The sequence below is a fragment of the Lontra canadensis genome, unplaced genomic scaffold (assembly GCF_010015895.1).
Source record: "Lontra canadensis isolate GAN:19392208 unplaced genomic scaffold, GSC_riverotter_1.0 scaffold161, whole genome shotgun sequence".
Classification (NCBI taxonomy): domain Eukaryota; kingdom Metazoa; phylum Chordata; class Mammalia; order Carnivora; family Mustelidae; genus Lontra; species Lontra canadensis.
This window is the reverse complement of record NW_022631155.1, coordinates 1,632,503-1,754,398: the sequence shown is the minus strand read 5'-3', so window position 1 is coordinate 1,754,398 and position 121,896 is coordinate 1,632,503. Positions and strand designations below refer to the sequence as shown.

The 121,896-nt window shown below is 48.0% G+C and overlaps 1 protein-coding gene and 1 pseudogene across 4 annotated transcripts; both read right to left on the bottom strand.

The window, feature by feature from the left end:
* Window positions 1–413: 413 nt before the first annotated feature.
* Window positions 414–77,528, bottom strand: CD99L2 (CD99 molecule like 2). 4 transcript variants are annotated; one of them, XM_032845257.1, is made up of 10 exons: window positions 77,254–77,526; window positions 28,917–28,976; window positions 18,301–18,366; window positions 18,088–18,168; window positions 16,584–16,643; window positions 6,696–6,731; window positions 6,230–6,349; window positions 2,848–2,865; window positions 1,641–1,706; window positions 416–676 (listed from the first exon to the last, which is right to left on the bottom strand). In XM_032845257.1, the coding sequence occupies exons 1-10, from the start codon at window positions 77,318–77,320 to the stop codon at window positions 612–614; spliced, it is 639 nt and encodes a 212-aa protein (XP_032701148.1). In that variant the 5' UTR covers window positions 77,321–77,526; the 3' UTR covers window positions 416–611. The 4 variants fall into 4 exon arrangements, with proteins under 4 accessions (XP_032701150.1, XP_032701148.1, XP_032701147.1 ...); XM_032845256.1 differs by having other exon boundaries at window positions 417–676; window positions 18,088–18,171; window positions 77,254–77,525; XM_032845258.1 differs by lacking the exon at window positions 2,848–2,865 and having other exon boundaries at window positions 419–676; window positions 18,088–18,171; window positions 77,254–77,523.
* Window positions 37,365–37,440, bottom strand: LOC116859751 (annotated as a pseudogene).
* Window positions 77,529–121,896: the final 44,368 nt, after the last annotated feature.

Below are 121,896 nucleotides of genomic sequence, written 5' to 3'. Positions count from 1 at the left end.
CCAGGAGGCCACACCCAGGCCCCTATGGAGTCAGAGGAATCAGGCCCCAGAGTCACAGCCTCCTACTCGTCCAGAAGGTTCCTAAGCTCTCAGGACGGGACTATCAATGCATGCACTTCAATAACGGAAAACCACCACGTGCACCAGCTCTCCGGAAGGCCGGCAGTGCAAAAGCCGGTGGTGTGCGTGTGTGTGAGAGGGAGAGTGTGTGTGCGTGTGTGTGTGTGTGCATGCTGACCCGACGCTCACTCATTCGCTCCTTGCAGGGGCTGCAAGCGAACCAGGCGCTAGCTGAGGTCCCTGCCAGGACCCACACGACCCTGGGTTCAAACTCCCATCCTGGGCACATCAGAGTCCGCGTGTCCCCGCCGCCTCGGCGCCACAGCCCCAGCTCACGCAGGCCGGGCCAGGCTGGCTTTGGGGGTGCGGTGATCCAGCGGCTCCGAGGCTGGTGCCGGCTTTCCGCCGGAGCCGGGTCTCAGATGCGACACACACACTACACACACACACCCGCGAGCTCATCTGGAGTTAGAAGGAGAAGCGATGACGTCAGAGAAGCAGCAGGGCAGCCGCGGGTCACGGTGAAATGAGCTGGTCGCGAGCAGTGGCCCTCAGATCCGGGGTGCATCGGGGGGCGGCGGCTCGGCAGCCTGCGTCTGCAGCGTCAAGTATTTCACTGGGGAGAGAAGACCTCCATCAGCGGGGAGACCTCTGGGGCCGGGGAGTCCTCCATGGGGAGGGGGAGAGACCTCCGTGGTGGGGCTGGGGGCGGGCGGGAGTCCTCTGTCAGAGGGGGAGACCTCTATTGGGGAGGGAGTGCTCTGTGGTGGGGGGAGACGTCCGTTGCGGGGGAGATATCCCTCTGGGGGGGGTCTTCCGTGGGGCGGGGAGCCCTCCCCATGCTCCCCAGTGTGCAGGAGGCTGTCTGTCCTGCCCAGGGGCTGAGGCAGCTTGGCCTCTCCAGGCCAACCTCCCCTCCAGAGGCCACCCTGTCCCCAGTCAGGGCGACCCCGGGCCCGGGAGAGCAGGAGGAAGGCAGACAAGCCCTGGGAAGGGTTCAGCCCATTTCCTCATGGGTAAAGTAGGTGCAATCCTCGTGAGGCGCACCGGCCAGTGGCGGGTGCTCACAGAGCGGTGGCTCAGGGCCTTCGAAACGACTCTAGCAAAAGCCACTGTGGCTTGCTTCCATCTGCTCCCCTCCAGGGCCACGGAGCCCGTGCAGGGTGGCACCGCGATCCCCGTCCTAAGCAACATTTGCCCCCGTGACAAAGCCACGGGCCCGATCCCGATGCCGCTTTTGGCCCCAGTGACAACACCCTCCGCCACCCTGCACTCGGAGGGCCCATGAGAGGCTCTTTGTTGAAGGCCACCCCTCTGGGCCGCAGGCAGCCTTCCAAACAGAAAGTCACAGGCCTCATTTCCAGGTTCCCCACAGCTCCGACAGGGCACGGGGGCCCCACAGTGCACGAAAGCGCCCGACCCACCACCAGCGTCCCTGGCCCATGTCGTGAAACGAATCTGCTCCAGGGGACAGTGCAGTGACGCCTGGGCCCCGGCAGCCGCCTGTTCTGGCCGTAAACTCAATCGACAGATGCCTCTGGCCAGCAGCCCTGCGGCAAGAAGGGCCCGTGAGGCCTCACCTTGGGGTTCCTCACACACAACGGCTTCCAGGTTCTCTCCCTTCACGTAGTCCGCATTCAGACCCTCTGCAAAGGGCAAAGAGCAGAGCTGGCGGCTGACACAGAACTGAGGGGCCCCCGGCCAAGCCCCGGGGTTCTTGTCACAGTCCTCAGAGAGGACGCCCAGCAAAGGCCCCCGACCCGCATCCCCCTTGGGCAGGTGCCACCACATGGGAGCCTGGGGGCCCGGCAGCGGGCTCAGCACCGCTCACGGGTCTGCATGCCAGCCCGGGATCCAGCGAGGCGGAGAGGAAGCCAGGTGCCGCACGAGGGACGGACAGATGCAGCTGCAGAGGGGCAGACGGCCGGCCGGGGCTCCAGGCAGAGATGCCAGCCAAGCATCCCGCCAGCCAGGGTGGGGGCTTCCTGGTCACACCCGCACCCTCGGGCCACCGGCTCCTCCAGCTGCCGGGAAGAAGTGCCACCCGCACCCCCGTGTGCAGAGGGCCCAGACCGCAGGGAGCTGCTCCGGGCCGCTGTATGGGCCTTCTCCCCACTGACTTCCCAGAGGTGCTCGGGGACCCTCAAAGCATCCTCTGCATGCTGGCACTCAGGTCAGCGAGCACTTGGGATCCAGAGCAGACCCAGCCTGCTGCTACTTGGGGGGTTGTCCGGAGTCCATGTCCTAGCCCTGGATAAGCAGAGGGCTACAAGCCTATCAGAGCCCTGAGCCTGTGGGCAAATCGGGCCATGGTTCTCACCAACCAAAGGACTGAGCGCTAGGCACAGACTGAGTCCCTCAGCCACCCCGGGCTATATTCCTGTGGACTGAGGCAGGCGAGGGAGCCAGAGGAAGCTGCTCCTGCCTGAGCGCCGGTGGCTGGGAGATGCACCCGAGCCTCCGGATCACTGTACCACAGCCGCCCTGCCTGCGGGAAGGCTTCTGCCTGCTCCTCTGTGACGGCCGCCAGCAGGCATCTGCCTCCCAGATAGGAACCCCCAGCCGCAGCCCCGCTGGGCCCAGAGACATAAGGCCCGGCGACCGGCCTCCTCCCACACACAGCAGGGCAAGCTAAAAACCATCGAGATCACAGCCAAGTGGGTGAGCGCCAGGGGCAGGGAGGATTTGGGGAGGAGGAGCAGGAGTAGCGGGCAGGGAGGGTCCACGATGACAATGACGTACTGCGGCCAAAGCAAAAGAGGAAAGTAAGTGGAAGCATGTCATTACCTTGACCTTCTGCTGCATCTGAAGGCAAGACACAAAGCTTAGGACCCTGGCAACAGACCACAGGGGCCTTCTGCGAGATGCACGGGCCCCATCACACTGTATCGCTGAGGGCAGAGATGGAAAGCAGAGGGTCCCCAAAGCCTGGGCCCCTCTAGTGGCAGTAAAGGCTGGAAGCAAGGGGGACAGCCCCCCTCAGTAGCCACGCGCCATCTCCCTGGGGCTTCCCAGCACACAGGCCACCTCCACGCGGGGCTGGCCGTGGCCACTCTGGGCAGAGGCTTGGCAGAAAGGGTAGGAATGGCAAGTCCCAATCCCAGCTCCTCAGGGCCTAGTTGCTCCACAAACACCCATGGGGCTCCTCCTAATTCCTGCCCGGCCTGGGTGCCAGGGACACATCTGTGGATGTCGCACTCCTGGCCTCCTCCCTCCCCCACCCATGAAGCTGCCACACAGGGCAGCGCGCCCTCGTTCGGCCCCAAGGGCCCCAGGCCCGGTCGGCAGGGGGCGCTGTGGCAGCACGAAGCAGGGGTGTCCACAGTTCACAGGCTGGGAGGGCAAGAAGACCTCCTGGGAGGGTGCTCTGGGCCCAAGGGTGAGACCAGCTGGGTGAGAGGAGGAACAGCAGAAGGAGCAGGACACACTCAGAGAGTGGCTTCTGCGAACAGGGGCTGCTGGTGGGGTTGGAGCCAAACCAGGAAGGGCCTTGAATGGCCGAGCTCAGCATCAGGCCCAGGACCTGGAGGGCAGTGGGGACATGGGCAGTCCAGGCAGAGCCGCTCTTCGGGCTGCCCCAAACAGAGAAGCATGGGGACAGCGGGACAGGCGGGAGACTGATGGAACCATCCCGATAGAGGATGGGGAGACCCAGCCCCGGACAGGCAGAGGCCATGGCTGCACTGACGGAGAGGTGTGGCCCCAGAGCAGACCTGCGCAGGGGACACCAGCCCTGGGAGGGGGACCTCACTCATGTGGGAGGACTCTGAGACAGGAGCGGAGACACCTAACAAATTGTGAAGAGCGTTGATAGTGCCGACGCAGATACGGAAGGGAGGTCTTTGTCAAATTCGGGGGATACTCCATACTCGGCTCCCTTCTGTGGGGACAATGCTTGCACAAGTGTGTCCAGGGAAGGGACTCAGGACAGCACAGATTCAGCAATGACAAGGACATCTTTGACAGAGGGGAAAGTGGGGGACTAGGAGGTGGACAGACGGACAGTGAGATTCCAGAGGCTGAGGGGGTATGGGGACCAAAGAAATGGGTGGTGAGGCCCCCACTCAGACTGAGGGAGGCTGCAGAGGGGGAGCCCTCAGTAGCCACCCAAGCACACCTGCCTCCCCCGGCTGTGCCTCCCCCACCAGCGGGCTGGCCAGCACCTCCGGGCTGCCCTCAGAAAGACATCCTCGCACAGACGCGCTCACGGCTTGCAGCTGTCCTCAATGCCCCCTTTTTGGTTTATTCTCCTTCAGATGTCACATAAATCATTTAACACCGTATGCCAAGGCCTTCACGGTCTCATGTTTTCTTTGGCTTTGCCTGCTAATCCGATTTGCAAAGCCTCACACCTGTTTTAGAAAACAAGTGTGAAAATGAGGTATTTTCTCCTCACTTTCCTCCCCCAACCCAGGGTCTCTTCACTGCTCGGCCCTCCCTGTCCCTGCCTCTGGCTCCCCTGTGGATCTCAACTCAATTCTTTCAGCAGTCCTCTAAGCCTCTGTTTCCTTGTCGATAAAGTCAGGGTGCCCTTGAACCTGGCCCCTGGCGCTGAGGCGGGGGTCTCGGGGCGGGACACCACATCTAGCGCTCGGCAGTGGCTGGGAAGCTGTTCGTACCGTAACTCTCTCCGAATATGCTTCCTCAGGGCTGCAAGCCCTGGGCCCCGGCATATGAGCCCTCCTGCCCGGCTTTAGTAAGCGCGGATCAGGGGCATCTCCCTATCAGGAATGGTGTTCCTCAGAGGCGTGGCCATGTCCTCCGCCCCCACCACCTATGGACGTGACCTTATTTGGAAATGGTCTTTGCAAGTGTGATTAAAGGATCTCGAGAGGAGATGATCCTGGATCTAGGGTGGACCCTGCCTGCGATGACAAGTGGCCTTCGAAGAGGAGCAGACACACAGACACAGGAAAAGGCCCTATGGAGGCAAGGACTGGAGTGGTGGGGTCACAAGCCAAGGGATACCTGGAGCTGAAGGCGGCAAGGAAGGATCCTCCCCTACAGCCTCCAGAAGGCACGAACACTGCCGATACCTTGATATTGGACTTCTGGCCTCCAGAACTCTGACAGAATAGATTCTGTCATAAGCCACTCCTTTTCTTTGCTTTTGAACTGGGCAAGAGAGAACTCTAAGGACAATCCACCTTCCAGTTCCCTACCTCTTCTTGACACCTCCCTATTCACACCACTCTATGGTAAGGCTTGTGGGTCCACAGTGGGTCAAACAGGATCTCGAGCAGGGTGACCATGAACAGTTGTGCAGGTTGTGCACTGAAATATGAATGGTGCCCCTGGAGTACTGCCGCACATAGCCTGTGTAACTGTACATGGTGGCCCTGGTCAAGAACGTTGTCCAAGACTAAGAAAGCAAATATAATCGCCAGAGGAACGAAGAGGTGGAGACTTCTGCATTACCCACATCCAAGCATTCTGGGGCCCAAGCTCATTTGTTGGCCTCCGGGTTAGACTTTAGGGCAGAAGCCAAGACCCAGAGAAAGGGCAGGGAGGTGGAGCCTCACATGAGATGCTCCTAAGCGTCAGGAAAGAGGAAAATCATGCTTGAGCCAGGCCCTCTCACTTGAACTAAAAATTCCCAGTCCCAGAGACACTCCATCAGCAAGCAGTGGCACAGCAAAGCTGTGCTGGTGACACGACTGGGGGTACCCTTCCTGCTCCCCTTCGCCAGGTCCCTACCGGCTGGGAAGATGGGGCTCTGTCACTATTTGGCTTACAACTGAGATGCCCCCAGCAACAGTGTAAAATGAAAGCAGGCAGGCAGGGAGTGCAAACCTCACCCTCTCTTCGGCCCCTTGCCTCCCTGCCTCTTCAAAGTGCGTCATCGTGGTGGCGGTGCGCTGGCTCTCGGAGCCCCCAGATTGCTGCCTTGTGCCCCCAAGGAGGCCGGCAGCATGAGCAGGTGAGGCCTGAAGCCGGACGGAGACCCCAGGCTCTCTCTGCTCTGTGTAACACACATGTCCACATTTCCTGGGCGCTGCTCACGGAAACACTGCAGTCTGGCCTTGGCCCGTCCGCTGCAGAAAGCCTACCCAGGAGTCGGTCTTGGGCAGGCTATGGAATGGACCGGAATCGTGCCCCCATTGCTGCCCCTCCCCCCTTGCAAGACCTTGGCCGCTGGGTTTGGAGGCCACAGCGTGGCTGCACTTACGCTGGATGCTGAAGCAGAACTTCTTCTGCTGGTAGGAGATGTAGCTGGAGACCGCGCCGATCAGGGCCATGGCTAGGGCACTGGCCACACCCGCGATGGTGCCAGCCTCGGCCGACACTCCTAGGCAAAAGGCGGCGGGGGGAGGGTGTGAAGAGACGTGGAACCAGGCCGACAGCCCCACGAGATCAGCTCCAGCGCCGGGCTCTTCTCCCCCCACCAAGCTAAGCTCATTCAAACGCCTGTGCCCCCCAGGCCAGAGTGACAGGGCAAAGCCACTTCTAACTAAGGCATCTGCCAAGGGCTTCTCGTTTTCCATAAGGATTTCCACCTTGGGAAGCTGGGGTCTCAAGCCAGCAGGCTTCTCATGGGACCACCTTCCCGGGGACCTCAATTTTCATGCTTAATTCTTTTAAATCCCTGTATCCCTCTGCTGCCAGCACAAAGTCTCCTCAGGACACAAACCCACCGGATTCTGAGTCGTCACTGCCATACCGCCCATCACCTGGAAAAAGGACAAAAGCCGTGAGCCTGTGACCTCCCAGCTTGCGGACAGCCTCCCATAGCCCCACCCCCCGACACCTTCCAGTAAATCCCCAGTGGGCTTCTACCTGACTCTGCAAGACCTGCTTCCTTATGCCTACCAACTGCAAAGCCCAGGCCACAAGGTACAACTCATTTGTAAAATGACAGTGACTGTGCCCGAGCACGTGTTCTAGCCCAGCTCTTCATACACGGGATACTTTGTGGCGCGGTGAAGCAGGTGCGCCTAGCATCCTCATCCTCCAGGGCAGGGGGTGGGCTCGCCGGTGAGGGACTTGCCAGCAGGTGGCAGAGCTGGCCCCATGCCAGGAGAACCTCCTTCTGGATGCTCGCACTACCCGTAGCCCATGGCCGTACTGTCTCTTGTAGGAAGTCCAGATTCTTTATCTCATTGCAAAAAATGCTTCTATGAAACTTCAAAAAAAAAAAAAAAAGACGACGACGACGACTAGCAGAAAAGCAACTCATAACTCCACCACCCAGAGAGATTTTGCAGTGGATATTTCAATCGACGTGACTCCTGGCGCTTCACACGCTTTTCTCCCCATCCAGATGTTTCCATTTGTGTACACAAACAGGGAGGTACACAGCTACGCAGGAGCACAAAAGCAACTGGAGGCTGGCCATCCCCGATCCAGTATTTTGAAATCTGAAAGGCTCTAGGACAGATCAGTGGGTGGCTGGGGTTAGGGTGGAGGAGGGGAGGGAAGGAGACAGTGGGACTCTGAAAGGGCCCTGCGGTGACTAAACTGGAAGGAGGCAATGAACTGTGACGCTTCCTTCGCCAATCGGAGCCTGGGGATGTGTAGGTTCGTGGACTGCAACACACGCGCCCCTCTCATGGCGGGTGTCGGGACCAGGGGAGGCTGTGGGTGTGGGGGGCAGGGAGCATTTTGCTGTGAACCAACCTAAAACTGCTCTGAAAAATGAAGTCTGTGTTTTAAAGTGTGGGGGTAGGGGTAGAAAATAAGGTTTGTTATGTTCCCACTTAGTGCTGAATCCTCAAGTTAGCGAGGATTGGGTCCCCAATTGGGTAGGAATGGTTATTTACAGAAAAACCAGCACTGGCTTTTTCAAAAGCACAGTCAGTGCTATCAGAGAGCACCAGGGCAGAGGAGGGACCACCGAGCAGAGAGGAGGGAGCACCGAGCGGAGAGAAGGGAGCACCAGGCAGAGAGGAGGACACAGGGTCCTGTGTGTATCGGCAGGTCAGCAACGAGGTCGCTTGTGAGGACCCGGAGTCTGACCGCATCCGTTGGCCTGTCGGTGGTCCCGTCTGCTGTGCTGGATGTGGCCACTGCCAAGGAGCGGGGCACGCCCCTCCAAGGCGTCCTCTGCCTATGTGCTCACATCAGATTTCCAGACATCTTTGAGAAGTTCAACCTCCCTTTACTTTCACCTCAAGTCTTGAACATCACAATCTGTACGATCGGGAGCTGCAAGACTGTCCCATGTACAGACTATACAAGTTGACAAGAAAAGATGCAGACTTCAGTAAAAGGAACAAAAAAAATTTGGGCAACAGATGCGAACAGGCAATTCAACACGATATATGAAGAGGGTCTAATAAGCACTAAAGGTAAAAAGTGTTTCACAGCTCTTGTAGTCAAAGGAACACCGACGCCAACAGGATAGCATTGTACAGCGATGAAATTTACAAAGATAACAAAACTAGGATACTCGGGGACGGGGAGGACAGGAGCCAACAGCAGCAGGAGGGGACAGTACCCTTGGAAGAGTCGCATCATTTACACTTTATACTTCCTGTGACTCAGCAAGTCAACATCCAGAAACTTAGCTGACAAACAATGACGGTTTTCTGTATTTGGCTCTGATGAGGTTTATCAGAGCAGTAAACAGCCGCAGGGAGAGACCTCTCAAAACAGGTACTGATTAAATAAATTATGGTATAATATCATGCAGTCATTAACACAGTATTTTAGAGTACTCCTTAATGACTGAGAAAGATATTCAGGGTCCTACTGAATAAAAACTGGTTTTAAAAAAGCAGCATGGTCCCATTTTTATAAAAATATTTACAAATGTAATATAATCTAGAGAAAAATTACTGCAAGCATGTACTCCTAAGTATTCCTGGTGATCCTCCCTAGATGGTGAAACGATAAAGGAGGATTTTCATAAACTTTATGAGAAAGGCTTAATACACCAGCCCGTTTTCCCCACAACTGGCGGGACAGCTCCAAGAAACTATTCCACAGGTCGCTGGCAGGATCTCCATTTTCAAGGATGCTAAGGTTTGCATCCCCACCTGCCTTCTGGGCTCAGTATATTACAAACCAGAGACCAGAGCCGCCCTCTCGTACTAGAAGCTGCCCCGTGCAGCCTACCTCCCGCCGCCATCTGCTTTCGTCCAGAAGCCGATACACCCCCATCGCGGCGCGGCGCCCTGCCCCCAGCTAGAAGAGCCCCCACAGCCATCGTGGGCACTGTGCCTGCGGAGAATGCTGGAAGAGGTGGCAGTACCTCGGCGAGGAGGTCCCAGACAGGCCCTGTCGTGGGCAGAAGTGCCAGACCCAGAGCGCCCTCAAGCGCAGAAGGCAGCAGCGCCCACGCACACGTCCGGCTTCAGCCCACTGCAGCCACACTCCTGGGAGGCAGGGACGTGGGGCACGGATCTGCCCTTCTTGGACAACAGCACAGCCCACGGCTCACACTGAGTGCCTGACACACCTGACAGTCACGGAACACTGCGGACACTCTATCTAGAAGTGCTGGGGCGGGGGACATTCAAGTATTTAAGGTTTCTCGTAAGTCATTTCCTCTTCCAACAGCCACAACTGGGACGTTCAGGTTTCGTAAAAATTTGCTTTCATTCTAAGAAGACAGACAGCAGAAATGCAAAATGAAAAGTAAAAAGTTAAAAGCAAATAAAGAAGGAAAAGGACTTTTCCTTTTCCTCCGAGAGGAGAAAGCTCAGCCTCCAGCCGCACCACTGCATAGCTGCTGTCCCCGACCATCTTTCAGGAACCCCCCTCCCAAGAATGGAAATGCTGTGACCCCGGACACAAGCAAGCACCAGCCAGTGGCCCTAGCCCACTCTCCCCTCCCATTCCCAGTGGATTCCTGGGGTCGGCTTATCAAGGGGTTTTGGACAACACACCAGGGTGGGTGGTCTGGGGGTGCTGACACCTCACCCTCCACTCCAGATCCTTTCCGGACTAAGAACAGATGCAAGGAGCCAGAGGAAGATCCGGCAAAGCACTGGCTTCTTGAAGGGGTAGACAAGCACGCCAGCACCAGCAAGGCCAGGGCTTCCCGTTCGTCCTCTTCCCTCTCATGAATACCCCTTGCAGCTCCCCTGGGGGAAAGCTGGGTTCACACACTGGACCACAGAGTTCACGGCCTCTAAGAATGCACTTACCGGAGGGCCCTTTGGGGTCCAGGACTAAGCGTTTCATGCCATGACCCCAGCACAAATGTGGCCCAGAGGGTCATCAGCCGATCCCATCAGCTGTGTCCCTCTTCCCCTCATGGGGAGGCATGCATGAGAGGGTCTGCTCCCTTTCAGGCCCCTCATTTCCGCAAACACTGCAGTGCGAGGGATACACAAGCCAAACGCAGCAGGAGTCAAAGTGTGTGACTGAGCACGGTGCGTGCTGGCCTGCGCGCGCATGATGACAGGAGTCCGAGGAGGACGAGGGAAGGATGGGGCTGTCACATCCGAGGGCCATCCCAGGCCAGGCTACAGACGACCACAGAGTGCTGGAGCCTCCAGAATGGAGGTGACCATCTATTAACGGATGGGGAGCTTAGCACTCCCCAGAAAATGAGCAGGAATTCATAGGGAGGAAGAACAGCATTTTAGACAGAGAAGCAGCTGTCTGGGGTTTGCAGACGAAAGGAACACGCTGCTCATGCCAGACTGTGAACACTCCTACCCACCCTCTAAATTCTATAGCATTTGCCTGTCTGTCTGCCTGGTCCACCCCTCCAGCCTTTCATCAGTTTCTCTTATTTCTATGTTGCATTTCAAAGGCAGTCACAGACATCTGTACTCGCAACCCCTAAACGTAATATATGACCTCCGTTCCACGTTTGCTTAAGATGCCCTTTTTTAAGGTAAAATTTACGTATGGTAAAACACACAAATCTTACGTGTACCATTTTGTAAGTTTTGGCAGATGCAGACCCATGCGAAACCCGTCCCTCCACCAAAATGTACAAGAGCATCGCCACCCCAGAAAGTTCTTCTGTGTTCCTGCCCAGTTGATCCCTGTCCACATCCCAACCCCGGCAGCCACTGATCTCATTTCTAATTTTACAGATGAGTTTTGCAAGTATCAGAATTTCGTATGATTGGGCCCATAGTATGTGTTCTCTTTTCACTGACTTCTTTCACTTAGTGTAACATTTTTGACATTTACCCATGTTTTTATATTGGTAATTTGTTCTGTCATGTGAATATATAAATATATCACAATTTGTCTATTCATTCTGCTGCTGGTACTTGGGCTGCTCCCAGCTTTTTGTTTTTGTTTTGCTATTATAAATAAAGCTGCTATGAATATTCTTTGTAAGTCTTTTTTTGAACAGAAGCTCTCATTTCTCTGGAATAGAAGTGAGACTGCTGAGTCACTGGGTAGGTCTATGTTCAGTATTTTAAGAAGCTTTCCATTCCCACCAACACTGCGGGAGAGTTTAAGTTAACCCACATCTGCACCGACATTTGGTATTGTCAGTCTTTCTAATTTTAGCCACTCCAGTGGGTGTGTTGTGGTAGTTCATCGTGGATTTGTCTTTCCCCGATGAATAATGACTTTGAACATCTTCATATAATTTCCTTCTATATAAAGTGTCTGTTCAAATCTTATGCTCGCTTTTTAACTGTCCTGTCTTTTCATCAGTACACAACAGTTTTATCAAAGGACTGACATGAAAGCAGTTCCGTGTTCCTGGGTGCTCTCTCTGGAGCCAGGAGGCCAGTTAAGAGGTTAAGGTAACAACCCAAGAGGGGAGGGGATGTGAGCCTGGGCTTGAGAGGAACCTAAGAGAAGATTCCAAATTCAAACGATACTGGGGAAAGGACTTCTGGCATGACTGAGTGAGGAGGTCAACAAATCCTTTCCTCAAAAAGCAACTATAGGGCACCTGGGTGGCTCAGTGGGTTAAAGCCTCTGCCTTCAGCTCAGGTCATGATCCCAGGGTCCTGGGATCGAGCCCCGTATCGGGCTCTCTGCTCAGTGGGGAGTCTGCTTCCTCCTCTCTCTTTCTCTGCCTGCCTCTCTGCCTACTTGTGATCTCTCCCCCTCTGTCAAATAAATAAAATCTTAAAAAAAATTAAAAAAAAAAGCAACTATAACCCAAGACAATTAGAGGCAGCCAAGACAGGAAACAGATCTAGTTCTGTCGGGAAGAACTGGAGTCTGTGGCCCTCCGCCCCCAAGGTCTTCCAGCAGCTAGTCTGACGGCAGAGGGGCAGACAGGCCAGAAAAGCCAGCAACTGCCCTCCAGCTGCCAGAGGGACCCGTGTGGCTTGGAGCACGGTCAGCTACATGTGGTGATCTCAGTGGCAAGGAAAACAAGGAGAGCCAGTGGCTCCTTTGGCCCAAGCAAGTCACCAGTCACCTACCTTGCCAGGGTTTTAAAAAGGAGGTGGAGAGGTAAGACAACCACACGGGACTTAATAAACCCTCCACGGAGCCTTGCTTGCCCTGACGCCGAGCACACGCCCAGAAGAGACACTGTGGTATTGGCTGAGTCCAGGAACAAAACCTTATCCTTATGGTCAACTGATTTTCACCAAAGCAGCCAAGAAAGTTCAGTGGGGAAAGGATAAGGTCATCAGCAAGTGGTGTCACGACTGGGTATCCACACGCAAAAGAATAAAGCTGAACCCCTATCTCACACCATATACACATTAATTCAAAACAGAGCAGCAAGGACCCAAATGTACAAGCTAAAACTATAACACTTTTAGAGGACATAGGGAAGAAACCTCCATGACCCTGACTGTTCTTAAACACGAGAACATGATTCATAGAAGAAAAAACTCATAAACTGACCTTTATAAAGAAATAAACATTCAATAAACAATACTATTAACAAAAGGAAAAGACAGCCATAGAACAGGGAGAAGATATTTTCAAAATCATATACCTGATAAAGGACTTGTACCCAGATTATATAAAGAACTCGTAAAAGCAAAAACCCTGATTTGTTTTTTTTTTATTTTTTTTTAAAGATTTTATTTAGTTATTTATTTGACAGACAGAGATCACAAGTAGGCAGAGAGGCAGGCAGAGAGAGAGAGAGAGGAGGAAGCAGGCTCCCCGCTGAGCAGAGAGCCCGATGTGGGGCTCGATCCCAGAACCCTGGGATCATGACCTGAGCCGAAGGCAGAGGCTTTAACCCACTGAGCCACCCAGGCGCCCCTGATTTGTTTTTTATAAGAGCAAAAAATCTCAACAGACTTTACTGAAGAAGACGTTCAACATCACCTCTCAGAAGGGAAACACAAATGAAGAAAAAAACCCTATATGCGTTTATAAATGTTTACAGCAGCTTTATGCACAATCATCAAAAATCAGATGCAACCAACAGGTAAACAGCTAACCAAAAGTGCTCCATCCAGACAACAGAATACGATTCAATGCTAAAAAGAAATACACTGTCAAGCCATGAAAAGACATGGGGCCATCTTCAATGCACATCGCTAAGAGAAAGAAGTCCGTCCGCAAAGGCTACATGCGCCCGATTCCAATTACAGGACATTAAGGAAAAGGCAAAACTATGCGGAAGGTAAACAGATTAGTGGTTACACTAATAGGAAACAGATTAGGGCTGAAGAAGGGAGAGCGGCTGAGTACCAGGGAGGAGTCGGAAGAACGTTCATGGTGACAGGACGGTTCTGTACGGTACTTGGGTGGTGGACACGTGACCAAGTGCATCTGTAATGACCCACACAGTTGTCCACCACGAAGAGTGAACTTGAACGTATGCAAGCAAAAGAACGAAAGGAAACATGGAATAGGTGCGCGGGCAAGCCCAGGACGGGATGCGGGCTGTGACAACCGGATGTCGCTGCCGGAGGAACGAGGGAGGAGGGACTGAGGAGCCGACCAAAGGCTGCTCTGACTGGGAACTATAAGGAAAGACCAAAGGATTTCAACATGAATGCTGTGCTCTCAACGGTGAAGATGTTCCTCAGAGAGGTACAGGCTGATACCAGAATTGAGCAAGGACGCAAATCGCAGACACACGTTAGGTTTCTCCCGGTCACGGAGAAGCAGGAAAGGGATGCCTAAAGCAAGCCTGGGGCGCCAGATCACACCGCTGGAGAGCAGGTGCGCATTCACCTGTAGGTCCGTATAAATGCTGACGAACCGGGTAATCCCAGACGCCTGCGCACGCGCGGTTTAGTGGACAACCACGCACTACTTGCCTGCTCCTGCCCACTTAAAGGGTAGAAAAGTGGCGCCATTCCACTAAGTCACGAACACACTCAACACGCAGATCTTTCCTTCTAATGGCGATCACTTCCGGTGAGGGAGGCAACGATCTACGGAACCGGACGCCCGGGGAGACCTTCCCAGCAGGCAACAGCATGCAGGAAGAAGGGAATGAGACCAAGAAAGTAGGAGAGGGCCAGGAGGAGCAGGGAGAAAAGAATGTGAAGTGGCAGACAGACATCGAAGCCAAATACTGCAAAGGCCACACGGGACAGAGAGCTGGGACCGTCAGAAAGTCACTAGGGACACTGAGGTGTGGACCCAGAGGAGACAGAGGACTTAAAACGGATTGGCCTCAAGCTTCTCACTGGGTGAAAATGCTAGGGTATGGAGGCAGCTGGTGGGACCTGTTGAAAAGAGACCGTCCCTATCACCTACAAGCAAAACATGGGGCACTCTTGCAAGGCCAACAGAAATATTTTCTTGATTAAAAAACCTATATAACATAATGCATTATTTCAAAAACAAACTCCAAAACTATAGTTGAGTCTAGTGTACGAGCCTGAGACCCAAAGTTGGAAAATACATTAGTGAGGATCGTTTTTTTTATGCTGACGATCATCGCGTATTGAAATAGGAAGTTTTACCTGCACACACAGCATTAGCATGTCTGCACAGAGGAGAATATCTAAGAATTTCATCGTGTGCTCATGACCATGTGTGACCAGGCTCACACTTGTATTTTCTGCTGGGACCCCCTTTATTTTCTTTTAATGATGCTTTTAACAACGGAGGGTATAACTTAAGCTAACAATTGATTATTCTTTCGATGAGAAGTTCAAACATGAGCCTAATTAAAGAATTTCCCAACACTTCCTCCTTACTAAAACATGTACTGATAATAAGGAAGCCCCCGACGTGCCATCCAGCCTTCCATCCCACTCGCTACTGCTGCCCGCATCTCACCATCTGGAAATACCATTTGTCACCCAGGAGTAATTGGCCAATTTGCTGGGTTTGCCCTTTAAATGTTCCATGTTCTCTTGACACCTGTGAGTTTCATTTAGTGGCTTTTAGAACTTTTTATTCAAGATGACATTGTCTGGAAAGGTGTTTTGAAGGACAGATGTGACTATAGTATCCTTTACTCGGAAGAGAACATAGTTCCACAAGAACTATGCTAATGCCACCGCCAGGACCATGGGGAGCGTAGCAGGGTCCCAAATGGACACACTCCTCACTCATTCACACATGACCGCGGTAAGTCATGACCACAACCTGCCACAATGCGTTGCCATCACACCGGTCACAACCATAACAACTCAGCATCGTAACTACAAGTTACAATCACAACATACCATCAAAACAGGCAGCCACCACAAGTAACAATCACGAATTCCAATCATAACTTATTTTGACACATCCAATCTGGCTGATTCTCTTCACTGTAGGATCAGATCTTGATGTGTATTAGGATAAAAGGTTTAAATCTTTGGTGATTTTGGGGGGAGGGAGAGGGCATGACTAAGAGGGGCTAGCATGAGGGGGTTTCCTTGTGGTGATGAAACAGTTCCGTATTCAGCATCCTGACTGGGTGTGGGCACTGAAATCTACACCCACGATGAAATTTCATAGACCCGCATGTGTGTGCACGGACACACGGGTACATGCAGAAGCTGATGTCACGTGCATCGGGTCTGTATGTGACTTAATCACAGCCGGTACCACTGCCAGCTTCCTGGCTTTGACAACATACTACGGTTACAAAAGCTCAATAGCGACCTTCAGGGGACGCTGGGTGAAGAGCACACAGAAATTCTCCTGCATAATTTTTCTGACTTCTTGTGAATTTTAAACCTTTTTTTAAAATATTTTTTAAATAATCTCTATTCCCAAAGTGGAGCTCGAACTCACAACCCCGAGATCAAGAGTGGCACAACTCTACAGACTGGGCCAGTCGGGCTCCCTGTGTTCTAAACTATTTTAAACTAAAAAGATATTTTAAAAGATGTCAGACTTCCTATGGGTCTCCTAAAAAATGCTTGTCATGATGAGCTTTGCTCTTCCCAACCCAAGGGTGAGAGGAGCCCCAGGTTGGGGGCGGCGGTGGATCCCAGTCACTGGCTCCGGCTTGGGATGGACATGCTAGCCACGTGGCCCCTTGCCTTGGGAGCACCAGGGGGACCACGTGGCTTTTCCAAGTTGGCTTATGAACTGCCCCCCTCCTTTGAGCTGCACAGCCCACATGATTCCAAGCGAGCCCTCCGAGTTCTAAGCAGGATGCTTGGAAATGACCTCTTCTAACCCAGAGGCTCAGTAAAAAAGGCTCAATTAATCTGGTCACCACGTAATCACATTTGTAATGAGACTGAGGGGTTAGGACAAATCAGTTTTCGTAATCTCACCTTTGTCAGGTTTGTATTCACCACCGCCTAATATGTCTTCAAGATCCTTGTCTGAAAAACCTGGAGAAAACAAAATAGGAATGTCACTACCACAATACATTTTTCAGAAATTTTGAGAAATACACTTAGAGCGTTGAGTGGGACCATGAACAAGGTGACTATCCCCCCTGTGATTGGGTTATATGAGGTGCCAGAGGTGACGAGATGTTGTGGATGTAATTAAGGTCCCAAATCAGTTTGGCTTTGCCTGAATCATAAAGGAGATTATCCTCGGTGGGCCTGACTCAAGCAGGCCTTCCTGAGCTGAGACACCAGGAGCAACAGAGTTAGGCTTCCTCTCCCAGCTCTCCCCGGTCTCTGTCTTTCTCCATCAGTTCTACAACCGCAAGGAAATGTACTCTGCCAAGCGCCACATCAATGTGGAAGAGAACGCCAGCTCAGAGAAGACCAGGACGGGCCGACATCGTGATGTCACGATGTCCCAGATTCCCTGTTCCCGAACTCCTCACTCACCAAAGGAAACTGTGAGTCCGTAAGTGGGTGCTGCCTTCACTCGGTAAGCTTGTGATCATTCATTATGAGGTAACAGAAAAGTAACACAAGGAAAGAGAACACTGGATTCTGGCTCAACCACAGAGTACACAACTCTAATGTTCTACGTGAGGAAATGGAAAAGAGCTTGAATATTTGGCAGATGTTTTCCTGAAAATGAATGAAATGAGGCTGTCACTGCAAAGAAAACCACTGGCAGAGTCTGTTGCCAATGGTAAGATTTCAAACACAACTTAGAATTTTTAAAAAACCTATATCCACCCCTGTGAGCTCAGCAGCCTCCCAACACTTAAGACTTGATCTAAGGAGATGGGGTGATGTTAACAAATGAGACATGGCACTATCTGGAACTTCAAAAGAGCTCAGGACACCAGGATTTCCAAATGACCAATGCACAATATATAAAACCACGAATGGGTAAACATTCCCTTGAAAGTCCAAGCAAGTGCTGGAGGGTTTAATGGAATCAAGTATGAAAAGGTCACTGATACGGTCTCACATGCCGCCCTGCACTGAAACAGTAAAAACCCGCCACCAGCCGGGTCTGGGTGTCTTAACAATGAAGAATATCTACAACAATGATCTAGAAAGTCAATTAAAATACTCCTTTTCCAACTGCCTATTTATATGAGGCCAGATTTCCTTCATACACGTCGGCCATCACAACCCATTACAGCGGAATCTGGAAACAGAGCCAGCCTAGCTCTTCTGCTTCGACAGAGAAATGTGCACGAAATGTACACAGCAACAAAAGCCTTTGAAATCCCCGATGATTCTGGGAGTCCAGGGACCAAAACGTTTGTGAACTACTATTTAGGGTTTTCGCCTATGCCTCGAAGTGCTCCCAGCTCAGCCGGGCCCGGGGGGCTCTGCGGGTCGCCGCGGTGAACGAGCGACGCTCTGGCCAGGGAGCCGCCGTGCGGCCCGGTGCGCGCGGTCAGCTCTGACTCACCCCCTCCCCCAGCGCTCGGTTTCCTGCGGCCGTCGTCTAGATCATTCCGGTCATCCAGGGCGTCAGCCAAGTCAAAGTCGTCTTCTGCAGTGGGCCCCCAAAATATACACGAGAAAGTCAAACGGTTAAAGCACAGGTAGCTCTTCAGACATCTGCCCCAAAGCGAGCTCTACAGCACCCTTCTTTACTGCCCTCCCTAGAGGGCTGTATTACCTGCAGGCTTTGGCGGAGCTCTGGTTGTTCCTGGCCTCTTGGTTGTGGTGCCATGGTCCCATCGTGCTAAAATGGAGAAAGGGTACAGCATGGGAACACATTTAGTAACAAAATACAGCAGCCACTTCACGGCTCAGGGATGTCACATCAGGACTATGGTGCCCTTGTCTTAGTCCTTGAGGCCCCTCTAAGGCCTCTGACAACCCCTGTGAGCATGACAGTGGAATGTACAAGGTTTAAATGAGAGACCGGTTCCATTCACTTTCCTTCAGAGGACTGGTGGTAAGGCAGACACGGTCCCACAAGGGACCTGAAGGTTAATGGGGCGAGATGTTCAGCCTCGATCTGCTGGATAGGACGGACCCCATGGCCTGGGGGGTTCCAGAGCTTGGGCACGACCCGTGGGAGCTTCAGGCCTTGGTTTCCACCACTATCAACCTGGCACCATAACCATAAATAACACTGCCCAGGGATGGACCGAGATTATGTTCCCAGGAGAGTGTGGGAGTGTCTTATGAACTGAAAGTAGTATAATACCGACAAAATAGTTCATATAAGCATGGTTATTACTCCGTAACTATTGGGTTTTTCAGCGTAACTGGACTCCTCTAAAAATACAGACTTCTTTCACTCCTAACACACAGTATACTATGCAACGGTTTTCTAATAGTTTCTTTCCTTAGACATCAAGACTTTGGTGTAACTGTTCCTACTATTAGAAGTAGTAAAGGAAATTTAAGAGCAAAAGTAGAAAATGGTTGAAAGTAAAAAGACGGGTAAAAGTATGATAGCAACTGTGAGAGAGGCGGAGGAGCTATGGCACTACCAGATAAAACACATGTCAAGAAAAACACAGTTACAAGAGTCAAAGAATGACAGTTTGTAATCATGAAAAGATAAATGCAGCAGGAAGATAAAATTTTAAACATATACGCACCCAGCAACCAAGCCCCAAAATACAAGCAGCAAAAAAAAAGGCAAAAATCAAAGAATAGGTAATTTGACAATAATAGTTGTAGATTTCAATACCATCCTTTCAATCATAGATAGAACAGCTTGATAGAAAATCAGAAAGGAAGACTTGAATCAATGGGTCAAAGAAGAAATCACAGGGCAAATTGTTAAATACCTTGAGGTGAATGAAAAAGAAAACATACCAAAACTTATGTTATTGTGAAAGCAGTGCTGGAGGGGAAATTTCTAGCTGTAAACATTGACATTTTAAAAAGTCTCAGATCAACAACCTAACCTTTCACATCAAAATATTAGATAGGGGCCCTGGGTGGCTCAGTCATTTAAGGGTCCAACTCTTGATTTCAGCTCAGGTCATGATCTCAGGGTCAGAAGACTGAGCCCCGCATTGGGCACCATGCTCCGCGTGGAGTCTGCTTGAGATTCTGTCTCTCCTTCTCCCTCTGCACTCTCTCTCTCTCTATCTCAAATAAATGAATAAAAGCTTTAAAAAAATTAGATAAAGAGTAAACTAAACCTACATCAAGCAGAAGAAAATAAAAATTGGAGCATAAATAATTGCAATAGAGAATATAAAAAATAGAGAAAAAAACAAATCCAAAAATTTGATTCTTTTGACAAAACTGACAAACTGTTAGCAGACCAACCCAAGACAAAAAGAAAGAAGATGCAAATTACTAAATTCAAGAATGAAGGAGAGGACATTACACCAACTGTACAGGAATAAAAAGAATAAAGGAACACTATGAAAAATTATATTACAATAAATTAGATAACCTGGAATGAAATGGACAAATTCTTATACACAAACCACCAAAACGGACTCAAGAAGAAACAGAAAATCTGACTAGACCTACAAATAAACAGAGTGAATCAGGATTTAACAACTTCCCAGAAAGAAAATCCCAGGACCAGAAGTCCTCATTGGTGATTTCTACCAAATATTTAAAGAAAAATGAGCACCGGGTGGTATACTGAACTGATAAATCATTGAACATTGTATCAAAAACCAATGATATACTATGCCTTGGCTAAGTGAATCTAAGGAAAAAGAAATAATGAAAAATCAAAGTCAACTCTTCTTAAACTCTTCCCAAAAATAGAGGAGAGAATACTTAAGTCATTCTGTGAAGCCAGTAGTACCTTATACTAAAGCCACCACAAGATAACTAAATAATAAATTCACCACAGACCTTTAACCCTTATGGACAGAGACACAAAAATCCTCAACAAAACACTAGCAAATCAAATCCAGAAGCATACTAGGACTATAAAACATGGCAAAGTAAGATTCATTCCAGAAATGCAAGGGTAGCTCAATATAAGAAAAAACAATCATTAAAATACTAAGAACTAATAGAACAAAGGGAAATAAAGCACTTGATCATCTCACCTAGATTGTGAAGAATGAAATAAAACTATCTCTAGTCAACGATGACATGACCTTACATACAGAAAACCCTAACAACCCAGACCTATCCCCCACAAAAAAAAAAAAACAAAAAACAAAACAAAATGAAAAAAATCCAAAAACCTCTTAGAGATAATAAGCCCAGCAAAGCTGCTGGACACAAGATCCATATACAAAACTCAAAGTGATTTCATTATAACAGCATCAAAAGAATAAAACTTTTAGAGATCAGTGTAACAAAGGATGTGTAAAGATTTGTACACTAATAGCCACAAAACAGTGTTGAAACTAGTAACGAGTCTAAGCGGAACGCCCCATTGTCACAGAAGACTCGCTACGGTTAAGATGGCAATATGACACAAATCAACCTACAGATTCTGTGCAATCTCTGCCAAAATTTCAACTGCCTTTTCTTTTTTTTTTTTACATAAATGGATAAACTGATCCTAAAATTCAGATGGAATTACATGGGGGCCCAAAGAGCCAAAAGAACAGGAAAAATAAAATTAGAAGAGTCACACTACAAACCTAGAGTAATCAAACCTGTGTGATACTGGCATTAAGTGTGTGTGTGTGTATGTGTGTGAGATATATATACATATATATCAAGAATGTGTGTGTGTGTGTGTGTACACACAGTAATGTCACAGTTTTGAGAGTTCAGAAAGAACCCACATATTTATGTTCAATGATTTTCAAGAGGGGGCCAAGACCATTCAATGTGGGAAAAGAATGGTCTTTTTGATAAACGTTGCTGGGACAACTGGATATCCACATGCAGAAGAATGAGGTTGGCCCTCTTCCTCACACTATACACAAAATTACCGCAAAACAGATCAATCTGGCCACAAATTTTCAGAGACGATACCAAAGGCATGAGCAACAAAAGAAAAAGGATAAATTAAACTTCATCAAAACTGAAAACCTCCGTGCATCTAAGTACATTTTCAAAAACTGAAAAGATAACCTACAAAATGGGACAAAATATTTGTAAATAGTATCTGATGAAACTCTGGCATTCAGTATGTATAAAGACCTCCTCAGTCAACAGGCAAACAGAAATAAAAACCACAATGAAGTTCTACTTCATCCCTACTAGAAGGGCTATAATCTTTTTTTTTTTAAATTGGAAAATAAAGACATGAACATAAAGCCAGAACCAAAAAACCCTTAGGGAAAAAAACAGGAAAAAAATTGACATCAGACCTAACAACGATTTCTTGGATGTGATACCCAAAGTACAGGGAACACAAGCGGAAACAGACAAGTGCGACTGTATCAAATCAAAAGGCTTCTGCACAGCAAAGCAAACAGTCAACAAAATGAAAAGGCAATGTATGGAATGAGAGAAAATATTTGCAGATCATATATCTGATAAGGGGTTCATATACAAAATATGTAAGGAAATCCTACAACTCTGTAGCAAAACAACAAGTAATCTGGTTAGAAAATGGGCAAAGGACTTAGCTAGTTCTCCAAAGAAATGGCCAACAGGTATATGAAAAGATGCGCTCATCATCACTAATCAGGAAAACGCAAATCAAAATGAGAGACCACCTCAGCTGTTAAGATGATTATTATTTAAACACACACACACAAAAGGTAACATGCTGGTAAGGTTGTGGGGGAAAGGGAACCCTTGCACACTGTCGGAGGGAACATAAAATGGTACAGCCAGCAGGGAAACAGAATGGTGCTTCCTCAAAAAAGGACAAAAATAGGACTACCGCTGGATCGAGCAACACTACTTCTGGGCTTCTATCTGCAGGAAATGAAATCAGGATCCCAGGGGTCTGCACATCCATGTTCATCGCAACCTGATTCTCAATAGCTGTGAGAAAGCAGCCGTCAGCCGATGAATGAGCAAAGCGTGGTCTAGCCATACAACGGCGCAGCAGTCATAAAGAGAACGAAGCACCGAATTGCAGGCGAGCAGTGGGCGAGCCTCCAAGACATTCTGCTAAGTGAACGACAAAACGTCACGTATTATATGATGCCATTTACACGAAATACCCAGAGTAGATAAATCAACTGATAAAGTACATTGGTGACTGTCTGGGGCAAGGGGAGAGGGGGAAGGAGGAAAATCGGCTTCCTGGGTAAGGGATTTTACTTTGGAGGGATGGAAATGTGTGGGGACCGGATAGACACGGTGGTTGCCCAACACTGTGAATGTGTTCAAACAGCCGATTTTAGGTTTTGTGAATTTTACTTCAGTACTTTTTTAAACAAAGAGGGATCGGTGGGAAAGGAGATCATGTCCACGACTACAGGTTTAGTCCACCATCATTCAGTTTTAATAAAGTACAGCTGGAAGTTGAGGCAATGGCAAGTCTTTCCCTTAAAGCGACCATGCCTGCTTCCTCCTTGGGAAGGCTTCTGGGGCACCAACGCGTGCCTCAGTGTGAAGACCACACCAGGGGGTGGGTTGATGAGAGGACCACGTGTGATGACCTACCGTCATTATACATACACTTTTTAATCCAGCTCATCAACAGTTTGGAGAAGATTTTAGGTCTATAATTTCCATTTGACTTTAAGCTGTAAAATTTAAAAGGAGGCTCTGTGTATCTATATTGTGGTGATACATTAATGAAACCATTATTTGAGCAATTCTCATAAAAGCAATGGTCACTTATGTATTAGTACATATTTATTTTTTAAATTTTTATTCATTTTTTTTTCTTTCCAGTGTTCCAGCATTCACTGCCTATGCACCACATCCAGTGCTCCACACAATATGTGCCTGCCTTATGTAATAGTACTTTAAAATCCGTAGCACTCAAACAGCTCACAGAAGGATATTTCTTCTTCCAGACTTTTTTTTTTTAAGTCAACTGGCCAGAGACGTAAATAAGGGTTTCTTTTTGGACTCTCGTTCTATTTGATTGACCTAATCATGTCTATCCTATCCCAGTACCACACAGTCATGATCGTTAATAGCTCTGTGGAGTTCTGCCCAAGTACACGGTTTCTGGAGAAGTGCGGTTCCTCTGAAAATCTGCAGGTGCCACTTCAAGAGCTCATTCCTTACCACTCATGCGGAACCCGCGGCTCTGTCACAGCCCGAGCCTGCGAGGATGTAGAATGTTAGTGTGGATTTGTGTGATTTTTAAGATACTATTAACTATTATAAAAAATAAAATTTAAAAAAAAGATACTATTAACTACAGGTTTTCCTGTCGTGAAAATTTAAATGGGATTTATTATCCATAATTGAGAGGAGGAAAGTCTAGCTACTTATCAAGGAATTAGAACAGTAGGTCAACTTCATGAAAGCAGTGAGCTCCTAAAATAAAGAAACCTATCTCTGTGAAGCTTTTCTCAAAATGACAAACTTAGAAGAGCATCTCTGCTGCTCAGCAAACGTTGCTAGCAATATGGCATTCCAGCCAGAGGGTTTCTTTTTAACATGCGCCTATGACAACACAGTAAACAACACTGGCCAGGTTCCCCCAGAGGGGCTTAATGATGGCGTCCGTGGCCTTCCGAGGAAAGGGGAAACTCATAAGCTTTATAGGGCAGGGGCGCCTGGGTGGCTTAGTCAGTTAAGCAATCAACTCTTAACTTCAGCTCAGGTCATGATCTCAAGGTCCTGGGATCGAGCCCCGTGTTGGGCCCTAACCCTGCTCAGCAGGGAGTCTGCTTCAGAGTCTCTCCCTTTGCCCTCCCCTCCTTCAAATAAATAAGAAAGAAAGAAAAGAAAAGAAAAGAAAAGAAAAGAAAAGAAAAGAAAAGAAGCTTCATAGGGCAAAGGCAGTAGTGTGCTCCCTGTGAGATGACTACACACACCGCAAAAGGAAGAGAAGGAGGGAAAAGGGATGGAGATGGAAAGACAGGGTGGAGAAGGGACGGAGAAGCAGTTCTGAAAGCAACAGGGGTGACCTTGAAAATACTGTGCTCAGTAAAAGAAGCCACAAGTGAAGTCCACGTTATATGACCCCATTTATATGAAATATCTGTAAGAGGGAAATCAGGGGATTGACAGCTGAAGGGTACAGCTTCTTTTTGAGGCGATGAAAATGTTCTAAAATGGACTGTAGTGGGGGCACCTGGGTGGCTCAGTGGGTTAAGCCTCTGCCTCCGGCTTAGGTCATGATCTCGGGGTCCAGGGACCGAGCCCTACATCGGGCTCCCCACTCAGCGGAGAGTCTTCTTCTCCCTCGGCCTCTGCCCCTCCCCCTGCTTGTGCTCACTGTCAAAGTCTTTAAAAGCAAAACAAAATGGACTGTAGTGATAACTGCACAACCCTGTAAATGTACTAAAAGCCACTGGATTGCACACTTTAAAACAGGTGAATTACAGTATGTGAATTATAGCTCAATAACGCAGCTTTCAAAATACTACTCCGGAAGCTTCACCTTGTACTTAGACTAAAGTGGTCACCATGTCCTAGAAGGCCCTATATGATCCAGCCCCTTCTGAATTCTGTCTTTTCTCCAGCACCCTCCACACTCTAGTCACACAGGCCACCTTCTGAGTTCCAGAGACAGCTCAGTCCTCTTCTGCCTCAGGACTCTTACACCTGATCTTCTGGCCTGGACAGCGCTTTCCCCGCTCCTTGCGGGTCACCTCTCATCAGGGAGGCCTTTTCCACTTCATCTAAACTAGCCACCACTTACCACCTCCTCAGGCCCTCCCTATCCTGTCAACCGGTTTTGTTTGCTCCAGAGTACTCAGTGAGATCTGAAATTATTTCATGCACTGTGTCTCTTCAGAGAAAATGACATCATGAGCACAGGCCTAACCCCTACAGTATGCCCAGCACCTGGAATGGTGCCTGGCAGCAAGCAGGCACTCAAACACTGTTGACTGATGAACGAAGGTCACGACAATACCCCCTGACCTAGGAGGTTCAGGGATTGTTTACACAAGAAACGTACAAGATACAAACCAGAACATTCTCCACCAGAAAACGTAATTGAGCCGAGGAGAAATCAACAGGTCTATCTCTCTGAATCTCAGTAGCATGAAATGTAAGCTAAGACAGAAAAAAAAGTGATGAGCTTTTGGAGAATGTTATTCAACCAAAGACACCACGTGCTGGTGCTCCTACGGGTCCCGGGCACACTGGCTGATGGGTGCTGATGAAGAGCGGGTGAGGTTTGCCTTCTCCCAACGGAGAAAAGGATGTAAATACTTAAAAGTCCCCCATTAGGAAAGTAACAAATTTCCTAATTGGGGGGTCTTTATATTTAGGTTTTTGGTTTTTCTGGTCATGTTTGTTTGGGGAGATGTTACATGATTTCATTAAAACCATCACTGCTAATAAACTAAGTGCTTTTCCCCCGGGAATCCGAAAGGCCACCTGCACGTACAGGACGTGAGCACACGCAGGAAAAACCTGAGAATACTCTAAGCTCTCACCTCACAGCACACATGAAAACGAACTCCTTTTTTTTTTTAAAGATTTTATTTATTTATTTGACAGAGAGAGATCACAAGTAGGCAGAGAGGGAGAGAGAGAGAGAGACAGAGGAGGAAGCAGGCTTCCCGCTGAGCAGAGAGTGTGATGCGGGGCTCGATCCCAGGACCCTGGGATCACGACCTGAGCCGAAGGCAGAGGCTTAGCCTACTGAGCCACCCAGGCGCCCCTAAAAATGAACTTCTAAGAGATTTCTGGTTTCAGGTTTATCATCCAGTTTGAGTTAATCTTTTTATAAGGTGTGAGGCAAGGGTCCAACTTCATTCTTTGGCAACTGGGAACACAGCTGTCCCAGCACTGTTTATTCAAGAGATTATTCCTTCCCCGTTGGGCAGTCCCGGCATCTTTGTCAAAAGTCAACCGGCCATAGATAATGGTTTATTTCTAGACTCTCCAATTCTATTCCACCGAACTCCAGGTCTCTTCATGCTAGTGCCACACCACCTTGATCACTGCAGGTTTGTAGTAAGTTCTAAAATTAGGAAGTGTGAGTCCTCCGACTTTTTCTTTTTTTCAAGATCAGTTTGGCAATTTTTGTTTAAATTTACAGAGAGAGAGAGAGACAGAGCATGAATGAGCATGGGGCGGGGGGGGCAGGGAGAGAATCTTCAGCAGGCTCCAAACCACACCCAGCACGGAACCTGATGTGGGGCTCGATCTCATGACCCTGAGATCATGACCTGAGCTGAAATCAAGGGTTGGATGCTTAACCTACTAAGCCACGCAGGTGCTCCAAGACAATTTGGCAATTTGGGGTCCCCTGAATTTCGTATGAATTTTAGAATCAGCCTGTCTGTTTCTGTAAAAATTCTAGCTGGGATTTTGATAAGAATTGCTTTCAGTGTGTTGGTCAGTTCATGTAGGCATGCCTTCCTCATGTAGCCTTGACTGACACCAGAAGCTCAGCCAGAGTCGAATCAAGGAACAATATAACGGCCAACACGCACTGAGCTCTGAACTTGTGCCAGTCCTGTGCTGAGCACTTCACATGGGCCAACTCACCTAATCCTTCCAATAACCCTAGGAGGTAAGGCTTATTATTAACCTCATGTGACACACAAGGAAATGGAGGCACAGAGAAGTCAGGAGACTCACCCAAGGTGGCAGGAAGTGGCAGAGGCAGGGTTCGGACACAAGAAGTCTGGCTCCAGAGCCCCTGCCTTTCTCAATCCAGAATACACAGACACTCCTCAAACCCATAAGAAAAAGACAAGAAAACCGGCAGAAAAAAATGGGGAAGGGATATGAACAGCTAATTCACCAAAGAGGAAAATACAAATGGCCGATAAATATATGAAATGATGCTCTGTCTCACTACAGTGAGGAAAATGCATGATACAGCACTAAGATATTGTGTCCATCATATTGGTAAAATGCCTTTGACTAATAAAATCTGGTTGATGTGCAGATCTGGAAGAAAAGGAACTGAATGGTATTCAGTGAATATATAATGGTATATTCATTTTGGAAACAATTTGGCAGAATCTAATAAAACAGAAAATACATATACCCTTCAGCGTGATAGTCCCACTGACCTGATACACAAAAGATATGGACAAGAATGTTCACTGAAGCCCCATTTGTAATTATGCAAAATGAAAGCAAATCACACATCGGCCAGTAAGGAAAGGGCAGCACTGGACACGGCCAGAGCCACGTCACTGGGATGCCAGCTCCATGAAGCCCAAGGTTGCGTGTGAAGTATAGATATAATGATGTGGTCCCACGGTGGCCCCCCAAATATATAGTGGAGTCCTAATCTGCAGATGCCATAAACGGGAACCCTATTTGGAAAAACAGTCTTTGCAGATGTCATTAAGGACACCTGAGACGAGATCATGCAGCATTATCCAGGTGAGTTCTAAATCCAACAAAAAGAACCCCCAGAAGAGACGAAGAGAAGACAACACCACACAAAGGAGAAGGCTCTGTAAACATGGAGGAGGCAGAGGCCAGAGTGAGGCAGCTACAAGCCACCACAGGTGTGCCCAGCCAGGAAGCTTCCTGTGCTCGAGCCTTCAGAGGGAGCGTGGCCCCGCCGACACCTTCATTTTGGACCCCTGGCCTCCAGATCGATGAGAGAACACGTTTCGGTGGGTTTAAGCCTGACAGTTTATAAAACTGAGATAACACTCACTCAAGTCTTCAATACTTACTAAATTCAAAAAAGGTTGTCCAGTAATACATGCGTAACTAAAATAAAAAGCCTCACACATCATGTAAAACACCAATCTATGTGTACGGATGTACGTAACAGCACAGAAAATCACCTGGGACCAGCATATTCCAGACGTACTCAGCAGTTTCCTCCTGGGATGGGAAGGACATTAGTAGGATGGGGAGGGGTCACAGAAAATCTCGGTTTTACTTTCTAATGTTCACACTTTAAAAAAAAAAAAAGGGGTTTAATTTTTTTTTCAAAAAAATGTAAAGAGAAATGGACAACAAAGCTTAGCATTTGAGAGTTTACATGTAGACACCATTTTAAGAAAAACCATTGTTTAAAAAAATCTAGAAGGAAAAACAAATCTCTTATTCACTTCAAAGTACTTTTTCCTTGAGCTAGGGAAAGGCAGTCTTCTAAGGCCACTGGGGAAAATGCTGTATCAGCTGTCACACATTGTGTGGTATTCTTCGCAAAGGAAACAAATGATGTTAAATATTCAGATTTGCTTTTAAATAATGCAATTTATGACACCCCTATTATATCTGATCAGTACAAAAAGTCTTTTCCTTGGGTGTATATTCTGAGTGGGTGGTGCATATTAATCACTATTGTTTGTTTTTAATAGTTTGATTACTACTCACGCTTTACTGAGGAAGTTTCTTTCAACGCATCCTCCAGACGAAAATCAGAGTCCCCAGATCCTAAAAATTAAAAAAAAAAGATTTTTAAAATTTAATTATTTTTCCATAAAACAAAATCATTCTGAAATAGTTTCTTGTGATCATTGTTTCCCTTTAGAGGGTGTCATGAAGATTAATGCCACAAAAGGAAACTGGTAGAAGCCATCCAAAGACACATTGAGTTGATTTCCTTCTACAATCAACTTATCTCCACCAAAAACAAAATGGAAAAATGGTTTTCGCAGATATAATTAAGTTAAGGATCTTGAGATCATCTAGCATTGAATCTCACCAAGTTTACTGATCACAGTCTTCTTTCCACTAGAAGCTGAAGGCTCAACTGCATGGATCACCAAGCCCAGCCCACAGAATGTACACCTTGCAACAAGGAATACTGGGGTCCAAAGCTCCACTGATTATGAGCCAGGTTCTTACATCCCCCTCCACATCTTGTAAACTCTGCACTGCTCTGTGTCAATCCAGGGTACCTTCCCCCAACCCCAGTATCCGTATCTAGATGAGCAGCTCTGATTACACACCACTTAAAAGGCTTGAGGGAAAAGCTTTTCACAAGAGAATCTGTTCTCAGAGGAGGACTCATCTGCCCAACTCTGCTTGCTTTTGGACTTGACACCTATCATTCCCCCCATATGGGCACGTAGTTTCCCAGAGGAGTGTATGTATTCTCACTTCTCAAACTATTACGCATGCATACTAGAACTGAACAAATGGGTAAGTGGGTGATGAACTGTAGAAGCCTGGCTTCTCACTGCTGGAGAGCGAGACTGTAGGTAAGAGAGGGCTAGAATGGGAGGAGTCCAAGACGGCAGGGGAGTAGGAGACCTTAGTTTCGTCCGCTCCCAGGAATTCAGCTAGCTAGCTATCAAATTATTCTCAACACCTACGAACTCAACTGGAGATATAAGAGAAGAACAGCTACAACTCTGCAAATAGAAAAACAATCACTTTCTGCAAGGTCGGGTGCAGAGAAGTGAATCGAGGCAAAGATAAACCATGGGGGAGGGAGCCTCCATAAGCCAGCTATAAGCCATAAGCCATAAGCAGCTGAAGGCCAAATCAGCTGATGAGGGACATCACTCAGGTGGCTAAACGGGGGCGGATGCTAGGTGGGACAGTGTGGTCTCGGGATCCCCAGGTCATAGGCACTGGGGGTGCCTGAGTGCAGCAGAGCTCTCAGGCATCAGAGCAGGGAAGCTGGCAGCAAACAGTGAGCCCAGGAGTGGGCTCTCAGGTTGGGGTTGCCACATACCACAAACAGTGGCACAGTCGGGCCACGGCTCTCAGAGCAGGGGCCCAGGGAGCGGCTTCTTCCCCTGGAAGGAACAGCGTGGGAGTGTGCAACAGGAGTCTGCAGGGTTTGGAGACTCAAAATGGGGTCTTGTACCTGTGATAGAAACGCTCGGTCACATGCCACACAAGCATGGAGTGTGGCTGGAGACCAGGGAGACAGGAATGACTGACTGTATTTCTCTGAGGGCGCACTGAGAAGTGGGAAACCAAGCTTTGGGCTCCAGAGCTGGAGACTGGGAGGCCGCCATCTTCATCCTCATCCTCTAAAGCTGCCCGGAAAGCCTTTGGAGGATGAAAGCTCCTGAAAGCAAATCCAACAGGTGACGTAGCCTTGCTCCCCCCACAAGGGCAGTACAAATCTACCTGGGGCAAAGACATCTGAGAATCAATGGAGCAGGCCCCTCCCCTAGAAGATAAGCAAGAACATCCAGCCAAGACCAAGTTTATGATCATAGAGAAATGCAAAACTCCGGCATTAGGGAAATACGGCACACAGAATTCATAGGGTTTTTCCCCATGATTCCTTGGTCTTTCAATTTTAATTTTCTTTCTCATTCCTTTTACAACCAATTTCTTATTTTATCAACTGTAAATCTTTTTTCATTTTTTACAGTTACATTCTATCCTTTCACTGTATGTAATTTTATTTTTGTACCTGTAAGTTTTTCTTTCTTTACAATTTTAGGATCTAGTTTTCTAACAAACAAACCAAAATACACACAGGATCCAGTGTGTATGGATCTGTTCTGTTCAACCATCTGATTCTCTTATTTTTTCCTTTTATCTTTTTTTTCAATTTCAGGTCTCTTCTGATTTGTTTAGGGTATATTTCTCTGAGGTCACTGTTGTCATTTTAGTTTTATGTTCTCTCATTCATCTATTCTTCTCCAGAAAGAAAGACAAGAGAGAAAAACGTACCTCAAAAAAGAGAACAAGAGGCAGTACTGACTGCCAGGGACCTAATCAGTATGGCTATAAGCAGAAGTTGGAACTAGAGTTCAGAATTAACAATGACAAAGATACTAGCTGGGATTGAAAGAAGCATGGACGACACTAGAGAATCCCTTTCTGGAGAAATAAAAGAACTAAAATCTAATCAAGCTAAAATTTTAAAAAAGCTATTAATGAGGTACAATAAAAAATGAAGGCTCTAACTGCTAGGATAAATGAGGCAGAAGAGAGAATTAGTGATACAGAAGACAAAATTATGGAGACTAAAGAAGCTGAGAAAAAGATAAATCTACTGGATCACGGGGGGAGAATTCTAGAGATAAGTGATACTGTCAAAGTGGAACAACAGAATAATTGGGATCCCAGAAGAAGAAAGAGAGAGGGACAGAAGGTATATTGGAGCGCATTATAGCTGAGAACTTCCCTAATCAGGGGAAGAAAACAGGCATTCAAGTCCAGGAGGCACAGAAAACTCCTCAAAAATCAGTAAATATAAGTTAACAAGGGAAACTTGCAAATCTCAAAGACAAAGAGAAAACCCTGACAGCAGCTAAGGACAAGAGGTCCATAACCTAAAAGGGCAGGAACATTATACTGGCATCAGACCTATCCACAGAGACCTGGCAGGCCAGAAAGGACTGGCATGATATATTCATAGTGCTAAATGAGAAGAATACACAGCCAAGAATACTTTATCCAGCAAGGCTGTCATTCAAAACAGGAGAGATAAAAAGCTCCCAGGACAAAGAGTTTAACTAAAAGAATTTGTGATCACTAAACCAGTCCTGCAAGAAACATTAAAAGGGATCCTTTAAGGAAAGAGAGAGCCCAAAAGTACCACAGACAAGAAAGGAACAGAGGCAATATACAGAAACAGTTATTTTAATAATAGATACATATTAATATATAGTAATACAATGGCACTAAATTCACATCTTTCAATACTTACTTGATTGTAAATGGGCTAAATGCCCCCAATCAAAAGACACAGGGCATCAGACTGGATAAAAAAGCAAGACCTACCTATATGCTGTCTGCAAGAGGCTCACTGCAGACCTAAAGACACATCCAGACTAAAACTGAGTGGGTGGAAAACCATTTATCATACTAATGGACATCAAAAGAAAGCGGGGGTGGTAATCCTTATATCAGAGAAATAAGATTTTAAACCAAAGACTGTAATAAGAGATGAGGAAGGACACCATATCATAATTAAAGGGTCTATCCAACAAGAAGATCTAACAATTGTAAATATCTATGACACCAACATGGGGTTAGCCACTTATATAAACCAATTAATAAAATTAAAGAAACACATTGATAATAATACAGTAACAGAAGGGGACTTTAACATGCCCCCTCACTGCAAAGGACAGTCATCTAAAGAGAAGATCAACAAGGAAACAAGGGCTTTGAATGACACACTGTAGCAGATGGACTTCACAGATACATTCAGAGCATTTCATCCTATAGCAAGAGAACACACATTCCTCTTGAGTGAACATGGAACAGTCTCCAAAATAGATGAAATACTGGGTCACAAATCAGGTCTCATCTGGTACCGAAAGAGTGGGGTCATTCCCTGCATATTTTCAGACAACAGTGTTTTTGAAACAGGAACTCAATCCTAAGAGGAAATCTGGAAAGAACTCAAATACATGAAGGCTAAAGAGCATACCTACTAAAGAATGAATGGGTCAACCAGGAAATTAAAGAAGATTTTAAAAATTCATGGAAACAAATGAAAATGAAAACACAACTCTTCAAAACTTTTGGGATGCAGCAAAGGCAGTCTTAAGAGGGAAATAGATAGCAATACAATCCTTTCTCAAGAAATAAGAAAGGTCTCAAATACACAACCTAACCTTACACCTAAAGGAGCTGGGGGAAAAAAAACCAGCAAATAAAGCCTAAACCCAGCAGGATAAGAAAAAGAACAGAGATTAAAGGGAAAAAAATAATGAAAGAGAAACCAATAGAACAGTAGAACAGATCAACAGAACTAGGAGCTGGTTCTTTGAAAGAATAAAATGGATAAACCCCTGGCCAGACTTAACAAAAAGAAATGAGAAAGGACCCAGATTAATAAAATCATGAACGAAAGAGGAGAGATCACAACCAACACCAAGGAAATACAATTATGAGGACACACTATAAGTAACTATATGCAAACAAATTAGGCAATCTGGAAGAAATGGATGCATTCCTAGAGAGGTATGAACTACCAAAACTGAACCAGGAAGAAATAGAAAACTTGAACAGACCCATAAGCAGCAAAGAAACTGAAGCAGTAATCAAAAAATCTCCCCAACAAAGAGATCAGGGCTGGATGGCTTCCCAGCAGAATTTAACCCAACATTTAAAGAATTAACACCTATTCTTCTGAGACTGTTTCAAAAAATAAAAATGTAAGGAAAACTTCCAAACTCCTTCTGTAAAGCCAGCATTACCTTGATCCCAAAACCAGACAAAGACCCCACCAAAATGGAGAATTACAGACCAATACCCCTGATGAACATAGAGGCCAAAATTCTCACCAAGATACTAGCCAATAGGACCAACCAGTATAATAAAAGGACTATTCACCACACCCAAGTGGGATTTATTCCTGGGCTACAAGGATGGTACAACATCCACAAGTCAATCAATGTCATATACCACATACATAAAAGAAAGGACAAAAACCATATGATCCTGTCAATAGATGCAGAAAAAAACACTGGACAAATTACAGCATCTTTTCTTGATTAAAACTCTGCCCAGCATAGGGATAGAGGGAACATACCTCAAGATTATATAAGCCATATACAAAAAACCCACAGTGAATATCATTCTCAGTGGGAAAGACAGAGCTTTTCTCATAAGGTCAGGAACACAGCAGGGCTGTCCACTCTCACCACTACTGTTCAACACAGTACGAGAAGTCCAAGCCTCAACAATCAGAAAACAAGAAGAATTAAAAGGCATCTGAATTGGCAAAGAAACAGTCAAATGCTCACTCTTCACAGATTATAGGACATTCTATGTGGAAAACCCAAAAAGACTCTACCCCCAAATTTCTAGAACTTAAATGGGAATTGAGCAAAGTGGCAGGATATAAACTCAATGCACAGAAATCAGTTGCTTTTCAATACAGTAACAATGAGACAGAAGAAAGAGAAATTAAGGAGCTGATCCCACTTACAATTGCTCCAAAAATCATAAGATACCTAGGAATAAACCTAACCAAAGAGGCAAAGGATCTATACTCAGAAAACTATAGAGCACTTATGAAAGAAATTGAGGCAGACACAAAGAAATGGAACAACATCCCATGCTCATGGATTAGAAGAATAAATATTGTTAAAATGTCTGTGCTACCTAAAGTAATGTATACTTTCAGGGCAATCCCTATCAAAATTCCATCAACCTTTTTCACAGAGCTGGAACAAATAATCCTAAAATTTATATGGCACCAGAAAAGACCCTGAAGAGCCAAACGAATGTTGAAAAGGAAAACCAAACCTAGGGGCATTGCAATCCCAGACTTTAAGCTCTATTACAAACCCGTAATCATCAAGACAGTATGATACTGGCACAAAAACAGACATAGATCACTGGAACAGAATAGAGTCTCCAGAAATGGACCCCCAACTCTATGGTCAACTAATCTTTGACAGAGCAGGAAAGAATATCCAATGGAAAAAAGACCATCTCTTCAATAAATGGTGTTGGGAAAATTGGACAGCCACATGGAGAAAAATGAAACTGGACCATTTCCCTAAACCATACACAAAAATAGACTCAAAATGGATGAAAGACCTAAAAGTGAGACAGGAATCCATCAAAATCCTAGAGGAAAACACAAGCAGCAACCTCTTCAACCTCAGCCACAGCAACTTCTTCTTAGAAACATCACAAAAGGGAAGGGAAACAAGGGCAAGAATGAACTATTGGGGCTTCATCAAGATCAAAAGCTTTTGCACAGCAAAGGAATCAGTTGACAAAACCAAAAGACAACCTACAGAATGGGAGAAGATATTTGCAAATGACGTATCAGATGAAGGGTTAGTAGCCAAGATCTATAAAGAACTTATCAAACTCAATACCCAAAAACATATATTCCAATAAAGAAATGGGCAGAAGACATGAACAGACATTTCTCCAAGGAAGACACACAAATGGCCAACAGACACCTGAAAAAGTGCTCCACATCACTTGGCATCAGGGAAATACAAATCAAAACCACAATGAGGGGGCGCCTGGGTGGTTCAGTGGGTTAAAGTCTCTGCCTTCAGCTCAGGTCATGATCCCGGGGTCCTGGGATCGAGCCCCGCATCGGGCTGTCTGCTCTGCAGGGAGTCTGCTTCCTCTTCTCTCTCTCTCTGCCTACCTCTCTGCCTACTTGTGATCTCTGTCAAATAAATAAATAAAATCTTTGAAAAAAAAATTAAAAAAAAAAACCACAATGAGATACCACCTCACACCAGTCAGAATAGCTAAAATTAATAAATCAGGAAATGACAGATGTTGGCAAGCATGCAGAGAAAGGGGAGCCCTCTTACACTGTTGGTGGGAATGCAAGCTGGTGCAGCCACTCTGGAAAACAGTATGAATGGTCCTCAAGAAGTTGAAAATAGAGCTACCCTATGACTTAGCAACTGCACTACTAGGGATTTACCCAAAGACACAAATGTAGTAATCCGAAGGGTTACCCGCACTCTAATGTTTATAGCAGCAATAAAGCCAAACTATGGGAGGAGCCCAGATGGTCATCGATGGACAAATAGATAAAGAAGTTGTGGTATAGGTATAGATATAGATATATAGTGGAATACTACTCAGCCATCAAAAAAGGAAATCTTGCCATTTGCAACAACATGGATGGAACTGGAGGGTATTATACTAAGTGAAATCAGTCAGTCAGAGAAAGACAATTATCATATGTTCTCACTCACATGTGGAATTTAAGAAACAAAACAAGATTCATAGTGGAGGAGTGGGAAAAATAAGACAAAATCAGAGACGGAGACAAACTGTAAGAGACTCATAGGAAACAAACTGAGGGTTGCTGGAGGGGAGGGGGTAGGAGGATGGGGTAACTGGGTGATGGACATTAAGGAAGGTGTGTGATATAATGAACACTTGGTATTACATAATACTGATGAATCACTGAAGTCTATCTCTGAAACTAATACATTATATGTTAATTGAATTTAAAGAAAAAAAGTTTTAAAAAAGGGTGGAATGATCACTATGATAATGGATTAGAGTTGGAGACCTCAGTATGAATCATGTGTAACTTAATATACACACAGACGGTTACATACAGAAATACTTATAGATACTTATAGGCTAATATGCAGACATGCCTTTGGTCTGTCACCTGAGAGGGCCTAGAAGCAATAACACCCCAGTAGCAATGAGTACACCCAGATCTTGGTTTCTAAATACCATTGTCCAATTAAAGAAAAACAGAACTCCTTGGAGAAATGGCAGATTCCAGGATTGGAATAAGAAATTATGAGTTTGAAGCATCTTCTAGCACCATGAAGTATTTTTTAAAATACTGATATTAATAAGTATATGTCAAAGAGGCGCAGGGTCAAATGAAAGAGTTCCCAATGGCTAAAATTGGACAATTTAATCAACAAAATAATATTAGATTATAATCCAAAGGACAAAATGTTCCTGTGTCCATGCTGATATATACATTAAACAAATACACAAAAGGGATAAAATAGAAGAACTCAATTTACATATAGATTTCTAGCTCAAGGAGATGAAACCTAACCCTCCACTTCATAAATGCTGACTTCCTTCCAAAGATTACAGTATGAAAATGTAGGTGGGAGAAGAGAGTAACTTTATAGTGGAGAAATCTAAGAAACACTGTATCAGAGTAACATCAACAGTGATGGGTCATATTGATAGTATATACCCTTGATAGGATGGGATGAGACAGCCCCTACACATGTGTGTTCTTCGCTCAAAAACCTATAACCCCAATATAATAATGAGAAAAACATCAGACAAATTCCAATCCTACAAAATATGTGACCAGAACTCCTCAAAACCAAGGTCATCGAAAACAAACAAAAGTCTGAGAAAATGGCACAGCCTGAAGACCCTAAGGAATTATAATGAAGACAGGTCACTGGTACGTGGATTGGATCCTGGAACAATAAAAAAGGGGGGACTTTAGATACTACACTTGATCTTAGCCAAAAGGCCGAGAAGCGATGGGGGGGGCGGTTTAGATAAAAACAAAGGAAATCTGAATAGAGTATGGACTTCAGTTAATAATAGTGCACTAATATTGGTTCATTAATTGTGACAGAGATACAACACCAATGGAAAATGTTAAAAATACAGGAAACCGAATGCGGAGCATATGAGGACTCTCTATACTAGCCAGGCATTGTAAGTCTAAACCTGTTCTAAAAAAAAAAAAAAAAACAACTATTTTTAAAAATCCACTTCCCATAGCAAAAAAAAAATATTAAGAGATGTCTAGGCTATAGAAGAGATATATTAGGATACAGAAACTATATATAGGATATAGAAAAAATAAAAGGTCAACACCAACAACTAAAAATCAATCCAACTAAAGTCACCAAACAGAAAAAAGAAACCTATTAAACAGAAAACATGAACTTTAACACAATATGTACAATTGTATCAGTAAAAAAAATTGAGTGTAAAGAGGGTAAATCTATCAAAAGACAAACAGAATAAAAAGATAACTATATGCTGTTAACAACATATACACATAAAACAAAATAATCACATACCGAATAGACTATAATAGAGAACTATATACCAGGTGACATTTAAAAGGAAGGAAACAAATGTGGCAATATTAATATGACAAGGTGAAACTCAAGATCCCAACCTTTAAACAGGACAAATGCAGTATTTTATAAAACATATAATCCACAAGAAAATTTAGTCATAGCACTTAATATCTTAGCTTCTAAAATTCTGAAGCAGACTTTTGCTTCTTGCTATGATGGCGAAACTGGTGTCAGATTAGCCCTCCCATTGTAAACACTATGAAATGGACAAAACATGAGCTAACAGCTTTCAGCACTGCATAGCAATCCTGGAGATCAAGGAAATTGTGACAGCTAAATCCAACAGGTGATCCTGGATCCTGAACCTATAAAGGGCATTATTGGGGCACTCAATGAAATCTGAAAGAGGTCTATCGGCCAGATGGTAACACTGGATTACTGTCAAACTCCTGATCTTTTGGATTTACAGCGCTCAGGGAAGAAAGTGTGCTTGTTTTTAGGAAATGCACACTTTACTATTAAGATGTAATGAGCATCATGCTTGCGACTGAGTCTGAAATGTTTCTGAAAAAAATATTTAGACCCAACCTTACATACCAGGGCAAATGTGGTAAAACTGGGAAATCTAGGTGATCAGTAAATGGAGATTCCTTCTATTAGACATTATTGTGACAACTGGCGAAACTTGAATTGGGTCTAAGGATTACATGGTAGTAATACGTCAACATTTATTTCCTGATTCAAATGGTTATGCTGAGGAGATATAGCAGGATGTCCTTATTTGAAGGAAATGCACCCTCAAGTTATATTGTAGATGCTGGGGGTACTGATGGAGCATCAGGTAAGCAACTTACTCTCAGGTGATTTGGTGGAGAGAAGTGCTTTATACTGTACTTGCAAGTTTCCTATAGGTTTGTAATTATTTCAACATTTAAAAAATTAAAATTAATTAAAAATGCATATCTCTCAACCCAGCAATTGCACTTTTAGGCACCTGTTACAGAAAAATACTTTTGCACATGTGCCCAAAGAGGTATGTACAAGGTTATTCACAACAGTACCACTTAAAATAGCAAAAAGAAATGGAAACAGACCAAGTGTTCATCAAAAAGAATTAAATAAAACAAAGTTCTTCAACACAATGAAATGTTATATACCTGTTTAAAGAATGGACTACCCTCAGTAAACTGGGAATAGAAGGGAACTTCCTCAACTTGAAAAAGAGTATCTGCAAAAACCCTATAGCTAACACCATACTTGATGGTGAGAAATTAAAGCTTTCCTTCCAAGATCGGAAACAAGGCAATGATGTCCTTGCTCCCCAGTGTTCTTCAGCATCATAGTGGAAGTCCTATGTACTACAATAAGACAAGAGGAAAAAAAGATATACTGATTGGGAAGGCAGAAACAAAAACTGTCTTTGTTCAAGAGAAAAATGTAGATAACCCAAAAGGATTTGCCAAAAAAAAACCTCCTTACACCCCCAAACTATTAAGTGACTACAGCAAGGTTGGAGGATACAAGGTTAGTCACTTTCCTACATATCAGCAATGAACAAGTGGAATTTGAAATTAAAAACACAACACTAGGGGTGCCTGGGTGGCTCAGTGGGTTAAAGCCTCTGCCTTTGGCTTAGGTCATGATCTCAGGTTCCTGAGATGGAGCCCTGCATCAGGCTCTCTGATCAATGGGGAGCCGGCTTCCTCCTCTCTCTGCCTGCCTCTCTGCCTACTTGTGATCTCTGTCTGTCAAATAAATAAAATCTTAAAAAAAAACACAGACCCAATATTAGCAGCCCCCCAAAAGAAATGTTTGGTATAAATCTAACAAAACATACATAAGATCTATATGAATAAAACTATAAAACTGTTACGAAAGAAATCAATGAAGGACTAAATAAATGGAGAGATATTCCATGTTCATGGATAAGATGACACAATACTGTCAACATGTCAGTTTCCCAACCTGATTTACAGATTCAGTGCAATCACAATCAAAACGTCAGCAAGTTATTTTGTAGATATGGAGAAACTGATTGAAAAGTTTACGTACAGGGCGCCTGGGTGGCTCAGTGGCTTAAGCCTCTGCCTTCGGCTCAGGTCATGATCTCTGGGATCGAGTCCCGCATCAGGTTCTCTGCTCCGCAGGGAGCCTGCTTCCCCCTGACTCTCTCTGCCTGCCTCTCTGCCTACTTGTGATCTCTGTCTGTCAAATAAATAAAATCTTTTAAAAAATAAAGAAAGAAAAGTTTATGTGCAGAGGACAAAGACCCTAAATAGCCAATACAATACTGAAGGAAAAGAAGATAGGAGGACTGACACTACCCAACTTAAACACTTACTGTAAAGTTACAGTAGTCAAGACAGTATAGTAATAGCAAAAGAGAGACAAACACATTAATGGAACAGAATAGAGAGCTCAGAGATAGACCCATATAAATATAGTCAACTGATGTTTTACAAAGGAGAAAAAGCAACACAATGGAGAAAATACAGTCTCTTCAACAAATGGAACCAGAATGACAGGACAACCACCTGCTAAAAAAAAAAAAAAAGAAAGAAAAAGAAAAGAAAAACGAACAAAAAACCCGAAACCAAACTTAGACTTTACATCCTTCACAAACATTAACTCGAAATGGATCACAGACTTAAATATGAAACACAAAATGATATATCTCCTAGAAGCAACACAGGAAAAAACCTAAATGACTTGGGTTTCGCAATGACGTTTTTAGATGTAACACCAAAAGCATGACCCATGGAAAAACTTGGTAAGCTGGACTTCATTAAAATTAAAAACTTCTTCTCTGTGAAAAGCACTATCGAGAGACGGAATAGAGAAGGCACAGGCTGGAAGGAAATATTTACCAAAGGCACATCTGATAAAGAGCCATTATACAAAATAGACAAAGAATGCTTAAAACTTAACAACCTGATTAAAAACTGGACCACACCCCAGCTGCCCCTCGTGCCTCATCATCCCCTGCAGACCTAGGGTCCAGGCCCACTTTATGTGGTTCTAAATAGATACTTCTCCAAAGAAGACCTCCAGGTGACCAACATGCCTGTTAAAAGATGCTCAAGATCACTGATCTTCAGAGAACTGCAAATCAAAACTGCAGTGAGAGATCACCCCACACCTGCTGGAATGGCTAGTATCCAAAAGATAAGTGTTGACAAGAATGTGGAGGAAAAGGCACCCTTATATACTGTTAGCAGGAAAGTAAATTGGTACAACCACTAATGAAAAACATTATGGAGGGTCCTCAACAGAAGAAAACTAGAACTACCACAATCCAGTGAGTCCCAGTTCTGGGTACACATCCGAATGAAATGAAATCATGCTCTCAAAGAGATCTCTGCACCCCCATGTTCACTGCAGTATTACTCACAATAAGCAAACAGGGAAATGATGTAAGCTTTCATTGATAGATACAGACGGATAAAGACACATACACACACACAGTGAAGTACTATTCAGCCATTAAAAAAAAGGAAATTCTACCTTTTAAAAAAAATGTATGGATCTTGAGGGCATCATGCTAACTGAAACAACTCAGACAGAAAAAGGCAAATACTGTATGATCCCACTTATAATGGGTAGTTAGACTAGTCAAATTGACAGAGTAGAACGGAATATTACTCAGCCATCAAAAAGAGTGAGCTCTTGCCATTTGCAACAACATGGATGGACCCAGAAGGTATAATGTTAACTGAAATAAGTCAGTCAGAGAGAGATAAATACCACATAATGTCACCTATATGTAGAATTTAAGAAACAAAACAAATGAACAAAGAAAAAAAAAACACCAAAAAACCCAGATTCTTAACTAAAGAGAACTGGTGGTTGCCAGACAGGACACGGAGAGAACAGGAAGAATGGGGGAGGCAGGTGGAGGTGAGGAAGAGGGCACGTATGGGGATGAGCACTTAGTAATGGACAGAACTGTGGAATCATTATAACGTGTACCTGAAACTGACATAACACTGTATGTTAATTATATGTTAATTATACTCGGAAAAAAAAAATGAGCTACCACTACACACCTGTGAGAATGGCCCAAACTGCAGACACCTCCAAGTGCTGGCAAGGGTGTAGAACAAAAGGAGAGCTCCTTAATTACTGGTGGGAATATAAAATGGCACAGCCACTTTGGAAGACAATGTAGTGGTTTCTAGCAAAACGAAACATATATGCCATAAAATCCAGCAACCGTACTCCTTGATATTTACCCAAAGGGGTTAAAAACTTATGTCCACACAAAACCCGCACACAGATGTTTACAATTTCTTTATTCATAAGTGCCAAAACTTGGAAGCAACCAGATAAACTGTGGGACATCCAGACAATGGAATATTCGTTCATGCTAAGAAAAAATGAGGTATCAAGCCATGAATGGACAGAGGAACCATTAATGTATATTACTAAGTGAAAGAAGCCAATCGTAAAAGTGACAAACTGTATGATTCCAACTGTCTAAAACTCTGGAAAGACCAAACTATGGAGACAATAAGGTCAGTGGTTGCCGGGGGTTGGTGGGGGGAGGGGATGCATAGGTGGAACACAGAAGAATTTTGGGGCCGTGAAAATATTCTGCATGATACTCTGATGGTGGATACGTGTCAGTGTAAATTTGTATAAACCCATACAATCTATAGTACCAAGAATGAAACGGGAAGTAAGGACTTGGAGTGGTAATGGTATGTCACTGTAAGTTGATCGCTTGTAACCAGTGCACCACTGGTTGGGGGGGGGTGTTGATAGGAAGGGGCCTGTGCAAGTGTGGAGGCAGGAGGTATATGAGGAAACTGTACCTTCTGCTCAATACTGCTGTGAACCTAAAGCAGCTACAAAAAATGAAGTCTATTAAAAAGAATGAGAACAGGGGTCGGGGAGAAAGAGCACGGTGTATTAATTTAAAGCTTTCTCTGATTGGTTTTGAATCAAATACAGATATTTCTCTTACAATGACCCCTCCAAAATGATAAGCCAATCATCCTACTGGGTCTTCCTTCAAAACTCTATCCCTACTTTCTCACCCAAGAATTGCAAGCATACGTTCATTCTTCCAATTAACATCATGCACAAATAATAATATGCAACAGAAAACAACTTTGCAGTATTTATTAAACCCTCATTGACCTTGGATTCAATGGACCCAAACCATCTGCGGACAAAACCATTCAGCATCAATCTACACCCAGAGCTAATTAAGACTTCCTCAGAGTCTCCAATCAAGCACAGCTGCCAAATCAAGATGGGAACAAATATTCTCATGAGAAATACTATATCTCAAGTGGTCTAAAACAGGGTCATGTTCTCTGTCTCTTGTATGCAATCTCTAACAACTCACTTTGGGTGTAGGCAGACAGGAATCCTCCACGTTAATGACATTGACTCACCCTCCGGCACCAGACACACATTAGAAAGTGATTCATTGCAGGTTAAATTTACAAGCCCCAAAGCACTGTACCTGGGGGGCCAGTGTTCAAGTATTCAGCAGAAAAGGTGCTTTGTTCCACTGCAGAGGACCACAACGAATTTCTTTTCATGGAAAAGGCGTGTAGGGAGCTGGTAACACCTGTCTGAAAATGTCCTTTCACATCAGAATTTACCCACGGACTTGTACATACCCTTAAGATGTATTTGATAAGCAAAGTGTTAGTTCTACCCACAGACACCCTAGCAGCTTGTGTCTGTCCTGAAGTAGATTTTGTCCCTTTGGGAAGAAACACAAACCTGATCTCGTATTGCAACCTGACCCACAGTGACCGGTGTCTAAAGCTGAGGGTACACTTTAATGAGGCCTGTAAACAAGACACAGCAGGCCCTTGTTAGAACCGGCTGGAATCCAGCACCTGCCAAAGCCTTGATTGAACTGTCCGACCCACGGGACAGCCCCACCTGATATGCCCCTAGTAGACTTTCTTTTGGGTTTGATGAACTAATCACTCCTCCTCTTATCCTCCCACCTGTTCTTAGTTCACCCTGAAAGTACACCCATCTGTCAGGGATTTAGGTTTGTCCATTTTTTTCGGGGGTGGGGTGGGTCAGAGGGAGAGGGAAAGGGAAAGAAAAAGAAACCCAAACAGACTCCATGCTGACTGTGGAGCCCAACACCAGGGCTCGATCCCACAGCCCTGAGATCATGACCGGAGCCAAAATCAAGAGTCAGATGCTCAAATGACTGAGCCACTCAGGGGCCCCAGTGTTTGTCCCTTCTGGTCAACATGGTAAGCACTTGCCACATATGGCTGTCAGTTAAAAGCAAAATTCAATAAAAAACTTTAAAATGCAGTTCCTGAGCCGCACTAGCCACATTCCAAGTGCTCAGGAGCCACACTGGACAGGACCAAAGACTATTTCCACCGTCACGGAAAGTTCCAGTGGACAGTGCTGCTCCAGCCAGTCAGCTACTTCAAGCAGGGACCTGGACTTGGTGGTCTCCATGCAAATGCCAAACAGGTGCGTTCACTGTGATTAACCAAACTTGGTCCTGCTGTGAGAGGACCGTCGATCTGTTCGCAATTACCAGCAGAGAGGACCTGTTCGTACTTCGTGACAAATCCATTTCGGTTTCATGCCAAAAGTCAAGTCCTCTCTGCAGAGGAACGGGTCTGCTCCCTGCTGGACTAAGAACGGCAGACGCAGCCAGGACCCCTGCTGGGCACAGGGCCAGCACCTGAATCCATACCCCTTCTCCAGCAGGAAATGGGCTCAGCTGACATGAAGTCAATACCAAAATGCAGGGAAGACCCACGAGAAAATGGGCCAGAATCAAATTGGGACCCGAGGGGTCAAACCATGACCCCTTAATGAATGACCCCTTAATAGACAGGACTATGGTACAAGCCCCTTGATCACCGGGGTTCAGAAATGAGACTAAACCCAGTCCCGAGTGACTGAGCCTGCTTATGGAGGGGTGGGCGTGGGGTCACAGCTTGGTTTAACCTGAAATGAGCCATGCAATAAGCATGCTTCACCTTCATGTGATGAAGACCTCCTGTGATGTGGCTGCTCACAGGGCCCTGTGTTTCCCCTGTCCTCCCTGGCAGAGGGCGGCTGGGGCTGTGAGTCAGAAAAGGAAAACCTGCGGTGGGGGGGGGCAGGGAAGAACATTCCTACAAACTGCTTCTTGTGGGAAATCTATGCGACGAACTCACCGCCACGCATGGTCAATTTTACAAATGTCTCTGGCGAAAGTCGTTTCTCTCCCTCCCTAACACAAACAAGTGAGGTAGCCCTCGCCCACCTCGTGCTAGACGGGGGGGGGGGCAAAACTCTCAGTTATGCTAGGCGCTGATTTCCCTGAATTTCTGCACCGTTTTAACTCTTATTGCCTCAATCTAGATTCGAACACATCTGTCTGGATAAATTTATGCTTTTACACCTCGAAGCACGCTGAGTAATTAATATCTTCTGGGTTAGCTAAGCACTGCTGCATTGCAAGGGAACATGAAAATGGTTTCCCTCCTATTCTGATTACTAAATGGATTTAGCTACCGCCACCTGAGCTCCCACTAGTTTCATGAATAAAATTTAAAGCACTCCCAGAGAGGACAACAGTGACGGGAAGGCATCATGCCCTTACAGCTGCAGTGCGACCCAGGCGGTCCCCGAGCGCCACACCTGGCCCCAGGTGCCTGTGTCAAGGGGAACTTGGGAAGCAAGGCACCGCGGCCAAAAGTCTGTCTACAGATTTCTGGGAAGCATCCCAGTGGCCTATGTACATGGCAAGCAAGCTGATTTAAAAGGTGGAAAGAGGAATCTTTTTCACAAAGTGCTTAAGTCACTTTGCTGATTTAAAGGACAGTGTCCAGGGCCGCCTGGGTAGCACAGTCAGTAAAGAGTGGAGACTCCGTGATTCTAGCTCAGGTCTGAGTGTCAGACCCTGACAAAAAATAAAGGACATTCTCATTCCTCCTTTCCACCCGGAAAGGTAAAGGTCTATGACAGCTGCTCTGAGGAAATCCCGAAGGTGCCCGGAATGGCTGTAGGGGTGACCTCTTCTGTAGAAGTCAGAGCTGAGAGCCGGCGGGTTCTTCTGCCAGAGAAAAAATGGAGTGTGGGGGGCAACGGGGACTAGTTTGTTTTGAGAGAGAGAGAGAGCAAACGAGCGAGCGAGCAGGAAAAGGGACAGAGGGAGAGGAAGAGGAGGAGGAGCAGTCTCCCCGCTGAGCACAGAACCCGATGCAGGGCCGGATCTCACGACCCAGAGAGCATGACCTGAGCCGAAATCAGGAGTCGGACGCTCCACCGACTCAGCCCCCCAGGGTCACAGTGCAAGACACTGAGTGCCTTGCTCAGGGTGCTACCGCTGGTGTGCCATCACAAACTCGAGCCCAGCTCTGGTCCAAGGCTGGTCCAAGGACAGCAGCACCAGTGGCCAGCTTTGGAGCCAAAGAGCCTGGGTGCGGAGGTCCCAGCTCGGCCGCTCACTCGCAGAAAAACCCCCGGCAGGGATGGCTCAGTGCTTGTTTCCTCATCCGTAACGTGGACGCCTCACCAGACGCTCCTGCAGCTAAGCTGATGCGGAGAGGAAACTGGTCCTTACACAGAGTGGGGCGAGTGCCAAATGTGACACACACGCGTCTGTCACATGTGAGCTGTAATTATTACATTTCACATTAAGTAAAACCCACTACTAGACCCATTACTAAGTAGGAGGCCCTCAAAGCATACGCATGAATAAACAGCATATAGGACAGTGATTAAAATGTTCAAAAGCTTAATAGATGCGGAGACAGCAAAGCCTCGCTCGGACCTGAATCACCCCGTGTCTGATGAACCTTTAGATCCTACTCATGTGCCTTGATTTCCCAAGCTTACATGTCAAAACAATACCACCGGCCGTCCCCAAATGCTCCTAAACCACAGGCTCTTGACCAACACCAATGCACGTGGCCTTTCCTACCCCTGCAGCCAATATTAACGTAAGTGTCAATGGGGAGATGCACCTGAGTTCTTAAGTGAGGCGGGAAGCGGTCTCTGGTTGATGCTGCCCAGATTGAAATTTCCAAATCAGAGCCATGCATAACTAAACAGGACCTTGGAGATCACCTAGTCCAACCCAGTCATTTTAGAGATAAAGCAAATATCCTAAATGGTCTACTGGCGAGTGGGGGGGGGGTTCAAGTCGGCTGAACAAAAACAGGTGAATTCCATTATAAGACTATGATGCCGCCAACTCTGGCTTTCTTTTTCAACATCCCTCTGGCTAGTCGAGGTCTTTTCTGGTTCCATATAAATTCTAGGATTATTTGTTCCATTTCTTTGAAAAAAGCTGATGGTACTTTAATAGGGATTGCATTAAATGTGTAGATTGCTTTAGGTAGCATATTTTCATAATATTTGTTCTTCCAATCCATGAGCATGGAACGTTTTTTCCATTTCTTTGTGTCTTCCTCAATTTCTTTCATGAGTACTTTATAGTTTTCTGAGTGCAGATTCTTTGTCTCTTTGGTTAGGTTTATTCCTAGGTATCTTATGGTTTTGGGTGCAGTTGTAAAGGGGATCGACTCCTTAATTTCTCCTTGTCTTGTTGTTGGTGTACAGAAGTGCAAGACAGTTCATTATGTAGTACAGATGGGTTTGGGAGAAGCCTGGCTCGTATCATGGTTCCTTAAAGAGCCGGCCTGGACAGAGAGCCCGATCTACCCAATTAACTTCAAAGGCAAAGTAAAGCAATCGTGTCACCAGGTCCAGCATCAGCTAGGTGCTCCGCCGTCCATGTTCATCAGCAGGCTCGGAGACGGAATCGGAGTTTACACTGGACAAGCCCATCAAGATCTCAGCCTTAGCACCTGGCCAGGCCTGCGCAAAGGGAGACCAGCGCAGCCAGCCCACGGCAGCTCCTGTATGTCCCCAACACAGACCTTTCTCCAGAAATCCAATCCTGCAGGCCACGCTATTCAAGGGAGACTTCCACAACTCCTCTGGAGAAACACACCCGACCAGCCTCTGTCTTCCCTCCCCTTCCGAGCTCCAGCGAGTGCCTTACCATCCACCTAGGATCCTGAATCAAAAGCCTGGCTGTTCCTTCATCTGTGATCCATCCACGACCAAGGTAGGTATTTCGCTACCAAAAGAGCTCTCCTCTCCATTCCATGAGCTCCACTTCCATGGCCACTCCCTTAATCTCTCATCTCAATTGTAGAAACTGTCCTCCAGCTGCCCTCCTCAGCTTGAGTCTTTTCTCTGTTCTGTTGCCCAAAAGCTGCGATACGAAGATCTGCTTGGGTCACTGCTGTTAACTTAAAACCTACCAATTGCTCCCCCATTGCCTAAAGAACCAAGTCCTAACTCTTTGTGCCTAGCATTCAAAACCCAAGCGTTCTCTGTGCTCTTCTACCTCGAGGCCCACTGCTCTCTTTGGCCCAATTCCCTTCTTTGTATACAGATCGTCAGCATACAGGGGTGCTTCCTCCATGGAGCCCACCTGGGGCCCACCCCCCACCAAGGAAACCTCATCACAGTGGTCATGCTTCAGCCTTCATGCTAAGTAAACCAGGTATAACTAGACCCGTCACCCTCACAGTGGACTGTAAATTCTTTAAAGACAGGGACTGGGCCCTTTCCGCATGCCTCCCATATACCACAGAGCCTTGTCTGGAACAGTGCTCAGTCCAGAGCCTCTAATTAACCACTCTTCTGGCAGAGGCTTTGATTGGAAACCCAAGCCCAGCTATGTCCAGTGCACAACACTTACAACTACTTCTTTACACCAGTGAACAGACAAAATCTTCCGCCAAGGAAAACCCATGCAGTTTGTCCTGGAAGCACTTCAAAAATGAGAGAGTGCCTCCAAGTGAGGAAGACAATTAAGGGGGAGGCCTAACTCTCAACCGGAAGGGCTTCTTGGGAATCCAGCTGTTCCTGGTAATTGGTTTTTGGATCAGTCAGAAAACAGAAGCAGCTTTTAAGGAAGATTCCCCCCTGACTAGCGGCCTGGAAGAGGGGAAAACTCCTCTTACCCAAGAGTACTTTTGCCATAGGGCAAGTGAGAAGAAAAAAGACCCATGAAGAGTGGTCTATTCAGATCCATTTCCTGTTTTGTTTTGTTTTTAACTGGATTCTTTGTCTTTATTGTTGGGTTGTAAGTGTTCTTTATATAATCCAGACCGAAGTCTCTTACCAGATACAGGATTTGCACGAGCGCTCTTTTCTTTCAGCACCTGGGCTTTTGGTGCCAACCCAAAAAGGCTTTGACTAACCAAGGGCATGAAGATTCACTCCGTGTTTTCCTCCTCCACGAATTTTATAGTTTCTGTTCTTACCTATAAATCTCAGATCCATTCTGAGCTAATCGTGTGTGTGCATGTGTGTGTGTGTGTATGTGTGTGTGGTGTGAGGGAGGCATCCAACTTTTTTTTGGCACGTAGAAATCCATTCATCCCTAAGCTGGCTGTTGAAAAGACTATCCTTTCCACATGAATTTTAGGATCATCTTGTCCATTTCTACAAAAGAGGCTGCTGGGATTTTGACTGGAATGGCCTTGAGTCTGCAGATCAATTTGGGAAGTATTATCCCATCTGTTTCTAAACATGCTCAAAGCTCTCCCATTTGAAGCTAGAAAACCCTCTTTTGGCTGTATATCCCAGCTCCCCTCCCCCCCACGGTCTCACAGCCACTCAGCATGTCCCAAACCAAACACCTGCGCTTGCCCCTCCAACCTAGACCTTTTCCTGGGTCCCTCCCGTTTCACTGAATGCCACAGCCACCCCACCCCATTGTCCAAGCCAGCAACCTGCGCATCATCCTGGACAGCTCGCTCATGCTCACAGCTGTGATATCATCACGAATCCTCGACTCTACTACTACAACAAGCCCTCGGGCCACCCACTTCTCCACATCCCCACTACAGCCATCATCTCTTACCTGGATGACCCCAGGAGCCATCCCTGTGGCCCTTACATGTCTAATCCCTACCCCAGCCTGTTCTCCACATGGCACGTGGGGACACACCCTTTTTCCTTTTTTTTTTTTTAAAGATTTTATTTATGTATTTGACAGAGGGAGACACAGCGAGAGAGGGAACACAAGGAAAGAGTGGAAGAGGGAGAAGCAGGCTTCCCGCTGGGCAGGAAACCCAATGCGGGGCTCGATCCCAGGACCCTGGGATCATGACCTGAGCTGAAAGCAGAGGCTTAACCCACTGAGCCACCCAGGTGCCCCCCCTTTTTCCTTTTTAAACAAACATCATGGCACATCATTTCCCTGCTCAGAGTGTAAATTCCACACGCTTAACTGTGGCCTGCAAGGCCCAGTCTGATCTGACCCCAGCCCGCCTCTCTCTGCAGTCCCTATCTTGTACGAGGTCTCTGCTTAATGTCATTTCTCTTATTTGTTTTCAGGTAATGCGGGTCCGTTCTGAAAATCCTAGAAAATGTGGACTAGAATAAGAAGTAAAATATCAGCAAGTGATTACAACACAGATGAATCTTGAAGACATTATGCTAAGTGAAATCAGCCAGTCACAAAAGGACAAATACTGAGTGATTCCACTTATAGGAGGTCCCTAGGGTAATCAAATTCATAGACAGAAAGTAGAACTGTGGCTGCCAGGGGCTCGGAGGAGAGGAAATGAGGAGCTGCTGTTTAATGGGCCAAGCTGCAGACTGGCCGCACGACACGGATACATCACGTTACACGTTTCTCTCCACACTTAAAAATCACCAGAAGTAACAGTGAGTGATGGTTTCTTAAAAACAAACATCACAAAAACGAAGTCAACAATCTCAGAGCATATTGACTTTGGGCACAGCCTGGAACGTGGCCTGCTCACCCACCCCTGAGAACACAGCAAACTCCAATGCGGGACTCAGAGCTTCTCCATCAGAATAGACCATGCCGACGAGCCTCTTCAGCCTCTCAGGCACCTGGGTCGGGGTCCAGGCAGGTGACTCGAAGGTCACACATCGGGAAAACTGGGTTGTGGGAAAGGTCTCTTTTGTGTTGACCCCCAAAGTGGCCTGGATCCTCTGGCCCTACAAAGAAAAAGTCTGTCCCCTGTTGCCCAAGTCAGTCACTGAGACATCCGGATCCTACGGTGACAGTCACCACTTACCAGTACCAGGAGATCTCCTGTCCCTGCCACACCCCTCACTTTTTGCCTCAATCCCTTCCTCCCTTTCCCTGGGAGGACTTCTCCCCATTGATCTGCTCCATCTGTCCGATCTGCAAGGAACGGTCCGCTCTAATTCCCTTCCCTGATACACCCAGCGGCAGATTGCTGCTTCTGTCAACAGTGACAATTTCAACAGCTGTCTACACGATTAGGGGACAAAGCCCTGCCAGCCATTGGCACTTGTGTGGCGCTCTGTAAACAGTGACTAAGCAATCGGGGGAGAAGTGTCAAAAACCAGAAAGAGCCAACCTATGGGTATAAACGCACGCTGGTCCGTAAGCCGCTTCTCAGGCTTATCCTTGAAGGCAGCGATCGGCCTGGCCCATCCTCCAACACAAACCTTCAGAAGGAGACACACAGTCCCCCCTGCACCCTGGGTTTTCACATCTGTGGAGAAGGGGAGACTGGTGTTTTGGGGTCTACGGCAATTTTGAGGAACATATCCAGGCCTGTGTGTGCTGGATTTGGCTAACTGAATCCCTAAATCAGCCAGTTGTGTGAAAGAATATAAATTTAATAAGCTATTTAACACTGTGCAAAACAAAATCACAGCTGTTCAGCTGAACTTGCCCCCTTTCACCACTCTGTATACAAGCTGATGGCAGACGCTGAGGGTAGAGATATTTTGAGGATACAAGGCAATTTTTTAAAAATTTTATTTATTTGAAAGAGAGAGAGACCACGCGCAAGCACAAGCAGGGGGAGTAGTATAAGGACAGGGAGAAGCAGGCTCTCCACCGAGCAGGGAGCCCAACATGGGGCTCCATCCCAGGACCCTGGGATCATGACCTGAGCCGAAGGCAGACGCTCAACCTTCTGAGCCCCCCAGGCGCCCAACAAGACAATTTTTAAAAATCCATGAAATGACAAGCATCCTACAAGTCTACATTGTTGAACATTCCCATTCAGTTTAGAGGGAAGGGGAGGCACGCAAAGAAAGTTTCCTGTGGCATGCAGCAGAATCCAATGTATCTACTTTTTAAGCTTCTTTCCAGCCCAAATATGTCCTTTAAATCATGAACCAAGCCAGGCTCAGCCATGGGAACAGTCACCATGAAGAACCTCAGTAATTCTGCAGACCACCTTCATCCCCCAAATGCACGTGACATTGACCCCACAGTTAGAAACATTCTGCGAGCACATAGCACCGAATGTTGCACGTTGCGACACAGCACTACTCACAGAATAGTCTTAGCACCTCTGTCAAAGAAACAAGTCAGGCTACCTGAACTCTAACTCCCTTTTATGGTAATCTTCTCCACAGAAAGGGTGTCTGAGAGGTCTGGGGCCAGCTCTCGTGCCTCTTCTCCTCCATGGCACCTGAAGCAAGACCGGACGTGGTGAGTTCTCAGGGCACCTGCGCCGTCTTTGTCAAATGAAGTCACCTTGCCCAGTGTTTTCTTTCAGTAACACCGAGGCCTTCACAAAGGAGAATTCCCTCGTTTCGGGGAGGAAAAGGAATGAATGAATGTGGATAAGGTTTAGGATCATCACACTGAGTGCCAGAAGCCAGACCAAAAAGAGAGGACATGCTACATGATCCATTTTTTCTATGAAATGCTAGAAAATGCAAACTAATCTATAGTGACAGCAAACAGAGCAATGGTTGTTGAGGAAGGGGATAAGGGCAGAGGGAGATTCCTAGGGACACAAGGAAACTTCTGGGGCTGCTGTAGACTACAATAAGATATACCTCCCTGGGGGCAAGGGGCAAGCAAATGCCTGAATCCTTACAATAGCTTCTGAGGGCCTCGGTATCTACCCCACCCCACCCACCTCCTCTAGGTTTGCTCATTTCTTGTTCTCATAAAGCCTGGAATAATATATACCAAAATATTAATGGTAATTATCCACGGGTGATGCCTATTTTCTTATTTTCTGAGATTACTAATTTTATACTCAAAAGTTTTTTAAACAATGTAATTCAAAGATAACCACCAAAGATAATAACCTAAATGTGAGAAATCACAAAACACCTAAAGACCGCACAGTCAGCTCTTGGACAGTGCACTTAGTTATATATTTATGGATGTGTTTCCCCAGGCAAGGGAAACAAAAGCAAACATTAAGTACTGGGATTGCATCAAAATAAAAAGCTTTTGCACAGCAAAGGAAACCAACAAAATAGGCAGCCAAGTGAATGGGAGAAGATATTTACAAATGATATATCCAATAAGGGGTTAATATCCAGAATAAAAACTTTATACAAGAAAAAAAAAAACCCACAATCCAATTAAAAATGGGCAGAGGACCTGAGTAGGCATTTTTCCAAAGAAGACATCCAGATGGCCAACAGACACATGAAATGAGGCTCAACATCACCAGTCATCGGGGAAATGCAGATCGAAACCACAATGAGATATTCTTACACCTGTCAGAATGGCTAGTATCAAAAAGACCAGAAGTAACAAGTGTCGGTGAGGGTGTGGAGAAAAAGGAACCCTCTTGCTCTGTTGGTGGAAATTCAAACTGGTACAGCCACTGTGGAACAGGACAGAGGTTCCTCACAATGTTAAAAATAGATCTACCATATGATCCAGTAATTCCACTACTGGGTCTTTACCCAAAGAAAACAAAAACAGTAATTCTAAGGGATACATGCACCCTATGGTTTTTGCAGCATTATCTACAATAGCCAAATTATGGAAGCAGCCCAAGTGTCCCATCAACAGATGAACGGATGAAGAAGATGTGGTGTGTGTACACACACACACACACACACACACACACACACACACACAATGGAACATTACCCAGCCATTAAGAAGAGTGAGATCTTGCCATCTGTAACAACATGAATGGACAAAGAGGGTATTACGCTAAGTGAAATAAGTCAGAGAAAGAAAGACTAACCATATGATTTCACTTATACATGGAATGTAAAAAACCAACAAAGAAACAGACTCTTAAATGCAGAGAACTGGTAGGGGAGGTGGGAGGGCTGGGCAAAGCAGATGGAGGGGACTAAGAGGTACAAACTTCCAATTACAAAGTAAACGTGTCGTGGAGGTTTAGCATAGGTACAGCATAGGGAATACAGTCAATAATATTTTAATAACGTCATATGGTGACAGACAGGGACTACCCTTACCGTGGTGAGCACTGAGTAATGCACAGAACTGTGGAATCATGTTGTACCTGAAGCTAATACTGTATGTTAATGACACTTCAATAAAAAAAGGTAGGGGCACCTGACTGGCTCAGTTGGTAGAACACGCAACTCCTGATCTCAGGGTTGTGAGTTTGAGCCCGAAGTTAGGTGTAGAGGTTATTGAAAAATCTTCAAAAAATAAAAGGTAAATGACAACCCTATGACAGCCTTTGCAGTAGGCCGAATCCCTCAAGAATGTCCACCTCCTCCTTTCCCAGGAACCTATGAATAGGTCTTAAGGGAATTCTGCCCCATGTGGCGAAAGGGACACCGCACGTGTGATTAAATCAAGGGTATGGAGATGAGGAGATCATCCTGGACTACCCTTGGGGGCCCAAGGTAATCACAAGGGTCTCTATAAGTAAAAAAGGGACAAAGCAGGGTCAGAGTCAGTGTGATGGCAGGAAGGAGGCCATGAGCTAAGTAATGCAGGGGACTAACAGACCCTGGAAAAGTCAAGGAAACAGATGGAACAAAGCCCTGCTGACACGTTGATTTTAGCCCAGCAAGACCCTTGTCAGATTTTCGGCCTCCAGAGTATCAGAGAACATATCTGAAGGAGGCCAAGTGTCCACCTTTGTTCTTAACACGTTTGCAGCATTCATTTGGAAGTCGTTCCAGATCTTACTCGGCTAGTCCTGTAATATCACACTTTTGAGAAGCAATTATTCTTTTAAAAAAAAAAAAGTCTTACTTACAATTATGTGTGTTCTAATTGGGTAATATGACTGACAAAAGCCTTAATTATGGCCCATAATTCACACCCAGTCCATCACTAGGTCTTTGCTACAAGCTGGCATTTGTGAACATCACACCATGGTCCTGTCATCTGTGCAGCTCTCCCCCAATTATCGTACTCGCAAGGGCACTAGCACAAGGCAAGGTGACAAATGATGGCGGTCCAGCTACCGGAGACTTTTACTTACCTGAGAAAAAGCATCTTCTGGTGACTCTGGCCCAAAACACAGAAAGGGGCTTCATCCGGTGGGGACCAACTCGACCCAGTAGGTACTCCATTTGCTCGTCTTGCAAATTAGTACAATCCTTATGTAAAGGCCGGCTGCCAACACTCGAATTTTCCAATGGAAAGACCCAGGCCCAAAATCAAAGGCATCAAGCCAAGATGTGAGAATTCAACGAGGACCCTGAAGCACCAGGTCTCTTACACCTGAAGCAGCCTCAGCATGGGGACAGGAACATTCTTCAGTATACCCGCCCACAGCGCTATCCTAGGTTGAATAGCGCATCTCACAATTTCACAGCCTCAGAACCTGTGAATGCAGTCGGATTAAAATGAGGTTGCACTGGAGGAGAGTGGCCGCGAAACCGACGACTAGTGTTTTTAAGAGAGAAATGTGGACCCAGGGAAGACCTCCATAAGAGGACGGAGGCAGACAATGAAGCAGTGCCGGCCCCCTTCAGGAGCTAAGAAGAGGCAAGGATGCTACCCGGACCCTAAGAGGCAGCAAGGGGGCGTGGCCCTGCTCACACGCTCACTTCGGACCTCAAGAATCGTGAGAAAATACATTTTTGTTGTTCTAAGTAATCCAGCTTGTGCTACTTTGTTACAGCAGCCCTAGGAAAACAATGGAGGCACACGTCACCAGAGCATTCTAGAATCATCAAGAGTTAGGAGTAGAGCAGGTAGGGTTAATCCAGAACGCTTCCCAGGAATAGTGAGCTTAACAGAAGTTTCCAAAAGTGGGAAGAATGTAGTTTGGGAAGGAGAAGGGTGGGGGACCAAGGACAAGCAACCGTAACACGGCATCCCTCCACAGCCGCAGGATCACGCGGCACATGCACACGCACACACAAGGTACTACGTGCGGCACCAGAGCTGCTCAGCACAAGATTCAGAAAGGAGGTGGGAGCACAGACACCCATGGGCCCTGCTGGTGGGAGCACGAACCAGCGCAGCCGTCGTCAAACAACTCCGCAGAACTTGGGTGACTTTGCATGCATGCACCCCATGACCCACGGCCCCGCTCCTGGGCACACAGCCCACAGAGGGCCTGGCACAGAGCCCTTGGGCACATGGAGCAGGATGCTCGCTGCTCGCTGGCTGTGGGGTGGGAGTCCACAATGGGCAGAGCATTGAGGGACAACGTGACAGACGCTTACAAAGAAACCGTCATACCTTCAGGCAGCTGGAAACAATGTAGCAACAAGAAAGACCTGGAAAACATGGTACTGAATGCAAACAATAAGAAACCAAAGGGCACAGGTGCATATTTAATGACACACACCAAGAGCAATGCTTAATGACGGGAAGGGAAAGCAGGGCTAGGGGACAGAAGGGAATAGAAACGAGCATAAAATGATGGACGTGAGTGGATGGGCAAAATGGGTGAAGGCGACTGGGAGGTACACGCTTTCTGAAGATATGGATAAAGTTTGGGCTGTAAATAATAATAACGTATCAAAGTTGGCTCATTGTGACAAATGCATGCTCCTACTTCTCAGCCTGGGTTTAAGACGACGAGAGCTTAAGGACTTAGGTGGCTTCCTATGGAGACTCCATTCCTTTGAACAGAGCCCATGGAAGCACATCTGCTAAAGCCTCATGGCAGAAAATAACTAAATCTGAGTTACACACACCAGATTCAATAAACAGTTGGACTTCTAGGATCTTCTCTGGTGTAATCTGCCAGATTCTCTACTCTTCCATAGGCTCTCCTGGGGTCAAGGCAAATGCAGGAGACTCTCTTGGATGATCAGCTGAAAGTTTCTGGTAATGAGTTTGTCCTGACGTGGCCCCTGATGGTCCCTGTACCTCTTCTTGGGTCCCTGAGGAAGCTTTCAGAAGCAAGAGTCTGTTTCTCCCATTGCAAGAAGGGAAGTCTAAAATCCTTGAATGGGCTTCTATCCAGCCTACAAACCACCAAAGGAACCTCCTCGAAAAGTTCTTTTGTTTGTGTCAAGCAAGGTCTGAGCTCTTGCCTACATCTGAGACTCTGCCTCCACTATACCGGTCATCCACCTGGACTCCTGGCCCCATCTCCAGCCTTGGTTCTGGTGATGAGCAGCTCTCATTTTGCTCAGAGGGGGCAACCCTGCCCTGCCCTCAGGAAGCTGCACTGGAATAGGAGAAACACACAGGAACAAGAAGCCCGAGAGCGGCTACTAGTAACATCAACTGCAGGAGAAATACAGTCCTCGCAGGGCCTCAGCTCACTGCCGCCAGAGAGAGGAGGTGCACGTTTGAACGGCAGTACCCATTCAAATGTGAAACCTGAATCCTGCCACCCTGCAAGCCGTCCTCAACCTCCACCTCCCACAGGTGTACAGGGAGACCCACACTGCTGCACGGGAGAATCAGAGAGAGCCCAGGTAACTGCCAGCAGAGAGATGCCTCCATCCGGTCAGGCACGGTGGTAGTGCGGCTATGGACCGGCAGTTTAGAGGAGTGGCAGAGATCTCCTCGGAAAGATCCTCAAGACATAGGACTGAGAGGAACACAGATACGGAGCATAAGGACATTTATGTCAATATTTTAAGAGACCCATCCAACAGATAAAGAGATAAACCAAATGCGGTTTCATTCCACATGGAATATTATTGGAATATTATTCAGCCATGAAAAGGAATAAAGGACTGACACGTGCTACCACACGGAAGGACCTTGAAAACATCATGCTAGAGGAAAGAGGCCAAACTCTGAAGTTCGTGTGTTATATGGCGCCATTTTTATGAACTATCCACAACAAGCAAGCCGGCAGAGACCGAAAGAGGAGGGGTTTCCAGGGGCTAGGGAGAGGGAAGAATGGGGGGTGAAGGCTTCTTCAGCCTAGGCTTTTGTTTGGGGTGACAAAATATTCTGGAATTTGATAGCGGTGACTGTGAAAAGCACAAACCAAAAAAAGGACCCTCCTGGATACTTTAAATTACGTGGCCCGTGAACCCATTTCAAAGCAAAAGAATATGATCGCGTGGGGGAGCTGCAGCAACAAAGCTGGGAGCGTAGAGGCGGCTGCTGAGGTACAATGAACAGGGTGCAGGGACAAAGGGGATTTGACGACAGGCAAGAGAGTGAAGGTGCAAGATGTGAGGAGAGGATCTGGAAGGTTCTAGCTCACTCACAGAGTTCCCCGGAATGGACTGGAGCAGCACCAGGGAAGGGCTTCCCTGGAGGCATCAGGTCATGGCCAGGAAACCAGACCCAGACCTACCAGCTAGCGGTCACGGTTTGGGTTGGGGGGAGGACAGAACAGGCAGAGCCACTCGCTAGTCTGGGGGTCCATCTCTGGAGCAAAATGGTCTTGGACACAGAGGTCCCCAGAAGTAGCCACGGAACCACCGCCCACCCCCAAGTGTGACCACCCAGTCCCAGAGTTCAACCCGGCACTTTTCTCAGCCTGGTGACTGACACTGACCTCTGAGGAGCGGTTAATCTCACAGCTGCCACAGCCTTCCGGTAGGGAAGGGGGAGGCAGCCCAACCGAGGAACAGGAGGGGATCTGAAAACTGCACTTCCCGTGTGCAGGAAAGGAGGACTGGGCCCCCCCTCCCGCCAAGGACCTTCTGGGCCAAATGCACTCAAAGCCCAGTGCCGCCTCTCCCAGAACCTCTGTTTCCTTTTTTGTGAGACTCCTGACTGCACCTGCTGAGGCCCCGGGGAAGGCGAACAGAGATCCTGGGTGTGGACGTGGATGTGTCTGGGGCACTCGATCCCGTCACATTTGCCTCCTCCAACCTCGGCCGCCACTGGCTCCCTTGCCACAGCGTGGGAGATGCACAGGTCCTCCCAGCCCTGCTGGCCCTCCGCTACTGGCCTGTCCGCCCGTCCCCTTCCAGGCGGGAGCAGGGACTCTAGACCTCCCTTCCTTAGGCTGGCCTCACCTCCCACCACCGCCTGCTGCAGGCTCCGAGGAACCACTGTCAGGAATGGGAGCTGGAGCACAAGAAACGGCTCCCTGCTCAGTGTGCTGTTCCCTACTCTGTGCGCTGTTCCACCTCCGTTTCTCTGTCCTCAGATTCTCCTCCCACTGCTCTGGCCAGCCACCCCCTAGCTGGCTCCTGACCAGCTCATGTCCTCCTCGGCCTTAAACTACGCCGCTACCCCTCCCTGCCTGCCTCCCTCTCCCCTCTCGGCTTTCCCCCTCCGTCCTGGCCGCACTCCCCAGGTGACGTGGTCCAGGCCCACGGCCTGGCTGTCACCTCCTGTTGAGGACCCCCCCAACCCCTCCCAACTCATGGCTCCAGGCCACCAGTCCCAAGACTCAGTTTCCTCATGGCTCTGACAGTGCTGACAACCCGAGTCCCAGAGTCACCCCTACTTCTCCATCACACCTTAGGCCTTTCACTAAGCACCCTGTACATACCTTCCTTCACAGTTAACTGTCATTTTGTTTTTATCTATCTGTATATAATTCTAATGTCTTCTCCATGTGTGATGTCCTGTCACCTCCACCAGGCTTCCTCTGGATCTTCCCAAAGAATCTTCTACTGATCCAACAGAAGAGACCCTTTCCAGTGTCCCAAATCTGCCAGTCAGATGGCATGTGCTCGTGTCACCGTCCCCAGCCAAGACCTCTGCTCAGATCTCCTCTTTGCTTTCCTCAAGAACGAACTCCTTTATAACCTTTGCAATAAAGACCGAGGAAAATAATCAGCCTCCCTCTTTGAGAAATTTTCTTTAAAAATGACTATCCATAGAGGCAAGTAGATTTAAAAAAGAAAACCCTTTCAAATATGTTTGCATCTTTGGCCTTTGGAAAAGGGGGAGGGGAAGGAGGAGAAGGTTGTTCTCATTCCCACCGCTGGGGAGGCATTTGATTTCGTAAGTATTAATCAAAATCATTCTTGATTATAGCAAAAACAACCTTTGCTATAATTTTAATGCAATTAACTGGAATATATGGTAATTCTGAGCAATCTTGCTCTTGAGATTAAAGAACAGCCTGCCAGGAAACATACGAATAAAGCTTTAAGATCAAAATTTGCATAATTAGGTTTCTTCCCCACTCTCCCCACCCCCACCCCAGCTTCTCTGACTAGGAGAAATTCAGCTGAAAGGAGATGTTTAAAGTCAGCAGACCTACAGCCCAGTCTGGCTGTGTGTGCTTCCCTCCCAGGCTGGAATATTCCTTCCTGAAAGCACGTTCATGTTTCTCTAAGACATCCCTAATAGACCAAGAGACCACCACAGACAGGCTGACGAATTACACAGAGTACAGACGTTCTGAACCACAGTCAGAGGAGGCAACAAAAAAGCAGCAATGCCTTCTAGCTTATGCTTCCTAGCAGCTACCTGGGCAATAGGTCAAGCCCCAAAACTACGGGCTTTGTTTATGAAGCCTGTCTGAATGCCTCGTCACAATGGATGTTCTTGTCACCAAAAAGGCCCCCCCTCCTACAGCCCTCTCGTAGGGGCTGTGACAGCCAGAACCACAGCCTCATGCCACTTGACCCTTTTCCTACCAGCCTTAGAGTCCCTGGCCTTCTGCGGAGAGCCTGCATTGCTCCAGGAGAGAAGAAAATGCATCAAGCAGTTATTTCCCCCGAAGATGCGACAAGCGGGACCGTGCCCACACGTACTCCCAAGGAAAGGGACAGTACCAGTCACACACATCCGATACGCAGGCTGGGGGCCGAGGGAAAGGATCCCACCCACCCCCCACCTCCACCCTTCATCTCGCACAGGTTTTTCCATTCAATCCTACCCATAAAATGATCTTTAACATTTGAAATCACGTAAAATGTCAATAGTCCCATTTCCTCAGAAGTTATTCTTGGATGTGCAGTAAAGTTTAAGCTGAAAGGTTAATATTCCTTTATCAGAAGGCTTGGAGGAAACAGAAATCATCATTTATGTTCTTTGCTACTTTGAAAACAAATGCAGGAAAGAGGACAACAACAAAAACATGTCCAGAAACACGGTCCTTGTGTTTGTTTGTTTGAACAGAGACCTTCCAGATTAACAGGCCTGGGAAGTGTCAAAAAAGGAGCACACAAGACACTACATTCAGAAAAGCACAGGGAGCCGGAAGGAATGGAGAAGAGAGTGCCAATCCAAAGAATGAGCATTACAACAGATAAATCAAAACTGGAGGATCTGAATACCAGCAAATATTGGAGAAGATGTGGGGGAACTGAAACTCTAACCTGTTGGTGGGAAGGGAGATGATCAAGGGCCTCATTCAAGAAAAGTGAAAACAGGTGTCCACAAAAAGCCTTATATACTTTAATTTAAAAAAATCACTTTAAAAAAAAGCCTTACACACAGATGTTCTAGATGTTCTTAGAGCTTGATCTGTAATAGCGCAAAACTAGAAAACCAAATGTCCCGAAACAGGGACACTCAGCAAGGAAAAGGAATTGCAGATACATTCTAGAACATGGATGAACCCTAAAAACATTATGCTGTGTGGGAAAAACAAATCAGACACAAAAGAGTAAATATTGTATGGTGTCATTTCTATGATTTCTAGAAGAGACAAAACCAACCGAGGGCATAAAAATCAGATCAGATCAACTGTTGCTTGGTGTGGGGCTGCGGGGCTGGGAGGGGATGTAAGACGATTGAGCATTCACTGTATGTAACCTATATCTCAATAAAAGAGAAGTTTAAAACTTTTTGTGTACTTAGTTTTAGTAAAATTCTTAAGGATTTATTTTACTGAGGTGTAAGTGAAAATCTGAATACTGGAGCATTTTTGTGTGTGTCAGCTGCACCTCCAAAAGAGAGACACTTAAGAAGTATACTAGAAGGAAAGAAACCAAACACTATTGAAGAACAGAAAAGACCGGACAAGTGGAAAGGCATACAAAGCCTGTGGCTGGGAGGGCGCCATATTGTAAAGATGTCAAGTCTCCCAATGTTAATTTCTAAATAGGACAGGTTTCCAAAAAAATAGTAACGAGAGAAAATGCTGGAAGGACCCAAGCTCAAGAGGACATCCGCTAACCAGAAGAGGAGGTAGAAGCTGGGTGGAAGCCCCACCCACCCCCCTCTTCAAGTCAGGGTGAGAGGACAGTGAGAAAAGGAAGGGGGAGGGGCCTACTGGCTACTCCCCTCTGCGTCCTCCGCACACCCACCCCCTCACCACAGAGAAGGGGGACATCTCCCCTTGAAAGAAAGGGAGCAAGTCGGTGAGGAGGAGCTGGCAGCCCAAGCGCACCCTGGACCCGGCCCGCCCCAGCCTGCTCGCTGGCTCGCTGACCACCCACAGCCCGAGCGTGTGGCCCTTCACCCTCTACACTGTGCCCACTCCCAACCTCCTGGCCTGCAGTCCACCTCCCAGCCCCGGGGAGAGGAATCTCAGCTGAGTCTCCACTGAGCAGACACCAACAATCAGCAGACACTAGGGGGAAACCAGCAACTTCCTTCCATTCAAGCAAGAAATAGTTATCGATGAGCATGACACGGTGCCCAGCTCTGGTCTCGGCCCTCGGGGAATATCGGCAGCCAAGGCAACCACAGGCGGTGTCGTCGCAGAGAAGGACTCTCTAGTGGGAACGGCCTCTCCGTGCGATGGAGTATTATCTGGGCACAAAAAGGAACAAAAGCCTGAGCCACGCTACAGCCTATAAGAGCCTGGTAAACCTTACGCTAAGTGAAAGCAGCCAGACACAAAAGGCCACGAGCTGCACGACTCCGTTTCTGCAACACATCCAGAATAGGTACGTGCCGAGACACGGAGAGCTGCTTAGTGGTGGCCAGTGGCCGGGGAGGGGAGGATGTGGCGTGCCAACTGATGGCTCCTGGTCTCCCCTCTGCATCTGGGGTGATGCAAAAGTCATGCAACTAGACAGAGGGGATGGTCACACAAACTCTGTGTGTGTCCCACATGCCACTGAACTGTATAATTTAAAGGGGTGAATTTTACAAGACGTGAATCGTAGCTCCCTTTTTTTTTAAAGCCATAAAAAATGAAACTGCATTTCAAGATGACATGTTTCCAGCGAAGCCGGTGTGACAGTGATTCTACTCAGACACCACGGGGAACCGGACCAGAGTCCAGGCGCCTGGTCTTCTATCCACCGCTGGCCTGTGTAATATGGGGAGGGAGAAAGAGCGAGAAGCAAGCAAGCACCAGGGCGTGAAGAGGAGGGATAGGGCAGAGGTCTTGCTCACTATAAATACATCTGGCCTCTAACCAGGGCCCAAGCCTGACGGGCCAAACATGAACAGAGTGTACTTGCAAGGGCTGCTGTATCTTGCTTAATCGTATTTTTCCAATGACCTAGGGAGCTTTCATATAAAGGAAATCCTTCAGTGAATGCTTCTGAAAGGATTATGGAACCAGGAAGTTAGCACAGGAGGACTTACTCACCAAACACTGAAGGTAAAGACATCCATAAAGGAGGTCGCTCACGCTGCCTGGCGGGTGTCAGGGGAGCTGGGTTCGGAAAGGTGAGCGGACATTCTCTGGGAGCAGAGGGGGAGGACCTGGGGGCCTGAGACCTGTTGAAAGGGCGTACTGCCAACTCTTCCCTTTCTTGCCCTCCCATCTTCCAAATCATTGTGAACCACCTCTTGCTTGACTGTTTTGCATTATTAAGTAGATGTCTCCAGAAGGGTTCCTGAGCGAATATGTAGCTCCTAAAAAGCATTACATTTAATTGTAATTTTTGAGATGATTATAGATTCACATAGAGTTATAAGAAAGAATAAAAAGAGATCCCGTGTACACTTTGCCTTTCTCCCCAGAGTCATATTACACAAAATTATGGCCCAGTCACACTCGGGATGTCAACATTCACACGATCCACTCATCTCATTTCGGTTTTCCTGTCTTCACTTGCACTCAATGGGTGGATTTATTAATTCCATACAGTGTTCTCATAGGTGTACCTGCGCGTGGACCATCACCCAGTCAAGATAAACAACAGTTCCACGGCCACAACGGCACCCTCACGCTGCCCTTCTGGAACCCTACCCACCTTTTTCTCACCTTCCCTCTCCCTTCTCACCTGCCCCTAACCACTGATTTGTTCTCCGTCTCCAGAACGACATTTGAGCATGTTGCAGAACGGGAATAACGCAGTAGGTGCTCTTTTGCACAGTGTAACGGCTCTGAGAGTCAGCCAGGGCGTCGCGTATCAGTGCTTTGTTCCCTTTTATTGCTGAGTAGTACTCCCCGGTTTGTTCATCTGTTCACTCAAAGGACAGTGAGCGACGGCCGTGTTTGGGAAATACAAAGAAAGCTGCTGTTGACATTTCTGTCCAGAAAGCCTTATGCTTTTCAGAATGCCTTTGTGTCACCTCTCTGGGAGAAGGACAACTCGGATCCCACACTTTGCCCCTCAGGTCTATGTAGAGGTGCTGCTCCGATGTCTTCTGGTACCCAACACTGGCATGAAGAAGGGGAGATGAATCTGGCTTTTCTTCCCCTAAGAGGGACTTGCGCCTTTAAAAAAATGATCAAAGCTTTTATAGCTCTTGTTCATGGAGGCAAAAACCTGGCTTTATTCATGGACTCTCTCTCATTCATTTGACAAATATTATAAACACCTTCTATGTGCCCCACACTGTTCTAGGTCCTGGGAATACAACAGTCAATAAAACAGACACCCCCCCCCACCAAATCCTGTCTTTATGGACCTTATATTCAATTGGACTAAAAGAATATTATTCTAAAACTATATGAATTTTCAAAAATTAGTCAACAAGAGAAAACCTAAATTAAATTAAAAGAAATTAAAAGAGGGTTTGGGAAGCTGGCTGGTAATGAAAATATACAAAAATCAGCTTTCTCAGATGACAACCACCATCACTTAGGAAACTCAATGGGAAAAGGAGAGACCATTTACAACAGGAGTATATGCTGTAAAGTACTTGGGAATAAGTAACAGGAAATGTGAATTACAAACACGAAGAAAGTTAAAAAAACAAACAAACAGAACAAAGAACTAGAGAGGAAAGCCCTGTGTTTGGATGGGAAAATTCAATACTGTTAAAGAAAAAAGAAAAAAAAAAACTGGCTCTTAAAAAGCCAATGCGAGGGGCGCCTGGGTGGCTCAGTGGGTTAAAGCCTCTGCCTTCAGCTCAGGTCATGTTCCCAGATGTCCTGGGATCAAGCCCCACATCGGACTCTCTGCTCAGCAGGGAGCCTGCTTCCTCCTCTCTCTCTCTCTGCCTTCCTCTCTGCCTACTTGTGATCTCTGTCAAATAAATAAATAAAAATCTTTAAAAAAAAAAAAAAAGCCAATGCGATTCCAATGGAAATCCCAATGGGCTTTTTTTTTAATTTGAAAAGTTGACCCTACAGTGTATTTTACTAGTATGTATGGATGGAACACATGGGGAAACAAGTCATTTTTAAAAAGAGTCATTTAAGAAAGACCTGCTCTCTTGTACCCCTGGGGCAAATAATACATTATAAGTTAATTTAAAAAAAAATAAAGACCTGCTCTATCAGATTCCAAAATTTATCCTATGTTTAAATCAGAACAACATCTAAATACATTTTAAATTGCAGTACATGAATGACCCAGCTGCATTACTGCTGTCTACAGCCCATGCTCGTCCCCAGAGTCAATCCAAAGGCCTCTGGGGCCCCCGTTCTGGGCGTCACTAGTCTACACATTTCACACCACCCATTTTCACTGATCCGTTCTATGCCCCGCTCCTGGCACTGGCTGCTCTCCACCCAACGGACTCAACGGCACCCTGTATGCATATTCCCGAAGAAGCCTACAGTAAGGAGAAGACTCACCCTCTTCCTTCTCATTCCATGCCCCCAGACGGGCCACCGGCATCAATGGTTTGGGACCTGCTATTTCAATAGTCAACTTTAAAGATTTTTTTTTTTAATTATTTGAGAGAGAGAGAGAGAGAGAGCATGAGAGGGGAGAAGGTCAGAGGGAGAAGCAGACTGCCCGAGGAGATGGGAGCCTGATGTGGGACTCGATCCCCAGACTCCTGGATCATGATCTGAGCTGGGCAGTTGCTTAACCGACTGAGCCACCCAGGCGCCCCGGACAGTCAACTTTAAAAAATGCATTTACCCTGGTGGCCTTAGTGAAATCTTTTGGTAGACTGTTGGGGCAGATAACATAAGCCCCATTCCAGTTTGAGAAATCAAGGGAGAGGAGGAGGAAGTGCAGGGAGTAGAAATCTGAAGGCAGGAGAAAGGGGATCTATCAGCTGGAAGGAGGACAGGGGGCAGAGCTGATGCAGGATGAACACAAACTCGAGCACGTTCTCAGACGAGAGGGAAGAAGCAAGGAAGGAAACGTGAAGCCCTCACTGTGAGCTGGGGTAGGGTCAGGCTGAGCTCTGGGCCTCCTGGTGCCCAGTTTAGCACCTTTTGAGCTGGACTTTCACTCAAGGACATGATCCAACAAGCACGTTAAAGGATGCTCAACTTCATTAGTAATTAGGGAAATGCAAACCAAAACCACAATGAAACACGACCACACACTCATTCAAAGGCTTCTTAACAACCCCCCCCCCGAAAAAAGGAAAAGTAAAAGGAAAGAAAGAAACACAATAAAAGTGTTGGCAAGAATGTGGGGGACCAGAACCCACACAGACCGCTGGTGGGAATGTAAAATGATATGGCACCTTTGAAAAACAGCCTCGCAATTCCACCCAAGAGAACTGAAAACTTAAGTGCATACAAAACGCGTACGTAAATGGTTATTGCAGTATTCGTAGGAGACAAGCGGAAACCCAAACGTCTGTAACTGACAAACAGCTGAACAAAATGCTACGCACACACGGAGGAATCCTACTTGGCCATAAAGAGGCACGAAGGCCACATGCATGCTAGAACACAAACTGGCTTTAAGAGTGTATATACCAAAAACTCGAGAATCTCAAAGATCTCATGCTTAAGTGGCTTATATCCATTGATATTTAGGATATTCGAAATTAAAGCTGAGAAACTTTAAAACACAGGACAACACAAACACATCCCATTAGCCATCCGAGCACTGATACTGCATGTCACGTCAGCTCTGGAAAATGCCACTGTACACTCATGAGAAAAGGAGGGTGCAGAAGGCAATTCACATCTTAAGTGTTACTATGAAAACAGACCTCGTGGACCCCCCTGAAAACGTCTCCAAGGGGTCCCCAGACCACAGCCGGGGAAGTCACTTTCCAGAGACACTTTTGCCCATCTGCGTAAGAACGCTCATGGCAGAAAGTGACACGAAAGAACTACAAACACACACACACACATTAGCAGTGTGGGTGGAAAGAGGCGAAACACAAAAGCCTACACGCAGTGTGATTCCATTTCTGTGAGGTTAAAAGACAGGCCAAACTAAGCTGTATTATTTAGGGCCACATACATAGGTGGTGGAAGTATAAAATGACTGCACAAAAATCAGGCTGGTGGTCACCTGTGTCGGGGAGAGGGGACTGGAATCAAGAGGGGGCACACGGGGTACTGTCAGCATTCTGTTTCTCAATCTGCTTGGTGAGAACAGAGATTTTCACTTTATGCGTGTTAGAGGCCTCACTCACTTCTCTGTATCTGCATTTCCCAATAAAGGTAAAAGGTATATACACAGTTCAATACCAATAATGTGCCATAGATATTTCTGCACAACAAATACTACTGAAATACCACATTCAAAAAATCATTTTTAACCTACCAGAGGGCACGCAATTTTTTCTTATTATAATCTGATTTGCAGCTCTCTGGTGACTAATGAGGTTAAGTATCTTTTCATGTTTGTTGTCCTTTTTGATTTCCTCTTTTATGACTGGTCTGCTCAAGTCTTTCGCTCATTTTTCTGTTCATTTTTTCCTCACTGGTTCTCAGAAAATCCTAAGACGTATTTAAAAAGACAAGGCCCCCATCTAAAAGTGCGACTAGTGAGGAGCAATGCACCGGCCGGCAGGGCTGAGACATCTGCGCAAATCCGGGCAGACGGCAACTCCCTAAAGAGACTAGGGACAGATCTGATGTCACTAGGATGAGCTCAAGGTCACGGAGGAGCCCAGAGTCAGCTCTAGCTGAGGCCAACCACAGACTGGCTGTGAGCAGATCTCGTGCAACACGTCTATCGGGAAGCAACAGCACAAGAACAGAAAACTTCAGGGACTTGTGAGGAGCGCTGAAAACAGAGGGTGGAATTACAAAGAATATGTCGGTCTCTAGGGCAGTGGGTCTCAACCCGGGACAGCTCTGTCCACTGGGGACACTGGGCAATGTCTGGAATCATTCTGGGTTGCAAGATTTGGGGGGGGGGCGGTTAGAAGCCAGGGATGCTGCTTAAATCGCCTGCCTGAGCCCATGGAAACATCAACAGCACCTCCGCCCCGGACAGAAAGCGCGCATCCCTCCGCGGCAGGGCGGCGGTGCGGGGGTGTCTAACTTGGTGAAGCATCTCCCTTCAGCTCAGGTCAGGGTCTCAGGGACCTGGGCTCGAGCCCCACGTTGAAATCCCAGCTCAGCAGGGAGTCTGCTTCTCCCTCTGCCTCTTCCCCTGCTCATGCTCTCCGTCCCGCTCTGTGTCTGTCTCAGATGAATAAGTAAAATATTTTTAAAAGAAAGAGAAGAAAAATAGCGGGCGGGGGGACAGCAAATGCCCCGGGCTGCCCTACCTTAATGAAATCATCCAAAGCCCTTGAGCGTCCCACTCTGCAAGCACTGCCCGGGGAGCTGCAGGCTGGGTGCTGTGCTCCCCCTCCAGTGGGGAAAGCCTGCGCCAAGAAGGCCCAGTCAAGCCTGGACATCCATCCCCGTCCCTGGGGAAACACCTTGAGAGCTAAGGACATGACAGCAGGGGGGCATGAAAAAAAAAAACCATCCACGACATCACCCCGAGTTCACGGCCATGCCCCAGCGCGCCTGCCTACACAGTTCAGGACCCACGGGTTTAGTCACGGGAGGCAGAAGCAAGCACTGGAGGTGGGCTGGGAAAATACTTGCCCTGTTTATTGTCTGAGCTCCCGCCCTGCAGGAGGCCTATCCAGCTCCACTAGCCCTAACTACCCAGGATGCCAGGATCCCCTCCCCCCCTTGAAGCCCCTAGTGGAAAACACTCCCCATGTTGCTTCATCACCCTTTGTTGGTCTCCCCTAATGTGGCCCAGATTCTGCAAATAGCCCTTTAATTACATGTTCAGTTGCTGTGTCCAAGCCATCCATTTCCTGCCCAGTCCCTGTGCCAGGGATCGTTTTAGATACTAGTGACAAAGCAGACAAAAACCAAGTCCTTTCTCTCATGGAGCAAAAGTCTAGTGACAGAGACAAGACAGTGGGCAAGGCAGCAGGCAGAAAATACCAAACTCAAGCTGGCTGGGGACAGAAGGGTGTTCTGCCTAGTTCGGCGGGGGGGGGGGGGGGCAGGGACAGCCTAAGGTGGGGGCATCTGAGAGGAAGGGAGAGAGAGAACGTGCACCTACTTGGGGAAGGGCCTTCTAGCCAGAGGGGAGTGCTTCACCCACCAGAGGCCAGCCCTGGGCAGGGGTGGGAGCTGAGGCCAGAGAACAAGGAGGCCCCACTCTGTTGGGACTTGGAGGCCACAGTAAGGGTCTGCACTTCATTTTCATTACAATTCAAAGCCATCAGAGGGTTCTGGGCAGAGGGACAGGAGGACTCAGGTTTCTAGGTCACCTGGCTGCCGGGTGGAGAATGAACTGTAGGGGGCAGGAGTGGACTCTAGAGCACCACTTGGGAGGTCACTGCCAGTGGCTCCAAAGAGGAGGAATGGTGCCCAGCTAAGAGAGGAAGCCAGGGAAGAGGGGAGAAGAGGTGGGAGTCTGAAGCATTCTGAGGGTGATCACAGCCTAGTCTGCAGACAGATCAGATGTGGGGTTCTCCTCCCTGGAGGAGCGGCCAGAGCCACCAGCAGGATGGGGCTGCCAGTCACTCAGGTGGGAGAAGGCTGGAGGGGATGAGCAGACGTTCACGTACGCACATGGGCCCTTCTGAGAAGCCTATTAGCAGGGCTAATATTCAAAAGAATTTAACACAGCTGCACAGGGCATGAACCCCATGCTTGCCAGATTTTGGGAAAGGGTGGGGAGGTCCGGGGACGCTAGGGGAAGGGCCAGGATTCCATTGCTGGGTGGCGTGAACCCAACTGGAAGGACTTCAGTAACCTAACCACTAGCAGAGCACCGGCCACCTCAGAGATGCTGAATGCGCCTGGAGGCCAAGAGCTATTACAGCTGGGGATAGAAACTAAAGAGTCACAAGCACACGGACGGAATTTAATTTCAAGCCACGAAGCTGGTGAAAGCAGCTGGGAAGCAAGTATAGGTTAAAAAGTCCACCAAGGACGCCATCGGAGGCGTTCCCCCAGGCCCGGAGCTCAGAGAGGGGACAAGCCTGGAAGAAAGTGCTTCACGGGGGAGGGGTAATCAGAGGGTGGCAGGTGTCCCTCGGGTTTAGCAACAGGAACCCACTGCTGACCCTGGTCAGGGGCACGTTCAGGGGAGAGGTGGGAAGCAAAGTGTTGGGAAGAAATGAACGGGAGCCCCAAACTATAAGCCCACGTGCTATACTGTAGGTGATGAATAGAAGATTAAAACGTGGTTTCTGTTTGTTTTTAGGCACTGCTTTGGATTCTTACATTTCGAGCTGGCGTGCGGAGCCAAATGAATGAATGATGAAAAGTAAAAAAGCGATCGCTCCTGTCAAACAGCCAGAATTCTGTAGGCAGCCAAAGGGCTATAAAGAGCCCCTAAATTAGAGCTGCTCCTGCTCATTCGGACTCTGAGCCCAGCTCATGAATTCAGGGGCGTTTTCACTCAGGCCAAGGAAAGGCTTTTGTAACCATGAACCCCCAATTCTTATAGAACCCCCTTAGGCAGGTGGCCTCTTAGCCTTCTCGGCCTGTCTGGGGAACCTAACTTTCCTAATACCTTGACCACACACCACCTGTTTGCATTTGCAATGACTTGGCTACTCCCCACAATTCTGTGGGGCCAACAAAAGCAGAGATCAGCAGCCTCCCGGTGCAGATAAGGCAACTGTCGCCAGCAAACAGTGGGGCCACACTGGAATGCAGGCTCTGTGTTAATTCCGTCGTCCCAGGCTAGCTGAAGCAGCAATAAAAATGAAAAGAAGAATGTCAAAACGAGCCCATGCCTGGGCACTATTTTGGTGGTAATGAATTCCACACTGCAACAGTATTTCCTGCTGAGGGGACCGTCTCTAATTTGGAAAGTAATCCCAAATGAACCACCTGGCACTGCCAGCCAGATGTCGTCTAGCCTCTCCTTTAAACAGATGTTCACTGAGCAGGGGCACCGCTCTCGGCAGAAATCAACCACAGGGGTGCCTGGGTGGCTCAGTGGGTTAAAGCCTCTGCCCTCAGCTCAGGTCATATCTCCAGGTCCTGGGATGGACCCCCACATGGGGCTCTCTGCTCAGCAGGGAGCTTGGTTGCCCCCCCCTCGCCTACTTGTGATCTCAGGTTTGTCAAACAAAATCTTAAAAAAAAAAAAAAGAAAGAAATCAACCAGAGTTCTCCAAGTATTTTGGTTGGTTTTAAAGCTGCTCCTAAGGAGTCAGAGGGTTCTGCAAAATGGAGCTCAAAACTGGCCAAACCCGGCGTGGTCCCAGAGCACCCATTCCGCTCTGGTACTCTTCCTCCTCCTGCCCGGGGAGCACGGGGAACAGCACAATTAGCGGAAGCCTGGGCTGGCAGGGGCGCGAGAAAGGCGAGCTGGAGGCTCCCTCCTCCTCCTCCTCAGCAAAGGGGCAGGCGTGGCCCAGTGGCCCAGCCGAATCAGAAACCCTCTGTCCGTCCTGGGGGCCCAGACCGCACTCTGCTTCAAGCAGCCTCAGGACTGGGGAGAGCGTGGGGAGACGGAAAAGGCCTCTGGGCAGTGGGCACGGCAGCCCCCGTTCCAGTTGCCTCGTGAAGCAGTTTTTAAAACACCAAACCCGAGCCTAAGGAATGTAGTAGTCTCCCCAGGCCCTCGGAGGGGATTCTTAGCACCCACTGGCACACCCAGAACATCCCCGCAATCCAGTTTTCTGCCCATTTGAACGCCTGAATTCAGAGCACAGTGGGGATTGATTTAAGGCTGCAAATTGAAACGATAGAAGGAAACCTCACAAGCTAGTTTTTGCAGTGGATGAAGAGGCTAGTAGCTACCCCTTCATTTTTCTATTGGTTGCTGTTGCTGCTACAACAAGTTTCGACAGATTTAAAACACTTTTTTTTTAATCTTATAGTTCTGGAGGTCAGAAGTCCAACACAGGTCTCACTGGGCTACAAGCAAGGTGTCAGCAGGACTGCGTTCCTTCTAGAAGCTCTCAGAAGAGTCCACCCCCTTTTTCGGCTTCTCAAGGCTGTGTGTACATCCCTTGGCTCCTGGCCCCTCCATCTTTGGGTCAAATCTTCTATCACATCGCTCTCTGACTCGCTCTAGCGCCTTTGCCTCTATCTTCCCTATTTAAAGGATCCCTGTCTTTCATCTGGCCACGATAACCCAGGGGAATCTCATTTAAACGCCGCTGATTAGCTACCAGAACTCTCCCTTACTCGGAACCTGATAGCCACAGGTGCCAGAGATTAGGACATGGCCCTCTGTGGGAGCCTAGCACAGCTCCGCCCCTCCGTTTGGAACACCTACTTTCATCCACGCAGTTCCCACACGTTTTGGTTAGGACCAGTTTAGGATGACTTTAAGCTTTTACAGGCAAACCAAGGCTGACCAATCAGGGGACTTATGAGCAAGACTCAGGCAGAGCCGAGCCTGGGTTGGGAGACAGGACCCCCTGCGGCCAGGCCTCCCCAAGCACACGGAGATCAGCAGAGGATTACACGCCAAGGGTGAAGAGGAGGGGTGGACACACAGCAGGAAAAGCACCAATGCCAGGTGGTGGAAGAGCCCAGAAACTCGTTGCACCTGGAAGGTCTCTTTCCTGAGCTCACCAGAACCCAAACCAGCTCCTCCCCACAAGCCCCTCTGAGCAGCCAAAAGGCCTCCTCATCCCCATCTCTACTGGAAATAGCTGCAGCCCCTTCCTCAGTCCCTGCAGAGGCCAGAGGCTGGCTCTCAGGGCACTTTGGGGGCGGGGGGGGCGTTAACTAAACATGTTGGAGCTCCCTGGTCCCAAATGACGGAGGGGGTGGAGATGTGACCTGGGACAGCAAGGAAGGAACCGAAAACCAATCAAAACATGTGACACTAAAAGGCCAACTGTCCCCAGACCCTGTCAGTCCAGGGCAATGACTGCCCAGTGTACACACTCGGGGGTGACGCAGCTCTGGGCCAAGCCTGTACGCACCCCTGTGGCCTGGTTGGCTCATACCCAGTATCCAGAGTAGGCCCCCCGCAGGGCTTCTGCCAGGATCCCAGCCTAGCCTCTCAGCACACCCGGCACGTGGCGCCCACTCCGCTCTCCTCTCTCCCCTCCCAACCAACCCCAACCCAGGGACCACAGGCTGCCCCGACTCTCATTTGTTTTGCTCGAACTACAGCGAATTTTTACTAAATGGAGGTATAATTCATGCACCATACAACTCACCCTACAACTGAATGGTTCTTAGTACATTCACAAGTTTGTGCAACCATCACCTCTATCTAGTTCCAGAACATTTTCATCACCCCAAAAGGAAACTGCACTCATTCATCAATCCCTCCTTGTTCCTCAGTTCCCCACCCCCCCACCCCTAGCCTCTGGTGACCACTCACTCATCTACTTCTTTGTCCCTATGGATTTGCCGGCTCTGGACATTTCATATAAATGGGATAATATGTGGGCTTTTGTGTCTGGCTTCTTTCACTTCGCATATTATTTTCCAGGTCTGCACTGTGTATTTTTAAATTTTAAAACGTGGCTTGGAATGTTTTAGGTAACGTGAATAATAATTACTAACAGAGGTCACTGGGTCATCCATCTGTATTCAGTCCTCCGAACAACCCCATGAAGTGGATGTTGTGGTTACCCCCATTATACAAATGAGGACACTGAAGCACACAGCAGTTAAATGACTCACTCCTAGTAGCACTGGCCAAGCTTGCTCCAAAGCCTGCACTCTCCCTCTGTCAGCTGGGCTCCTTCTCTTTAAGGGAGCAGGTACTCAGCAGCCAGTGGCCTGCCCACACATTGGTCACACTTATTCTCGGCCACTTTCCACGTGTCTGTGACCTGCCCCATCCCTGGAGGCATCTACATTTGTCAACCTTGAGTTCGAGTCCTAAAGCTCGCTGGGCTGCTCATTTTTCATCTGAGAAATGGGTTACCACCAAGTTACTTTTTTTTTTAAGATTTTATTTATTTATTTGAGAGAGAGAGAGCATGCGCACATACACGCACAAGCTCGGGTAAGGGGCAGAAGAGACAATCCCAAGATGATTCCACACTAAGTGTGGGACCCAATGCGGGGCCCCATCTCACAACCCTGAGATCACAACCTGAGCCGAAATCAAGAGCTGGATTCTCAACCAACTGAACCACCCAGGCACCCCACCACCAAGTTACTTTTCAAGGTCATATGCGAGTGCCCATAAAGGACATGAGAAAAGGAGATGGGTCAGGGTGCCAACCCTTCCGGGTGGTTATGAGGGGTCCATGTGGGTGGCGCACTGAAGGCCCGGTGCATGCAAGGCACTCAGGAAATGGAAACTTCATTACCATTACTGCCCACCTGCACCACGGAGACTCCTCTCCCCACTGCACAAGAGATCAGCTTCCTATTTCTGTAGATGAATACAGGCACCATAATTGTCCTCAGAGGATTTTTTCAGAGCTAGTAAAATGCACACTGGACTAAAAAGCCATCCCAAATTAGAACAGGGATGACTTGGTAACCACGCTTTTAAACTCCTGGAAGCCTGAAGCCTGTCTCAACTTGCCAGAGCCTGAAGGGATTTCATGAATCACGCTTCGAGGTTCTGTGTGCTGAGGGCTGCTGGTCTTTCTCGGTCACAGATCACTACTGAGGACCGGGACCAGGAATAAAATGGCTCTTGCACAGGCCCACCCACTCCACCACTGTGAGGCTCCAAGAGAGGCAGCTCTCAAACTGCAACTGTCCAGACTCCCAGAGCACCAGCAATTCAAAGCCCATATTTGTCATCTTGTTTTGCACAAAAGAGCCACAAAGCAAGTTCCCCACCTTGAAGCAAAAGCTTCCTCCGGTTCAGTTCTCTTAATTACAATCAAGAAGATCACTAAGTAGTGGTCTTATCCGGGTGGGATCCTGGCTCAATCTCTTCCAAGCTATGTGACCAGGGTCCCTGCGCTAATACGTAACCAGCAAAACTGTTGAGGCAACTATAACCAAGTTTTGTGAGGTGCCTCGCACACTCCCGGTCCCCTCAAGACACCTTTGTTGTTGCGCACAAACAGGGCCAAGCAAACCAAGCAAGGTTCAGAGAACATTCCCAAGGCAGAAGCGCAGCCTCCAGGTGCTCAGAAGCAAGGACTGTGCAATCAGACAAGCCTGGGGTCAAATCTCAGCTCTGCCACCTGAGGCAAGTTACCTCCCTCTTCCCTGGGCCTCCATTTCATCTGTAAAATGGGTACACTGGTTCAATTTCCTCGGCCACCTCCTAAAGCACCTAGTATAACCTGTGATGGCGAAAATCAGAGACCTGCTGATTTCCCTTCCTCCCCTTCTCAATGTGCATACCATGGTGAAGACTTCCAGGAGGTATCCTTGAAGGGAATATCATTTTTCTAACTTTTCTGCGCTTCCACTTTCAACGTGAGCCAATCAAGTGACCAGACTTTTCCCCACAAATGCATTGTAACAAAACTAACATGTTAACCCCCAAGAAGCAAAATGAAACAGAAAATTCAACAGCCCTGTAACTTGTTTCATTTTCCTTCATGGCACTGACAATGTATTATGGAGACTGTGACATTTGTGTTTGTCTCCTACCCCCCACCCCCAACCCCGACGTTAGGTCCATGAAGAGACAGTCTTAGTCTTGTTCGCTGCTGCATCATCTGTGTCTGGAACAGAGCCTGACACCTTTGCAGAATACTGAATGGCTCTTCTTGTAGCAAGTCCAGAAGGGCTGCCCACATGAGAAACATTTCTGCATCTTTTGCAAAACTGCCTGAGACTGCCTACTGTTTTCCAGTGTTCCCCATAAGTAACATAAATCTCACTAGAACTCAACACGAGGACAAAGTTTTGTTTTTGCTGAGCTCATGTTTTTCACTAGCTGAATTTGCCTTCCTCGTCAGGGAGCTCAGAGCATAACTCTGTGCTCAATTGCAGTGTTTTCCTCAAACCTCTTTCTGATGTGGAGACGGGATATAAATAAGTGTAAGAAGATTCTGTCTGTACACGTCGGAGGGCCTATTTTTAACCACACACTGCATTTATCCTAAGATGCTTCTCAAACTTAAATGTGACTGCGAATTACCCGGAGATCTGGTTAAAATGCAGAATCTGACTCAGTCGGTCTGGGGCGGGGTCTGAGATGCTGCATTCCCAACAAGTCGCGAGTGATGTCTATGAAGGCCCTGGACCACAGTCCGAATACTGAGGGTTTAGGAAACTTGCTCCCTTGATTCGACAGCATTTCTCTCTCCACCTCCTTGGCAAAAGTCGCCAATGCCCGCCTCCCCCCCGGGCACCAGAAGCACCTGGGGAGCTGGTCAGACTTACAGCACATCGCTGCCCCCCACCTTCCCGTCCCAAAAGAGATCCTGACAAAAGGGGGTAGGAATGCGCCCAGGAAGCTCCCCAGGTGCTTCTGCGGTAGGTGGCCTCGAAACACATTTTGTGAAGCCCCGCTCAAGGGAATGAGTGCGCTCTCTTCAAGGTCTTCCCAACCGCAATCTCCTGGGGACAGCTGTTGTCACCAGTGGTGACATGACACCTTGTTCAGGATTTTAAGTGGGATTTTTATCCCGCTGTTTCTAGTTCGGTCCCCCATCTCCGACCACACGGATCACGGCAAGGTCAGAGTCCCCGCGGGCCCGGGGTTCGCACCCCCACTGCCCCGCACAGCCCCGCCCACCTGCCCGCAGCCTCCGCCGCAGGCCCGCGAGGCGGGGGCCGGGCCGCTCATGCGCAGCACGGGGCCGCGGGGCGCCGAGCTCCCGCCCTGCGGCCCACAGGGCGGGGTCCCCGCGCGCCCCCCGCCCGCCTTACCTCTTTGGACCAGAGTGGCCAAGGAGAAAGCGAGGCAGAGGAGGAATGCCGAGCGCCAGACCACCATGGCTGGGAGCGCGGGCGGAGAGGCGCCGGAGGAGCGCAGTCAGTGCGAGAGCGCCGGAGGGGGAGGTCAGGGAGGCCGGGGAGGTGCTGGGACCGAGGAGGAGAAGGAGGAGCCGCAGGGGGAGGAGTCCCGCCGCCACCGCGGGGCCCCGCCCAGAGCCGGCGCGCGCGGCCCAGCCCCGGGAGGGCGGAGGAGGGGCACAAGCGCTAGCGCACAAGCGCCGGCGCCGGGGGCGCGCCGGGCTAGGGCCCGGTGAGGTGGGGCGGGGCTGCGACTGTGGCGCGAGGGCGGAGCCAGCCTGCAGCCTCGGGGGCGGGATCGCTGAGCGAGGGGCAGGTCCTCAGCCTGGGGGCGGGCTCGTGCGCGAGGGGCGGGGCCCGTGGCCCCCGGAGGGTGGGGTGGCCTTCGTTGGGGCGAGAGCCCGCGCGTTGCGGCTTGCCCGCGGGCCACTTCCCCCCCAGTGCTCCGGAGGCGAGCCTGCGGGCCCGAAGCAATGTGTCCCCAGGGGCAGAGGAGCCGGAGGCGCGGGCGGCCAGGGCGTGCGGGGATTTCCACTCGGCGCGCCAGACTCCTCCCGGCCCGGAGCAGGACCCGAGGCGGCGCACACGGCAGGTGCGCTCTGCCAGCCGGGTGACCTTGGACAGGGCTCTTCCCCTTCTGGACTTGGCGTCCTCCCGGTAAAAGGCTGTTCCCTGGGAGCCCCTCCAGCTGCGGCCCCGGGACTCAGCACCCGTGCTCTAGCCCCAGTCGCTGGGGCTGAGCTCGCTTTTCACTGGGCTGGCTGCCCGGCCCCTCGCCGACCCCTGCGGGAAACTGTAGTGCAAGCCTGTCCGGAGATGAAAGAAAAGAGCCGTTTTCGTGGCTGCCCGCTGTTGGCAAACAGCGGCACGTCTCGAGGAAATGAGTCCAAGGGCGGGGGCGCCAGGGCACGCTGGCGGGGGGGGGGGGGGGGGGGGGACTGAAGCCGCAGCGCCGGGGGCCCGGGGGGGGGGGGGGGGGGGGGGGGGGGGAGGGCTGGGGCCCGGGGGCCGGGGGGGTTGGGGGGGGGGGGATGAGTGGGAGAGATGGGGTCAGCTCTCCGCAGGCTTTGACGAATGCGCTGAAAGCGCAAGTTCACATCTGCAGCGCCGCTGTGCTCGGTGATCGACAGGCGCGCTGCAGTCCTTTCCCATAAAGCCCCGCAAACCGAGTCCATCTCCAGGGCTGGGCAAAATCAGATTCCAACACTGCCTTCAACAGCAGAATGCCCGCCGCAGCCTTTGATGTGAACACCCTCAAGAAGGGCTCCAGCTGCAGCCGGCTTTCCAGGACAAAGAGTGAGCCCCACTGCTCTCCAGAGTGGCAGAGCGGCGGCGTCGAGCCTGCCCCTGCCAGCCGGTGCTCTGAATCCTGCGGCTGGCAAAGCAAAACGTATAGAGTTAATACCTTAATTTTCAGGCAGTACTTATCCTGTGACACTAACTAGCTGGAGAATTAACGGAAATAGCTAGTCCTTACTGAACACACACTATATACGCGGCATAGTCCAGGCATTTTTACCCCTATTTTGTATTTCTCACAACTTCATGTATCACCTCAATAATTAATAAGGGAAAAGGAGTAAAATGAAGGTTCTTTGAATTTGGGGAGTTAACCAGTCCCACAGTGTCAAAGAGGCAGGAGGACCCCTAGGAACCCCAGTGAGTGCATGGCTAAGAGCATGGGCTTTGGAGCCCGACAGGGTTGAGATCATGTCTGGAGCCAATAAGGTTGTGTGGAGGATTAACTGATAGGGTGAAAGTGCGTGACCTGAGACAGAGTGAGCACAGAAGTGGTCTTGTTAGTCCTGGAACTTAGTCCTGGAACAGCTAAAGAAATATGGTTACTGCAAAGTTGAGCCATGAATTCCATGCTGCAAGTTGGCCCCAACTTTCCCAGCAACTCAGGGGTGTTCTGGGCCATTCCCTGGTGCCTTGGCCTCAGTGGTCCCATCTGTACCAGGAGGGCACCAGACGTCATGGTCTGGAAAGTCCCTGCAACCTCTGAGGGGCAAACCCTAGCACCTATCTACTCCTCCATACTGGAGAGGCATGAGGAGGTGAGGAAAAGGCAGTCACCAGGCAGTGGAGAGTCACACCCAACTGGAACTTTACCTGCTAAACACGCGGTAGAGATGCCCAGATCCCACCAGCTAAATCACTGGCCACAATGTAACAACGCAGCAAAACTATTCTCCGCCTCAGGGTAGTAGGCCAAATCCAGCCCACCTGCCTGTTCGTGCAGCCTACAAACTAAGAGTGGTTTTTGCGTTTTTCAGTGGTTTAAAAGATCAAAAGAAGGTTATTTTGTGACATGGGAAAAATAATACAAAATGCAAAGGTCAGGGTCCGTGAAGTTTTGTAGGAATAGCCAAAACCCATGCATTTCTGTATGGTCTGTGGCTGTTTTTGCACTACCACACCGGAGATGAGTAGTTGCAACAGACACCACAGACCCTGCAAAGTCACAGTATCTACCACTTATCCCTTTCCAGAAAAAACTTTGCCAGCCTTCATTCTAGTAAACTGAGCCATGACAAGGATGAATATTAACAGGCTATGGTGTGGGACTTAAGAATGTGCTCCTCCCAAGCAGGGGATGAGTACTGGAGAGGACCTAGGAATCAGAACCAACAGAAAAGGATGATGCTTACCATGTGCCAAAAACCACCCATTCAAAAAGAAAAAGCCATTAATCAAAATACTGCAAGTGTCTGAGGTTAGTTACTATATCAGATAACTCTCCCTATTAAAATGACTCATTTGGGATCCAGTTTGTCTCTCAGTCTCTTATAAGTTAGGTTAGTGTGAGTCTCGGAGGGCTGATGGCACGGAGGCCCTGATCCTGCCAGGCTGAGGTCCCACCCAGAAGTTGGTAAGCCCCTCAGTCAGGTAACTGCTACTCCACTACATTGCAGTTGAACGTGGAGTTGATTTACATACAGGAAATTTGACGCTTAGAAACTGGGATTCTATGCACCACCATCCCGTGCCATATGTGCAGACATACAGACACTACCTGCTACCACTGCACGTGGGTGCTGGGACCAACTCCTGGCCAAGCCCACCTTGGATTCCACACCAGCCCCTTGACTCCACCTTCCTGCTACTCTTTGCACCTTCCTGAACTTCTCTCCTTAAAATTGTCACCAGCTGGAAAGCCATGTGGCCTGACAAGCTCCTCTCCCAAAATGCCCACCTTTCTTCAGCTCTCACCCAGACAGGAAAGTGGGGCCCAGACAAATGGCCAACAGGCTGGCCTGGGGGTACAGGAGAGGCATGGATGGGGCTGGGATGGCTGCCCCTGACCTGAGGTAGGCTTCTGAGGGCTAGCCTGTAGTTCCACCACTTCCCAACCTTCTGCCCCCCGCCCCACGGCACACCATATCCTTCAAGAGATGTGTTCTAACTTCCAAAACAGCTGTATGTCACTATCACAAACCCCTCCTTGCTGTTGAAGGTACTCATCTGGGACGCACCACTGTCCATGGCAGGAGTGTCATTTCCTGGTAAACCTCCCCCCGCCGCCACCACCACTGATTGTGGGGCACCAGAGTAGAGAGGGAGTTCACATGCCAGGAGGGTCATGGACAAAGTCTTTGCCCCAACTCAACCTCACCCTTTGGCCCCGGGTCCCAAGGCTGCTCAGCTATGCCCATGGCTTCAGAAGCCCTTCGGCAGCATCCTCTCTCCTCCCACAGCTTTGGGCTCTAATCCGTCAAATCAGACTGGTTTGTGGGGCCTGGTTCCATAGCAGGTGGGAGAGGGACACCACACTCTCCACTCCTACTCCCCACAGTGCAGGCAGGCTTGGAGACAAAGACTCCGTGCATAGCAATGGGAATGCAAGCAGCAAGCTGCAGGGAGGGGAGCACCCGGGGCTGCAACAGTTCCTCAGACAAGAGTCTTCACCGGTCCCAGGCAAAATAAGAAAAATGTGGTTGTTGTGGCAAGTTTCACCTCCCCGCCCCCCGCAAAAGTTAGAGTACTGACCTTTATTCTGAAATCATGGATTTTTGTGTGATATACAAAAGTCCTTTATTTCACGAAGAGATGGTAGTGTTTGGTTTAATGAGCTTACTTTGCAAAATAAAAAGTTGGCAACTGTATCTGTCCCTAAATTAAAAGAAGGGAGGAAGGGAGGAAGGAAGAAAGGAAGGGGAAAGGAAGGAAGGAAGGAAGGAAGGAAGGAAGGAAGGAAAAGAAAGAAAGGGAGGAAGGAAGGAAAGAAGGAAGAGAAAGAAAGAAAGAAAGAAGAAAAGAAAAAAAAGAAAGGAAAAGAAAAATCTACTTGCTAGTGAAATTCACAAGTCTGGGAACCACCAGCTATACCAGCAATATTCAGCCCACCCAGATCCCTGATAGGCAGGAAATTTTTGGAACACACTCCACATGTAAACAGAAAATGGATTCTCAAACAATGTTCCCTCACACTTTTTTGAGTTGTAAGCCAATTGCCCCTCAGTCTCCTCTACCTCTCCACAGTGTTCTTATTCTCTCCTCTGCTGGATTTTATAGTAAGGCCAGGTCAGACAGAGCCTTGAGTGCCATGCTAATAACAACGATTTGATCCTGAGAACAAAGGGAAGCCACTGAAGGGTTTTAAGCACGGCAGAGAGACAGGGAAAGTGGTCCACAGGAATGGCTGCTGGCCTTATCTAGAGGGAGCGGCTGGGAGCCATGCCCCTGAAGAGAAGAATTTGGATCCAGGGGATGCATGCTGGAGGTAGCAGTGGTTGTAGAAAGGAGGGGATGTGTGTGTAGGCCAGGCCCTGTTCTCAGGGCAAGGGAGAAAAGCAAGTCCAAGGGGCCCTGTGGGGAGGAGACAGATGACAAGAAATTATACCTTCATGTGACACAGGCAGTTACAGGCAAAGGGGAGCACCGAGAGACAGGGGCTCCTCCCAGCTGGACAGTGAAGGTTGAACTGACTTCAAGGAAGATAGTCCATGGTGCACATAGATAGCGGATGTGAGGGAGGGAGTGGGGAGTACCTGAGAGAAAGACCTGGAAACGAGTGAGGGCACAACGTTGGGAATTTGAGGTGGTTGGAATCAGGTCAGGCACAAAGCTGGTGAGATCGGACTCTATCCAGTCACAACTGGGAACCTGGAGTCTTTTTAATGGGGGCTGGGGTGAGGCTGCAAAGTGACAAGATCAGACTGGCATTTCATGGATCACTTTCTTCCAGGAGACTCAGGACTGCGTGACTTGTACAGAAGCCAGCATTGGCCTTAATAGTGAAAAGCCTGGGACTGATGGGGTGCGGAAGCAAGGAGAAGCGTTGCTCACCTGCAGAAGGGACCCTTTGATCAGAGCATTTTGTAATCCTATGCAACAAATTCCTCCATGAGATAGCAGTAATCTCATATCTCTCTGTTTGTTTGTTTGTTTTTTTATTCTTGTTATAATTCCCGTTTGGGGTTTGAGGAGTTTTCTTACCACACGAAGCACCAGACGGTGAGGATAGTGACAATGATGGTCACAATGAGAACAATATGGAAGGAAACGCAGACAGGTGCAAAATGCCAGTGGGTCACGACTTGGTTTCAAGTCTCATTATCATGAGAAGGAGTCCTCTTCTCTGGAAATCTAAATGCAGAACACCCAGCCGTCTTCTGGAAGCCTGCGTGCCAAGTCAAGCAGGGCAAAACCTTATACCTGCATGTTTTCCTAATGTGAGAAACTGTTCTGCAAATTTCTTTCTAGTGCTCAGTCAAGTTAATATGAAATTTGCATAAGCACTTGGCAAAAAATAATTTATGTGTCTGTAATATTTCCAAGGCAGCATTTTCTACTCTGAATCCTAACCTCTGCAGGAATAGGACTTAACATTTGCCCCTCAAATGCAAAGGAAGAGGACCTTATTTAACTTACCCAGTGAAGTCTTCCCATGAAGCGCTTCGGAGACTCAAGCCACAGAAACCAACACGTGGCCTCTTTAGGTCTTTTCATGTCATCAAAGCAGTCCAGAAGAAGTTACAGAACACAAATGTGGAAAATAGCACCCCTTTACTAGTAATATCATTGCATTAAAAAATAGCTCCTGTTGCTTTTCAACAGGCATTGCCTTCCCTTTAGGGCAACACACACACACACACACACACACACGCACATGTGTAGTGTGCTAATGTATGTGCAGTTGCATATGAACTCCTATGCAAACATCAAACCTGTTCGCAGACTTTTATCACCCACTATGGGTAAACTGAGGCAGCAGCGTGGATCTGCCTTTAACTGGTTAGATGAATTTCAACAAAAATCAATTAATGTATCAATTGAGTACCTGCCAATTCTACTTCAAGACTTCTCAGAGCACCCCCTTCTCTCCATCTCTAAGACACCCAACCCAAGTGACCTGCTGAGGACCTCTGAGAGAAAGAAGAGCGTCTTGAATCTGGCCCTCACTTCTTCCCCACTCTCCTGTGCACTCTTCACACTAGGGCAAGAAGAATCTTCTGCAAGTAGTAAGTTGGCGCTCACAACCTTCCCTTGCTCAAGCCCCCAGTCACCTCTTCCCATTTTTCCTGGGATCTGGTCTAAACTCGTGAGCTTGGCCTTCAAGCCCCTGCCGGACTTGGCCCCAGATGACCTCTCTGGACTTTCTCCGTCCCATCCACTCGAGGCCCCCGGGTGGATTCAAGCCTCACTGGGGCACCCCCAGCTCCCCACACCTCAGTGCTCCTTCCTGCCTCTGTGTGTCCACTCATGCTGTCCCATCTCTCTCTCTCTCTCTCTCTGGTATAAAAATATGTATTTATTTGACCAAATCAGTCAGTGGTTTTCCTCAAATTTTCTTATTGGTGGAACTATTTTATTTTAATTCCAGCATCGTTAGCGCACAATGTTGTATGAGTTCTACACATCACTCTGTGCTCACCAGAGCACGTGTACTCTCCATCCCCTTCACCATTTCACCCACCTCCACCCCCTTCCCCTCTCATAACCATCAGTTTGTTCTCTAGACTTAGAGTCTGTTCTCTGGTTTCTCTCTCTCTTGTTTTGTGCTCATTTGTTTTGTTTCTTAAATTCCACATAAGTAGAATCATATGGTCTTGGTCTTTGTCTGACTGATTTCTTTTACTCGGCATTCTACTCTCTAGATCCATCCACATTGTTGCGAATGGCAAGCTTTCATTCTTTTTTACGGCTGAGTAATATTCCATAATAGTTATCACATCATTTTTTAAGGTTTTATTTATTTATTTTTCAGAGAGAGAGAGCACAAGCAGGGGGAGTAGCAGGCAGAGAGGGAACCAGGCTTCCCGCTGAGCAGGGAGCCAGAAGTGGGGCTTGATCCCAGGACCCTGGGACCATGACCTGAGTGGAAGGCAGATGCTTAACAGACGGAGCCACCCAGGCGCCCCTGTTTCACATCTTCTTTACCCAGTCATCTATTGATGGGCACTGAGGCTGCTTCCATAATTTGGTTCTTGTAGACACCATTGCAATAAACATTGAGGTCGTGTTTTTGTACTCTTTGGATATATACCCAGTAGTGGAATTACTGGATCATATGGTCATTCTATCTTTAACTTTTTAAGGAACGTCTGTACTGTTTTCCACAGTGGCTGCACCAGTTTGCATTCCTATCAGCAAGGTGAGAGGGTTCCCCTTTCTCCACATGCTCGCTTGCTGTTTCGTGGGTTGCTGATTCTAGCCATTCCTACTGGTGTGAGGGGATATCTCATTGCGGTTTTGCTTTGCATTTCCCTCATGATGACTGATGCTGAGCATCTTTTCACATCTCAGTCCCTTCTGCCTTTATCCTTTGTCCCTGGGCCAGCTTATTCCCACTCACATGCAGATCACGCCAGCCTTTACCTTTCTAGCCCTGCTTCTCCTGGGAACGCAGACGTGTAATTTCAAATGCCTGCTCTGCGTTGTCTAATGCTTTTTCAGAGGCGTTGCGATGTCCTAATAAGAACTGCTCATCCTTGTCCCGAAAGCCACCCTGCCACTCCCCGACGTGGTCCCCATCTCCGTGAATGGCACCACCCACCTCCCAGTTGCTAGGGGCCCGAACCTGCCATCTAAATGGGTTTGGATATGTGCACCCACCTCGGCCCTGAATCACTGCACAGCTCCCTCTGGCCCATTCTCTACCCAGCAGCCAGGGGAGCCTCTTAAAAAGTAAATCCGATCATGTCCTCTAGCTTAAAACCCATCAGTCTGGCGGTCAAGGCCCTCATTCTCACTCAGAGCAAATGCAGATTCCTGTCCATGCACATGATCTGTCCTGGACCCCCTTCCTGCTTCATGCCTCTAGGTGTTCCCCTGTGTTTCCATTGTCTACAGCGACCTTCCTTCCCTTCTCCCCCTGGCTGGCTCCAGTTTATCCCTCGGGCCTTACTGGAACGTACGGCCCCCTGCCAGCCAGGGGGTGGGAGGGGCACACCTGCTCCCACAGCCTCTAGGCTGGACCCCAACTTAGCCCTGGGCTGGCTGCTTTGAAATCTGCTGCCTCCCACCGGTCCCAGTTCTCAGCCCTGGTGACACAAAAGAATCATCCGGGAAGGTTTTTTTTTTTTTCCCTGTTTAAATTGAGGCAAAATTCACAGAACATAAAATTCACCCTTCCAAAGTACAGTCGCGGTGTTGCACTGTTACTATTTACTTCCAGAATATTTCCGTCATCCCAGAAGGGAACTCCTTCCCTGTGCACAGTCCCTCCCTATTTCCCCTCTCCCAGCCCTTGGCAACCACTGATCTCCTTCTGTCTCTGCGGATTTGCCTCTTTGAGACATTTCATACAAATAAAATCCTACAATAGGTGGCCTTTTGTGTCTGGCTTCTTTCACTTAGCGCTATGTTTTCAAGGCTCCCCCATGGTTGTGGCATGGCTTAGACCCTCGTTCCTGTTTTGGCTGAATAGTATATGCCATTGTGTGGCTGAACCACACCTTGTGTCTCCATCCATCAATAGCTGGACGTTTGGGTTGTTTCCAGCTTGGGGCTCTCGTGACTAATGCTTCTGTGAACATGCATGGAAAAGTTTTTGTGTGACGTATGTTTTCAGTCTCTTCGGTTGGTACCTGAATTGCTGGATGTCAGGGAAGCTTTTAAAATTACCCCCTTCCAGGCCCTGCTCCCCAAGATTCCCATGTGCTTGGCCTGAGGTGGGGTTAGGAACTAGTGTTTTTCTAAGGGCTCCGCTGACAAGCCCTTGTGCACAACTAAGGCTGTGAACCACGGATGGAGACCATGGTTGGGCCAAGTCCCACCCTCCATCTGTCTTCATGTGGCTTGCCAGCTAAGAATGGCTGAGAAAAACTAAAAAGAGGATTTTGTGACACGTGAAATGATGTGACCTTCAGATCACACAGCCACCCCTGTTCATTTACGTATTATCTACAACTGCTTTGGTGCTACTGGGGCAGAGTTGAGTGGATAGTTGTGACAGAGACTGAGTGACCCACAAAACTCAAAATATTTACTGTCTGGCTGTTCACAGAAACACTCTGCTTGATCTGTCCGCAGCAGCAGGCATGGCGGACCCCTGTCTCCTGCCTGAAGTACTTTCTTCACTTGACTGCTTGAAACCCACTCCGTCCTGGAGCGGCTTCTGGGGAGCAGGGGGAAGCCCCTTTGGTGTAGGTCTGTGGTGCCCAGAATTCAAAACCTGTGGCGTGGCGTACTGTGGGGGAGGTATTAGGAGATCACTTGGAGTCTTGAGGCAGGTCACTGTCCTTTTCTGGGACGTCCCTTTCTCTTCTGTGAAGTAGGGGGGTTGGATAAGACCGTCTTGGGGGTCCCTTGCCGTTCTGAGTTCCCAGATGCACGGTTACCTGCGTCATCTTGTCAAGGCCTCTTGGCAACCCAAGGGAGCTGACTCCAAGAGTAGCAGCATTTTACAGACGACGCAACAAATCTTTAGGGAGGAAAAGTGGCATTAACCAGGTTACCTGGCCAGTTAGTGGCCTGCCCAGCATTCCCACTCAAGAGCGACCAACCCCATTCATTCCCTCTGGTGAGATGGACGTGCTGAGTGCTTGCTCTTTGAGTCCATGGGGTTACAGAGAACTTGGCGGCCTGGAGACCACACACTGCCAGGTGGTGGCTGGCTCTGTGTTATGTTGTGGATGTGGGCAGCTGTGAGTGGAGCCCAAGACGAGAAGGGGAATTTCTTTTTTTTTTTTTTTTAAGATTTTTATTTATTTATTTGACAGACAGAGATCACACGTAGGCAGAGAGGCAGGCAGAGAGAGGAAGGGAAGCAGACTCCCCGCCGAGCAGAGAGCCCGACACGGGGCTCGATCCCAGGACCCTGAGATCATGACCTGAGCTGAAGGCAGAGGCTTTAACCCACTGAGCCACCCAGGCGCCCCGAGAAGGAGAATTTCTTGAGAGGCCTTAGGCAGAGTGTCTGACACTGATATGCCCAGTGTGATATGAGTAGGATCGTATTTAATCTCAGTCTTCTGTGAGGGAAGGTATTAGCTCCCCGTGGCTGCTGTAATAAATCACCACAAACTTTGATAGCTTGAGAACAATACACATTGATTATCTCATGATTCTGGAGGTAAGAACTTCAAAATCAAGAGGTCACCAGGATTGTGTTACCTCCGAAGCCTCTAGGGGAGGCTCCTTCCTCACCTTTTCCAGCTTCTGGTTGCTGTCAGGCAATCCTCAGTGTTCCTTGGCTTAGAGGAGCTTGACTCCAGTCTCTGACTCTGTCTTGTCATGGCCTTCTTACAAAGACACTAGTCACTGGGTTTAGAGCCCTTGCTAAATCCGATGTGACCTCATCTGGAGATCTTTAACTTAATTACATTTGCCAAGATCAGATTTCCAAATGAGATCTCATTCCGCAGTTCCCGGTGGACATGAATTCGCCCACCACAGGAGGCAATATTATTATTGGTCTACAGATGAGAAAGTTGAAGCCTATTCTCATGTCACGAGACCAGTTACCCTCATAGCTAGTTTCTTAGTGACTTAGGAACCAATGCCCAATTCTGGATCATTTTAATACCTCTCATCTTATAGAGAGGAAAAAAGACATACAAAAACCCACATGACCCTTATCTTACACCATATACAGACACTACCTCAAAATGGATCAAAGACCTATATTCAAGAGCTAAAACAATAAAACCTTTCGAAGAAAACAGTGACCGAAATCTTCATGGCCTTGGATTTAGTCATATCGGTGGCTCTGATACCCAAAACAGAAACAATAAAAGAAATAGATAAATTGAGGTTTATCCCAAAACTTTTGCACATCAAAAGGCACTGTCCACAGTGAAAAAGCAACAACCTACAGAATGGGAGAAAATATTTGCAAATCATATATCTGACAAGAGATTACTATAAACTGTTACAACTCAACAACAACAATGACAACAACAACAAAACAAAGAACTCAATGTAAAAATGGGCAAAGGGCTGGAAGAGATGTTTCTCCAAAGAAGGTGTAGAAAGCCAGTAAGAACATGAAAGGCTGTTCAACACTTCTAGTGACTACCCAAACCGCAATGAGCTACTCCTTCACACCTACTAGGATGACGGTAATAAAAAAAAAATAGATCAACTCAAAATGACAAGGGCTGGCAAGGATACAGAGAAAGCAAAACTTTCGTACACTGCTGGTGGGAATGTAAAATGGTGCAGCCACTGTGGAAAATACTATGGTGATATGTTCAAGAAATTCAACACAGATTTTAGTCTGGTGTCTATGCCCTGAGGAGGGGAAGGCAGAGGTTTGAACAGATGCTTCTGCACCCATGATCACAGCAGCATTATTCACAACGGCCAAAACATGGAGACAACCCAGGCGTCCTTTGATTGGTGAAAGGATAAGCACGATGTGGCATGTACAGAAAATGGAATAGTATTCAGCCATAAAAAGGAACACAGTTTTGAGAGATGAGACAATGTGGACGGGCCTTGGAAACGTGCTTAGTGAGACCAACCAGATACACCAGAACAAATATTGCACAATTCCACATATAGGAAGCATGTAAGCTAGAACAGACACATTGGTAGAGACGGAGAGTAGAATAGAGGTAACCTTGAGTTGAGGGTGGGGAAAAGAGGAAGTCATGATTTAATGGGTAGCGTGTATGTTGGGGATGATGAAAAAGTTTTGCATACAGATCGTGGTGATGGTTATGCAACATTGTGAATGCAATTAATGCTGGTGAACTGTGCATTTACAGATGGTTAAAATGATAAATATTATGTATATTTTACCACAGTAAAAAAAAAAAAAAACTTTTGAAAAGAAAACAAACCCTGAGAGCTTGAAGGAAAGCACCTTAGAAGAGAACATGTGGGACAGTCAGCTGAGCACAGCTCCTCACTTTGCCTCCCATGAATGCCTCTGGAATGCCCTGGAATGACTACAGGGCCAGCATTCCTGGCAGGCATACTCACTGGCTGAAGCCTTTCTGCGCAGTGCTCCCTGAAGCTGATTCTATCCCCGGGGTTTTGCCCCTTGTTTTCTGCTTAGTCAGAGCCCTAAGAGAAAGAGATTTTCATGTACCCGTATCTCCTTTTCTTATTCTCGTCCTCTACACCCAGCCCATTTCTGATCACAGGTCCCAGCTTCCTATCAGTCTTTTCTGGCCCCTGTCCCAGTCTAAAAGAGCCCTGGGAGTGACATTTCTGTCTTGCTCCTCCATGTACCTAGCTGTGCTCTGATGGAGCCCCGGATTGCTTACCTTGTCTGTGCTCGGAAAGCAGGCTGACTTCCTCTGTTGACTTAGTGGTGGCTTGTCTTTGAGAGCTTCTGTCACCCTGACCATCTCCTCCCTTGGAACGTGGTGTTTTCCTGGCTTCCCATTGCCTACACCATCAGGCCGCAAGCCTTTGTCTGGTGTTCAATGCCCAGCCTGCCCTGCTTTGGTACCTCGGGTCCAACAGGTAACCTCACTGTCCCCTGAGAGGGCTCGGTGCCTCCCTGTCTCCTTGCCTTTTCAGCTGAGGTTTCTGATCCCCACTGTGCTTCCCTTAGACTCTCTCTCCTGGCATCCAAAGGCTAATGTCCCCTCAGCCCAAGGTCATCCTGCATCTCTTTCTGGAGGTCTTCGGAGGTCAAATCTTACCTATTTAGCAGGGAATCCTCTGTTACCACCTTAGGTGGGCATTGTTATTTTTCAAATATACCCCAAATGTTGATTTTATCTAGAGGGAAGGCTTCTAGAAGCCAGGAACACATCTTATTTTGTATTTCTGTACGCTGTGTGTGTAATTGGTATGAAATGAACATGGGCCAAGTTGGCTTGGTGAAGGGGAGGGGCACGTCTAGTTATCTGGTGCTCCTGGCGCTTGGGTCCCTCCTTCCCTCTGCCACCTTTGCTCTTTCCATCAGACTCTAGCGGAGGCGGTGGCCCTGGGCCCAGAGCACAGGGAGGTCAGGAGCTCTCCCTCCGTCATCTGTGGGAATTTTCCCTTAGAAACGTGGACTTTTGAATTCTTCCAAGATGATCTTTCTGTGGCAAAAACTTGTGAAAGAACCGAGTGAAGTAACCCACTCAGAGATCTGCTCCCTGTGTCCTCTAGGAGTGCTCCCTCCTCACTGCTGCCGCCGTCCCTTCCCTGGATCCAGCTGTCACATCACTGCACCTGCTGCTCCCTGGTCCCACTGCCTCCACTGCTGGCCCCATGAATCCACGCTCTGCACAACAGTCCTGAAATGGTCCCGATTTCTCTTCCGCCCCCCAGCTCACGAGTGGCAACTTGTCTCAGAGATAAAACCAAACTCCAGAGAGCAGTGTTCCAGGTAACCTGATCATCTGACCCTGGGTCTCAGGCTCTGTCATAACTCTGATGACTCTACTACTGCACTTAGAACACAATTTATTTCCAAAATGAAATGAGCATATCGATGCCTCTGGGGCTCAGTCCAGGCAATTCCTGGCTCCTGAAACTTTTGACCATTTGCAACAAATCCCAGCCTTCCTCCCACTTGGGACTTTGCCCCAGGATGAAACCAATAAATACTCAGCAAGAAAGGATGCCTGGGTGGCTCAGCAGATTATGTTTCTGTCTTTGGCTCAGGTCATGATCTCAGGGTCTTCAAATAGAGTCTACGTTGGGTTCCTCGCTCAGCGGGGAGCCTGCTTCTCCCTCTGCTGGCCATTCGCTCTCTATTTCTCTTTTTCTCACATACACACAAATAAATAAAACCTTTCATAAATAAATAAATATTCTCTAAAGAAAGAAATAGGACACGATGAGATCCCACTTCACAGCCACTAGGGAGGCTATAATCAGAAAGGCAGATAGTGTTAAGTGCTTGCTGGTGAGGGCATGGAGAAATTCAAGCCATCCTACGCTCATCACGCAACCAGGAACACGGTCTTAGTTGGTGTGGCTGCTATAACAGAATCCCATAGACTGGGTGGCTTATAGAAACAGACATTTATTTCTCACAGTTCGGGAGGCTAGAAGTCCAAGATCAAGGCACCAGCAGATTCGCGTTCTGGTGAGAGCCCTCTTTCTGGCTCATAGATGACTGTCTTCTCGCCATGTCATCACACAGCAGAAGGGATAAGGGAGCTCTCCAAGACTCTTTTATAAGCCCAGTAATCCCGTTCCTGGGGGCTCTCCCCCATGACCTAATCCCCTCCCAAAGACCCCATTTCCCAGTGTGATCACTTTTGGGATAGGACACAAACTTTCAGTCTGTAGCAAATATAAAATGTTTCCACTGCTACAGAAAGCTATTTGGGAGTTTCCCCATGGAGTTAAACATAGAGCCAGCAATTTCATTCCTAGGTATATACCAGGAGAAATGAAATCATATGTCCCTGCACAACTTGCACATGTGTGTTCATAGCAGCATTGTTCATAATAGCCAGAGTGGAAACAACTCAAATGTCCATCAACGGATGAATGGGTAAAGAAAACATAGTGTATCCATACCATGGAATACCACGAACCAATAAAAAGGAAAGAAGTACGGATCCATGATGCAACACGGAGCAGCCTTAAAAATATGATGCTGAGTGAAAGAAGCCAGACACCAAAAACCACATACTGTATGATTCCATATACATGAAGTGTCCAGAATAGGCAAACCCATAGACTCAGAAAAGAGATGAGCAGTGGCATAGGGCTGGGGCAGGGGAGGGGGAGGGGGAGGGGGAGGGAGGGTTGGGAAGTGTTGGCAAAGAGGGGCAGGGCTTCCTTTCCGGGGCATGAAAATGTTGTAGGATTAGATAGTGGTGATGGGCATAGACTAAAAACCACTGATTTGTACACTCGGAAGGTGAATTATGTAGCATGTGAACTGTATCTCAATAAAAAAAAAATTTTCAATTAATAAAAAAAGAACCAATAAGCAAACGTGTGTTAAGCAGTTACTCCGGACCCAAGACAGAGTAAGCATTTTGAAGGCATTAACTCTATAATTCTCATGAAAGACTGAATGTTTGTGTTCATGTGAAATTGACATATTGAAACCCTAACCCCCAATGCTTCTTTGAAGTAATTAGGTTTAGATGAGGTCATGAAGGTGGAACCTCCATGATGGGATTAGTGCCCTTAGAAGGAGAGACACCAGAATTCTCTTTCTCTTTTTTCCCTGTGAGAACACAGCTATAAGCCAGCTATCTGTAAGCCAGGAAGACAGCTCTCACCAGAAAGTGTACCCTGCCAGTACCTTGATCTTGGACCCTCTAGTCTCCAGCGCTGTGAGAAGTAAATATCTTGTTTAAGCTGCCCAGTCTGTGCTATTTTGCTTTAGCGGCCCAAGCTAAGACAGATAGGTACTATGCTTATATCCGTCTTAAGACTCAAGAATCTGAGGCAGAGAAAAGTAGCTTGCCCTGTGAGAGCACCAGGATGTGGACCCAGGCAGACTGGCTTGCCAAAACCCTGCACTTGACTTCCTCTCATGTACACAGCTGTGTGCTGCAGGTTTCGTGGTCAGTAAAGGGAGAATTGCTTTTTCGTTAGCACTCCAGAAGAGGGATTCCAAGGGTCCCCGACCCCTAGCAGTTGCTTGTCCCGGGGAGCCTGGCAGAATAGGGCTCTTGGATCCTATTTACAAAGGTTCGGTCCCATGTAGCTTCAGTCTTAAAATCTGGGCCAGTGGACCATGCCAACCCCGCAGGAGATCCACTCTGGAAGGCCAGGAGAGAGGGTGAATATCTCTGGCCTTCAGCTTTCCTGATGCCAGGGCCAGACCTCTGCCTCTGTACATGCTGGACCTTAAACATGGAGCAGAGGCATGGGGAAGCCCATACTGGGGCCCAGCGTTGCTTATTGCTAGTGGGAGACTAAAGGTATGGGCTCATTCAGTGGACAGAGGATGGCACTCATCTGCAGAGGTAAAGGCAGAGAGCAGGGACTCTGGAACATGCCAGCTATGGCTTTCAAATGTGGCTCTGCCACTTAGGAGCATTTACTGTATGACCTTGTTCAAGTCAACTTGCCTCTGTGGACCTCAGTGTCAGGATATGTAAAATAGAGAGTAGACATAGTAACATGCATGCAAAGTGCACAAAATGGCTCCCGGCACACAGCAAGCTCTCAACAGTAATAGCTTTTGATTTTGTCTTTTTTTGTTCAATTTCTTATGTTTATTTCTTATATTTTTAAAGATTTGTTTATTTGAGAGAGAGAGTGGGTGAGCAAGCAAATGAGAGAGAGAGACAGCACACACAAGCTGGGGAAGAGTCGGAGGGAGAAACAGGCTCTTTGCTGAGCAGGGAGCCTGACACAGGGTTTGATCCCAGGACCCTGGGATCGTGACCAGAGTCGAAGGCAGCACTCTGCCAACTGAGCCACCCTGGTGCCCTTGACTTCGTCTTAACTATGATTTTGGCTAAGCAGGTGGGAAAGGAACAAGGTAAACCAGGACAGGAATATTTTGACATCATTTTCCCTCCACCCTCTTCAAGGGCTTTGTTCAGATTTAGAAGGAGAGCGCTAAGAGTCCTACTGTTCCCTGGTCAGCCCACAGCTCCCTCAGAATTTTCATACAAGGAACAATCTTTGGCAGTGTTCATGAATGCAGAGAAAAAGATGACTTGAAGGCATTAAAGGGAGAAGGGTGATGAGGGAGAATGATCAATTTGATCTATTTTGTGTTTGCCTCAACTTGTGGAAATAAGGATAAAAGGTACAAACTGTGGGGTGATGGGTTCTGGAACTTTCTAAAAGGCAGAACAACCTTCGGGTGGAAGAGCTGGCTGGTGAGGATGTAGTCCCCCTTTCATATCCCTTCCAACCTGGAGACCACAAAACTGACTCACATCCCCAACCAGGTTTGGGGCAGGGCAATAGTGAAAGGCTCGCTTCCAGGACTGCTAGAGGAAAACAAAGAGAGGGTTTTATAGGTTCTTTGCAGTTAAAAAAAATTTTTTTTGCCTTATTTTAGTTTCTTAGTTCATTTTGACCGGTATTAATATACATATACATTTGTCGTCTGATTCTTGTTAGCATGATATAGCTTTATTCTTTAACATTTTTTGTGTGTGTGTGTTATGTTGGTCACCATACAGTACATCATTAGGGTTTGATGCAGTGTTCCATGACTCATTGTTTGCATATAACATCCCATGCTCCCTGCAATCTGTGCCCTCCTTAATACCCATCACTGGGCCAACACGTCCCCCCACCCCCCTCCCTTCTAAAACCCTCCATTTGTTTCCCAGAGTCCATAGTCTTCATGGTTTGTCTCCCACTCTGATTTCTCCCCTTTCATTTTCCCCTTCCTTTTCCTAACGTCCTCCATGCTCTTCCTTATGTTCCACAAATAAGAGAAACCATGTGATAACTGACTTTCTCTGTGGTCTAAGCTCAAATCTGAGACACAACTTTGAGACTCTGCCATGCCCTGCCTGTGGACAAGCTAAAGACAAATGTCGGTTTTTCGGCCCCTGTGACCCGGGGGAGAGAGTGGGACTGTGAGCTTCCTGGGATTCTGTCTACACCAGGGCCAGGGTCTAGCCGATGAACTTGTGCCCAGCCAATCCTTTCCAGAGAACGCAATTCTAAAGTGCATTTCCCAGTGTGCCCCTTTGTGTCTTGAAAATGAAATCCTGGCGTTTAAACGTGATCCATGCTCTCACAGAGTTCTTCACTCAGATGGGCATGGAAACGTATGTGGGAGGCTTTCCAAGCATAGCCCAGTGGTGCAGAAGGCTCCTTCCTTCAGTGTGGTCTGGTCCAACAGCCCCTGGTTTGTAGGTGAAGAGACTGAGGCCCAGAGAGGGGGAAGTGACTTGTCTTAAGGTCACAAAGCCAGGCATTGGGCAGGTAAACCAGGCCTCCTGCCTTTGTGTGGAGTTGCTGGTGGTGTGGCTTCCTGGCCTTTCTTTTGTATATTCTTTATTCTGCAGAAAGAAGCAGAATGGTTTCTAACTGGCAGTGGGATTTTCATTTATAGATAAACCACAGGTGGAACCAACTACTTACCCGACAGAGGGACAATTCGACACCCTCCAATGGAGCCCAGCATTTGCAGGGGTGATAATTGCTGATTTAATCGTTAGTGAGTTAGTTAATGCTTGTGATTTACAAGGGATGCGGCTTCTCTTAGCACCATTTCCTGCCGGCTGTTTGGAAGTGCAAACGATACTGCCCTTATCAGAGCATTTGTGCTTAGTTTGAGTCTGACTTGCCCATCTAGTCAGAGAGAAAGTTTAGAGCATGTGCCGAGTCTCTCATTCTGCTGTGCGCCACGATCAGCCCATCCTGTCCAAAGTTCCACTTGTGGCCCATGAAACAAGTGCTATTCATGGGCACGGAACAGAGCGAACCAACCGAACCATTTAACTTGCTTGACATTCTCTAAATCCCACTCCCCACTTTAAATGCAGAAGCTCAGGGCCTGTTTCAAAGAGCAAATATTGTAAAAAATGCGGAAATTGTCACAGGTTGTACTTGGAAAGAGTTCAGCTAGTGTTGAACTACCCTGACCTGTAGGTGGTTATGTCTTCAAAGAGATTCACTTGAATGGACTTAGGTTGAGGAACAATCAACAACAAAATAGTTCTTTGTGCATTAATGTGGACATGTTTTCAGCAGATAGGGGGACTATGGGACAGTGCTTTCACGGTTTGGTTTTACATTTCTGCCCAACAGTTCTGAAGGCAAAGGTTTTCTAGTCTAAAGGCATGGTTTAAAAGATAATAGGGGCGCCTGGGTGGCTCAGTGGGTTAAACCTCTGTCTTCAGCTCGGGTCATGATGTCAGGGTCCTGGGATCGAGCCCCACATCGGGCTCTCTGCTCAGCAGGGAGCCTGCTTCCTCCTCTCTCTCTGCCTGCCTCTCTGCCTACTTGTGATCTCTGTCAAATAAATAAATAAAATATTTAAAAAAATAAAAGATAATAAATAGGGGTGCCTGGGTGACTCAATTAAGAATCCAACTCCTGATTTTTGCTCAGGTCATGATCTCAGGGTCATGAGATCAAGCCCAGTGACACTGGGTATGAAGCCTGATTAAGATTCTCTCCCTCTGCCCGTCCCCACCCTCTCTCTCAGAAAAAAAAAAAAAAAGAAAAAAAATAACCAAAGTCAACCCCCTCCGCGCGCACACACACACACACACACACACACACACACACCTCCAATCTGGTTGGGGGAGAGGTCATCTCATTGCCAAGAAGGGGAGCCAAAACTCAAACTAATAGATTTTGTGACACAGTAATAGCTCCAGTAGCAGTCTGGGAAGGGGAAGAAAGGGAAATCATGAGTTCAAAAGGAGATCCTTTCAATGGTCTTTAGATTTCTGTTGTCTAGGCTGTCTATGTTCTCCATGAACACAGAGATCCAAAGTTGATGCACTGGATTCTACCACGAGGTGCATCTTGCTGAGCTTATAGTTACCATGTGACCCAGCACTTCCATTCCTAGGGATCTGCTTGTAGAAATGAAAGCATATGTTTGCACAAAGACTTGTACATGAATGTTCATAGCACCATTATGCATAACAGCCAAAGTGTCCGTCAATTGAAGAACAGGGGCACCTGGGCAACTCAGCTGGTTAAGCCTCCGGCTCCTGGTTTTGGCTCAGGTCATGATCTTCTGGATCTTGAGATAAAGCCATGAATAGGGCTCCACACTCAGCAGGGCGTCTGCTTGAAGATTCTCTCTCTCTGCCCCTCCCCCAACTTGAGCGTATCATCACACTCTCTCTCTCTCTCTCTCTCAAATTAGCAAATAAAGCTTTGAAAAAAATTGAAGAACAGATAAACCAAATGTGGTCTATACATACAATGGAATAATATTCGGCCACCAGATGGGTAATTTGTTACAGCAACCATAGCAAACACATTGAGCCAGAGTGTGAATGCAAGTATCGCAAGAAATGTAGAAATGATGGGAGGTGGCCCAGCCAAAACCTTGGTCTCCAAACTGTGAAAGAGATTCTGGACTTCTGATTTCCAGAAATGGAAGAGAATAAATGTGTGTTGCTTGAAGCAACCAAGCAGCCAAAAGTAATGAATACAACTCCCCAATGTGATATGCTTTGACAAGCTATGGTAATCACACAAGCTTAGGCTCAGGAGCAGGGCACTCCATGACCATCCGCACGTGGCTCAGAGCAGTCTACATCAGCCTGAATTTCTTTCTGTGCAGTGCCCTGGTTGCTCTGGAACTTGCTGGATTTGTCCATGGACTAACAAGAGGCATGGTGAAGGGCCTCTCACTTCAGTCCTGGCAGAACAGCTTTTCAGTGTGCAGAATCTTGCTCCCTTGGCATGCGTTTATGGGCAGAGCCTGTCTGCCCAACTCTGCCCAGGTATCCGACAATGCCATCTGCCCTACCTGCCAGGGCAGAATGTGGTCAAAAGGAGTATTTTTTAACCGTCTTAACATATCTACTCTACAGGGTATATGTCCAAGAGATGATTAGATCTCCTGGTCCAGGAGTGGCTTTCCCCCAGGAATCTCTTGGTTTGTGTAGCGATCAACAAGACTACATGAGTTTCTACTTTGTGCCCTCAACTGTACACGTCTTAAAATTTGAGCTATATTTGTTTATTTGTTCACTAGACATTCATCAAGGGCCATTCTTCCTCTGAAGGCCCTAAGAAAGAAGGTCTTGCTGTCCTCTTTGTTAGTTTCCAGTGGCTTCCAGAAATCGTTGCTGTTCCTTGGCTTGTAGATGGATCACTCTAATCTCCACCTCTGTCTTCTTGTGTGTCTCTGTGTCCCTGTATCTTTACATGGCTGTGATGATACCAGTCATTGGATTTAGGGCCTACCTTAATTAAGTATGAGCCCATCTTAACTTGATTACATCTGCAAATACCTTATTTCCAAATAAAGTTACATTCATAGGTGCCAAGGATTAGGACTTCAACATATCTTTGGGGGAGACACAATTTAACCTATAACACCTTCCCAGCAGTCTTGGCAATATCGTGCTCCTTTGAGGCAAAGATGCCTGTTCTTCTCATTTAGTGTCAACTGTGTGTCTCTTCCTTCAGCTGGCTAGAATACTAAGATGAGAAGCAGCCACCTCCATGGCCTGGCTATTCAAGACTGGCTAGCAGGTTCAATGGACCTTCCACTCTTGCTGAAAGTAGATGAGGAAATGTATATAGTACCAGACACCAGAGAATAGTCAGTCTCCTGGGAGGGGCTCTCCGTCATGGTGGGTATTCTTCTGGCCCAAGCTTGGATCAAGTGAAAACTGTATGCTAATGTTAATAGCGATATTATACATAATAGCCCAAAGGTAGAAACAATCCAAATGCCCATCAATCGATGAACGGAGAAGAAAACTGAGGCATATCCATACCATGGAATGTTATTTGGTTGAAGAGAGGAATGCAGTTCTGATAGACACTACTACAACACGGATAAATCTCTGAGAGTTACACCAACTGAAAGAAGCCAGACTCAAGAGATCACGTGCACATTATGGGATTGTATGCATATGAAACCTCCAAACAGGGAAATCTATAGAGATGCAAAGTAGATGAGTGGTTGCAGGAGGGCTGGTGTGGATGAGGGATGATAGCTAAAGGGTACTGGTGTTGAGAATGTTCCCAAAGTAACCATGGTGATGGCCGCACAACTGGGAATCTACCCAAATCCATTGAATTGGACGCTTTAGATGGGTGACCTATGTGGTGCATGAATTATATCATCATAAAGCTGTTTAAAAACATGCTACAAATTCATGCTGTCTGGGCACATAGCATATAGTCCGATTCAGCTATGCTCATACAGAGGTCTCACACTCAACTATCTTGTTGTTACATAGTTGTTTCATTTAATTAATTTGGCCTTACCCCACCCATATTTTAAACTTATCACTTGCATTCAGTTCATATGCAACAAGGAAATCTTTAAGATAATTGGTATTTACCTCTGCTCTCTTCTGTTCTATAATATTAAGGTTGACCTTTAGCTTAGTGAATGTTTTAGTCTCCCACTGATACTGTTACAAATTACCACAAACTTGGGTCACCTGCGTGGCTCAGTGGGTTAAGCCTCTGCCATTGGCTCAGGTCATGATCTCAGGGTCCTGGGATGGAGCCCCGCATCGGGCTCTCTGCACAGCGGGGAGCCTACTTCCCCCCTCTCTCTCTGCCTGCCTCTTTGCCTACTTGTGATCTCTCTCTCTCTGTCAAATAAATAAATAAAATCTTAAAAAAATATATTTAAAAAATTACCACAAACTCATTGTCTTTGAATGACACAAATTTTTTATCTTACAGCTTTTGATATCAGAAGTCTTACAAATCCAGGTGTCAGCAAGGCAGCATTCCTTCTGAAGACTTGAAGGAAGAGTCAGTTCCCCTGTCTTCTCCAACTTCCAGAGCCACTTGTGCTCCTTGGCTCACAGACCCTTCCTCCATCTTCAAAGCTGGAAGTGTAACATCCTCCAATCTGTCTCTCTCTCTCTGACTCTGACCCTCCTGCCTCCCTCTTGAAAGAACCCCAGTGATTACATTGGGCCCACCTGGATAACCCATATAATTCCTCGTTCCAAGATCCTTGACTTAATCATATCCTCAAAGTCCCTTTTGCCATGGAAGATAAGATAGTCATCGGTTCTGGGGCTGAGGAATGGATGTCTGGGAGGGTCAGCCATTATTCAGCCAGCAACACTGAAGCTCCCTTTTAGAGAGAGCATTTGATGCAGAGACTCTCAGAGGACCACCGTGAGAAAGGAAAGGAGGAGGCTTTGAGGCCTAGTCATTCTGTGGGTTCTGTGGCTGATTCTCCCATTTGAGGTAAATCTCTCTTGGTGCCTACAGGTCCGGGGTACTATTTTGCATATGGCAGGTGCTTGGTAACCACTGGTCCAAGGCTGACTGAGTCCCTGCCTTAGAAGAGGATGAAAGTCCATCTGAAGGGGTCCCAGTTGACAGGTTGTTTCAAGGTCATCACTAAAGAATCTTCTTAACAGCTTCATCCTAGAAGCCCTTCTTTGGACCTAACTTCAACCTCTCCTACCATGATGGAAGCTTGTTCAGTTCTTACAATAGCTTCTGAATGGAACATCTGTAGATTGGAAAGGCACCATTAATTTACTTATACCTTTGGAGCTGGTGGAATCTTTTCAACTCCTTTGTGCTTTCTCTGCAAGTCTGTCATTCTTACGAATTACCCACCCTGCAACAAACTTTACTCCGATTTTCCTAAAGATCCCCCCCCAAATTCTCCTGCCCCCAACCTCTCACAGCTAACAGATACCCACTGAGTGACCTGTTGCAAGCTCACCTTCTTTCCTGCTCCCCACTAGCCTTCGGTCCTTGGCCAATTCTAATTTGTTTTATTACAGTCAGGCGTCATGACAGAATAGAAAGAATAAGGGATTTGGAGTAAAAAACAAACAAATAAACAAACAAAAATGAATTGAAGTTCAGCTGTGAACCTGTTGGCCTTGTGACCTTCAGCCAGCAACCTCTCCTCCAGAGAGGAGTCTTTTCATATGCAAGGGGTCTGGGGCTGGAGGTGGAGGGGGTGTGTGTGTGAAAAATCCCTGGGCTCAGCCCCTCCCTCCAAAGAGGTGAAGATGGGGTGAGAGGCTCTTCCCGCCCTGCTGATGGAGTCTTACTTTTTTCACCAATCCTCTTGATCAACCTGTAGCAGAAAGAGCACTGGCTGAGCTTTGCCTTTGGAAGCTCAAAACGAAACAACAGCCTTAACAAATGAGACCTTGAGCCAGGCAGAACATAAAGCAAACCATTCATCTTTGCCATTAGCTCAAAATGTATCAAAGACTTAAATATAAGAGCTACAGCCATAAAAGTCTACAATTCTAGAAGGAAACATAGAGTTAAATTTTCAGGGCCATGGCAGTGGTTTCCTGGACATGACACCAAAGGCACAAGCTACCAAGGAAAAAAAATCAATAAATTGGACTTCATCAAAATTAAAAACATTTCTGTTTCAAAGGATACATCCTGGCAAGGATACAACCTGATGAAGATATATCCTTGCTATTATATTGTTTCAATAGCCCCAAATAAAAAATTGCACAGGCATGTTACTGGCATAAGAATGGACATGGAAATCAATGTAATAGAACTGAGAGTCCAGAAATAAACTCTCACATTATGGCCAATTGATTTTCTACAATTGTGCCACAACAATTCAATGGGGAAGGAGTAGTCTTTGCGACAAATGGTGCTGGGAAAACTGGATCGTGACATGCAAAAGAGTAGGTTTGGATGATCCCCCCTCCCCTTACATCTTACCATATGTGAAAATTAACTCAAAATGGACAGGAGACATAAATATAAGAACTAAAAGTATAAAAATCTTAGAAGAAAACATAGATGTCCATCTGCATGACCTTGGATTTGGCAATGGTTTCTTAGATATGCCACCCAAAGCACATGACCAAAAACCAAGTAGATAAATTGGAAGTCATCAAAATGTAAAACCCCTGTGCTTCAAAGGACACTGACAAATGAAAGACTGGAACCCTCCTGTGTTGCTGGTGGGAATATTAAGTGGTGCAGCGATGGTGGAAAATAGATTGGCAGTTCCTCAAACAAATTGAACATTGAACTAACATACGACCCAGCAATTCCCCATTAGGTATGGATCTAAAAGAATTGAAAACACGTGTTCAAACAAATGTGTTGTGTGCAAATGCTCATTACAGTACTATTCACAGTAACCAAAAGGTGAAAACAACTTAAATATCCACCAAAAGATGAATGGATGGAGCATCTGTCTGCTCAGTTGGTGGAGCATGCAACTTTTGATCTTGGGTTGTGGGTTTGAGCCCCGCGCTGGGTGTGGTGTTTACTTAAAAAAAAATGAATGGATAAACAAATTGTGGTATATGCATTCCGTGGCATATTATTCAACCATCAAAAGGAAAAAAGTACCGATCCATGCTACAACTTGGATGAACCATGAAAACACCATGCGGAGTGAAAGAAGCCAGTTACAAAAGGCCGCGTATTATAGGATTTCACTTATATGCTGTGTCCAGAATGGAAAAACCCATAAGAGACAGAAATTAGATTAGTGGTTGCCAGCAGCACCTGGGGGAGGGGGAAATGGGGAGTGACTGCTTAATGGGTACGAGAGTTCATTTGGGTGTGATGAAATGTTCTGGAATTACATAGTGGTGATCGTTGCACAACCCTGTGAACACACTAAAAACCATTGAATTGTCCACTTCAAAGGGTGAATGTCATGGTTTGTGAATTCTAGCTCAATAAAAATAAATTGCAAGAGCTGCACTGAGGCCATGTGGTGGGTGCGAAGGTCAAGAGCATGGGCTTTGGAGTCAGAGGGACCTGGATTTAAGACCCCAATCCTTCCCTTTCTACCCCAGCATCCTTGGATTGGTCACTACACCTCTGTGTGACTCCATTTTGTCAGATAACGTAGGCAGTGTTGCTGTGATTAAGGTGGTGGCATGGTTATTTTTCTCATCCTGAACAAGAGAAGACTCGAGTGGGAGCTGTTATCTGTCTTCATATCCCTTTAGGGCTCTTGAGGAGAGGAGTTTGACTTTCTCCCTGAGGCCTCAGCAGTAAAAATAGGAGCCATAGAAGGAAGTGGGGAGAATTTTCTATGGGGTTTCACCCAGAGGCAAGGGGCTGTCTCAGGAGCTAGTGAGGAGCAAGTCACTGGAGGTGTGCAAGCAGAGCCTGGACGGGCCCTTGGCAGGGTTCACACCACACACAGCGGTCTGGGCCAGACGCCTCTAAGGCTCCAACCTTGAGAAGCTCGGGTTTTATGGATCACAGGGAGTCAGGTGACGACTCCGTGGGAGGCTGCCAACCTAGTCCTCCGCGGTGCTCTTGTGAACTGGAGAAAGGCCAATTCGCGCCAGCAAGGAGGAGGAGGGGGGAGGCCAACAGTAAATTAACGCAGCAGGCGGCAGGCCCCCTTTCAGGGTTTCTGACTCTGGGAGTAGGTAGAGAGGTTGCACCAAGCGTGAGCCCGTGAGTGTGTGTGTGCCTCTCCGCCGGGGGCGACAGACAAAACAGGGTTCCCCCAGCCTCCTGAGAGTTAGACAGATAGCCCTGCTTCTCTTCTCGAGGCAGCTGCCCCATGGGAAGCCAAGCCTGGGGGACAGGGTGAAGGCACCAGGAGGGGTGAATACCGGTGGGGACCGAGTGAAGCCCAGGTCCCTTTCACATCCCGCCTCTGAATGCCCCTTCTGTGGCGGAGTCGGGGCTCTCCCTTTTCCAGCTCCCTCTTCTCAGTACTGAGGAACCTGCTCTTCAGTCCCTGGGTAATTTTCCTTTTGAAAAGCTGACCATTGAAGTCCCCGTACTCCATTTATAAGGAAGTCCAGACTAGGGAAATAACAGAGACAGAAAGCAGTGGTCTCCAGGGGCTGGCAGGACGGGGGCCAGACAGACAATCGCTAACGGGTGCAAGGTTGCTTTTGGGGGTGACAACAATGTTCTAAGATTGACTATGCTGATGATTGCACATATCCGTGAATAGACTTTAAATCATTGAACTGTATACCTTAAATGGGTACATTGTACGGTATGTGACCTATATCAATAAAGCTGTTATTTATTATTATTTTCTTTAAAGAAAGCCAGTCATTGGGTGGTCCTTCGTTAGCTGGCTAATCTCTTTAAATTTCCAAGAAACCCCAGGAGAACGCGTGCCATGGGTCTCTCCGTGCTTGGCCTGCGTCAGCGTCATTCTTGGGCCCGTCGTTGCTGGCACTCGGTCTCTCACCGTTGGACTAAGGCACCTCATCGTGACTGCAGATGGCTGGCCAAATGCACCATGTGTATGCAGCAATGAGAACTATCTGGAAGGCATTTAATATAGTGACTCACAGGGTCATGCTTGGAAAATTATTCAAATTGGCTTGGCATCGAGCCAAGGAAAACTGTCTGAAGAGGCTGTAAACAGAAAGTAATGGATTGAGCTGAAGGAGGGATAGAAAGAAGGCGGCAGGAGGAGGTCCAGCCGCACAGCCCCCAAGGCAGCCAGCTGGAGAGGGCTAATATCACGGCTGGCACTCACCGTATTTGGTCGGGGGCTGGGGACTGGGGACTGGGGCCCAGGTCCCAGGGACCTCTGTCTCTTGCCACTTCCTCTCCCCACTCTGGAGTCCCTGATACCTGGTTTACTCGCCCTGGCAATACTGTTCCCTGTCCCTCCAGGATGTGCCCGGCATTCCTGATACTTCTGTTTGCACCTTAGCTTCCTCTCTCTCTGCTGGGAGCTCCTTGAGGGCAGAAAGGAGAAAAGGGGTAGCCCTAGAGGAATGGTCTCAATCGCTTGTGCTGTCGCAATGTAGTACGTGCCCAGGGGAGGCCCTGATGAGCTGCCAATGGGCCCCATTGTTTTAAACCCACACCTCATGGAGGAACGATGTTAATGAAAGCCTTCCCTTCCAAGAGTGTACACTGACCAAAATGTAGGTTTCTTTATGGTTTTTCCAGAGAGATGTTATAATGCCTTTGGTTTTTTACAGATTTATTGAGGTTTAATGTAGATCATGTAAATTGTAGGTGTACAATTCAGCGATTTTTAGGAAATTTGTAGGGTTGTGCAGTCATCATTACAGTCAGTCTGGAACATTTCCATCCCTAAATATGCCTTTTTTAAAAAAAAAAAAAAGATTTTATTTATTTATTTGACAGAAATCACAAGTAGGCAGAGAGGCAGGCAGAGAGAGAGGGGGAGGCAGGCTCCCTGCTGAGCAGAGAGCCTGATGCGGGGCTCGATCCCAGAGGTTTTCTCCAGAGGTTCTGGCAGTCCTGTGAGTCTGTGAGGGGAAGGGGCCAGCAGGTAGGGGGACGGCTAAGACTGGAGGCAGAGACCAGTTAGGAGGCTGTGGTAGGAGGCCATGGAGGGCTATGGAAGGGGAACTAAGGCAGTGGAAGTGGCAAAAGAGGAGATGGGATTGGTGGGGGGGGTGGCCGACTTGCGGGGGGAGAACGGGAAACCCCTCCTTTCTGTGACTGGCTCATAGAGGCCAAACTGAATAGGGAGGCTGCTGGGAGATTGGGAGTGAAGGTGGAGGGAGGTGAAAGGGGACCTCAAAGGGAAGCCTCTGCGGAAGAGGCACTCTATAGGGGATATCTCATCAAGGCCATGAGAAGGGCTGAGCTTTTCAAGGAGCAGGGAGTGTGGGGCCCCAAGACCTCGGCCTGATTACTGGGGCAGTTGGGGTGGTGGGAACATGGGGCAAAGAAGATCTGGGCAAGGAAGGAGGGGAGGAGACAGGAGAGAGAACAGCCCTTCCTGAACCACAGCTAATCCTGGTTGAGCTGGATCCTCTGTCCGAGCCTTTACCTCCAACCCTCTAGGGAGGAGCCTGTCCCAATCCCCCTGGACCTCTGGAGTGGCCATGTCCTTACACTCCAGCGAACATTCCAGTCACCTGCGAGATCACGCAGTATGAAGATGCCTGCACTCTGCCGCCTGAAAACAGGCTCATCCCTATGATCTTTAAGCGCCTTCTCCTCCAGGCAGGGGACCATGATTTAAAGAGCAGACTAGTAGAAAGACACAAGCAGAGAACGGATGGCCTGGGAGCTGATGGGACAGTGTCTGCGGGAGCGTTAGGAGAGGTCCCGCCCCTGACCAGGGCTACCCAGTAGCTGTAGTCCCTGCAGGTCTGTACAGAGGGAGGCAGACACACAATGAAATGAGCTCCGTGGTTGGCAAACTGAAGGGTGCATCCGTTTCCCGCGGAAGGCTCGTTACAACACGGATTCCTGGGCCCTGGCCATGAGTTTCTGAGTCTGTAGGTCTGGCGTGGGGCCCAAGAACTTGCATTTCTTAAGCGTTCCCCAACAGTGCTTGCCGATCTGACAGGCCCTGGCATCAAAGGCTTTGATGAAGCAATGGGTTCAGCCAGGAGAGGCTCACGCTTACAGAAAAGCAACTATAATCATTTTCTACTGCTACTGGATCATGTCACCACAAATTTAGTGGCTTTAAACAACACAGATACATTACCTTCTAATTCCGGAGGCAGGAAGGATGACCAGGGTCCCACCGGGTCAAGATCAAGGTGTCCACAGAGGCATGTTCCTTCTGGAATCCATTCCCTACCTTTTCTAGCATCTAGAGGCCACCTGTGCTCTTTGGGTCATGCCATGTCACTCTAACCTCAGTGTCGTCACATCTCTCCCACCCTCCTGTCTTCCCCTTCCCTGTGTAAGACCCTCGTGATTCGATTAGACTCACCTGGATAATATAGGACAACATCCTCATTTCCAGATCCTTATTTTAATCACATCAGCAAAGTTCCTTTTACCTAGTAAGGTAGCATGTTCACAGGTTCTGGGGATTAGAACGTGGACAAGAGGGGGCCATTATTCAGCAACTAAGTAGTGCAGGTTAGGACCAAGGAGTAATGGCGGCTCAGCCGCTGCCCTAAGGGTTTCACATCCACCATCTGGAATTTTCACTGCAGCCCCCGTGTAGTAGATTCCAGAAGGACTCATTTTATGTCTGAGAAACCAAACTTAGAGAGGTGAAGTGCTTTGCCCAAGGTCATGCTGCTAGGAAGCAGGGAGCTGGGATTGGAGCCCAGGTCTCTCTGGGCCCACAGCCCATGTTCTTGACCGCTAGGCTGCACTCTACTGCCTGGGTAGTGCCATCCAGGCTGGTGAAAAAGCCACGTCTCCAAAGCCGAAGAAACCCTCCTGCCTCTTTCTTCTCCCTGCTTCCCCAGCTCGCCTTCACCAGGCCCCGCTTCCCACAAGGGGCGCTGGCTGCCTGCTCCTCTCTGCTTCCTTCCGGCTGGGTGATCGGCTAAAGCCTTTCGGTCCCTGTCAGCCGCTGGGGCCCAGAACTCTTCCTGTCTACCCCGCTTCTCGATGTCCCTGAGCAGAAGGAGATCAAGGCCTTCCGAGACCAGCAAGGGCTCTTGGAGGGCTGGTGCCTGTCCTTTGACCTCAGGGAAAGGGACAGAGAGAGCCTAGAAGACTGGGGTCTCTGGGGGACCCCAGTGCAGGTCGCCTCCGGTGACTGGAGATGTTTCACTCCTAACTCCCCTCTCAGCCCAAGCTGGTGATGTCTTGGAGCGGGGAGGGTAGTCCGTCAGCCCATGTGTCTGCCAGTTTTCTGGCTGGTACATTCGGCAAGGAGCAGGCAGCTTCCTGGCCCTGCCTAGTTGTGAGACCTTGGAGAAGGTATCTAACTTCTTTGTGTACCTTTGTGTAACTCTTTGTGTACCTAACCTCTGTGTGTACCTAACTTCTTTGTGTACCATAAAATGGGTATAAAAAGAGAAACTACCAAAGAAATGACACATGCAAACTGCTTAGAAAATGATAAAAAATGGGAAACTGAATCATTATTCAGATTACTGTTCTACCAGGAGCTTCTGCTGTGGCCACTGGGCTGCCTGGGGAGGAGGGGTTGCTGAGACTGTCCACAGAAGCTCCTGGCTATAGGGGCTTTGGGCCCTGCCTCAGCATGCTCCGTTGCCCAGGCAAGGAGCTGGCAAAGGGCCCAAGGCCCAACTTCTTCCTGCATCACCCGCAAGCTATCTGGCCTGTCACCTAGATTCTCCTCCTTCCCTTGCCCTAGCCCCAAACTGGCAGGCAGAAGTAGACCTAAAGGGAAGGGCCCATGGGGCACATGAGTGTGTGTGTGTGTGTGTGTGTGTGTGTGTGTGTGTGTAGGGGGAAAGGGTACTCAGGTTCCAGCCAATGGGGGCTGTTGGCCCAACCGGAGCCCAAACCTGGCCACTGGCCACTGGATCTTCTGGGCTCAACTCCACAAAGGGGCTCTGGGTCTAAATCTCCATGTGGCCACCCAATCTCTGATTACAGTCTCTGATTTCTATCCCACTCCTTCCCCAAAGGACTTAAAGTGGCTGCTAATAGACACTTGCCCATCATAGCCTCTAAGGGTGGAGGAAGAGAAATTCAAGGTGTAAAACCATAGCAAGACAGAAATAGAAGACAAAAATCTTCAATTGTCCTTGAATATCAAGTTCAGCTCTGAGTTTCCTGGTAGGCAATGCCCAGGAGGGAAGAAGTCTGGAGCATATGCATCTCATTGTCTCAATTCCACAGGGCCGCCGACATTTCCTTGGGGTGACCTAACAGAGACTTTGAACAACCCACAGACTCTCTCCCATGGGAGACATGGGCAGAAACTTCAGCAGTGAGCTCCAGGGAAGAAAGAGGTATCTGGCCAGTGGGGTGAGGAGAACACCAGGCTAATTCAGTTCAGTTCTGGGTTTCTTCTCTCCATGTGGAGCAAGACTGAACAACCTAGGAAGGACTAGAGGGGAAGGCGAGTCCCTACCTCATCGCCCTTGACTACAATCCACCTTAGCTGTGCTGATGATGACAGATGGGGACTTGGATTCCAACCATTAGGCTAAATTCTTTGAGAACTCAGCAGGTATCCCTAGGAAGAGTAATCCATGAAACCTCTGCATCCTTTAATACTCAGCTGTGATCTTGAAACCTGAGTGGGAGCTAGGGGGTGTGAGGGGAGGGCCAGGAAGCTGCTATAAGAAATCCAGATCTCAACCTGGGATCCAAGAAAGGGGAAATGGTAAGCTTGGGTTTATTATATGTTTAAGCCATATGGTGGTAGGGCCAGGAGGCAAGGCTGCCCAGCACTACAGGGATCCAACAACTGAACTGAGCTGTGTGCCATGTGTGTGTGCGAGTGCGTGTGTGCGTGCGTGCGTGCGTGCATATATGTGTGTGTGGCAAAATACACAAAACGTATGGGACATATGGCTGACTCAGTCAGTGGAGCATCAGAATCTTGATCTCAAGTTTGTGAGTTAAAGCCCCACGTTACGTGTAGAGATCACTTAAAAATAAAATCTTAGGGGCGCCTGGATGGCTCGGTCGGTAAAGCATCTGCCTTCGGCTCGGGTCATGATCCCAGGGTCCTGGGCTTGAGCCCGGCATCTGGCTCCCTGCTCAGTGGGGAACCTGCTTCTCCCTCTGCCTGCTACTCCCCTTGTTTTTGTCCTTTCTCTCTTTCTTTCATGCTCTGACAAATAAGTAAATAAAACATTAAAAAATAAAATCTTTAAAAAATTTTTAAAATACACAAAACATAAAATTAACCATTTTAAAGCATACAATTCAGGGACATTTAATACATTCACGGTGTTGTGCAACCAATAGCTCTATAAAATTCTAGTACCTTGTGTGCCCTGATGGCTCAGTTGTTTAAATGTCTGCCTTCGGCTCAGGTCATGATCTCAGGGTCCTGGGATCAAGCCCCACGTCAGGGTCTGTGCTCAGCGGGGAGTCTGCTTCTCCCTTTGCCTATCCCTCTGTGCTCTCTCTCTCTCTTTCTCAAAAATAAATAAAATCTTTAAGAAATTCTAGAACATTTTCATCCTGCCAAAAGGAAACCCTGCACCCAGTAAGCAGCCACTCCCATTCCCCTGTGCCTCAAGCTCCCGGCAAACACTAATCACCAGCTTTCTGTCCCTACAGACTTGCCTGTCTTGGACATTCCTCTCAGCGGAATTGTGCAGTAGATGGTCTTTTGTGTCTGCTTCTTCCACTGTGCAGTGTGGATCACCACTTAGTCGTTTGTACCGGAAATATGGCGTTATATGAGGAGACCACATTTTGCTTATCACTCATCAGTTGAATAGACACCTGGGTTGTTTTCCACTTGTTGGCTATTGTGGACATTCACAAATGATCTCTGAGTCCCTGTTTTCAGCTCTCTGGGGTCTACACCCAGGAGTGGAATTGCTGCATAGCGGCCAGGCCTCTTGACCTTCCCGCCCGCCAGTGAACAAAGGGTCCGATGTCTCCACACCCTCACCAACACCGGTTATTTGGATGTTGACTTGTAAGAGGCAGGCTAGGGAAGGGGAGTCTGAGAGAGCAAGAGGAGCAGCTAGGAAAGGTGTTCTCGGAAGGCTGCTGGCTGCAGGGGGCCCCTTAGCGAGCTATTTCAGGGCCCCAGGCTGGGCCTGGGGGTGGGTGTGGTCATGGCCCAAGATGAGAAAGTGGAGAATGTGTGTAGATTCACATGAGGGGGGAAGGTCACTCTGGGGCAGTAGGTAGGGGTGAGGGTGGGGGATGGGGTTCCAGTGCTGGTGAGCCTTGCATGATGTAATTTGAGCAGGCTGCCCTGCTGGCCGTGCCCCGTGCGGTCCCTTACTGCTGGGCTTTGGAGGCAGCCGCTGGGGAATCTGGCCCAAGAGCACTAGGGGAGCCGGGGAAGACCCGATGTGGGGAAAGTTGGGAAAACCTGGAGCGGTGCTGGAACTGTCCCCACCATTGAAATGACAGGTCCCTGTCTCCAGGGGGAGAATGCCCAGTTCAGTGCCTGGCTAACATGTTCGGGTGAATGGAGAGAGAGACAGAGTTCCTCATGGGTTCTCAGGAGTCCATTTGCACGAGATCCTGTGAGGTTCCTGGGGTGGCCAGCAAGGCTCAGAGGCAGTTGGTGGTGGCAGCTGCTGGGGCTGCAGGCAGCCGGGAGTCTCAGGAGACAAGAGAGAGTCAGGCCAAGTGGTTTAAGGGTGACTCCGGGCCTCGTCCTCCTGCTCTCTTTTCCTTGGCCTGATCCCCCCTCCCCCACTTGCTGTAAGGCCCGTGGTAAGGGTAAAGTCCTGCAACAGCCCTTGACTGTGGCTGAGCACCAAGTCCTGAGCCCAGCTGGCGGCCTATGCCTGACCTCACCAACAGGGCCTGGCACAGGCGGGTGCCCCGTATGCCTGGTGAGTGGTGACAGATTGAACTGGCATGGTGGGGGAAATCCCAGGTCACTGGGGTCTCCAAATGCCCTGCCACTTCCCCCAGCTGGCCTGACCTTTTTTAGGAACCTGGGAGAGGCTGGACTTCTAGATCTGAAAGGAGGAGGGAGAATGCAAGTTGGAGCAGGAAGCCAGGATGCGGAGGTGTGCTAGGGGCAAAGTGGGAGGTGGCAAAGGTGTCAGGATGATCCTGCTGTGCTGTTGCTTTTCCAAAAAGCATGTCACCTTTCCAAACCCTTTCTCACCTACCCCCAACACTGAGCCAGTCTCCACGTACCTGCCTCTCCTTGACAGGGACCCCTGGGGCCTGGCCCCTTCCTCCAGCTGCCTCCCTGCAGACATCCCAAGGGAGTCCAGCTGGGATAAGCAGGCCCTAGGCATTTCTTCTGCAGGGCTGTTCCCTTTGCCCTCCCCTCCCTCCTCTTCCTCCCCCTCCCTCCCCTCCTCCTCTTGAATTCTCCACCCCCCCACCTTCCTCTAGTTTCCTTTCCTTTCCTCCCCTGCCCCTACTTCTCTCCATCCCCATGCACTCTCCCTTGAGCCTTCAGCCTTTCTTGCTCCTTCCATTTTTGCTGCCAGCCCAGGGAACATGCCATCTCCCTCAATTGCCAGGTGGAAGAGGAGGACACTGGGCCTGAATCTCCTTGTCCTTAAGGGGACGGAGGACAGAGAATGGTGGGGAGGTACAGGCAGGGAGGAGCACCTGTCCAGGCCTCAGGAAGCCTGGTGGCCCCTGTGGGGTGGGAGAGGTGAAGCGGGGATGGAACTTCCCAGTGGGATCCTGTCTACACCCCTTGTCCACCCCCCCAATGATGCCCTCCTACACATACCTGGTGGTCCCAGTACTGTTCCTGAGTACCCAGGGAAGGAAGGAATGGGTGGTGGCAAGGCTGCTGTGTCCTGTGGGTATTTTCTAGGTACTTCTTGGCTTCTTCCTGTGGGACCACCTGTGATGGTGGTGTTGCTGGTGGGAAATGCTATGTGGTAGCGGCCAAGAGTCCCCTTGCCCATTTGTAAGCAAGTCCCCACATTGAGAAGGGGCACATGTATGTCCTAAGACAGTCCTTATGGTGTGTATGTGTGTGTGTGTGAACAAATGAAGAACACTGAGCAGGCAGTCGGGACTTGATGACCAGTGCGACTGTGGTCAAGTCACTGACCTCTTTGGGTGTCGTTTGTTTCCACTGTGAAATCTTTTGTCCTGGGTGGCCTCTGGGGTTCTTCTGAGTGCTGGCACTAAGCCAGTTATAACTTCCTATTGCTGGTGGGCTAACTGCAAGGTGGCGTGACCTCTAAACCCACATGTCAACCTTCCCTGTAGAGTGGCTCTCTAAGGGTGGTCCCTGGGTCACCAGTGGCACCTGGGAGCTTATCAGAAATACAAATCCTGGGGCGTCTGGGGGGCTCAGTCGGTGAAGCATCTGTCTGCCTTCAGCTCGGGTCATGATCCCGGGGTCCTGGGATAGAACTCTGTGTTGGGCTCCCAGCTCAGTGGGGAGTCTGCTTGCCCCTCCCTCTTCCCCCTGCTCGTGCTGTGAGTGCTCTCTCTCTCTCTCTCTCTCCCAAACAAGTAAAATCTTTTTAAAAATTTTTAAGTTAAAAAAAAAATAAAAGAAATACGATCCTCGGGCCCCATTCCAGACTCACCAATCAGAAACTCTAGGGATGGGCCAGAGAATCGGGGTTTTAACAAGTCCTCTCTACACCCTGAAGTCTGAGAAGTACTGTGCCAAACCATTTGTATAAGCAGAGGGAGGAGGAAAACAGCTCATCCCAGATGGAGGGAAGTGCCTGATCCCTGGGGGTTGATATTCTTTTTTTTCTAAAGATTTTATTTATTCATTTGTCAGAGAGAGAGAGAGAGAGCACACAAGCAGAGGGAATGGCAGGCAAAGGGAGAAGCAGGCTCCCCACTGAGCAAGGAGCCTGATATGGGACTTGATCCCAGGACCCTGGGATCACGACCTGAGCCGAAAGCAGACGCTTAACGGACTGAGCCACCCAGGCATCCCTAGGGTTGATATTCAGTCAGAGATGCATGCTCATGCGTGGCCCATGTTGCACACGTATATACATGTGCGTGCACGTGCATGCACGTGCGCGCGCACACACACAGACACGTATTCTGTTTGCACAACAGTCCTTGATCAGTCCACCCCTCTGTTGGCAGCCTTGCCTTAGATAGTTTTGATTGTAGCAAGATTAAGAATTTCTTTCCATGAAGGACACTACGACAGATGGGGAGAAGATATTTGCTGTCTAAAGCCAACAAGGGATTAATGGACAAAACGCACAAGAAAGTTCTGCAAACCAAGAAGAAAAAGACCCAACAGGAAAATGAGCAAAGCATATGAATAGGCAATTCCCAGAAGGAGAAACCCAAAAGGCTAGCAAGTAAGTATGCAAAGAGATGCTCAGATTTCGTTAGTAATCAGAGAAATGCAAATTACAACAATGAGATAGGATACACACATGTCAGATTGGCAAAAAGCAGCTATGTGATGCCAAGTGTTGGCTAGGATAAAGAGAAAGGGGAACCATTGTGTGCTAGTGGGTGGAGGCCAGCTACACTGATGCATGTAGCCAGATCAAGTGCACACGTTCACGTCAATGCAGCAGCCCCTCTTCCGGGCATACCCCCGATGGATTCTCCTGCGAATGCACAAAGGGACTATTAGTTTCTTGTGGATGTGCTGTAAGAAAGCATCACAAACTGGGTGGCTTTGCACAGCAGAAATTTGTTCTCTCATAGTTCTGGAGGCCAGAAGTCCAAGATCAGTGTTACCGGGCTGAAATCAAGCTGTCAGCAGGGCCCACTCCCTCCAAAGACTCTACAAGATGATCCTTCCTCACGTCTTCCAGCTTCCGATGGCTCCAGGTGTCCACCGCTATCTTCAAAGCCAACATCTTCACCTCTTGTTCCGTGGTGCCTTTGCGTTGCCTTCTCTGTGTGTGACATCTCCCTTGCCTCCCTTTTATAAGAGTATATGTGTACTGGCTGAATACTGTCTCCCCAAAATTCCTATCCTCCCAAAACCTCATAAAGGTCACTCATAAAGTGACCTTATTAGGAAATAGGGTCTTTGCAGATGGACTTAGTTAAGATGAGGTCCTATTGGAGGAGGAGAAACCCTTCATCTAAAGGCTGGTGTCCTTATAAAAAGAGGAAAAGATACGGGGAAGCCCAGGGAAGGCCACACGAGGACACAGAGACTGGATTCGTGTGGTCACAAGCCAAGGCAGCCTTGAGCCACCAGAAGCTGGAAGAGGCAAGGAAGGATTCTCTCCAAGAGCCTTTGGAAGGAGTGTGCCCTGCTGACGGCTTGATCTCGGACCTTTGGCCTCCAGAATCATAGAAAAGGAAATCTGCATTGTTCAAAGCCACCCAGTTTGTGGTACTTTGCTATGGCAGTCCCAGGAGACTCCTAGGACATGTGATGACATTTCAGGCCCACCCACATAATCTAAGATAATCACTTCATCTCAAGATCCTGAACTTCATCACATCTGCCAAGGCCTATTTTCCATGTTAGGTAACACACGCGGGTTCCAGGGAATAGGACCTGTGGTCGCCAGGGGCCGTTATTCAGCCCAAGGAGTCAGCGTGTCCAGCCAACTCAGGAATGCACGGCAGAGCGCAGACCTCGCGCACGCAAGGCTGAGTGGAAAAGCACCCGGGAAGAAACAGAGCAAGCTCTCCAGCACAATACCACTGGTGTTTATTGAAACACACACACGCACGCACACACATGCATGCACGTGTGCGTGCGCATACTACCCCTACACATTTGCCAGAACACACACTCTGAGGGGAGGGAACTGGAGCGCAAAATGGGCATCACCAGGAGTGGATGGATGGATAGGTTGACCCAGCCAGAGAGGAGCCTCACTCCCCAGGGATGGTAATGCTATGAGTTGAGGAATGTCATTACCTGAAAGCCAAAAGAAAGCAAGGAGGGGAAAAAGTCTCAGCCCCAGACAGGTGGTTTCCAGAGAAGGCTGTCCCAGTCTGGAAGTGCCTCGGCACACTCTGTGTAAAGATACACTGGTCCATGGAGCTACAGTGGTAGTGGGTGGTGGCCAGTGAGCTTCGTCCCTTCCTTCTGGGAAGGGAGGAACCATGGGGCCTCCAGAGGGGAAGGAGGACACCCTCCTTAGCAATACCAAGGAACAAAGAAGGCCACACGAATGCCATTTGCTGTCGCCTGACAGTTGTTTTCCATCTGTGCTGAGGGCTCCCTCCCAGCAGCCTTGAGAGGGCAGCTGACATTGTTGGCTTACCCGCCGGTCTTGGTTCAGACCACTTGTGGTTTGTTCATTCTTGAAATATGCCCTGCCTCCCTCTTTCCCAGATACAATACTTCTAATGCCACTTGACCCAGTAGCAGGAGTGCACAATAGAACGAGACCAGTGGCCCTGGAAACAGTCATATAAATCATCATGAATTCGGAACCAGATTGGAAAATGTCAGCCATTTTGACCCCTGGGGAAGGGGTTGGATCTTGTTTGCCTCTTTCCCTTTGGGTTTCTCTTGGGTCCTTGTAAAGTTCCCTTTGAAAATGCCATCCTTCTTGGCTATGTTTGGGAGGAAAGAGAACCTGACTTTTAATGTTTTGTCTATGAGTACCAAGGCCAGAGAGAAAAGGGGAGTAATATTTTATACTAACCTTTTCTTTATCCCCCACAAAGGCCTTTTAGCAGCCTGCTCAAGGTCTGCGCTTTTCAGGAACAAATATTTCATCAGAGCCTTGCCACACTTGTCGCGCCGCACTCCTTGTTCAAAACTGAAACTGTTGCAAAAACAAAGCCCAGCTAGAGACTCCAAGGCATTCTTAGTCATTTGCTTGGGAGATGGGGTTTGCTCCAACTGGGAGAGAGAAGATGAGAGAGCAGGCAGAGGCAGCCTGCTTTCTTTCCTGCTCAAATATTCCTTGTCTCCCACCAAAAGAGGCCTTCAGCCAAGCACTCAGTCCCCTAGAACCTCAATCTACTCATCTGTACAATGGAATTAGATGCAGGTTCTCATACTCTGTTGGTGGAAGCTTCTAGGAAGTGCTTTGGGAACCAGCATAGAGATAGGGGGAGTCTTAGTGGGCGGGCATCCTCCCCCTCTTGTTCAACCACTGCCCCTCTACTTTCATCTGTTCTCTTGATAGGCTGTGGCATATGATTTCATTGGGAAATCATTCATTTGGCTGCTGAAAATGTGTGGAAGCCATTGGGCTAGATGAACTCTAAGGGCCCCAAACCAAATGACCATGAACCAGGTGGCTTGAAACAACACCAATTTATTCCGTTCTGGCTCTGAGGGCCAGGAATCCAAACTCAGCCTCCCTGGCCTGAAATCAAGGCGCTCTGAGGGAGACTTTCTTCCTTGTCTCTTCCAGCCTCTGGCGGCTGCTGACATCCCTGGTCTTGTGGCTGAATCGTTGCTATCTTCAAAACCTTCATCCTTAAATCTCTCTCGTCTGTCTTCACACTGCCTTCTTTACTGAGTGTCTACCCTTCCTCTGCCCCTGTCTTACAAGGATACATGCGGCTGCATGAGGGCCTACCACGTGCCCTTTGAACATAAGATTCTGGACCAGCCCCCTTCACCCAGTTCCCACCCAAGTGGCTTTCCCTACATTCCCGTGTCATAAAGAATCCAAAAGTACAGCAATATTTTTTTTTCATTCAGCTCAGGAATAGGGAACCAAACTTCATTCCTTCACCCTGGAAGAGTCTATATTTGAGAGCCCCCCCTGAGTCCTGATGCCCCTACTTCTATAAAAGTCTAATGGGAATTATGAGATGGTTTCACTTTGGGGAGCCTTGGTGCCGCGAGAAGCAGTGTGCTGTGCATAGCTGCCGGACGATGCCAGGAATAGCACCAGGGCTGCTCCCGGGCACAGGTGGGGACCACCGTCCTGGATCCTGTCTGCCTGCTTAGGCTCTTCCTTTGCATGCAAAGCCTCACGGTAGCATCCTCCGGGATCTTTCTGAAATCTATTTTGTTGCAAAGATAGTCCCCGCTCCCATCAACTTATATTCTATTTTTTTTTCTGTTCATAAAAGTAATTTCTGATCAGTGTCAAAAAGTATAAAGACACAGGATAGAAGACCACCCATAATTCCACCCTTCAAGGACAATCGCATTTGTCGAGGGCTTTCTATGTACCTGGCCCTAGGCTATGTGTGCTTCAAACTTTGTACCCTCCAGTCCTCACAGCCTACCCTGTGAGGTGGGTGTTGGCAGACCCATTTTACCTACGAGGAAACTGAGGCGTGGAGAGGTTCAGCAGTCAGCCCAAGGGCCCTCAGCTACTCAAGTACTCTTGACTCCAAAGCCCATGCTCTTGACCTTTGCACCCACCACACCCCTTCCGTACAATTTTGTATCCAAGGCTGCCAAAAGAATATGACAACAAGATTGGATGCTCCTCAAAACGTCACTGTGCTAGGACACAGCCCCACCACGAGGCATTCTTGCAAGAATGTCCTTGCCAGGATTGACTTACACTCTGTCCCACTCAGTCTCATTCTGTAGGGCTGCTGTATGATTCAGAATTTCTGGAGGGGAAGTTCAGTTGGTGCGGTGCTTGTCTTGGCTTGGGGAAAGCAAGATTTCATTAACAGGGTCTGAGGAGTCTCTCTCCCCATCCCCAAACCTTTGGAGGGGGCACTGTGGGCATATTCCAAGGGCCAATGCATTCACCCAGGACAATAGGAATGGTGACTTTGCAGGAGTAAGCGATAGGTCCCATGCACTTCTGTCACTTCTACATCCATTTCCTTGTGCAGAGAATTATGTGCTTCCCCTTCCTTTGGTGCAGTAAAAATGTGACCCACTTCCATTTCCAAAGCTTTGGAAGCTTCCAATCCCCACTTTGGCAGTTTAGTGCAGTGGGCAGAGCTCACGGCAGTGAGCCGTGGGCCCTCGGTTCCAGGCCCAGGTCTGCCATTAACACCCATGTGACCTTGAGCCAGCTCCTGGCCCTCTCTGGGACTACGTATGTCCCCATCTAGAAAAGGCAAAATTCACATGAGATGCTAATGGCCCTTTCACCTGTAAAGTTCTATGATTTATAGAGTGTCAACACTGGCATGCTAAGAGGTGATTTGAAAATTCATCATAAATATTTAAATCAGCTAGCAACATATGCTGAGCTCATCACATAATCACGAGCCAGATCAGGGAGCAAGATCTAGGAGAGAGAGGGTGATGCATAATTTGACATTCACTTCTCTCTAGATCCCCCAATCAAGGGTTCCAGAAACTGGTTTTCTGTGTGATCCCTGGCTTGTCATCATCATTATCATCACCCAGCTCTGAGATGAAAGGCAGGAAGCGGCAGGGGACATTTCCCAGAGGCCACTGCGGCAGGCAGCGGCAGCAGCAGCAGCTTCTAGGTTGCTGAGCTTATTACCAAACAATGCTGGTCCTCATCTCTCAACACCACTTCAATTCAAGCCACTTCAATTCCGTTCAAATCTGACTCCCAGATCTGAGTTGGGACCAAACCCTTTGCAGGGCAGCAGCCCCTCTAGAGAGCTATGGGAGGCCGTTCTGACCCTGCGGGTGCTCCAGGCCTGGTGGCAGAGCCAGGCAGGTACAGAACCAGCTGGAACACTCAGGGCATTCTGACTCTTAGGGAAAGTGTGGCCATGCTGAGTGGGGAGGTCACAGGATCCCTGTGTGTGAGATGGGTTGGGGGTTGGGGTGGGGGGGCGCTAGTGACAGGAACCTGGCTGGAACTGGATCTCGAAGGGTGTTTGTGTGGTTTTATCTGAAGTTTATAGAGTCAGGGAAGGATTTTAAATGGAGCAGTGACAAGATGGAAATGCACATTTATAAAGGATTCCTCGGGTTGCTGGCCTGACGAGCAGATGATATGAGACGGGATCGTGGCTCAGTAGTCGTAGGTGGGCAGAACCGTCCACATTTGGAAGCTATTTAGGGGATCTGATTGATGGGATCTGATTGATGGGATCTGAGGACAGCAGGGATGTGGAAGATGAAGGAGAGAGGGGAGCCAGGCAGGATGCTGGCAGGATGGAGGTGCCACTCTCTGGGGATACATATGGGGGGAGAGGCCAAGGTTGGGGAGTGTGGTTTGGGAGCCAGTGGGGCAAGGTTCTGGAGGGTCACTCATCTGATGACTTCAGCAATTGGCCACAGGCCCTCCGACCCTCGGCTGCGCTTCTCTGCATAGCTGTAGGCAGGCAGAAGGATCCTGGATGGTCACTGACACAGGAAATGCCCTCCGTGGATTCACCCTCTCTTTATTGTTTGCCCACTGATAACAGCTGGGCAGTGAAGCCGCTGACAGACACTGGGAGGCAGGCGACATTGGTTTTGGTCCCAGTTTTACCTCTGATGGCCTGGTGTCCGCCTGGCAAAAACATTTGCTTTTTCTGGGCTTCAAGTTTTCCAAAATATGTCCAAATATCTCACGGGAGCTTTGTGGGGCACAGGTTAGATGATAGATATGCAAGCACCATGTAAACTGTTCAAGAGCACGAAGTAGCATTATTATCATCCGGTTCTCTGATCTGACTTGGGCCGTTTGTAGTTTCTGTCTACAGTCCTTTATCCTTATCATTGTATCTGATTGTACCCTTTCTCTGACAACCAGTGAGTCGTGCAGGCCAGGTACAAACATAACCCAAAGTAAGAGGAAAACCGAGATGATCATCTAGATAAATCATGTGGTGGGGGGGAGGCTTTTACTTGAAATATCTCAAGGCTCATCTGAGAGTTGCACCATATTTAGAAAGCTGTCCAGAAGAATCTGGAAAGATTGCCAAACGAAGGAGAGCGGTTCACAAAGACAAGCATACCTTTTCCACTTCACTGCAGGGGAAGACTGTAGAATCAAAGCGCTTTCATCCACTTTTTCTGCCGTTGTTCACTGGGGAACAGGGAAAGGGGGACCGCCACCCCGGGGGAGCTTATGCTCCTGAGGCCCAAGTATGATTAGATACTCGTGCAACTCCCTGACTGTACAGAAGGGGAAACTGAGGACCAGTAGGGCTCCAGGGATTTGTCCAAGGGTGTTCCAAGGTCCCTTGAGTTGTGAAAGCAGAGAACACAGATCCCCCCCCACCCCACACTCCTAGGCTGCTAGTCCCCTTTTGGTACGTCTGTTGGTTTGGATTTGGAAAGGCAAAGCTCTTTGGCTGATACTTCATGAAGCCATATTACACATCCATTCTACAGTGAGCGAAACCCTCACAGCAAACCCTGTGTCTGGCCTCACGCTGGGCCCCATGGACGTGGAAGCATCTCAAGATGAATGGGGCTCAGTCCTTGCTCCAGAGGAAGCACCCAGTCGATCACGACAATTTCAGTTCTAGGGCCTAAGCGCCCCCTCAGCGCTCCTAATCCAGGACCAGGTACATGACACCAGGACCCCACCAGGTGTTTCTGTGATGCAGGTTTATTGAGGGAGGGCCAGTGGGGATGTGGGTGCATGCACTCAGACGCATGGGTCCGACTGGCCTTGACTCAACAGCTCAGGTCACAGACAGCCCAGAGAGAGTTGGTTTGCTGGGGAAGATGGTGGGATTGTTCTCAAACTGCGGCTCTTCTGCGCTGTCTCAAGAACTAAGAGTGAAGTGAAAGGTAACCATTACGACAGCAAACCCTTCTCAGGCACTCATTTTGGGTCAGGCATTGCTCTAAGTGCTTCACGTGATGTGGGCACTGTTACTAGTCTCATTTTGCAAATGGGACAACCAATGTACAGAGAGCTGAGGTAGTTTGCCCAAGTCACACAGGGGCAAGTAGCAGAGCACGGACTCCAAGCCTGGCAGAGTGGCTCTGGCTCTCCCCCCAGTGCCCAGCTGAAAAGTGTTATGTGGACTATGGGGCTCCCTTTATAAGCCAAAGTCCCACTTCGTCCTGAAAATCAACCTAGCCTCCCACCAGTTCCCCAGAGCTGCCTGTGGCACCAGGCCCCAAAGGGGAGTGCCCTTGGCCTTCTCTAGAAGTGACGCAGATACAGAGGGACTCCCCTGCTTGGCTGGATTAAGCCCTCTGTGCAGTTGGCATTTGTTCTCGAGTTTTCTCATCATTCGCCCACAACCAGAGAGGAGGTGTGCCCCCTGCACTGGGCATCCAATAACACAGGCCTTCGGTTTCTCAGGAATTCATTCCTCCATCTAGCATTTCAGAGTGTTTCCTGGGCCCCAGGCCCTGGGCTAGCTGGGCAGAAACCCAGCTGAGACAGACATTTAACAAGCGATCACCCAAACAGTGGCCAAGTGATGGCTGGGAGAAGGGCCACAAAGGAGACCAGAGGGAGAAAGGAAAGTGTGGCTGGGGGACCTCAGGAGCCTCCGAGGTGGAGGGTGGTGGTGCGGGAAACCTGGCTGAGATATCCCGGGTGGGTAGGACTCCCTTGGGCCCCAGAAGTGGGACGGGGTCCAGGAAGCAGAACAGCAGGCGTGCATACATGTGCACTCCTGGCCCAGGGAGGAAACGGGCACTAA

Bases quoted from the DNA above. Each gene is read 5' to 3' on its own strand.
- CD99L2 (XM_032845256.1), bottom strand. From the start codon at position 77,320: ATGGTGGTCTGGCGCTCGGCATTCCTCCTCTGCCTCGCTTTCTCCTTG. The intron at 18,172-18,300 runs GTAATACAGCCC...GGCCCACTGCAG, and splicing joins AGCTCCGCCAAAGCCTGCAG to AAGACGACTTTGACTTGGCT. The intron at 6,732-16,583 runs GTGAGATTACGA...TCCTTTTTCCAG, and splicing joins TGAATACAAACCTGACAAAG to GTGATGGGCGGTATGGCAGT.